Source organism: Eptesicus fuscus, chromosome 18 (assembly GCF_027574615.1).
Source record: "Eptesicus fuscus isolate TK198812 chromosome 18, DD_ASM_mEF_20220401, whole genome shotgun sequence".
Classification (NCBI taxonomy): Eukaryota; Metazoa; Chordata; class Mammalia; order Chiroptera; family Vespertilionidae; genus Eptesicus; species Eptesicus fuscus.
This window is the reverse complement of record NC_072490.1, coordinates 4,819,547-4,962,548: the sequence shown is the minus strand read 5'-3', so window position 1 is coordinate 4,962,548 and position 143,002 is coordinate 4,819,547. Positions and strand designations below refer to the sequence as shown.

Below are 143,002 nucleotides of genomic sequence, written 5' to 3'. Positions count from 1 at the left end.
AGAACAGGTCCTGCTGAGGGGCCCCTCTCTCCCGGGGACTTCTGCTGAGTATCAGAGCCCTGACACCCACGTGTGGGCCATGTCTCTGCTCCATGACCCTCTCCTTCCTGTTCTGCTCCATTATCTGGACTGGACCCCTGAGTCAGGCAGACAGTAAGATTTCCTTTACCTTAAACTTAAACTTAATCCAACTCAAAATGCTGAATGAGACCGAGATTAAAGGTCAGGGAAGCTTCCTCCCCTGATCACCAGGTTCTCAGGAGCCTGGACTCTCTGGGGGAGGGGAGGCAGGAGGGCACGCAGTTGACCTGTATTGTTTCATTGTTGTAAAAGGACGCCTTAGTAATGAAACAGTGTATCATTGACCATTAAAACAAGGACACAATGAAAAGGGTGTGGATCAATAAAACAATGGACGGTGAAGACCAGCCCGCCGCCCAGCCACACGTTCTCGTCAAGGCTCTGTCCACTGGATAGGCCCCAAATTCTCTCGAAAATTCAGTGTGTTTTTGTATCCATGTGAAAACCAGATAGTGTTTTCAGACAAAAGGCAGTAGAATATCTTTGAAATGCAAAGCAACATCACTGTGTGATGCTTACGGGATTTAGTCAAGGAGAAGGTTCGTGTAGCTCCGCTGGCCACTGAGAGGTCTTCGTTTTGTGGGTCTCAGTATGAGACTGACCCACATCATGGACCAGCACAGACATTGTCTCCCAGGCCTGTCCCTGTGTTTCTTTAGCGGGTTGAAAGGGGAACATTGGGGAAAGTGTCGAACCGTGGATGCGTGTCGGAACGAGATGATTGGATGTTTCTTCCACCCGAGACCCCCGATCCTGAGCCCGCTGCGCACTCAGCGAGGTTTATTATACAAACACCGGCGCCCTTAGCGGCAAGCTGGGAGCCCCAGGGCCTCCCTAACCAGATGTGATGGGAGTGATAGGACCCGAGCCAGGGAAAACGGGTCAGGGCTGTAACTAGAGCCAGCCCCACCCTCCGTTTTGTTGGGAAGTGTTTGTGAGATTGAGACTGATTCAGAAAACCGTGTTGGCCCTATGGGTGGGTCTCTGGACAAATACATGTCTTGCCTCATTTGTTGACTGTGAAGAGCGCCCACAGGTGGTGGAACCCGGTCTCCCGACGATGTGTCCTTCTGCCCGACCAGGAGTGGGGGTGGAATGCCAGAGCAGGTCTCCTGGCTGACGATGGTGAGGTGGGTGCCGGAGTGAGATAGGGTGTCATGCCTGGCCAGTTAGCTCAGTGGTTGAGCATCATCCTATGAACCAATAGGTCACTGGTTGGATTCCCAATCATGTTACATGCCCAGGTTGTGGGATCAATCCCCATTGAGGCGTGGGGGGGGGATGTGCAGCCCATTGATGTTCCTCTCTCATCCATGTTTCCCTCTCCCTTCCTCTCTCTAAAATCAATAAAAACATATTAAAAGACAGGGTGTCGTGGACACAAAATACTAGCAGCCTGGTGCACGAAATTCATGCACTTGGGGGAGGGTCCCTCAGCCCGGCCTGCACCCTCTCGCAGTCTGGGACCCCTCGGGGATGTCCGCCTGCTGACTTAGGCCCAATTGGCAGACATCCTTCTCGCAGTCTGGAACCCCTTGGGGATGTCCACCTGCTGACTTAGGCCCAATTGGCAGACATCCTTCTCGCAGTCTGGAACCCCTTGGTCCTTACTGCCCGCCTGCACCGGAGGTGGGAGAGCCTCCTGCTACTGCCGCTGCGCTCGCCAGCCGTGAACCCAGCTTCTGGCTGAGCGGTGCTCCCACTGTGGGAGCACATTGACCACCAGTGGGCAGCTCCGGTGTTGAGGGTCTTCCCCCTGGTGGTCAGTGCGCATCACAGTGACCAGTCATTCCGCCGGTCATTCTGCCAATTGGTCGATTTGCATATTAGGGTTTTATTATATAGGATGTGCCCTCTTGACTGCCCGCCCTAAGATGTGGAGAGAGTTTCAGCTGCCTTCGGAGCTCACAGCTTGCTGAAGCAGCCACATGGCTAATTAAATGCGCGTTTTTTAAATGAAGGAAACAAACAATGATGCAATCAGATAATCTATTTATCTTGGATTTTCTTACTCCCTTCCCCCCATCTCATGCCATCCTGCTGTACTTGAGGTGGCCTTGGACGCCAGCCAGAGTGCATGGGTACCCTTCTGTCAATTACAAACGTGCCAGACCCCGAAGACACTGGGGAGGGAGAGCGATTATTAGAAGAAACCCCAGAGAACACGCCCAGTGTCATCCCTGACTTGCCGGGCGACCTTTAGAAAATGAGATGCATAAACGAGGCGGTGGCTAGTTCTGTGGGTCATTCATGCAAATGAGCCGGAGCCCCGGAGATGGGAGGAATTAGGGCAAGGAGCGTTCCAGAGAAGCCAACGTTTGTTCACAAAAGAATTGTCTTCTCATACAAAGAGAACCGAATCCCAGTTGTGACTGAGGTCCTTCCCCAGATACTGATCATCATTTCTGACCTCTGTTCATCCCAAACGCCTCATTCCTGCCAGAAACCCATGTCTCTAACACCCATTCTTTCATTTTTTTTGGGAAAGCATTGGTGGTTTTATAGAATAAGTTCTGAAATCCCCAATCCCAATGACAAAAAATCATGCGTTTTCCCTCAGATATAGTTGCTGTGGGGATGACAGTGAGAACAGAAACGAGAATGCAAATGAGGCCTTTATACTGGTCCATGGTGGGGACCATTCTTCTGTTCTGATGGGGTCCTCCCCCCACCTCCAAGGGGATTGTCTTTTCTTTTTTATTTTTAAATATATTTTTATTGGTTTCAGTGAGGAAAGGAGAGGAAGAGAGAAACATCAGTGATGGGAGAGAATCATCGATCAGCTGCCTCCTGCACACCCCACACTGGGGATTGAGCCCGCAACCCAGGCATGTGCCCTGCCCTGACCGGGAATTGAACTGTGACCTCCTGGTTCATAGGTCAACGCTCAACCACTGAGCCACGCCGGCCGGGCATGGGAGGCCTGTTTTTTCTGAGCAGGTATTAAAAGGGGGAATTTTTCTTTGCCTCTGGTTTACCCTTCTCAGAGTCTGCGCTGGGAGGAGATACTTTGAGCTCTGGGAAGAGGTGGGTATGAAAAAAGCCAGCGTGGATGGAGCACTGCCTATGTGTTGACCGCTTTCTTTGGCACCTTATAAATAAATGTATCATGTAACGAGCAACAAAGTACCTAAATCCAAATAGGAAGTGAGCGGTCCTGGCTGTAGGTCTCTACCATGGACAGAGCCTGTCTGGGCCTCATTGTTCTCAAAGGGTCTTGGCAACTTTAAAATAAGTGATGTGAAACCCTGGGCGGTAGAGCAGGCAGTATCGTAGAATTCCAGGCGCCATTCGTGTCTCCAGCCTCGGTCCTTCATGTTTCACGGGAGCACGTTAACGCCCCCTGACGCCACACCCGAGGAGCACCGGACCCCACGGGTGGAAGGGCAGGGCCCCCGTGAGCCTGTCCTCTCTCCAGGTGCCAGCAGGGTTTGGGGGTCTCCAGGCCACCTCTGTTTCTGAACACCTGCCTATAAAACTAGGAAGTGCCCATGATCCCTGCTCATATGTCCCTCCCTCTTTCTGCCCTGCCCTGCGTGTATAGTTTGGAGGTAAAAGCACCCATAGGTGGGATCCTGGTGTGTCTGCTCCCTGTTCTCCGTGCCTGGGACTGTGCACAGAGCACAAGTGAAACCTGGCCGGTGTGGCTCAGTGGTTGAGCATCAGTCTATGAACCGGGAGGTCACCCTTTGATTCCAGGTCAGGGCACATGCCTGGGTTGTGGGCTCGATCCCCAGTAGGGGGCCTGCCGGAGGCCGCCGATCAATGATTCTCTCTCATCATTGATGTTTCTATCTTTCTCTCTCCCTCTCTGAAAGCAATAAAAATATGTATTTGTTAAAAAAACAAAACCACAAAACCATGAGTGAAGAAACCGCCAGCAGGAGGGCAGAAAGGGTTGAGCGGGCTTTGTTTAAATCTGCACAGCAGCCAGGTTCCCGGGACAGAGGCTCTGATGGGTGGCATTTGGAATCTCAGCTCCCTGGGGTTCCCGGAGCGGGGGAGGCAGCTGGTCTCCCCAGTCTGCAAGTTCAGCCGCACAGCCTACAGCACTGGAAGCCTTGGGTTGGCCATGCTTCCTCCCGACAATTCACAGGCTGCTCCAGCCCCGGAGCCTGAGATGATTGCAGACACAGAGAGGAGCTCCCAGCCCTCGCAGGAGGCGGCTCTGAGAAGGGACTTCACCCTGACGCAGGGCAGTGGCCGCGGCTGTGCCCTGACAGCAGGGGTTTGCCGGTCATGCCCATTGCCCTGTCTGGCATCAAGTACAATATAATGTCACTAATCCACATTGTCTGCCCTCATCCCGGCACTCACACTCCAGGCACTGCCCACCTGGGGGTACCCTGGAGCCCACACGCAAGGTCATCACCACAGAGAGGACTGTGGAGGGACAGGCCACACCACCTGGGCCACACTGGCCGGGAGGACGTCCCTGTTCCTCTCACACAGAGCATTTCAGTTCCTGGTTTCATCTTTTTTGTTTTGTTTTAAAGTGAAACCCAACATCCTCTTTTTGGATCTCCAAATTTCCAACGGCTTAAAAGACAGATTTCATCAAGCTAATTGGCATTTCTTTATGGCTAATTACTTAGGGGATTCATTTAACTTCCGGGGAATACGTTAACAGAATTTTAATTTTATCAGATTTCACTCTAAAACGGATTACACAGGCGCTTGAAACCAAGCACGAGGCTGGCGCCTGCTGTCGCGGGCCCGCGGTCCACGTGGTTTAACAATTGATTTTCCGTATTATCCTTGGGTCCCAGGGTGCTGTGTGTAAATACATCACGGCGAGATATCGAACCGGCTGGAAAAATAATTGAATTTTATAGAAATTCCCCAGGGAGGTCAACATCTATGACAGCCATTAAAATTCAGAGATTCCAAAGCAACCGGACTTATATTACAACTGTCCTTAAATTGAGAGAATAACATATCACCCTGTGGGAGACTCTGATACAAAGGATTTTATAATTAAAAAAAAATTATTGAAACAGCCACTAATCTACAGAAAGGTTTCGAGCATAGTAACCCAGACCTTGTTTTTCCTAAAGCCTTTGAGGGTATGGAACCATCCAGTATCCTGTGAACAAAGATGCCTGCGCCGCCCCCCCTCCCCCGCCACCACCACCATGCAGCCCTCAGGGCGGAAAATCAGAACTAATACATGACCTCCATCTAGTCCTCAGACCCCGTGGCATTTCACCAACTGTCCCGGTAAGGACCTTCATGGCAAAGGGGCCGCTCAGGATCACGGCCACGTCTGGTGTGACTGGGAGAGCCTCCAGTTTGGAGCAGTCCCTGATGTCCCCGAAACGCATGGCCCGGACCCTTTGGAAAGGCCAGGCCGGTTACTGTCCAGACCCGTCCCCGGCTTGAGTGTGTGCGGTGCTCCTCCGAGTCAGACTGGGCAGGGACGTCACAGCCGGACACTGTTCTCGCCCGTCCCTACCGAGCAAGCGATTCCTGTTTATGGCATTCTGTTCCCTCGTCTTGGCCACTTGATTAAGAAATTGGTCTGCCAGGTTTCCCCAACGTAAGGATCCTCTTTTTCTCCTTGTCATTAAATCATTATTTTATTGGGAGGTACTTAGAAAATATATCATAGTCTGTTTATCATTCAACTTTTAGTTCATTAACTATGTCTGTACTGGACTGCATGGATCCTTCTTTGTTCAAGGCCTCAGCCTTTGCTGTTGATTTATTTGAGGTTTGGGGCTCATTTCCCAGTGGGGTTTCTTTGAGCTGGCGCTGCCCCTCTGGCCCCGCCCCGCTGGCCCCGCCCCCGCTGGCCCTGCTCCAGCCATGGGTGAGAGCTCCCTGCTCTCTGACTTAGCCAGGTGGTCCAGCCTCAGGTGGTGCATTGTTCTTTTCCTCCTTCGGCCCTGGGACCAGCCCTTTCTCCAGAGAGAAAAGAGAGAAGAAGAATATACGTTCTTTCCGCCTAATGCGTCGTGTCATTTAGCCCACGCTTTTCGCTTTATTTTTTAAAGCAAAGATAAATCAAGTAAATGATTATCTTTTCAATATAAATGGCCACTGCAAGAAGAACAATATCAATGAGGAAAAATACAGGTGAATTCCATCACAATGCATAATATTTCCAGATTGGTTCTGAAAGGGTTAATAGCAAGTCCCTTTTCTACACGTGTTGTGCTCACAGGTGGTAAATGTGGCTCTAATCAGGAAGGACCCCATGCAAAGTGGGCCGGCTCCTCGCCAGAATGAGTCCTGTGGCCACAGTCAGGCCGGAGCACCAAGCGAAAGGAGTCAAACCCGAGGCCATGAGGCGGAAGCTGCTCTCGCCGTGGTGACCTATGTGAGCCATGCAAATCCAGAGCTGAGTCAGGACACTCAAAGCGCAGAAAAGGGTGCTTGAGAACAGCCAATCACAAACAGCCACCCGGCTCTCCCAAACAAGGCAGCTGCGGAAGCCACAGCCAATCAAATTCTCTGCTTTGCCTCAGCATCTTCTCTATAAACACCTTGACCGGCTTCCGGGTGGGGCACTCAGAACCACCTGTGGTTGGACATGGCCCCACTCCAGTCAATGCATCCTCAGACTCCTGGAAAAAAAAAAATTGTCTCGTGCCTCAGTTTACCTTTTAGCAGTTCTCACACCTTGTTTGAAAGCAGTGTTTATCACAAAGGATATTTCTGTTTCCTGGAGTTCCTGGAGGTAAGTTATGCCCCCCAAAATAGGAATTTTAGTGAAATATTTGTCATTGACATGAACTGAACATGCTGATTTTATTTGAGGAGTAGGATAGAGAAAGAAAGGCAGATGCTTGCCATTTTGAGGATTTTGCCCAGTGTTTCCATCTATCTTCTATATAATTTCTTGTTGGACTTGGAAAAAATAGAAGATAAACTCATATTGCTGTGGCTGTTACAATTACTCAGATTTCTTCTACTTAGTATTCATTAATTATATACAATGGATGAGATGCTGTTGGGCACTTTACTTGTCTTAACTCATTGAACTATCATAACAACCTTGTGATACAGAATCCATTATTATTCCCATTCTACAGATGAGAGAAACTGAGGAATCAGATTCAAAGCACTGAATGCCTTGCCCAAAGGCCGTGTGAAGCGAAATCAGACACTCTGAGTCCAGAGCATTCTTATACTCTATCACTTCTCTAGGTTAAAGTTGGCGCATTTTCAGAAAAGAAATGTTCTATTGTCCTTCCTATTTTTTCCTCTCATTTCTTCTCGCTGGCCCAACCCTCTCTACCTCCCAGGGTCATGGGCATGCGTGTAGATGTGGGTGAAATGTATAGCTTGAGTCATAACGCCGTCTATTTGCCGGTCAATGGAACGTGAAGTCAGCCGTTGTCTTGGTCTGGTGGCTGGGACACAGGTGCTCACGTTGCAGATAGAGCGGCACCGCGTTCATGGGCCCGTAACTGAGCAAGCACAGGGAAGAGGGCACGCTGTGAGCTGGGCCTTCAGCCTGGGCAGGGGCCTCTGCTGTGAGGAGTCAGGGTTAGTGGGAGCGGCTGCTCTGTGCTTTGTGAAGGATTGCCTCTGCATAGTTCTTTCATTTTGTATACGCATATTCACATAACCATGGACACAGACAATAGTGCGGTGAAGGCCTGGGGGGCGGTGTAGTGTTGGGGGTGTCAATGAGGGGAGGGGACATCTCATCTGTAATACTTTCAACAATAAAGATAAATTTATAAAAACAAAAACACATGAATTTTTAAAGGGAGTTTTATTGTTTAAAGCATGTTTAGGTTTCCATCAAAATTAAGATGAGAGTACAGAGATTTTTCCATGTAGCGCTCCCCCACACATATGTGTAATTTATTTGCTTTTACTATTTTATATTAATTGATTGTGGTGACATTGGTCAATATATAGGTTTCAGGTGTGGGTTTCTATATTATAAGAGGTACATCATTTATCGAGGAAGAACCTACAGTGATCCACTGTAATCCCTCCCGGTCCCTGGTTTACCTCAGGCTCACTCTTGATGTGTGTAGTCGAGGGGCTTGGACAGATTGGTAATAACACGTGCCCGTTATTATTGTGTCACACGGAGCATTTTCACGGCGCTCAGAACCTCTGCTCTCGGCCCATCCTCTCTCTGCTCTACACACATCGCAGCCACGGATCTTCCTGCTGTCTCCACAGTTTTGCCTTTTCCAGGAGTTGTAGTTACATCTGTGGCCTTTGAGATCAACTTCTGCATATGCATTTAGGTTTCCTCCCCGTCTGTTCAGGGCCTGAGAGCTCATTTCTTTTTAGTGCTGAATAGTATGGACCACAGTTGATTATCCAGGCACCTGGTGAAGGACACCCTGGTGGCCTCCATGTTTGGGTCATTGTGACTGTGCAGGCTTGTAGGTGGACAAGGGTTTCCATCTCCTTTGGGTAAATACCAAGGAGCATGATTGCTGAGTGTGGTTCCGAGTTATGTTTCTTTTCCTAAGAAACCTCCAAACTGCCTTCCCTATTGTGTCTTTGTAATGGGTGACTTTGTCATTATACAAATAGTGTCTCTCAAACAGGAGGAATGGCAAGGTAGGGATGGAGGACGGAATCCCGCCTCTTAGAAACTCCTGGTACCCGATTGGTCCTGAGCGGAAACATGGTGAAGTCCTTCCCCTTGTCGTCCGGTGTCTGTCGCCCTCATGGCCCTGGGTGTGACTTTTCAGTTAAAGGGAAAGCCTTCTGGTTGAGGAGGGCGTTCTGGCAGGCCGCACGTTTCAGCATCGGGCCAGTTCAGAAACAGCATCAGTGTAAGTTCTTCTTCTGTCAGTCCCCTCGGACAAAGAGAGGGAGGGAAGGAATCTGTTTTCTGCTCAGGAATTCGTAGCGTGCTCAGCCTGTGCGGGGATGTCAGCGAGGACTTTTGGGAGACGCCTTCTGATATGTTCGCATCAGCGCTGCCAAATCCTCCTGTTCTTCCGGAGCTGATTTCCTCGCACGGGCCCCTGGGAAGACCGGGGCGGGCTCCTGGGCCTCTTACAGCCAAGTGATTGCGGTTGGTGTGAAAAGCTGGACTGATATTGGCAGGCCGGGTATTTACCAAAAGCTGTTACTGCTTTTGGATCAAAACGGGGACAGTTTATTAATTCAGCTGGAAAGGGAAGGCTTCATTACCCTGCTGTTATGAAAATGAGCAAAACCACCTCTTTTCCTGCATTTCAGTCTCCTGGAGGTTTTCATTTAGGATAACAAAAGGCCCGGTTGGTCTGTCGGTGTGGCTCAGTGGCTGAGCATCCACCCATGAACCAAGAGGCAGCCTGTTCGATTCCCAGTCAGGGCACATGCCTGGGTGGTGGGCTTGAGCCCCAATAGGGGGCGTGCAGGAGGCAGCCGATCCATGATTCTCTCTCATCATTGATGTTTCTATCTCTCTCTCCTTCTGTCTTCCTCTCTCTCCAAATATCAATAAAAACATTTTTAATAAAAGAATAACAAGAGCTCTGTGGTGGGGCCGCAGCAAACAGGACCGGCTCCTGCCCGATGTGCCCCGTGACCTACCCACGGGCGGGTGTGGCGGAGTGTGAAGGCTGAGCTCAGGTGGCTGTTTACAGACTTACCAGCAAGAACCCGTTAGTTTAAAAAAACTCTTCCATCCTAACCAGCTTGGCTCAGTGGATAGAGCGTTGGCCTGTGGACTCAAGGGTCCCAGGTTCAATTCTGGTCAAGGGCATGTACCTTGGTTGCGGGCACATACTCTGTAGGGGGTGTGCAGGAGGCAGCTGATCAATGTTTCTAACTCTCTATTCCTCTCCCTTCCTCTCTGTAAAAAATCAAAATATATTTTTTAAAAAGACTTCCATTTCCAGAGCCTTCTTTCCCCTCCATCCTTCATCCATTTTGAGTCAATAGGATTATGAAAATAGCTAACAGGTTTTAAGCTCCGAGGACGTGCCTCGTCACAGACTGACAGGAGTAAATCCACTTAATCCTGAAACGGCTCTTGTTTGAGGAGCAGTGTTATCGCTCCCCTCCCTCCCCTCCCTCCCCTCCCTCCCCTCCCCTTCCCTCCCCTGCCCGATGCTGAAATGGAGGTACCTGGCAATCAGATCACATGCCCCGGGTCACACCAAGTAATTGTCGGGAAGGGGTAGAGCCCACCCCACTCTCGCTCTTGACTTCAAGCAACGTGCGTTATGCGTCAAACAAATATTTAATGAGCTCAGTTGCTGTTTTCTGCACAGGGGCTGGGGAGTACAGCTGTTAAACTTCTCTGTTCAGACCTCTCTGCCAGTAGAATCGCTGTCTTTCTTTGGACCATGTACCTGCGTCTCTGTGAGGTGAATCCCTGCCCTTCTCAACAACATGACAGGAAAAGGCGTGGGTCTTGGGAGAAGACGTTGCACAGGTGCTTGGGGACAGCGGAGGGTGGACTCGGTCCTGTTCCGCCTTCCTCCCTCTTCCTGCTGCTCCTGTCTTCGGAAGGTGTTGGTCTCCAAAGCAAACGACTGGGATGTGATTCAAGAAAAGTCGGGGTGCCGCTCTGGGGGCAGAGTTCTGGAGAAGCCACAGCGCGTGGGGAAGGTGGCCGGGCTGCCGGGAACGGCCCTCGGCCACATTGACCGTCTCCGATATCCCCACCACCCAGCTGGCCGGGCCGTTCCTCAGAGGGTAGCCCCTTCTTCCTGGAAGAGTTCTGCTGCTTTTAAAATGCCCCTTAAGTGAAGCCACGCACCCCCTCTCACTTCTGCCTGGGTGGAGAACCCCCAGCTGGTCCCCACGCTCCCTTCCTCCGGGGTCTGTGCCCTGTGTGACCGCCTTCCCTGTGGGTGGGACCTGTCACCTCCAGCCAAAAGCATCCAGCAGAGGAGATGGGTGTTTTCAAGATTTCCCTCTTTTCTATCCCATCTGCAATGTGGTATCCTAATGAACACATAAAGTTGAAATATTATCGGCAAATCTCATAGAAGTTAAAGACCCAATCGCAATGGAAGTCATTTCCCTTTTAACAATTGACCCATCAAGTTGACCATATAAATGAGTTGAGAAAGTGAATATGAATAATATAATTAATAAGCTTCATAGAATGAATAAGAATATCTCGATTTTTAAACTCTACAGAGACACATTTCTTTAAAATAAAGTCTATTAATTTAATTTAAAAAATATTTTTTATTGATTTCAGGGAGGAAGGGAGAGGGGGAGAGAGAGAGAGAGAGAGAAACTTCAATGATGAGAGAGAATCATTGATCGGCTACCGGCTGGGCCTTAAGAGACATATTTTTAAACACATGAACTATTAAAAAATTATGCTCTTGTAGTATTAGGTCAAAAAGGAAAATTTTATAGTCTCCAAGCAGAAATTATACAGCTTAAATAATTCAATCAAGAGGAAATAAAGTTAGACAATTGAGAATTAAATAATAGCCAAGCATTATGTGTTGAAAGATTATGATAAGCACACACTCCTTACTAAGTCTTAAAAGGAGAAAATTACATATATATATATATATATATATAAATCAAATGCGGGGGGTGCATTAATGAAGGGGCAGCATATTAATCACAATCTGAAACGGACACCCCCAGATCAAGGAGGCACCAGCTGCGCATCGACACGCCAGCGTGTTGCTGCTGCCACGTTTTTTGTGAGATTTCGGCATTTTGCTGTTCTGGTGTGTCTTGCGGCGACCCCTCAGCTGGGTGTATTTGTGTGTGTGTGTGACACTTTAACATCCAAGTGTGAGGAAAGCTAAGAAAGCAAGTGTCTGGAGTGTAAATGACCTCAAGCCCCCGGGATTTCGCTGTTAAAGACCTTCATTATCAGTCATGAAAATGAGCACGCAGAAGGAATTTTGAAAACCAATTATTCTTAACTTTGATAATTGTCAATTGGAAAATGAATTTTTAAAACTCATTGTTCCAAAGCCGTTCCCGCAGAGTGCGTGGTGCCGGGAGACCTTTCCTTTCCCCAAACGTCCTGCTTTGAGCCTCTTTTTCCCTCCTGGAGGAGACACGTTGCGTCTCCTGTAAAATATTTGCCCACGACGATCTCCATTTAGATGGTTCTCAGCATTGACGTTTCCCTGGAAGCCGCAGTGTTCATCACACCCGGTGAGGGTTATATTACCCTGTAGCAAAGCAATTTATCACAGTCCTACATCAGCAACTTCTTTGATTATTAAAATTCCCTGGCAGAGGTGTGTGTAGGAGCCACCGAGCTGCCGTATAATGAATTTTCTTTATTATCTGACCCGAGGTGCAGGGAAACTATATATTAAGGCGTGTGATTGAAAACAGTGAGAAGATGCAGGCCCCGATTAAGGCCGTCTCTGGGACTCGCTCGCCAGGTTGAACACACTGCCCGAGTCCTGCGGACAGCCCCCGGGAGGGAGGCAGGAGCTAATAAGCCACCTTTCCTCTCTAACAATGAGATTTCATTCCCCGATGTGGCGGCTCTCATGCACTGATCTTGTGACGCTCCACACCAGGGTTCGGTTTTGAATAGTAATTATTTACCTGGGAGGGGAAAGTGACCGAGTTGCTAATGACCCGCTCTTCCCATCCTTCAGCTGTGTCTGTGGAGTATTTATCCAGCGTCTGTCTGTCAGACGGGGAGCTGGTATCGAGCAAGTGGATGGGAAGCCCCCAACCACGCTCACATCTAGCCTGTACATGCCCTGTTCTTTTTGTTCTTTTTAAAAAAAAAAAAATATATATATATATATATATATTGATTTCAGAGGGAGAGAGAGATAAAAACATCAATGCTGACAATTATTGATCGGCTGCATCCTGCACACCCCACACTGGGGATCGAGCCCACAACCAGGCCATGTGCCCTGACCAGTAATCAAACCTTGACCTCCTGGTTCATAGATCAATGCTCAACCACTGAGCCATGCTGGCTGGGCAATGCCCTTTTCTTAAAGGTTTGCTTTCTCACAGGTAAAGTCAAGAGCAGGTGGCCTTACAGATCGCGGTGCCAGGAAGACAGGGTCAATCTCCAGGCCCTAAATCGTGGTGCACGGGAACTGGTCACCAGCACATACAACGAAAGCATAGCTGTGTGTGTGCATGTGTGTGCGTGTGCGTGTGTGGGTGCGTGCGCGTGTGTGCGTGTGTGCGTGCGTGTGTGCGTGCGTGTGTGCGCGCAAGTGTGTGCGTGAGGCCTGTGCACTGATGTTAAATAAATTCACATTGTTGTGTCTCCGATCTCTGGGAAGATATCATGTTATAAAACTGAAACTCTGTCCCCATTAAATATACCTTCCCATTTCTCCTTCTCCTCCAAGTGTTTTAAGCTCATGTAGGATGTCTTCTCTTTTTAAAATTCCTATTTTATGTTCTTCAATGTTTATCATGCCTTATAAATAACCCACCAGAATTTACGTGGATTTAAAATAAATATTTATCTCAACTAAGGAACTCCTATTTTACAAATATGTGTAAACTCGAGCTGTGCGCCAGGGTGTCTGCAGGGCGGAGTGAAGCGGATGCATCCCTCTCATAGCCACGGCGGGGCCAAGTCCATGACGCAGTGATGTTGAGAACTCCAGAAATGATGGTGATTGTGGTGCCTGACACGGCATTATAATAACAATGAGGAATCACAGGCAATAGTAGGCATCAGGGTTGTTTTTTCAAGGGGTGCTATGAAATTGCCTCTTAAATGCACCCCTGAAATTGATGATTGGATTTATCAGGGTCAGACTTAGTTCATGGATTTCATAGTATTTCCACCTCCTCTGGACCCGCCCAGCTACCTCCCTGATCTGCAGTCACAGCTGCCATTGGCATGTCCACTCTGCAAAGCCATAGAATTTACCATGTGTCGCGCCAGGAGGAGTCAAACTGCAGGTGGATGTCATCTCTGCACAGGTGTCTGATGGAGCCCAAGAATGTCAGCTCAACCCTGAAATGACCACCCCATTATACCAAAACCCTCCAGTGCGCACATATGACCTCCAGTGCTCTCCTATGACCTCCAGTGCTCTCCTATGACCTCCAGTGCTTGCATATGACCTCCAGTGTTCTCATATGACCTATGACTTTTAGTGCTTGCATATGACCTACAGTGCATGTGACCAGCTGTGAAGGTTCTGCAGATGAGGCCTTGGGATGATTCTGAAAGTTGAATTCACTTCCTGATGTGAGGTTATCTTACAACGTGGGTGAGAACAGCAAGCCCCCGCCCCCCAACTGCCACCTGCAAACATGCTACATCTGTGTGAGGTTCTCACCAGACTTCCAGAGAAATCTCACAAGACAAGTGAGCCCTGTGGACAAGGGGCTGTGTTAGCCACAGGTCCGGAAACCGCAACAGGTTACTGAGAAGGGTTTCAGGTACTTTTCTATCTTGACTTTTTCCTTGTTTCACAGAGGAGAATGCAGGACAACAGGCTGTTGTTGTTTTTTAAGCAACAAGGAGAAAACAAACCTGCCCCTTTCCTTCCATTATTCAGCGTGGGAGGAACTAGAGTGCAAGGACTCAGTGCTCACGGCAGAGCCGTGATGGGGTCCCCACCACACCAGCTTCTTCCTGCTGTGTTTGTGGTTCTGAAGCTGATGAGTCATGAGTCCAGAGTAAATAGTTTAGTTTTGTGAGGAAGTAGGTGTGTTCCGTGCGTCCTTTGTCCAGCCTTTGGATGACCTTGCAAAACAAACGGAAGTCACACGTGGGCAGTTGGAGGGGCCGTCTTGCTTGGTCTGCCCTGGGCAGCTTTAGTGCCCCTGGCAGAGAAGGAGCGGCCCTGGGGGCTCAGCTCTGCGTTGGTGGGAACCCATGGCACTGTGGCTGTCACAGCAAAGGCAGGTGAGGAGGAGGACGCTGGTTCAGAGCCATCACTCAACGTCATCTCTTCATTAGATTAAGAGAAATCCATGGCATGCTCCGTCTCATTTTCTCAGGAGGTCATGATCCAGGCTGCTAACCTCATCCACACACACAGCCCTAATCACTCTCCATCATCTTCCCCACAGTTCAAGCTGAAGTTCAGTCCCTTTGCCTCCACCAAACACACTAGGAGAGTTCCCTGGAAATGAAAGACCCCCTTCAGGATCCCCAAGATGAATGTCCCCTCTATGGCCTGCCCAGGGCACTCCGGGAGAGAAGGTCCATGAATGAGTCTTCACCTTTTGCTAGCTTTCTTTCTTTCTCTTTTAATATATTGATATTTATTCCAGAGAAGAAGGGAGAGGGAGAGAGAGATAGAAAGATCAATGATGAGAGAGAATCATTGATCGGCTTTCTCCTGCATGCCCCCCACTGGGGATCGAGCCTGCAACCTGGGCATGTGCCCTCACTGGGAATTGAACCATAACCTTCTGGTCCATAGGTCAAGGCTCAACCACTGAGCCACGCCAGCTGGGCTCCTCTTGCTAGCTTTGAGAACACCATGGAAAAAGTGAGAGTTAAACTGTTATTTTATACTGATACGGTTCCATTGTTTTGACTAAACCAATTTGAAAAACCGTTTTGAATTTTGATTGTTACTGTATTGATCGTAAAATTAGTCTTTGGACAGAGCCAACCCCTTATGGCCATAGCCTCCTGTGTAATTTCCTCTGAACTCAGAAAATAGACTGCTAATTAATGATCCAGACTTAATAGTGATATTGATTTGGAAATAATGCTGTTTCCACACAGTGCAGTGAAGTTCAGGGTAAAAACAATGAACAGGATGATTCAGAAGGAAAAATTGCTTCCATAGTTTGTCCTAAAATTATTTTGCTCAGGATTATTTTGATTACTACTTCAGTTACTCACTTTTCTTGGTGCAGATATGGTTGAAGTCATGGCATTAAAATGAATCGTCACGATTTTTAAATAATTCATTGGTTGTGTTTCAGTAACGGTAAAGTTCGAATTTGTTGATATAAATTATCAAGTAGACATGTTTGAGTTATATAATGTGTATAAATATATACATTATTATATACTGTAATGGTGGCTATAAGTACTGTATTTCATCTTTCCACTCTTAAAAAAAAACAAGACATTTTTTGAAAGCCATAAAGGTGTAACCTCTGAAATAAGAGGAGGAAAATGGTGAGGAGCACCCTGGCCATGCGGCTTCTCTTTGTGCCCACCTCCCTGGTATCTCCGTGTCCAAGTCTCCTCCTCCCCCGAGGACACCAGTCAGACTGGATGGGGCCCATGTCCACAGCCTCACTTAACCTACTGACTCCTTACTGATGTCCTATCTCCAAATGCAGTCACATTCCGAGGACTGGGGTTACGCCTTTAACATATGCTTCCAGAAGGGACACAACTCAGCCCATAAAGGCACCAAGAATCGCCCACTGTCAGTGCTCCAGGCCGGGTGTCTCCTCTCTGAGGGCTAATCCAGAGAGCGGACTCTTCCCTCTCAGAGCACTGCCCTCCACCCCTGGGCTCTGAGCCACAGGGACGAAGGGAGAGAACAGAATTGCTCTCCTTAGAAGGGGCAGGTGTTTCTTCTTCCAACCTTCCAATGGCTGGAATTCAGGCGCCCAATTCCACCCAGGTGCAAGGCATCCTGGGACATCTCACTCAGCGGTGTGCCTGGGAACCAAAGGAGAATGGACACTGGCCACCACTGCAGCCTCTGCCTCGTGATCCCGCAGACGTTTAGTTGGCAGAGTTACGTACAATGGAGAGGGAGACGAGTAGCTAAGTTGTTACGGGGACGGGGACATGTTTCTCTCAAGCATATTCAGAAGACCATCAGGATTTGGAGGATTTGCTCTTCACAGTGTAAATGTTTGCTGGCAATCCCAAAGGTCAAGCAAGACAGGGTTGAGAAACTTTTTCTGGAAAGGGCCAGGTAGTAAATAGTTTAGGCATTGGGGGTTCGGATGGTCTCTGTGGAAACTACTCAACTACGGAGTAGTCCGCAAAAGCATGCACAGGAAATATGTAAACAAGTGAGCATGACAACGTTCCAATAAATCTTTATTTACAAAACTGCTGGCAGGCCAGTCTCGGCCTACAGGCCCTGGTTTGGCAGCCCTTCTTCCGGCATATTAGGGAATTTGTCATTTTGCAAGAATTTCAGTCTTGTGGTTGAATAATCGTGCACGGGTGCTGAGCCTGCATGACCGCCAGGAGGGCCACCAAAGTATGGCAGTGCTGCCCTGCCAGTGTGGCCCAGTGGTTGAGTGTCAACCTATGAACCAGAAGGTCACAGTTCGATTCCCAGTCAGGGCACATGCCTGGATTGGGGGCTATATCCCCAGTAAGGGGCGTGCAAGAGGCAGATATTTAGTAATTCTCTCATCATTGATGTTTCTATCCCTCTCTCCCTCTTTGAAATCGATAAATATAATTAAATATGGCGGTGCTGTGCTCTGATTTACCTGGGTGGCCCCATGGACTATCCCCTGTCACTCAGTAAGAACAAAGTATTTTGGGAAAACTGGCCTTGGAACCACAGGTACCTGCTGGAGCTGGCAAAGGAGGTAAAGAGGAAGCAGGAAGCGAAGACAGTATGGGATACGGCCAGAGGATGCTATGGTTAGTCCCTCTGACCTTGATTTGCCTTCGAGGCAGGGTTGTTCCTTCTTGCCCATGAAAACAGAAGCACTGTTTCTTAAATCCCGAGGAGTCTTATATTCACCCTATTTCCAGCGATGGTCTCCTCGTGGTCCTTCCACACTCACCCGTCTCCTTTGTGTCAGCAGTGCCTTCTTGGGAATCTTCTGTCTTTTCTGTACATTTGCCAGATCTGCCAAATTGTGCAAAAAAAGCATGTGTGAGTCCGTCAGACCCCGCTGTGGCCCCTAGACCCTCAGTCGCTGCCTGGGACTCAGGCCCCCACTTTGCCTCCCCCAGGCCCAGTTCCTTCATCCTTTATGTGGATACAGCATGACAGCAGATGAGGGTGGTCTGCTTTGCGTGCACTTACTGAGTTCATCTAGATACAGATCAGTGCCTGGTACCTGGTAAGAGCTTGGTGATAGTTTATTAATATCTTAATAACCCCATCCTGAATGCAATACAATTTATACAAGCAGAATCCTACCAAAATATCACCAAAGTCAGCCATTTTTTAATCCAAAGCCTGTTATTTATATAATATTGCCAAGTTCCATTTCCTTGACATACTTTTCTGCTGTGTTCATGGAGTCGCACTTTCCTGTTTAATTCTTGCCTTTATGACATTTCCTTCTTCGTCAGAGAAGCTTGCTTGGCTCTGCTGTGGTGGCTCATTGTTTGATTATAAAAGCCAGAGGAGCTGCTGAAAATAGCTCACCTCTCAGCGTAACCTGGCGGATTCACCGAGGGCCTTAACCAGAGGCTGTTTGTAAGAAAGGGACCGTAATGGCTGGGAAGGCACGTGGGCCGCAGCAGGTGCGGTTTACCTGGCGGGGTGAACCTGCCACTGGGAAGCCCCTTGGTCTTTGGAGCCATGGCGTGGGCTGCGGAGAATGGGCATCCCACCAGGGTGGGGACCCTGCCCTGCTCTCCAGCTCACAGCAGGATGTTCATCCTCTTCATCCAGAGCGTCCTGCAGGTGAATCTGTTGTCAGAGCCTCACAGGGACGGACAGGCCCCGGATGCCATCCTGAGAATGTGCCAGGGCTCCCTGGGCAGGGCTCTGACTTAGGGAGGCCCTGGAGGGGTCTCTCCAAGGGGGTGTGGGAGGAGCCGGTGCTTCCTTACGTGTCCAGGATGGTCTTTGCTGCGTCCCCGGTGCTTTAACCACAGAGGAAACTGTAAAACAGACCCAAGTTCCATTTATTCCAAATGTGAGGAAGTGGGTTATTCTCGATCTATGAGACGCGCCTGTACAGTGTGTGTGTGTGTGTGTGTGTGTGTGTGTGTGTGTGTGTGTGTGTGTTAGATGGTGATCCGGGCGGCACCCCAGGCGACTCGGTATCCGAAACCAGTTCGCAGGGACAACGGTATCAATGCACTCCCTGAGCCCGGGCCTTCTCTCGCAGGGCCGAGAAATACGTGCAAAGTGTGAGGTCCACAAAATGCCTCCCGCCGTCAGCTGCGCACGGGGCATCTTTTCCTACTTCCCTTTTAAAGTCTTCACGATCTTAGTTTTAAGCCCATGTTACCGTGTTGCACCTCGCGTACCTCGTGTTTTACTGATAGGAATATTCATTTCTCAAGAAATGTGAAGTAAGGGTATAAATATCCGTTTTGTGGGTGAAGCATTTTTAGTTTGCATCGTGGAACTTGTGTCTTTTTTTCTTTTTCCCTCCCCATTACCTCTGTTTATTCAGGGAAGTGTTTGCTCAGGTTTTTGGCTTGTTACGTCTCTGACCTTACTGTGCACATTTCTTTTTTTAAATGATATACTGGTGACCTGGTGCACAGATTCGTGCACACTGTAAGGAAATTAATTAGAAGGTGGCTGGCGGGAGTGGGCACGAAGGGCAGGACACGCCCTGGAGCCAACCTCCCGCGGTCCCTCCCTGGCTGGCTGCACCTGGCGCGGGGGGGGGGGGGGCATGCTGTGTCTCCAAGGGTATCTGAGGAGTGGGGGCCCAGATTGCAAGAGGGCGATTCACTGCAGCTCGGCAGCTACCACGTTGAGTGTCTGCCCCCGGTGGTCAGTGCGTGTCATAGCTACCGGTCGGATGGTCACTTAGGCTTTTATATATATAGATTTTTGTTGCATTCAGAGAGGAAGGGAGAGGAAGAGAGAGAAAAAACATCAATGATGATAGGGAACCGTTGATCAACTGCCTCCTGCACACCTCACACTAGGGATTAAGCCCACAACCTGGGCATGTGCCCTGACTGGGAATCGAATCATGTTTTATAGGTCAACGCTCGACCACTGAGCCATGCTGGCCGGGCAACTGGGCACATTTCTGACTTGAATATGCCTGTCCCTGCCCCGTTTAACAACACTTTCTGTGTCCTTTTCCTGATGGGAAACCAGTCGCCTGTCTTCCTGAGACAGACAGCGTCAGACCTACTGCCCAGAGTGGACAGAACGGGGATGCTCCTGGTGAGAAGGCCCCAGGACTGGTTCCCGAGGAAACAGATTCGTTTGCCAAAGGATCGGAACAAAACCCCAGTCCCATCGGGGGCACATCCATTTCCCCTCTTGGAGACGATCCTGACAAGGGGCAGTTTCACCTGACATCTGAGGTCACGTGGTGGTGAGAAAACCCCATAACTTACGGGACAGGAGTTTATTACGGTAAGAGTATAAAACAGGACAAAAGCGTGGGGCCTGGACCCCGGTTTACAGGAAACGTCCTCTGACCCTTCGGTAAACAAGGCCTTTGGGAGAGTCCCCGTCGGTCGGCTGTGGTCTGCTCGGTCCTCGGAGTCGAGTTGTGGCCTGAGTGGATTCTTGGGGCGGGCGTGAAGGTTGGCATGGCAGTGCCTTTCTCTTGGCTCTGGGGATGGATGTGCGTGATTGTCAGTGTGAGCGTCTGCCTGGCTGTGCTCACCAACTTTCGGGGAAGTTCACTACCAGGGACACCTTCCAAGCCTGGCGCCAGCACTGAGAATTGAGGTCATTTCCGTGAGAATCAGTCAGTGAGGTTGGGTACTCCATCCCCGTAACTACAACTCACTATCCAAATGCACATTACTTCAGTCGCATTTCACATTCTCCAAAGGCATACCATGATGCTTCGTTCGATGTCTTGGTGAGCATTTTAGATGTGCGCTATAGCTGAATGTTTGTCATCGGTGGGCCAGTTAAAGACGTACGAGGCTGCCAGATAATACCAGTTTATACAAACTTCATTTGCATTTACTTGAGTAGCAATGACGGAAAATTGTATCTCCTGTATGTACATTATATTTGTGGTATTTTTATGAATGTTCAAAAGTACAGTGTCCTCGACTCCGTAAAAGGAGAGGGTTTAGGAATATAAAAGATCCTTATTTATCCCATCTTGTCCCCCCTTTCAACTGGATGGCTAGCACTTGTCAAGGTCTTGAGAACTCAGAGAAAGGCATTATGCGTTCACCATCTCTGGTTATTGGGATATTATGAAAAGTTAGAAATATCATCGTTCTGCCGCTCACGGTATCCAGCTGCTGCGTGAGAGGGTAGGTCTGACATGAGAGCAGATGAGATACCACAGAGAAACCTCCTCTTGGTTCATAGCCATTGCGTCTGGTCCTCAAGTAATCATCAGAATAAAAAATGAGCCTGTCTCCCCCCACCCAAAATCCATTCCTCATTGGGAATAAAGCAAAGAAAACATGTTTGGTGAACCAGAATGGTTGTTCATTGCCTTGTGTAGAAGATGCTGATCAATGAGTCCGCCCTCGCTGTTCCCACCACAGACCGTGTTCCTTGGGGCATACGTAGCGGAAAGGGCTCTTTCCACAGAAATCTGCTATATTCTTCCCCCTGAGCAAGTCAGTCAGGTTTAGGTGCATTTTAAGTCCTTTTGCTTTGTTTTTAAGTGGCTATCTTTATTCCACTTGGTTTTCCCATGCAAATAGTTAAGTGCTCTGCATTCTAATCTGGGAAGAGCCTGTGACTAAATCATAATTTAATGATCTCTTCCCGGGAGATAATGATGTCAGATTTGGATCTGGAAAGAGGATTCTCATGTTTATCTAATTGGGACCATCTTTCTGCAAAACCTCCGTGGGCTTCTGTAGTTGTGCTAATAATAAACACGCTGGGTGAAAGCAACATTATGAAAATGCTATCTTTTGGGTTCAGGAAATACAGAGTATTGAAACATATCTTCATATATAAAATATTTTTATGTACGTGTGATAATGTGCATTTTCTCTTGAGTTAGGGAACTTGTCAGTTTTATTGAAAGCAAGAGCTAGGCTCTTTTGTTTTTTTGGTTTGAACAGCTTTATATACTTTAAATAAATGGAAAGAAATACCATTTTTCTGAAAGAAGACAAATCCAGTGCAGTGCCAGTACCTGAGTCATGGGTGGTGTTAACACAATGTATCACATGCTAGCAATTTGTGATTTAAATGCTTGTCTGCTAATTAGTTTGTTTATTTGCTGGGGAAAAAAAAGTCAATTGAAAGCATGAATTATGGCCCCTAAATACTGCGTGGAGAGGATTAATTGGTCCATGGCTCTCTTTAAAACTGATAAAAATGTGCCCACAAAGAATTTACCAATATACCATAATTTTACAACACCCCCCCACCTGTCTAGATTTATGCCATCGTTAAACGAGGAATGTCTTAAAACAAGGGTGGTGAATATCTAGCACATGAGAGCCATTCCTTCTATAATATCAGTGACCAGCGTCATTAAAAGACCCCTTTGTCCCTTCTGCCGACTCACACACAGGGTTGGGATCCTCCGGACACAGTATCTCAGGGAGTCACTACCAATTAGATGGGTTATTTCATGAAAGGAAGACTTTTTGCCTCGCTCATCCCTTTACTAACCAACCTATCCTGAGAGAATAATCTTAACTTCGGAATCTGTAGTGAATAACAATGATTTTGATCACAAGAAACAGATGACCAATTCCAGCTGTTTCCGCTTACAACAATTTTTGCTCACCTCATCCAGGGTCAAGATGTATTCCAGTTTCAGCTTTTCATAAACAATAGATGCTCAGCTGATGAGAAATGGGAGTGTCAAGTGTCTGGCTCTCTCCTTTTCTTGTCCCTCATTTTCTTATTCTCAGGGATGCTCTTCCTAAGGGGTGTTGGACGCAGCCAGCTTCTCCTGCTTACATCACACCTGCTGTGTCCTCATTTTTTCCGATAGCTCGAGTGTAAGTCCAAAGCAGATCTCCCATTGGCTCCTTTTGAGACAGGAGTGTGAGCTGTTGGGTTCACTGTCTCCAGAAGGTGATGAATGAATTCAGGGGCAAGGGAGGTGTAAGCAAAGGGAAGCGAAGTTTATTATATTGAAAGTAACAAAGCTCTTTGCATGCGGGAGGGGTTCCAAAATGAGTAGCCGCAGAAGCTCACTGGTCTAGGGGTTTATATTTCCTCCTCTTGCCCTCTTTGGTCTCTTTCACACAAGCACCAGCCAATCTCCTTTTGCCCTCATCTCCCAGCTTTTAGTTCCTGCTCTTGGGTTCAGAGGGAAGGGCAACTCTAAGTTGACTGGTACATTTTGCCTGTCTTGCTCACATCCTGACCACCTGGCTCATTCCCTCCTTGGGTAGCATCTTCCCTCCCCAAGGCCCTTCCCCTTACCTGCCTGATCCCATCTCACTCCTCACTGTGAGTCTGATGCCTTTCATCACTCCATCACCCCAGACAGGGAGGGAAATGCTGGTTGTGCTTACCTGTGCCACACACCTGGACCAGAGGTTGATAGGGAGCATCGGGAAGTGCCTCTACTGGGCCACATGCCAGAGGTGCCATTCTCTAGGGCTGAGCTGCAGGAATGTAGATAAATGCTGGGCAAAGGAAAAGCCAACAGATACCCCTGTGGCCTCCATTTTATTTTATTTTCCTTGACTGTTCTAAGGTTGTCCTGATGACAGTGATTACAATGGCATTCATCAGGGGGGTGACGAAGCAGCTATAATGAATAGATTCCAGAGATATTCATGGTGATATGCGGGCTCTGGTGCAGTCACCTGGGTACTCAGACAAGTGGGGGGCCTTCTGCTCCCCTCAACATGAGGCTTTCTTCACTGTGGGGCTGCTAATCGGGAAAGAATCTACATTGCCTTTAAGGAGGTGACCTGGAAGTTGCCCACAGCAGTTCTCCTCATGTCCCTTTAGCCTTGGGGCCAGACCTGGTCACCAGGGAGTCTGGGGAGCATAGACTTGAGACAGGTGGGCATGTGCCTCAGAATGAAGCAACCAATGCTGAAAGCATGGGATCTGAGAACACAGCCCGACCTTAGCTCCGTAAGGGTAATGTTATCAGTGGCCCTTCTATTGTCTAGCTTCTTTAAAATCCAGCCAAGTTATCTGGGTCCATGGCCCCGAAGCTGGATCACACATATTAATGATCCATGGCACAAACGACAAGGTTTCCCTTTTGATTTGTTCCGGAGGCGTTGCCCTTTGATTGCAGAAGGCGTCTTCTGTTCTTGCGTTAAAGGACGAGTTCAAGGAGTATCTACGGTGAGTTCCTTTCTGCACTTAGCAGGTTCTGGTTTTGTTTTGTTGACACGGGAGCCGGAGGTGCGGCTTTGTACCTGGAGGCTGTGGGCAGGGTTCCCTGGACGGAGCAGCCTGCCCTCCTTCATGCAGCAGCCAGCTGGGCTGTGAGTGTCAGACCTGCCAGACAGGACTGGCATTTGCAAACTGCAGCTCTTCTGCTGAGCAGTTTTTCTAGGAAAGATGCCATATCACCAGCTCTGGGCTTTGCCAAAGGCCCCTCTCCTCCCTCGGCCTCGCTCTGGGAATGACACCAGGCCCGGTTCAGGCCAGCGTGGGCCGTAAATCAGCAGGAAGGGCTGAACACGCCCCAGCCCCCAATACCTTCTCTCTTTCCAGATGACCGGCCTATCTCTCTCACCTTCTGCTTCTGTTCCTGAACCAGCCCCCCTCGCCTCCTCATTTGTGGCTGGATAGTGTGGTTTTATTGCACGCAGCCGACCTCCGTTGGGAGAGATAAATCCACACCTCTCAAAGCGAATGCAGGGGCAGTTCCACGTGAGGCCTGAGAGCCCAGCCTCTCCCCAGCACCCACGTGCACGCGGTGCCTGGTAGATTAGAGTCCTCATAGAGAGCAGGTGGGTCTGAACAAAGTGTCAGGATGGGAGCCGGGGAGGAGTCCAGCTTAGCAGCCCAAGGCTCTGTGCACACACATCCCCTCTGGCTGATGGCTCTTGGTGATTGGAAAGTGGAACCTCTCCTTGGAGATAAAGCTAGGAGTGTTTCTTGGAGGTGGAAATGGACATCACCTGCCTCCATTCGGCATGCCTTTAAAGGAACATCCTTGCGTTGGCTAAAGTACTTTCCATCTCTCTCTCAAATACTGTTTTCCTTTCTTGGCTGGTGATTTGTCTCTCTCCCTTCCTCCCCCCCCTCCCTTCTTTTTTCCTCCCTTACCTCTCCCTCGCCCCCCGCCCCCCCCACCCCTGTTCCCTTCCTCCTGTGTTAAGGCCCCCAGCCTGGGGCAGAGAGCACTGTGCATATGCTGACCTCAGGACAGCCCCTGGGAAGCCCCAGGCTCACGGTGGGGCTCTTGGTTCCTCATTTATACGAAGTGTCAGGTGCTCGGACTTAGGTGTTCCGCTTCAAAGAAAACCCATATTTAAGAGCCGACCCTTCATCTTGCCGTGGGTATCATGCCTTGCTATTCTCTAATACATTTTGATATTTGATTTAAAGAAAAGCAGCTGGTCTTATCTATTGAATTTCCCACTGGACTAAGCACCTAGAACAATGACTGATAAGTAGTAGGTCCTCAATAAATACTTGTCTTTTATATTTATTTTTTTATAAATATATTTTTATTGATTTCAGAGAGGAAGGGAAAAGGAGAGAGAGAGAAAGAGAGAGAGAGAGAAGAGAGAGAGAGAGAGAGAAACATTAATGGTAAGAGAGAATCATTGACTGGCTGCCTCCTGCATGCCCCCCAATGGGGATTGAGCCTGCCACCCGGGCATGTGCCCTGACCAGGAATCCAACTGTGACTTCCTGATTCATAGGTCAGCGCTCAGCCCCTGAGCCACGCCGATTGGGCAAATGCTTGACTTTTAAATGATTCTAATGCGAAGCAAACAAATCGCAGAGGAAAGAAGAGCTGCCTGTTTGGGAGTGGCCTGTGGGCCCGGCCCGGGCGGGGCTCTGAGCCTTCTGCTGGGTGGACGCGCACCCAGAGGGTGGCCGGCTCCGGAAACCCAACTTGGCTTTGCGTCTCCTTGACCTTGGCCGTGTTTTCCTACAGGCACAGTATTTCCCTGTTGGAAATTGTAGTCGGTATTCTGTCTTTGTTTCTACTTCAGAAAACATGCCACTGGAATAACGATGCCTCCGGCGGAGAGATTCCTGTAGCAATTGAAACTCAGGGCCAGTCCTGCCCTCACTTGCATTGGCAGTGCCAAGGCAGGCAGTCAGCGGGCCCAGTGCCCACTCATGAACCGGCAGAAGCCGGATCCAGGGCCAGCAATTAGTAAGACTCACTCGTTTTCAAGTTCACTCATTTTCAAAATATCTTACGCAGAGGCTCCTGAAGGGGAGTCCTGAGTCCACCCTTGTGCCCCTCGGGACGGCGGCACCCACCCCGAGGGTGGCCCACAGCCCTGAATGTCCTTATTGTTTGATGCCGGTGAGAACAAGGCCAGACCGGAGCCCACCTCACTCCCCTGGCGGAGCGAAAATTAGATCAGTGATTCTCTTCTCATCAAAGGGGACTTCAATGCAACAGCATTTTTAAAAAAAGTGGTATTGTGTGAACAATCGGAAAATCTGATTCATGGTGAGAATAAAATGAAAGAAATATGCAAATCCCTTACTCTGCAAGACTGTCACTTTCCCCAAATCGTTTTTTGGGATCCGAAAATACAATTTACATTTTTTTGGTGGCCCTGGGGAGTCCTGGGAAATGGCCTTTGGCATTGGGCATGAGTGGAGGGGCTTTCTTCTACCCCATATGCCTGAATTAACGCAGAATAAATGAGAAAAACATTGGGGAGCACTATGGTGAAATCCCAGACCGGTAAGTATCAGGACACACATGTTTTAAAGTGGGAACAGGGGTAGGTGCCTTAATTTACAGGTTAAAATTAGGCAGCCTGTGGAGCGGGCCGGAGTGGGAGAGAGTCCCCCCTCCCGCCCCCCGCCTTGGTGAGAGGGGGGAGAGTGAGCTAAGCGCCTTTCCCGGGCGGCACCACGCCCTCCTCCCGAGGCGAAGGGAACCAGCCTGGACAGCGCCTCTGGCAGCGGAGCCCAGCCTCCCCGCAGCAGGAGGCCTTAGGCATCCTCCTGCGCCCGCAGCAGCGGCAGGGACCCCCACCTCCTCCGACCGCAGACGGGGGCTGGGAGGACCCAAGTTTGCGCTCCGGAGAGTCCCGAGCCGTGACCGCCCGTGTCCCACGGGAGGGAGCGGAGGGAGGCGGCGCAAACGCGGGCGGAGCGGAGGCGCGAGCGGCAGGCGCGGGAGGCGCGGAGCGAGGCAGCCCGAGCAGGTCCGGCGCCCGCGGCCACAGCAGCGCTGCCGGGACTCGGGGAAGGGAAAGCGCGCCGCCCGGACCGGGACCTGGGCGTCCTCTTCGCTCCCAGCTGGACCCAGGGTCGTGCTCAGCGGGCCGGGGACCGCCGGCGACGCAGGTGTGTCCGCGGTGGGAAGGGGGGCAGGTGCCTGGCTCGCCTGGGGGTCGCCCAGCTCGCCAAACCCCACTCAGGGGGCGGATGCGCGGAGGCTGGGGTGACTCCTGGGAGGGGGCATCCCGCCGTGGCCTCAGAGGGGCGAGACCAGGTTCCCTCCTGGCCCCGCAGCCCTTCCCCGGGGGGGACCCCCTTTCCCAGCCGAGCCCCTGGGGGTGGAGGCTGCCTTCAGACAGCGGGGTCCCCGGGGAGGGGGAGGCGGCGAGTCCCTGATCCCCAGGCGCCCACTTTCTCCGCGGGGCCACCGGGAGGACCTGCGGGCAGCCTCCCGCTTCCCCACCCCTCGCCCCCCTGCCCTCCGGGAGGATTCCGGACCCCCCAGGACAGGCCAGCCCTTTCGGGGGTGCGGGGAAGTGTGGGGGAGGGGCAGGTCCAGCTGGGTATGCAATCCCGGCCTCGCCTCCCCCCTCCAGACCCGACCCCTCTGGGGAAGCGGGGCGCAGTACCCCGCCGCCCTGTCTGCCCTCCACTCTCAGAACAGGATGCCAGGGCCCCGCGGGGTTCCGCAGGCCCTGCCAGCTTGAGGCGGGAGACCTGTGGGCAGCGGGGGGGGGGGGGGGGGGGGGGGGGGGTGGGGGGGGGGGGGGAAGAAACCGGGAGGTGGGGGGCTGGAGGTGCGGAGGGCAGGGCATGGTGGTTGCCATGGCTCCCGGGACCGACTTGGGGCGCTGGAGATGCGGGTCACGCCGCCCCTGCGCTGGGTGCCCCTCCCCCTGTCCTTTCTCTCCCGTTCTCCCTCTTTTCCATCCCCCCCCCCCACCTTTTTCCTGAGTGCGGGCAGCTGGGGCGGCGCGGGCGCAGTGATTGATTCGGAGAGCGGGGCTTGGAGCGGGAGGCCGGCTCGCCAGCCCGCAGCCCGCAGCCCGCAGCCCGCCCCGCCCCCCGCCCGCGCCCCCGCCCCCAGCCCCCCGCCCGCAGCCCCGCTCCCTGAGGCTGTGCAGCTCGGTCAGGGGCCGGGACCCCCGCGAACGCCGCAGAGAAGCCAGGCACGCGGTCCAGGTAGCGCGGGGGTCGTGCCGGAGGCGGGGAAGGCCGCGGCCCGGAGGGAGCAGGTGTGCAGCGGCACCTCAGGGCGGCGGGCGGGGACCAGGCCCGGCTCCGCGTTCTGCCGGGGGAGCCCGGGGGCAGGAGCGGCGCAGTCCCGAGCTCCAGGAGCGGGCGGGGGCCAGTGGTGCTGGCAGGCCATGCGCTTGGAGGTGGCACCGGGGAGCTCCCTGCGGGGGGGGGGGGAGCCTGGCAGAGTCCCTCCGAGCCCACGTGGTTCCACTTCCAGCGCCCCCACCTGGGAGGTGTGGTTTGGCAGCAGCGACTTCAGGACCCCGTGCCTCAGTTTCCTCTCTCCGGTCCTAGGGGTCATGTCCACACCTGCCTCCGGGCTGTTGCAGGGCTGGAATGAGAGCATCCAGGTAGACAGTGGAGCATAATAGACGCTCCAGAGTGAGGGTTGGTTGCGGAGGCGGGTCCTGTTCCTGTTCTTACTCGCTATTCCTCAGTGTCCTTCGCCCTGGTGCCTTCTCTTTTCCCCGCTCGCCTATCGATGCCAAAGGCCTCTGTTTTCCAGTCTCCTTGACTATCAGGGAGTATGACTATTGCCACGCGGCCAGCTCCCCAAAGCTCTGGATTGCCGCCGATGGGACGCTGACACCGACCACTGCTGGTCAGGTTGGCTTGTCCGTAATGGATGGAGAGAGACGCTCAGAGGGTGATTTGGGGAAACGTGCTGACAAGGAAACAATGTGTGTGAGACGGTGTTTCCTCTGGTGCCTGCAGAGGCTGCCGTGGGTGTGTCTGAATTCCCTTCTCTGAGATACCCCAGTCCCTCCCCCCCCCCGTGGCCTCCACCTGTGGCCTCCACCTGTGGCCTTCATGGCAGGTGGATCTGGGGTCTGGTGTGCGAGCCAGCTTTCCGTGTGACTGCCTTACATGCTGCGGTCATAGCAGAGCATGTGTGTGATCACGCCTCACAAGCTCCTGCATACAGTGACCGCGTGGACACCAGCAGCCATGTCTGGGCAGGTGTGAGGGCAATCCTTAGAAATCTCTTTCTCGCATGTCTGTGGCCCCTTCAGGGCCGAAGAGCCAGGCTATGGTGATGATTATGTTTTCTGGACTGTTCTCTGTTTCACCTGTATGGAGGGATTTTTTTCCTTTCAGAAAAAGGCAGACGCGGCAGTATGGCTCAGTGGTTGAGTGTGGACCTAGGAACCAGGAGGTCACAGTTCGATTCCCCATCAGGGCACATGCCCGGGTTGTGGGTTCGATCTCCAGGAGGGGGCATGCAGGAGGCAGCCAATCTATGATTCTCTTTCTTTCATCACTGATATTTCTCTCTCTCACTTCCTTAAAAAAAAAAAAAAAGAATGAAAGAAAGAAGAAAGAAAGAAAGAGGCTGTGGAGGTTGACTGCTCCCTCCTGGGTCCGTAGGTGCTCCATTACCTGGTAATGAGCAAATTATACACCAAGGACGGGATTGCCAGGCTGACAGGACTGACATGCAGCTGACATTCCCTTTACCTGTGTTCACACATTCGGTGACCTGGCTTTACCTCATTTCTTTTACAAACCGCTTGTGAAAAGGTAGGCCTGTCTCAGATCTGAAGCTAGTAGAAGCCCACAGATGTCCCCCTCACAGAGCTCCCAGGACTATAAAGCAGACCCCACCCAGGAAGGTGGGAGGCAGTTGGGCCCCAAATTGCTTTGTGGAAATAATGAGGCCCATTCATTTTGATGAAGAATTGAGTCAGAGGAATGATCAAGGCTGACTTGAGATCCTAACTAGTGTTTATCTCATGAAGGAAACGTAAGTCGTAGACGGGGGCTGATGGCTCGGGTTTGAGGGATTGAGGGATGGGTGCCAGGAGGCCCCAGGAGCATCAGCTAAGTGTGTAGAGTTTGCCTTCGAGGGTGACGGCCCGTGACAACACCCCTCCCTCCAGTGACTGTGTCATCGTTAAAGGTGCCTTGAGGAATTAGCGTGACAGCCGGCCTGACATTCACATGGTCATTTACATAGCGTTTCCCGGGAGCGTTGGCATTTGCTGTTTCACTTGTTGGAAATTATTTTGGCCTTTGATTTATGATGGCCACCGTGCCATGGAGCCTAATATATCTTAGAGACAAAAATTTAGCCTCACATTGCGTTGTGTTTTCCCTAAATATCGGAGCAGCCGTGCACATGGGAAGCTTGAGTCAGGCTACAGACAAAGGGGACAGGGAAAGCTGTGACAGTTCTGGAGGTGTCAGTTCTAAACGGGGGACTGATGGGCCTGCCAAGGTGTGCTCGGAGCCCTCCCTCCGTCTCTGCACTTGGGGGTGGGGTGGGGGTGGGGGCTGTCCTTAATGATGCCCTCTCTTGTCTGATGCCATCCATGTTCCCTGTGGTTTTTTCACACTCAGACCAAGAATACTGCCTTTTCAATTATGAACATTTAGATTACAGCTTCATCCTAACGAATTCAGCCCGAAGAGAATGCAATTGTTATGGTGATTTACATACAATATGCTAAGTTAACACAGCTAATGAGCGAAAGCCTGCTAGTCCTTCTATGCATTCCTAGAAAAACACTGTGCTAAGCATTCTTTCCAAGAAGAGATCCCATTATTCGCCAGCACTTTCTTCTACCTGCATGGAGAGCTGGCACGGAGCCATTTTCTCGGCTATTAAGGTGGAATCTCTCACGTTGGCCATCACATGCCTCTCACCGCTCTTTGGGGGTGGGTGGGGAGAAAGGAGGGAAGCAGGTCTCCATTTCCTCAGACATGGTGCTTGCTCCTTTCTCTACATCCTATTGGAGCGAAGAGTCTGTCTTTTCTAATTTTGGGGGCTGGTTAGCGCCTTAAACGTTACTAATTACTGCAGTTTATTTTTTGTGTGTCGCAGTAGAGTCGTTAGTTAATTATAGTCTTCTCATTAGCACCGTGTGGAGAATAATGAATTAACACATCCCTTGGATCAAAAAACATCTAAGTTTATCTTCTGAGAATAAAAGTGTTATTGTGTTACCGAAAGTCACTATAATTTTCCCAAGAAGCAAATTGGTTGGAATCCTCCAGCTCTGGGGTAGGAACCCTGATGAATGAGGTGGCTGAGCACAGACGGGGAGTCGGGCTGCGGTTGCTTGGCAACCTAGCATTATTCTGCAGTTTCTTCTGGGATATTTATCCAGTAAACTAGAAAATTCTGTTTTGTTAACGAATGTTTTTTAGTCAGTGCACAAATAGACCATCACTAATTGAGATTTTATGTGTTGTGGATAAAAAATGGCCCTGCTTACCTTCCCGTCGTGCTGAGATGACACAAATACAAAGCATATTCTGTTTTCAGTTTTTTAACATTTACTTTCTGTAAAAAAAAAAAAAAAAAAGGTTTACTTCATTTTCATATGAATTTGTCTCTACCAAGATATTACAACTTGTTTATCTCTTTGGAAGGTCAAATTATTAGGAGTGAGTGTGTGTGTGTGTGTGTGTGTATGTGTGTGTGTGTGTTTATTCACAGTTTTTCAGTAAGAGCCAGAAACAGAATTTTAACTGAGATGAAGTCTTCAGCAACCATGGTTTGCGGGTTGGACTGACCATTGGGTAAGAGTAGGGAGGCATGGGCATTCCGTCCGCAGGTCGCTGGAGGATGATGACAGGGATGCTAATGCACTGAGTTTGGCAGATGTAGGCATGCCCGCTGTTCTTGGGCCCGGGTTCCTCTCCGCTGGGTGTCAGGTGCCTCTCGCTGCCCCTGGAGGCTCCGGGCAGGAGCTCAGCAAAGCCCTTGGCTGCCTGTCTCCTCAGCCTCCCCTCCCGCCTCCAGGGACGGCGATCATCTACACTTTCCCGACTCAGCCTATGAATTTTAGTGCGCGTCGCAATTCCCTCCTCGGGTCGTAAAACCCTTCGGGCACATTTTATGCATCTCATAAACCCTGTGCTGTCTGGCACAGCGGGAGACACAGGTGTGCGGGGAGGTGCACTGGCTGCCCCATGGGGCCGTGGGGGCTGCATCCAAGTCCCCTAAATCCTATGTGGGTGGCCTTGGCTGGGTCAGGTGGCCTCTGAGACTGAGTTCTCCTAGGAAATGGATAATACTCAGACCCGGCACGTGGGCATTACTGTGAGTGTGAAGTGGGCCAGTCTACGTAGTCAGCTTAGTGAATGTACTAAGCACTCAGTTAATGCTGGCATTTATTGATATAATTGTTATCCTTCCATTCCATGCTGTGGAGGGAGGGAGGGGAGGGCACACCTGAGCCTGCTGGGGTCCTGGCGATTCCTGATGAAGGGCCCCCAGCACCTCGAACGCCTCAGGTCTGTGGACCGCAGTGACGGGGAGCATGAAGCATTCTGAGTGGAGGATCCTGATGTCTGCCTCCAGGGCCCTCTGCCCACTTCCCTTGGTCATTCCTTCCTGTCCTGAGGGGGGTCAGCTGCAGCCTCCAAACCAGAACACGCCTGTCCTATCCACGCTACCTCTGCTTTCCTTTTGGAGATACGGGGGTACAGCAGAGAGGACATGCAGAGGGCATGGTTCAGCTTCTATGGCAACGGGCTTGTATGTTTAAAACTGTTTTTATTGATTTCAGAGAGGAAGGGAGAGGAAGAGAGATAGAAATAGCAGTGATGAGATGGAGTCATTGATGGGCTGCCTCCTGCATGCCCCCCTACTGGGGATAGAGCCCATAACCTGGGCATGTGCCCAGACCAGGAATCAAACTGGGACCTCCTGGTTCATAGGTCAACGCTCAGCCACTGAGCCACGCCAGCCGGGCTAACAAGCTTGTAGTTTCAGCTGAGGCTCTTCCCTAACGGAGCCTGTGCTGAGATGGAGGCTCTGATGGAGGGAGGGCAGGCGTCCCGCTCTGGAAATGACACCTGACCTCTGAGGACAGGTCTTCATTATCAGCTGTCAATTCAGATGCGTTTTCAGAGGGAACAGCAATCCACCTGGGTTCTAGGCATGGCCAATATACTTGGGGTTTTAGAAAGGTGTTTGATTTTTTGGTTTGAGGTGATTAGAAGCCAATGTTGATGTTTTATGTGTGAAATAGAAATACCACTCTCAAGTCTCAGTGACGGCAGCGACGCTTGTGTGTAGAAGCGGGGGCAGTGAAACGCGCTTGCTCCCAGTCTGGCCAGGCCCGTTCTTGTTCCCTTGGACCCTGGGGGATCGGCGTGCTCTGAGCTTCTGTTTGAGCCCTGCCTGTTTCTCCAGAGCACGGTGCTCGGCCTCCCAATCAATACGTTTATTTTTCTGTTGTAAATTCAGAGACTTTCTGAACTTCAGTAAAAGGCACCTGGTGCACAATGAAGATTGATTCATACATTAAAATATATTTGTTTAATCCTCACCTGAGGATGCGTTTAGAGATAGGAAGAAGGGGGGGGCGGGGGGAGAAAAACATCAATTGGTGCCTCCCATACGAGCCCCGACTGGAATCAAACCCACAACCTCGGTATATGCACCGACTGGGAATTGAACCCATGACCTTTTGGTGCACAGGATGATGCTCAACCCACTGAGCCATCAGCTAGGGCTGGATTAAAATATTTAAGGAATTACATGCAATGGCAAGAAATAAAAAAAATGCCAACAATGGTGAGCATACAAAAATAACCGTGTTAACATCTATAGACTACATCAGAACAAATAATGGGCTGCTTGAGGCTGTTATTGCTCACCAATTGGAGACATACTCCATGTTCTGAGACAGCGATCTAAGCGAGTGGATGAAAACAAAGCGCAAAGAAAGAAAGGTGTTTATGCCTGACCTCGATCCCGCTCCGCTCCGTAACCTCCAGCCACTCTCGGCGGAGCTCGATTTCAAAGGTCTCACAGACCGCGTTGGCCAGGCACGCAAGCTTCCCCTTGTAATTGATTTGGGCTGAATAGGTTTTGAACACCATTGATGCACTCAGAATAAAGGACCAACAAAGAGCAATTCAGGTGCAACTCACGGGAGCTTCTGCTAGTCAAGTTCACATAAACTGGAGTTGACCTTAACCTCCATCCCCTCCGGAAGGGCCACGTCATCCCAGTGAATGCCGTCCGATTATTGGGCACTGACCTCCACGCACAGAGCCTCCCGTGGAGGACTGGTCACGGCCTCCTGTTGGCCTGTGTCCCCCTCCGGAAACTGGGGAAAGAAACGTGCACCGGGGCCTCCCAGTGGTCGTCGGAGGATTAATGAGCTAATAAGTGCTTTGAAGAGGAAAGTGCCAGCTATTATTATTACTAATAAAGCATTTTTCTCCTGTGTGATATTGGACAGCAGCCATTAAAAACCCATTATTGTACTTAGCAATGAAGCCGTCTGGTTCGGCCCAGCATTCAGGCCTCATCCCTTCCACTCCCTGTGCCCTGCAGCCTCAGAGCTGATGGCAGGGGCTGCGGGGTGTGTCCTCGCGTCCCAGGCTGGTGCTGCGAGGTCCGGTGATCGCCTCTAGGGAGGCCCATGGGGCTGCACTTCGGTTCTGTGACCTGGAAGAGGAGGCAGTGCCCAGTCTAGTTTTTTATTTATTTTTATTTATTTATTTTTATTGATATCAGAGAGGAAGGGAGAGGGAGAGAGATAGAAACATCAATGATGCGAGAGGATCATTGATCAGCTGCCTCCTCCACGCCCCACAACCCTGGCATGTGCCCTGACCAGGAATTGAACCATGACCTCCTGGTCACTAAGCCATGCCGGCCGGGCCAGATAGGTTTGGTTTCACTGGATTTACTCCGCATTTCCTGCCCTTGAAGGTGCACCCTGGGATCCTTTTGGTTATTTAGTTCCATGAAGGCAGCGAGCTTCCTCAGGTGGCTGTGTGTGTGCCCGGGTCTCTCCACTGGTCCGTGGACCTCTTACAGGAGGTCTCAGGGCCCCGGGAGCCCCAGGAAGACTGCGGGGGCCTGAGGCGCCCTGACCGCGCCCTGTAATCCATCGCCCAGTGGTCAGAGACCGGCCGGGCGCTGTCATCCAACCCCGATGGCGGGCTCTAGTGGACAGGGAAGGGGGCATCCAGGAAAGACCTGCCAGTGCACGGAGGTATTAAACCCACTGCCACACCACATTCCCCACGTCACTGACCACACCGTGGGAACGGAGAAGGGGTGGGCAGGACAGCTGCTGCCCATGGGACACTCCCGTCTCCCCCAAGTGGCAGGGAGTGGACATCAGTGAGGAGGGTTCGATTGCGAACAAGGACACTAACCTGGGTTGCAGGCCCTGGTCGGGGTGCGTGCGGGAGGCGACCAAATGATGTGTCTCTCTCACATTGATGTTTCTCTCTCTGTCTCTCCCCCTCCTTCCACTCTCTCTGAAAATCAATGGAACAGTGTCCTCAGGTGAGGATCAACAAAAAGCCACAAGTGTTTGTGGGTGCAGATGCCCTGAGTCAGCTGTGGCTCCTGCGGAGGATGGGGGTTCATTAGCTCTGAGCACTCCTCCCCTGGTGTTGGCCATGCATTTAGGAGGTGTGCTGCCTCCGTCCTCCCAAGAGCCCATCGGCCCCCAAGGATGGCTGCTGGAGGTTCCTCAGACAACACAAAGGGACCATGCCTCTGGGCAAGGGCTACTGACCAGGCCATTCTTACCCAGAACACAGCATTCTCCACTTTCTCCCTCCCCCCTCACCCCCCCGCCTGGCACTTGGTCCCAGAAGCCACGCCCAGCGTGCTTTCTTCAGCAGTGTTGGTTTACAGAAGTGCCTTGATAGAGGCACGGAAGCTCACACCAGCGCTGCGGTGCAGAGAAACTGCAAGTCATCATCTTCTTTGTCAGTGCTTCCAGGAGCCAGGTGAGCTGCTGGCCCGCCTGCAGCTGGCCGGTGCCAGCTCAGCACCTCTGTGCCGGCTGCTGTGCCCATCAGCAGCATCAGCAGCTGGAAGCCGCAGAGGGAGGGCTTTTTAGAAGCTTCACTTTTCTCCCCTTCAGTCCTATGTGCATCGGGGAGGCAGCTGCCTTCTGTGCACCTGCTGAGCAATTTGGTTCCACCGGATTCCTGCTGGAGAAGAGCAGTATCAGGAAACTAAACCTTTTGGGGGGGTCCCTGTGCCCAGAAACAAGACAGAAGAAGAGCCCGTGCCTCCCAGTGAAGTGTGTGTACACATGTGTATGTTTGTGTGTGTGTATGTATGTGTGATGCATCTGTGTGCATGTATGTGCACACACATGTGTGAACATGACACCTCTGTGCATGTGTGTGTATGATGCACATGTGTGCATGTGCATTGTGTGTACATGTGCATTGTGTGTGTGTGTGGTTCTGAGTCCAAGGAGTCATTCATTCACTCACCCAATATTTATTGAGCTGCTCATAAATCCCAGGGCTGTGCTAAGCTTTAGGGTGGAGACAAGCTCCCGCCCTCCCCAAGTGCACCCCGACTGAATGCCAGCCAGTAAATAAGCAAACAAATCATCACAGAAAGAAACAGAGGTCTGTGGGACAGGAACCTGAGAGTGGGAAGTGGCTTTTGGAAGGTTCTCGGAGAAGGTGACTCTGAGGAGCTGAGCCCGAGGGGGAAGAAGGCAGGAGGGGTCCGGCCAGAGGAACAGGTCTGGGCAGCGGGAGGAGGGCGGCTGGGCTGCGGGGGAAGAGGTTTGGTGTCTCTGGGACCCACAGAAGGCCTGACCTCCACAGTCTTCATGGGTGAGTCCTACAGGGGATGTTGGGGCAGATTCTGCAGGGCCTCCTGGTGCTGGGTGGGAACGCGGATTCTGATTTATAAAAACGCCCCTTTCCCATTGGGAGAGGGGCGGGTGTGGTGAGCCAGGTCCAGGCTTCCCCGTGGGAGGTGGGAACAGCCGGGCCTGAACTGGGCCGGGAGAGGGGCTTTTGTAAGGGAGGCAGTGTATTCTTCTAGTCGGCTGATGCAGGGGTTTGGGTGTAAGACGTCACAGGAAGGCTCTGTAAGGAGGGTGTTCCCGCAGCAGGGCAGAGGGACCTGGGGCCAGCAGGCCAGAGGGAGGGGGACCAGTGGGGCTGGGTGGTGGGGACCCAGGACGGGCCTGCAGAGAGGACGCAGTGCAGCGGGCTGCCTGGGAGAGCTGCTTGCTGGGCCCCCAGCAGCTGGCAGGTGGACGTTCCAGGTGAATAGCAGGCCTGTTGTGATGGGCGTGGCGCAGGGTATCAGACTGCCCTTCATTTGTCCCTTAGAGTCAAACCAGGTGTAGCATCTCTGAAGTCTGAAGAGGAATACAGTAGAGAACCATCCAGAAAGGTGCAGCCACAATGAATTCTTAGCATTACTTTTTTTTTTCCTTATAAGGACAGGTCATAAAGCAAACATGGCCCTAGCCGGTTTGGCTCAGTGGATAGAGCTGGTTTGGCTCAAAGGGTCCCAGATTCGATTTCGGTCAAGGGCACGTGCCTTGGTTGCAGGCTCCTCCCCAGCCTGGGCCCTGGTCGGGGTGCATGCAGGAGGCAACCAATCGATGTGTTTCTCTCACATTGATGTTTCTCTCTGTCTTTCCCTCTCCCTTCCACTCCTCCTAAAAACCAATGGAAAAATATCCTTAGGTGAGGATTAAAAATGTAAAATAAAAAAAAAAACACGTGAAAGCCGGTTCAGACACTAACACGTTTTCTTATGCCCAGGCACACACATGAGTGGTCACACACTTGTACACACACACACACACACACACACACACACAACAGCATTGTGTAGGAGCTAAACGATTGTGCTTCCCGACCTGAAATTCAGGGAGGAATAGCTGGAATAGTACCGAGGGGGGCGATTCCCCACCCCGTCTGCCTTCTTTAAAGCGGAACCATCTCTATGACTTCTTAGGGAACATCGTTTACCCTGTGGTGCGTGTGTTTTTATCTTCCCCCTCATTTTCCAAATGCTTCCTCCTCGCCCCAGTGCCTCGGAGACTCTTCAGTCGGGAGAGAGGCCTTCTGAGTCGCCGTCACGTGGGGGAGTTTTGCAAACATAACAAGCAGGGCGTGTTCGTTCCTGTCAAAATATTTTCCTGTTTAAACCGGGAAATTTGGGGCAGAAGCTGAGATGCACGTCAGGTTAATTCATGCCTGTTATTTCAGGTGAATGATTTCACCAGGAGTCCGCGTCGGTACATTCTTGTTTCCGTCGTACACGGAGGGACAGGAAGAGAAGAGGCCAGGGCTGCAGAGGGGCGTGAACGTCCCGCACGGGCACCCGGCGCGCCCGGCTCCCCTTCATGACCACCCCCAGGTGCGCCTCTGTCACTGCTAAGCGGGGAGTCGTCCTGGAAACCAGTTTCCATATTTTTCTGCTGAATGGCTCTCATAGAAAAGCTATCTGAGTCCGGCCGGTGTGGCTCAGTGGTTGAGCATCGACCTATGAACCAGGAGGTCATGGTTGATTCCCGGTCAGGGCACATGCCCGGGTTATGGGCTGGATCCCCAGTGTGGGACGTGCAGGAGGCAGCCGATCCATGATTCTCTCATCATTGATGTTTCTCTGTCTGTCTGTCTGTCTGTCTCTCTCTCTCTCTCACTTCCTCTCTGAAGTCAGTAAAAACACATTTTTAAAAAAGCAATCTGAGAAGAAGCAGGGCGACAGGAAGGCTGTGTTACCCAGAAGGTAGACGGGAGGCGGGTTGCGAACAGCACCTGTGTGGGCAGCGTTCAGGCACACTCCAGGATGTCTGCTGGGTCCTGGGGCTGATGGGGCTGATTGCGGGGGCGGGGGGGGGGTGTTCCTGAGCTGAAGGGGAGCAAACACAAAGGAAACCCTGTCCCTTCTCTGACACATTCAATCGCTGTTCCGTGAAAATAAGGACGAAAGGGTGGGCACACATCGCTTTGGACGGCAGTCGGTGATGTGTGTGGAGCCAGGACAGGAGAGGCACCTGGGAGAGGTCGCAGGTGATGCGCGGCAGTCCTCGCTCGGCAGGAGGATTCTGTGTGGCTTGTGCAGGTTTCGTCCTAAGGGCCACAGACCTGCCGGCTGCCTCGCTGCCAGGCCTCCCAGCCTTCCCGGCTCCCTGTCCTTAGGGCCTGGGCATGCTCTCCTGAGTTTTCCTCTTTTCCTCTGTCCCCACGTTGCCCCATTTCCTACCTGGAGATTTGTCACTTTGGCTTCGCAGGAGTGACTCTCAGTATTCCCAAAGGGCAGGAGCTGGTCCGTGCTTGTCAGGGGGTGGTGAGTGTAGGCGGATCCCCTGTGCGCACCCGCCTTCCTCACCTGCTGCCCCCCATCGGTCCACACCGCCCGGGCAGATGAGTGACAGCACATCTCTCCCGCGCTCATTGCAGCTAATAGCTGATGTCCGTCAGCCCGTGGATGGAGCGCCGGATCGATCCACCCGCCTGTGTTTCCTTGGCACGCGGCTCTGCAGTGGAGGCCCACAGCGCCTGAGTGGATTTGATCTGCAGCAAGGTTGTTGTTGGGATTAAAGAATCCGGACTCAGGAGGAGTTGAGACCCAATTTAATGATGTTATGGGAATGCGTGGTTTTAACAACAAGGTGTTTGCTTCTTTGTGGGGATTTCAGTTCAAGTCTGTGTGTGGCGAGGGCACAGGGCCGCGTGGGGAGACCCTCCACCTCCACCCAGGCGGCCGGCCTGTGACGGGAGGCCATTCGACCTAAGAGAAAGGCTTCCATCCAGGAAAACACGGGCTGTTTTTCCCCTTGACGGTGCCCAATTGTCTGCTTAGAGGTTAATATTCGGCCAGACCCACACGTGTGACTATTGACGGTTTCCACAAACTCGGTTGTGCAAATGTATGCGCGTGTCTAACGGGCAATATTTTACAATGATTATACCTAAGTGGATTATGCCTAAGTGGATACTTTATTTCTATTGATTATAATTTGCATAAATCGAGTGCACAGGGGACGGCGCGTCTGCTGGCGTGTAGGGTGGTGATAGGATTGTGAATGGCTCATTAGCCCAGGAGAGCCGGTGACCGAGGGTGGAGAGGGATTGCTATCCATCCGAGATCAAGTGGCATCTTTCCCACGTGGATTTCTAAATCCCCTATTACGTTGCAATCAGCTCCATGGCATATTTTAGACGAGAGGTAGGCTGCCTCCCGTTCCTGATGGGAGATGTAATAGCGGATCTGACAGCGTGTGTACCAGATATGGGAGGTAATGTCCATTAAGTGGGCGAAAAATGCTCTTTTACGGAGAAAAAGTGACTTAAACCTCTGCGTCTCATGGGACCTCATTAGAGTCCTCCTCCAGGACTCTGTGCAGCTGATATTACCCGGAGTCCCGCCGCTCACACGCTGAAGGCCGGTGAGTGGACGTGGGATGAATGGTGCGGTTCTGCGGCCATGCGGTGAGCATCGATTCCCGCATCAGCCTCGCGTGCGTTTCCTAAGGAGACGCTGCTTTGTGTTTTCAGGTGATGATACGTTTCACTTTTTATTATCATTTCTGCCCACATGGTTTACGCCTGATTCCATTCATTAAAACGCTTTCCTAATCTTTTTCCCCCCTAATTGCTATGTCCTTCGGAAACTTCATTAATTCTGAGCACTGATGTGTGAACAGTGGCAGGAGAGAACACCACTCCCAGAGCTGTCTGACCAGCCGTCCTCCCTGCGTCCATTGTCAGGTGCCGCTCACCTCTCCCCAGGACCCAGAGACATGAAGGGCCCTCCCTCCAGGTGCATCCTGAGCAGGTGATGCAGGAATAACAGAGGGGTCTGCCTTCCTCAAGGCAGGAGGATGTGCGTGTCCAGAGAGAGTGGGCCATTCAGAGCTCAGCCCTTTTCCCAGACTAGATAGAGCCTCGTGTTCCTGAAATAGTTGTGGACGTGGGCAGGTGAGAGGAGAGGATTTTTTGCTTGAAATTTTCAGATAATTAGTTCAGCTCTAAGGTATAGTTTATCCACTTCTTGTGGGATTATAAAACACCTATTGAGATTTCAGGGGGCTCCTTATAGCTGAGTTCAGACTATACTCTGTAACCTTGAAAGAAGTTTCCAGAAAACAGGAGATAATGTTGATTGGTCTGGCTGGCGTGGCTCAGTGGTTGAGTGTTGACCTATGAACCAGGAGGTCACTGTTTGATACCCAGTCAGGACACATGCCTGGGTTGTGGGCTCACTCCCCAGTGTGGGGCGTGCAGGAGGCAGCCGATTAATGATTGTCTCTCATCATTGATGTTTCTATCCCACTCTCTCTTCCTCTCTCTGAAATCAATAAAAATAAATATATTAAAAAAACAAAAAAAAATAATGTTGGCTGCATGCAATTTAGACCTTAATCTTTAAGCTTTCGTCTTGAGCCTGCAAATCCATGACCCGCCTGTACCGCTCTCGCATCCAGACGTGATGGGGTAGAATTTTCCCCCTCTCCATTGCTCTGTGGTCTGTCCAGGGCGGGACCTGGGCCCGGCGCCGGTTTCGCTACTGTGGTTCAGTTCTGCTGTGCGTGGGTCTCTGTGTCTGCCCTGCACCCTGGGTGTCAGCAGTGTGAGGAGGCTCGGTGAGGAGCTGCAGGAAGTCAGGACAGACCTACAGAGTGAGCCCGGTGACTGGTGACCGGCTGGCCCCTGTGGGAAAACCCTCCTCAGCACTTTGTTCCCCGAGCTTCAAAGAGGCCTTGTTTGTGGAGGATCAAAGGGTCTCTTGCAGCATCAATTCAGAGCATTCAGCGCACACTGAGGGAGGAGAGCCTGGCTGTGCTCCGGGTGAGCGGACCCCGTGGAGAGACAAGGAGGGTGCTTCTCTCCGGCTGTGCCCCACATTCCACAGAGGAGCCCAGAGCCGAGGCTTCACATGGACACGTCCCCGGACAGCTGTGTGCAGCCTCCCCGGGCCCTGGGAAGCCACCTGCCCCGGGAGAAACGGTTTCGCTTTCCCAGGGAAGGGCTGAGTTCATTTTGGGTCATTTTATTTTTTAAATATATTTTTATTGATTTCAGAGAGGAAGGGAGAGGGAGAGAGAGATAGAAGTATCAATGATGAGAGAGAATCATGGATCGGCTGCCTCCTGCACGCCCCCTGACTGGGGATCGAGCCCGTAACCCGGGCATGTGCCCTGACCGGAAATCGAACCGTGACCTCCTGGTTCACGGGTTGATGCTGAACCACTGAGCCACGCTGGCCAGGCTGGGAGTGTATCTGTAGACTGTTTCCTATTCTCTATCACCCTAAATATGTGGGTGTGATCCTCAGCTATACTTTCCGCTTACTCATTTAGCCTAATACAAATTTCGTTTTGATGAATATTTTTCAAAGCATTTTTTACTCTCTTCACGTCAGAAATCTCTGGACTTTCTTATATTTCTGATAGATTAGCTGACCCATTTTTGGCAGCGGGGGCGGTCAGGACACCCACTGCTGGTCGACCAGAAGGCTGTGCGCTGAGTCCCTGTGTTCTCTCTCTCCCTGTGAGCGGCTGGGCACTGCCCTGTGCTGAGCTCAGGGGGAGGCCCGCTGAGTCATGGTTCCGGTCTGCACATTGGAGGCTGTTACAAAGTACCAACCTGGTCTCTGGGGGGCACCATTATGTTTCTGTGTCATTCCAGTTCCTGGAGCGCTTCACACAGTTACTTACTGGGTCCCTGTTACAGCGAGGTGAGAGTTGTCATTGCATTGGCGTATTCTGGTGTACATTGTCACCTATAAGCAGCAGCATTTCATTAAGTTGGAGTCAGAGTTAAGCAGTGAACATTTAGAGTGCCAGGAACCGTGGCCTACCTGGGTCTCTGCACATCTCATGACGTCTCTTTAGCAGTTTGAGGTTTTCTCCAGTGATTAGAGTAACGCATGCTCTTCCGATGAGCTATTTGTTTTCACAGTTTTATAAGTGAGGTGTTTGCACTTAGAACTTTTTTACAGAACAGAGTTTCCATTTGCTAGTGAGCACTTACAGAATAACAATTATTTTAGACATTATCTCTGATTTTTAAAACCAAAACATTGTTTTCTTTTTTCCAGTTATTTTTTTAATCCTCCCCCAAGGATGTTTTTTATTATTTATTTTATTTTAGAGAGAGAGAGAGAGAAACATTGATATGAGAGAGGAGCAGAGCGCTGATTGGTTGCCTCCCGTTAGTATGCATCCTAACTGGGGATCCAACCTGCAACCTGTTGGTGTACAGGAGGCTGCTCCAGCCAGCTGAGCCACCGGCCACGGCACACCTCCCCTGTCACACTCCGCAGGGACAACGGGAATCTCTGCTCCGGAGGCAGCCGGTGGCTTCTGGGAGGTGAGGCTGTAAGTGGTGTAATTTGGAAGAGCGCCAGCCCCCCCTCGGGTGTCACAGGGGCTGGGGGCCAAGCTGTGAGTTTGGCTACTATTGTGGCTAAAGCTTAGCTTCCAGGGTTGTCCTGATTCTGTAGCCCCCGGGCCCTCCTTCCCCTGAGGACTCTGCTCCCACCAGCCCCCTTACACTCCTGGGTCCAGGTACCTGGTTGCCCAGGACACTGGCCAGCAAACCTCTGAGACCCTGTCCTGCAGGAGATGAGTCCTGTTGGCTCCGACTTCAGAGATGATCAGCAGGATGCACTGGATCCTCACTGGATGGCAGAGAAAGTAGAAATTAGGTCATTTTTCCCAAGGTAAACTCTTGGTGGATGCCCATTCATTCAGTCAGGTGTGTATTGATTACCTGCTGTGGCACTGGGAGAGCTCAAAGCCCAGAACCTGGGGACCTGAGGGGCCCGGCTGTGGTTGGTCAGTCCAGGTCCTCCCAGGCCGCCATCTGTAGACAAGGGAGGGGCTCCTGCGGGGCTGTGTTCTTTCCCCTTGATGTTCTCAGGTAGTGAACTCTGGACCCTCCTCCCTGTTCTGACCTCTGAGCGCACTCCCCAAAACTGTCTCAACCTTCTTGAAGTTACTTACTTCTGTAACATACAGGACTTATCTTAGCAATAGAATTCTGTCGTGTGTGATTTGCCTCCGTTTATTTCTGAGGGTTCTCCCCCCTCCCAACCACAGCCTAAGATTGTAGAAAATACAGTTATGTCACCTGGCATGTAGCCTTCAAGGTTTTCTCGGTTTTGATCTGTTCTTTGTATTCATCTTCCACATTAAAGATTCTAGTCTTCTCAGTCTTCCCTGCGTGAGTCTGGTGACCCAGCGTCTTGGATGTTTTAATTGCCTTCTCTGTTCGTCCTTCACAGCCATTATCAGAGACATTTTTCTTGTAATCTTAGGCGTTTGAGGCAAAAGGAAACTCTAAAGCGTGTTGTTGTCCCTGGGGGTTAGAAAGGCCGTCCCCTCTCACATCATCTCACTTGAGCCCCAGGAACTGGGGCTGCAGCATCGGCCAGTCTCATTGGCAGCCAACACGTGCACACATCCCATGTTGTCCGTTCCTGCTGAGTGACAGCTGTCCCACGTGGAGGATGCTGGACACCACGGACACTGCCGCCTCTGGGGTCCTCTGCTCAAGAGAACAGCACAACCGCTCTGTTAGCCGGGGAGCTCAGGAAACAGTCGGACCCACGCACCGCCACCAAGGAGGGCCAGGAGCCAGGTTAACTGCTGCTTGGGCATTGCCAGTCACCTCTAAACAATTCTGTTTGTATTAATAATGCACATAATACCCGGGTCAGGGCAGTTGAAATGGGACTGGAATGCGGTCGCTAAGCAAAGGGGACAGGCACAGTGTGTGGAGTGTCACTCGGTCAGTTGGACAGCAGTGGGGACCGTTCTGAGACTCACGGTGGGGATGGGGGTGGGGGCAGGGGGTTTTGTGTTTCGGTGAATTGGTGTGAGGCTCTCTCCAGAGGCCTCCCAATCTGTCTGCAACTTTTTGGCAGGAGCTTTTGGAATGAGGCCAAAGGGATTGTCCAACTGCACGGAAAGGAAGTGAGCCGCTCGATGCGTTAGCCGTTCTTCTTTTTTGGGGGCCGAAGATATTGTAGCTTTATATATCCTTTTCCATCATCATTTCTGCCGGGATGAGTTAGAATGACTGGGTGGGATTGTGTGGTTTGGATGAGACTCATCACATTAGGAGAACTGGCACACGGAAAGTCTTTGCTTTATTCCTACCGTCCGCATCTCAATAGGAAAATCTTAGGTGGACAGAAATGCATTCCTGGGGTGGCCTCTGGAACAAGCGTTGGAGAGGAGAGCCAGTCCTCAAATCGCCTGCGATTGGCAGTTAAAGGAGCGTGTGTGTGCGTGTGTGCGTGTGTGTGCGCGTGTGTGTGTGCGTGAGCGTGTGTGTGTGTGTGTGTGTGTGTGTGTGTGTGTGTTGGTGGAAACACTTCCTGCATTTCACACGTTGCTTTTGAAAAGATGGGCGGTTGGTGGGAAGACACCTGGGTGGGGGGTGGCTGCTGGAGCTGAAAGCCCGGTACCCTTTCTTTCTCTTGGCCGTTGCACAAATACATCAGGCTAGCTCTATCCCCTTGTCCCAGCATTAATCATGCCTGTCCATTTTTGGTGTTTACACCTTTAAATATTTATGAGCTGCTGGGTCCTTTATTGTTGTTTACCCGCTCCGGGCACTGGAACGCCTTGCCCTCCTTCCGTAGCCAGCTCTCCCTTCCCTTCCTCATTCTCCTGCCCGGTCTTTGGATGGCCTCCAGTTTGCATACATAATTTGGGTATTGAGGTGCCAAAAATATAGTCATTTCAACTGGAGTCTTATTGAAGTCGCTTTCACTCAAATCTCATACCCAAATAACTTCCATTTCTAAGGCCTGGAAACTCAGTGAGGCCCCTCAGGGAAGCTGAGGTACACAGATAGGATGTCAAAAAGCTCCCGTGGGTCGCAGGTCCCCAGGGAAGTGGCACCTGGAATGTAGAGATCTCAGAAGGAGCGCGATTTGGGGAGTTCTGATTTAAGCCTCGGTCTGGGATCACTGTGAAGATCTCCGTGGTCGCAAGCAGCCTCCTGGTTTTTAAGACTTGGATAGGATTGGGTTCAGTCCTCATAGCCATTCTCTAAAATTTTATGCCCTTTTTCTTCCTTCGCAATTTCAGAAGGTAGAGTCCTTTATCAGTAGGAAAACAGTTGCCATCCCGTTCCAGAGAAGAGTCAGAAGTTTCATTGTTGGTGGTGGGAGTGGGTTCATATCAAAGGAGTGCATTCTGGGACCCATGCACAGGAGGGCATGGGAAGATTATTTGTGACATCAGATGCAAAATGAAAGGAGTGCCCTGGGTACCCAACATCTCATCTCCATCTGTCCCGCCATGGACAAAGTCCAATCTTGCCTTCATCGGGCCCGGAAGTAGGGCCAAGGTCCAGAGACCCTGTGCCCTGCCAAGGCCAGGCCAGTCCAGCCTTTCTCCCACCCGGACAGCTTAGCCTGTGTTCCCGGCTGTGCTTGGGCTGGCTCTGTGTCCAGGACCACACTCAGAGCCCACCCGTCTACCATGGGCCCAGGTGACTGCTACTAGTAGGTCCACATGGCTGCTACAGAGAGAACAGGCGAGCAGAAGGGGTGAGTGTGTGATACCCAGAGAGAGAGACAGAGACAGAGACACGGAGACATAGAGAGAGAGTTCTTTGTTAGCTGGGATCAGATCATCTCGGGTTTGGGAAAGACCAGGCGCCTTGTCAAAGTAACCAATGAATTTCCCAAGCTTTCCCAGGCTTCTGGTGGGTCCACCTCCTAAACCAGTGGTCGGCAAACTCATTAGTCAACAGAGCCAAATATCAACAGTACAACAACTGAAATTTCTTTTGAGAGCCAAATTTTTTAAACTTAAACTTCTTCTAATGCCACTTCTTCAAAATAGACTCGCCCAGGCCGTGGTATTTTGTGGAAGAGCTACACTCAAGGGACCAAAGAGCCGCATGTGGCTCGAGAGCCGCAGTTTGCCGACCACTGTCCTAAACCATTCTATGTCCTAGGTCTTCCAGGTTGTGTCTCTTGTCCAATCCGATCTTTTCCCAGGCGAGGCTGACAGCCTCTGGGGTGCCATCTTGGCTGCTACTGAGCAGGTGCTCACCTCCCCTTTCTGGTTCCATCCCTTCCCTGTGATCTGTGGGGAGAGACCCGTGGTTCCCTGGGGAGTGTGTGAACCTGTGCCTTCCTGGTGAAGCAGGCTTATGCTCCCTGGTTGATTATGATTAGTAATATCTGATTCCCTTGGCTCCCTTCCTTTATTAATATCGAGCTAGCTACGCTAACAAAATGACCATTAAAATATTACAGACACTGAAACCCAGCAAAACTTGGGTGGTCTTTTTAATAAACTCACCCTTTGGATCTTACATTTAAAAGGACTTTTCAAGTAACAACATGACAGATGGCAAAAATAAAGTGCCCATAAAATTATGTAACACGACCAAAGAAATGACTCAGAGTCAAGTCCAGTGAAGGGAGAAGATTTTGTTTCCTCAACCAAGTGCCGTTTTTTCCCTAAGACATCCATGTTGGAAAAATACCACGTGTGACACGAACACAAATCATAGGCAGCTCCCCCAACAGCAGAACTGATTGAGGCCTTGGAGAGGAAGTAAAACATGAAATACATCACTGCGCTCACCGGCCCGACCGGGGAGGGAAGGGCAGACGCCTCTCAGAGCCAGCGATGAGATGAGCGGGGAATTAAGAAGTAAATCAAAGGCTCCCATCAAAGGGGCTCCCGTCCTCTGTCATAAACACTCCCGCCATGGAAGGAGGCCCTGTGCTCAGAGATCAAAGATGAGTGCCTCGCCACGCACCCCAAATTCTCTGCTCGGAAAACCCAGAGCAGGGAGCACGCAGAGGGAACACATCACAGCTACTCATCGCCATCACCTTGGGGTCCAGCACTGATTTTAGGCTTATCATTTCATTACTCTGAGTTTCCACTTTATACTTTTATCAAATAGAGGTGTTGGATTAAGTGATTTCAAGATTCCTTTCTGCTGTAACGTTCCATAGTTTCCACACAAATCTACACCTGGACATGTTAGTTCAGGCGGGAAGCCTGGCTGATGCAGTTAGGGGGAGTGTTGCTTTTGGGGAAACGCTTTGGAAACAAGCAAAGTTCCGCCTTTTAGCAGCTTTCCTTATATTTTTAAAATTACACTTTAGAAGTTTCTGTTATCATAGATTACAGTTTATAGCTCATATTTCTTCTGCTAAGAAGCCCTTAAAGTGCTGCCGTGGGACGTTTAATTTCCCATTATGGTTAGTTTCTCAAATTCCTCCCTTTGTAATTGTCACATTTTTACAGTCCTGTTTAAAATGAATTTATTTTTCCAACGGAAGATATCAAGCTGAGTTGAAAATTGAAATCCAAGGACTGTAAAATCCAATGATAAGAATGTGGCTTCGGGCTGAAGCGTTCAACCACCACACCCTCTAGAAAGATCACGACAACAATGTTTCCTCTTTTTTCTTATAAAACCCATAAGAACACCTCTGAGATCCTTTCGGTCAAAATAAAATTGCGTAACATTTCTAAACCTAGTAAAGGGAAATGACCCACACCTTGTGACTCGTTTAAATAGTTCCATATTTTGTTCGATTGCCTCATCTTTACTCTGTTTATACTTCACTGAAATGACTATTGTTTCGGCTTTACAAAGTCTACTTTTGACTAGAGTGTGTTACACAACTTAATCTCTTTTTAGTGCCACAGACAGGAGAAAGAATACGTATGTTTTATGTACAGGATGTCCCAAAGAAATGTACATCTGCTCCGATAGCCGATAGCTCGGTTTTGAAAAGGAAACGTGGTTTAATGAACACGTGGGTCTTTGAGCCCTGGCCGCCTCCTCAGTAAGGAGGAGGGCATGGTGCAGAGTTTATTTTAACGGGTACAATGACACCCTGCGTTACCTTCAATACGTGGTGGAAGCTCAGTCACTGTGGCCAGCAAGCGAGCCAGACGGGACCGGGACGGCCTGCCGATGTTTGGGTGCCAGCTTTGTTTGTGGGCCAGTGAGGTCCCCTCGATGGTGTCAGATTTACGTGGGTTCCTGAGCCCAGTGAACCGAGTCCAGTGGCGCACCGCCTTAAGCCGCACTGATTCCTCCGTCCCGACGGGTTACTTACAGACACGGCTGTTTGCCCTCCTGGTCCTGAAACGTACGCTCCATGGGGACGAGGACTGGCAATGCTCCTTCCTCAGCTGCTGGAACATCCCACCTCCCACGGGGAACCCGGTGGCTGCGGGGTGAGTGAGGGCCCGGGAAGTGGCACTTGAGTTTCGTTCCTTCCCGATGCTGTCCACAGGCCCTCTCGCTCCTAACCTCTCGCTGGCTTCCTGCGGGGACGGAGCCTCAGAAAGCCTTGTTTTCGGGAGAAGGATGTTCTCGGCTGTGAGTTGTGACTTGGTCGATTGTGTGAGTCAAACAATCTCTCTGTCAGAGGCCAGCGTTCCAGTGGCTGTGACTCAGAGGCACGGGAGATTCCTAGAATGTCCTGTCATCGCGGGGCCTTTTCAGACATTGAAGTGACCATTGTACCACAGGGACTCACAATCGGGGTCATCCGGTGACCCTTAGCGGTCAGGGACTTCTGGTCACTGAGACGCAGCTGGGAGCTGTGCCATCCTGTGTGTGTGTGTGTGTGTGTGTGTGATAACGTGTGTGTGTGTAATAACTAATGTGTGTGTAATAACTGTGGGTGTGGTAACTGGGGTGTGTGTGGTAACTGGTGTGTGTATCTAACTGGTGTATGTGTGTGTGATAACTGGTGTATGTATAGTGTATGATAACTGGTGTATGTGTGTGTGTGTGTGTTACTGGTGTGTGTGGGGTAACTACTATGTGTGCATGTGTGTGTGATAATTGTTGTGTGTGTGTGTGTGTAACTGGTACATGTATGTGTGTGTGTGATAACTGGTGTGTGTGTAACTGGTTTATGTATGTGTGTGTGTGATAATTGGTGTGTGTGTGTAACTGATATATGTATGTGTGTGTATGATAACTGGTATGTGTATGTGTAACTGGTGTATGTATGTGTGTGTGTGATAATTGGTGTGTGTGTATGTGTAACTGGTATATGTATGTGTGTGTGTGATAACTGGTGTGTGAGGTAACTGCTATGTGTGCATGTGTGTGTGACTGGGTGTGGGGGTAACTGGAGTCTGAGGGTGTGTGTGCCTCCTCAGCAAGGTGTGTGCTCAGGTACCGAGAAGCCAGGCGCTCCGAGGGCTGTGACATCAGTGTCAGCCTGGACGGCGTCGTTGTCCTTGGCAGGGTTGGGCAAGTCATGTTTTGGGTCTGGGAAACCCCGCACTTTTCCATCTAAATTAACGGTGACTGCTTCTCCGACGCCTCCATCTCGGCTCACAAAGGGTTCCCAGGAACCTCTGCCTCAGACAGCGGGCCTGGCCACCCTCATTGCTAATAAAACGGGCCAGAGCAGCGGGAGACAAACAGGATTAGGAAAGCTAATGGTTTCTAAATGAAATCATCTTCCTCAGACTTCCCCTCGTGGCGCCGCGGCTGAGACCAGCAGCCCTCGGAGTCAGCCCGCCCCTGGCGGGTCCAGAGGCTTCTGTCTGCCCTTTGCCACTGGCCACTCGCCACATGACGGGATCCAATTGTTGTTCAGGAGTCAGGGGCAGTCATGAGAGGGTGAGGTGAGCTGTCGCACCTGCTCTGGGTAGCGGGCGGGCCCGGCCCACACTCCACCTCTGCTCATTGCACTAACGCAGTGGTCGGCAAACTCATTAGTCCACAGAGCCAAATATCAACAGTACGACGATTGAAATTTCTTTTGAGAGCCAAATTTTTTAAACTTAAACTTCTTCTAACACCACTTCTTCAAAATAGACTCGCGCAGGCCGTGGTATTTTGTGGAAGAGCCAACACTCAAGGGGCCAAAGAGCCGCATGTGGCTCACGAGCCGCAGTTTGCCGACCACGGCACTAACGCAAGGCCTGGAGTCGCTACCACGGACATGGGGACTCGGAGCTGGAGTGGCATCTGTCTAACTTGGCATTTCGCTTATTTTTACGTCCAAGTAAATGATTGGGCCTTAAGAAAGGGAAGAAAGGAAGAAGAGGGAGAGGGGCGGAGGGAGGCGGAGAGAGATGAGAGAATAAGGAGCTGTCATATTCAGAAAATGGTACTATTTCCCCTCCTGAACCTTCCCGGCACAGCTAAGGCTATCTGCTCCCAACATTAAGCAGGAACTGAGGTCGAGAAGTCATATTCCATCCTGGAATCTCACAGTGACTCCCTGTGGGCCCTCGAAGGTCACTCGTGTATTAAGATTTCTTGTAAAGCTGCGTGGATTGGAGGTCAGTGACGCTGGAACCATCCCAGCGTCAGCACCTGGGCCCCTTTGTGGCTCAGACTCTGTCTGTCGATCAGAAACCCAACAAAAATAAATATATTTTTTATTGATTTCAGAGTGGAATGGAGAGGGAGAGAGAGAAGCATCAATGATAAGAGAATCATTGATCAGCTGCCTCCTGCACACCCCACACTGGGGATCAAACCTGACCAGGAATCAAACTGTGACCTCCTGGTTCCTAGGTCGGTCAACGCTCAACCACTGAGCCACGCCAGCCGGGCCAGAATAACTATTTAAATGTGTGAGCCCCAGAGTTGAGGTTCAGGTCTGAGAGAGGCAGCTCGGTATTACGAGGGGAGATAAATTTTGATTAATTGACAATAATCTTGGAGTACAATGATCATTGAGCTATACTTCAGTTTTTCATATTTTAATGGAAAGAAATTGCACAATATATATTCTCAATAACTTCTCCAGGTCAGTTGTTTAGTTGGAGGGTTTTAATAGGTGAGTCTGTTCACAGCCAAGTTCAACAGCAGTTACAGGGCAGGGGTCACACATTCAGGTGCTCAGGCTGATGCCCTAGAGCAGGACAGCAGGGAGTAGGGGGCTGGAGTGCACTGGGGACCACGGCCTCCTCTAAACCGGGAGGCTCTGCTCAGCTCAGGAAGGTCCTGCCTCGGCACGTTTTGTTTTGTTGGTTCTCACCCTAAGATATTTTTCCCATTGATTTTTAGAGAGAGTAGAAGGGAGGAGGGAGAGAGGGGGAAGGAGAGAGAAGAAGAAACATCAACATTGAGAGAGATATACCGATTGGTTGCCTCCTAAACGCACCCTGGACCGGGGCAAGGGATCGAACCTGCAACCCAGGTACTTGCTCTTGACTGGGAATTGAACCCTGAACCTGCAACCCTTAGGTGCATGGGCCAAATGTGATAACCACTGAGCAACCCGCCAGGGCAGAAAGGACAGAAATCAGAAATTTAATGTTAAAACTCCTGGTGTCTAAGAAATGGATGCTAATGCAGGAGTTCAAATAAGTCACGGCACAAGCGAAACAGAACATACCCTTGAGTGGTCTGTCCCTCGGATCCTGGGGTTTCTGGAGTCCCCTTCCGCCCAGCGGGCTCCCGGTGAGCCACTGCCCCCAGCAGTCCTGAGTGACAGCTTCCCCAGGAGCGTCCTTCCCGCAGACTTCAGAATGGCCTGAAACGTGAGCCCAGACGCTGTGCCAAGTGGCAGAATCCGGGCCACAGGTGTGGGTGCAGGTGCCGCCGGCGCCCTCGGGAGCTGGAGGGGCCGCTGCATTGCCCGCCTCTGTCCACCCAGCGCCCGGGCCCCCGGTGATTTGCCAGACGGACCCCCCGCCTCTGAAGGGGCTAACTCAGGCTCCTCCCCGGGGTGGTATTGATGTGAAGATGGTACGGCTCTCGGAGGAGCTAATGAAATAAAGTGGACTGGGCTCACTGAGAATTCTCAGTCACTCACAGCACAGAAGCAAGTATCTCGCTTGCTTTCCAGGTACCTGTGGGTGCTTTTAACGTCCGTGGTTTCATTTCGTTATTGCTGTCCGTGGGTATTGGTGGCCATTTTGCCTCGTCTTTGTAGAAGAAAACACCTACCCTAGGAATTGGTTTAGTCGCCCTGTGGAATGACAGTTTTGTCAGCTGCGGTGACATGTTTGGGTGGAGAGAGGGAGCAGATGGTTTACACGGTGTCATGGGCAGGGGACATGGAGGGAGCAGGTGTTCTGCCGTGTCCCAGCCGTCTGATTCGTTTATGCATTCCTAAGAACGTTGAACGGGGAGTCAATAAACTTGCTATTGTTCTGTAACGAGAAGTATTTTGTGGCTGCAATGAGACTGGCACTATTGCTATTCAAAAGGAAGGCTCGTCTGAAAAAGACGCTTGTGAGAAGATGACTTATGTCAAAGGAAACTTGTGTGCAACTCAGCGTTCTAGCCCTAAGATGAAGTTACCGTTAATTCAGTATACTCCCTCTGCCAAGCAACTTTCTAAAGTTTTTACATTTTATCTCATTTATGAAAAACTTGGGAATTGGAAAGCCTAAGGAAGTAGTTTATGTTCCAAAAACCAGTAATCAGAGTCTTTGGGGTTGAGGACCTGCTGACCTCCAAAGTCTAAATCACCTATTTATACCATCCTTTTAAAACATATTTTAAAATAAATTATTATAAATTCATTGCCAAGGTTACTTTTGTATTTTCCCCATCAGTCACCAATGTTGTGAAGACTAGGTCTGTTTCACTAACCACTCTATTTAACGTACATTAGCTGCAGGAGGCATGTCCATCGTAGAGGCTCAGTAATACTCACTGAATGAATCCCCTGGGTTCTAAAGGCCGGCCTATTGACAAATTAAGGTTGTGCCCTGGCCAGTGATCTCAGTGGTTAGAGCATTGGCTGGGCACTGAAGGGTCTTGGGTTTGATTCCTATTTCAGCCTGATGGAGGCAACCCACCTCTCTCTCCTCTCTCCTCTCTCTCTCTCTCTCTCTCTCTCTCTCTCTCTCTCTCTTCCCCCACTACCTCTTTCCCTCTCCCTCTCTCTCCCCCTCTCCCTACACCCCTCTCTCCATTCCTTCCACTCCCTAAAAAAAAAAAAAAAAAAAATCAATGGAAAAAATAGCCTCAGGGGAGGATTATCAAAAACAATTAAAGTTGTTATCATCTTCCTTCAGACACGTTTTTGGGGGGTTGGAGGAAGAGCAATGCTTAGCCTGTTGGTGTGGACAACAGCTGGTGTTTTATGAAGCTGGAGATATAGTTATAACTAATGAAATCATGGCCTCCACTCTCCTTGTCCATGAGGTTTAAATAAGTCCCAGAAAAACCTCATGACCAGAAGGGTTGGGTACCCTGACCTGGGTGGACTTCCCTGCATCACAGCGTGGAGGTTAAGAGTGTGGGCGCTGGTTCAGTTCCAGAATGTTCCACGGATTAGCCGTAGACTTGCTAAAGGACTTCTCTCTGCACCTGGGTTATCTTACCGGAAAGTCAGAGATAGCAGTAGTACCCACCTCATAGGAGTGTTATGATGGAGATGAAATGAATTACTTGTAAAGTTCTTAGCTCAGGGCCTAGCACATAGTATTGCTATGTAATGTGTGTTCCAAAATCATTCGAATATATGCCCAGTGCTCACTGATCTTAAAAAATGTATTGAACACAATAAAGATCTCTATAATAATAAAAGTGTAATTGCTAATTAGACCAGACATCCTTCCGGACGTCCTTCCAGACAACCTTCCAGACGAAGCTGGGGTTGTAAGGGAAGCCTGGGTCCCAGGTGCCAGAGGGAAGCAGGTGCCGGCGGCCGGGGGAAGGAAGGCCTACTCTTGCACGAATTTTGTGCATCAGGCCTCTAGTAGTAAAAATAAATAAGTAAATGTATTGAACATCTGCATGGAAATTAAGGATGTTATTTAATAATTAATGTACTCCCAGTCCTAGAATTAAATTATAATGTTCACAGCTAGGATCATAAATGAATTCTGGAGAAAAATTATATTTATAAAAGCAAAATACAGAACCAGGAGTTAATATCTAGTGTCCAGACTATGAAACGGGAATTGAATGGTCTATATCTACACACACACATGACATATTGCACCCAGTTTGCCTGTTGGCAGGAGAATATAGCACTGAATTTCATGTAATTTCCTCTTTCTCTACCACATTCATATCCACATGTTACATTGATCTTTTTTAGGGCTAAAAATTGCTTATGTTTTAAACCATAATCACTGTATTTTTAATTTATTTCTCTTATCTTTGTGAAAATTGTGCAAAAAAAAAAGCAGCATTCAAAACTTGCATGATTTTGTGTTAGGAATTCAAAGAAAACAAATACCTTCTGTGACTTTATTTCTGAGTGCTAAATTAGCTTGTTCTTCTTTTTCCTGTTTGCCGGTTTCTGCGTGCTATCTTTGACATGACATTTGGACTTGATGTAGGAAAGAGAATTAACTCAGAGGTCGGTGGAGTAAGCCTAGGACACGTTTTTTATTATGTGATGCAAATGTTTGGCTTCGCTCTTTTTTTTTTTTTTGAAAGGAAGGCTTCTGGAGAGAAGCAGCGAGAAAAGAAGCAGAGGATTTCTCGTGCTGCTGGGGCAGCTGCCGTCTCTGTGTACAAGGCTTTGTCACCTGCAAAATTAATTTGGCAAAGATGGCTCCTCCTTTGCCTCGGTCTCCCCCAGGCCACACAGAATAGTACGTTTCCCTGCGGCTCTGTGCATTAAGGGGGAGGTTTCTAAAACCTGCAGCTCTCAACCGAGGGGACGGGGTGGGGGTGAGGCAGCTGTGTGTGTGTGTGTGTGTGTGTGTGTGTTCACATGAGTGTGTGTGACAAATCTTAGGGGCTGAGCAGAAGGACTGATGGGCTTGTATATTTTGAGAAAGGTTCCTTGGTACTTCTACTTTATTTACCTTCGGATGGCTCTGCTCTTTTAACATCTTTCTTTCCTCTAATGGGCAGTTTTACAGTTGTGGTTACAGATTGCACACTTGGCTTGTAGGAGGGTTATAAAGTGCAGTGACAGCGTAGGCATTTGTGTTTGATCCGGGGGACAGAGATGTGGTCTGTGCACGTGTGCCTGTGTGTGTATGTGTGAGTGCTTGGGTGTGCATGTGTGCACATGTGTGGGGGCATGTGAGTGCTTATACATGTGTGTGTGCATGTGTGTACAGATATGTGTGAGTGTATATGCATGTGACTACTTGTGCATGTATGTGTGCACATGTGAGTGCATATGCATTCGAGGGTGTGTGCATGTGAGTGCTTGTGTGTGCATGTGAGTTCTAGTGTGTGTGTGCATGTGTGTACATACTTATGCATGTGAGTGCTTATGATGTATGTGTATGTGAGTGTGAGCGTATGCATGCATGTGTGTGTGCATGTATCTAGGGAGGAGGCATAGTTGCTGCAGAGCTTCCACAGCTCATGACTGAAACTCTGTTCTAATTCAAGGAAGAGATACACAGTCTTCAGAACTATAGGACTAAACTTCACTCATCTTCTCCGTGGAGATAGTCCAGGAGGCACATCAGAATCACAAGACTCTCTGAACAGATGGCTTTGCTTACCTTTTGTATTTGACCTCTGCCTTCCATATGGTAACCTTTCTAGCCCTCCTCTCGGGCTTGGTTCTCCCGACGGCCCTGAGGATGTCCTGCGGGTCACTTACTAGATGGACATCCCACGGGGTCACTTATGAGATGTCGCCGCTCCCCCCACAGTCCCCACTGTGCTCAGTGGCAGCATATCTGGGCGCTGTCACGTTGGGAAAACACAGCGATGCCAGGACGAAATTCCGTCCCGTCATTCGATCTTTGCAGGGATCTCAGGGGGCTCTCGGTGTCACATCGCAGCTCGCCACGCACGAGTTCCTCTCAGAGCAGTGACCCTCGGCCAGGAGACCTTGTCGCAACATATGGCACCTGTCACAGGGTTCGTGATGGGCACACAGCTAACCTGTTTTCCTCTTGGATTGGCTGCTTTTCTGTCTAACCGCCACAGGAAGGAGAAGGCGTTGTATTTGGAAGCACAGTGTGTGTAGGGAGGGGTGCAATGGCATCTCGCGGACAGACCACGCCTTGCAGACACACAGCCACTCTGCAAAAGGGGTCATTTTGTCAAGTTCCAAGTGGCCGTCTGCCAAGCTCAGCCAGGAGTAAGGCCGGCGTGTCAGAGCTCCATCAAGAACAGAAAGGAGGCGAGAGATGGCGTCATTGCAAGTGTCATCGTGGGAGAAAAATCCAGGGGGCCTTCCAGCCACCTCCAGCGTCCCCCTCCATCTCTCTCCCTTCTCCTGCCCAGACCTTCCCGTTCTCACGGGGACACGTACAGAACGGACGAGTGAACAGCACTCAGAACGATGAGGGCTGTCTGAGGAAAGTCCATCAGTGATGGTCAGCCTCCGTGTCCTGGGCAGCTTATCAGTTCCTTTAAGGATGAGGACACGGACATGAACAGCACGTGTCACTGTCCGCTGAAGTGATATCGTGAAACTTTGGCTCAAACGATTTCTCAGCAAAGGAGGTGTATGGATTTTCATACCCACGTGAGTGACGGCCCCACTTACCCTGTTACACCTTTAGATTCTGAAATGCTCATTTTATTTATTTATTTTTATTTAAAAAATATATACTTTTATTGATTTCAGAGAGGAAGAGAGAGGGAGGGAGAGATAGGAACATCAGTGATGAGAATCATTGATCGGCTGCCTCCTGCACGCCCCACACTGGGGATCGAGCCTGCAACTTGGGCATGTGCCCTGACCGGGAATCGAACTGTGACCTCCTGGTTCATATGTCGACACAACCACCGAGCCCCACTGGCTGGGCTGAAATGCTCATTTTAATTCACAGGAAGCTGTCTTCTCCAGGGGCTCCTTCCCCTGGCGATCAGTTGAGCGTCTCTCACATTCTGACGGGTTTTCATAGTCAAGGACCACGAAGGACAGCGATGTGGTTCTCTCTCCCTTTTCTCTCTGTGCGGATTCTGGGAGCCCGGCGCTGCTGCTCCCGGCTGGGACCGGGGGCTGTGAATTCCGGAGTCCTCCGTTTCTCCCGGCGTTTCATAAATGGTCCTTATCGTTCCGCGGGTTCCCTCGGAAAGTGTAAACATCCGTCCTGTTGTCTGGTCCGGGAAATTGATGGCGCGGCTCTCCGAGGAGGGAGGCGCGGGGATGAGGGAGGGAGAGGGGCGAAGCTCTGCGTCCAGACCAGGGGGGACACAGCAGGATGACACCCAGACAAAGGCGGGAGGCGGGAGGCGGCGGCGAGAACGCACCTGGACCGGGATTCCCAGGCTGCCGAGACGCGATTCATCGACGCTGTAAAAATGAAATGCTGGGCCCGGGGAGGAGGTGGCGCTCCATCAGGCCCTTGGAAATGTGTGAGAGCCTCCGCTCGGCAAGCATTTGCCTTTTCCTCACAGAGCATAAACCTTCACGCGGAAGATAGATCTTCACCCATGTTGTCCAGCCTGATTTTAATCCTCGCCCGAGGATATGTTTATTCATTTTAGAGAGAGGACGTGGGGGAGGGAGAGGGAGATACAGACGTGAGAAACATGGACTGGGGATCGAACCCACAGCCTAGGAGTGTGCCCTGACCAGGAATCAAACCCGCCCCCTTTTGGTGCACAGGAGGATGCTCAACCGACAGAGCCGCCACTCTTCTCACTCACTGGTCCACGCACTCAGTGTCACCCAACAGCCACCTGCTGTGTGCGGTTACGTGCGTGTCCTGTGCTAGGTCTTGGGACTCGTTAGTGGAGTGTCAGTCCCCTCCCTTGTGGGCTCACCCCTGTGGTTAGAAGCTGAATACAAGGGAAAGAAATAACTCAGCAAGACAAGTGCTGTGTTGCCAATGAAGCTCGGCGTTGTGAGGGAGGTCACAGTTCAGTTCCCGGTCAGGGCGCATGCCCGGGTTGTGGGCTCGATCCCCAGTGTGGAGTGTGCCGGAGGCAGCCGATGCATGATTCTCTCTCATCACTGATGTTTCTATCTCCCTCTCCCTTCCTCTCTGAAATAATATATATGAAAGTAATATATATAATAAATAAAAGCAGGTGTGTGTGCTGCAAGGGAGAGGCTGGTTGCAAGGGTGACAGAAATAGTAATCAGGGTCCCGGCTTCTGAGCACATCATCAGCTTATGCCAGATGTGGATCCGCTCACAGTCGGTCCAGCGTCTTGATGGGAAGCAGAATCCTACAAAGAGAAGAAATGAACGTGACACTTCTCACTGGAAGATGTTGCAGCTGGAGACGCGGGCATTTTAGTGAAAGCTGATGAAGTCCCTCCCACCATTTTCTCTACAAAAATCATGGGCTTTGAGTGCCACTCGAGAAGCCAAAGTATATTTTTATGCTGCAATTAAGTGATTGAGGACAAAATGCAGAGTCGGTGGGAACGTGATCAGACGGATAAAGGAGCCGGAAAAGCTAACCGTCTCAGTTCTCCCCTTAAATTCCCTTTCCAGCAGGGGGGTTAGACGTGAAGCGGCCGGGCCCAGCTGGGCCTGGAGCACCAGCCTGGCTCCTCCCAGCGCGGCTCTCAGGTTATTCAGACTCTGACTCAGTTCACCCAGCTGTAGAATGGGGATATTGACGATTCCTGTCTTCTGGGAGTAACATGCATCCTCCATAGCCCGAGCCTGACAAGGGTCAGCTCTGTCATCAGCAGCGTTATTCCTCCAGAAATGATATAACCGGGGCCGCAGCCAGGGTTCCCTTGCTCCAGGGTCACTGCTGAAGGGGACCCGCCTGGTGCGCAGTGGGAAAGGCCAGGGCTGCCGGGAGGGGCCAGTGTGCCTGTCTCCTGATGACTGTTCAGATTCCCCCGTTCCATGTCCCCCGGCAGCGTTATCTCCTCCCACTTTTATAATGGATCAAGATTACAATGATGAACAATAAATGAACAAATTCATAATGGACCTAATTCATGAAGTCCATTACCCCCATTTCACAACCCTGGTTCACAGGATCTCACAGCTGGGCCCTTGCGCTCACAGCTGGGCCCTTGCGCTCACAGCTGGGCCCTTGAGCCCACAGCTGGGCCCTTGCGCTCACAGCTGGGCCCTTGCGCTCACAGCTGGGCCCTTGAGCCCACAGCTGGGCCCTTGCGCTCACAGCTGTGCTGGGCCCTTGAGCTCACAGCTGGGCCCTTGAGCCCACAGCTGGGCCCTTGCGCTCACAGCTGTGCTGGGCCCTTGAGCTCACAGCTGGGCCCTTGAGCCCACAGCTGGGCCCTTGAGCCCACAGCTGGGCCCTTAGAGCTCACAGCTGGGCCCTTGAGCTCACAGCTGGGCCCTTGAGCCCACAGCTGTGCTGGGCCCTTGAGCTCACAGCTGGGCCCTTGAGCCCACAGCTGGGCCCTTAGAGCTCACAGCTGGGCCCTTGAGCTCACAGCTGGGCCCTTGCGCTCACAGCTGGGCCCTTGCACTCACAACAGGAAAACTGGCTCCCACAGCTCACCATTTGAATGTCATCTTTGCATATTGCAAATACTCCTTCCGCGGCAGGACTTTTACTCCGGGAGTTCAAGTGCTTGCTTTATATCAGTGTGAGACAAAAGAAAGAAAAGCTGACGGGATTCATCCTGCACTTGTCATAATATTAAAACTCTGTTACTTCTTATCTCACTCCTTACTGCATTTTCTGCTCCCAACAAGCTTTTGGGATGATAAAGCTGTTTCTAGCAATTTCTCTCTCCAGAAACGCTGACTCGGGTTTAAATCCTGGGAGCATCTGAGTGGCAGACTCAGCACTCTCCTTCAAGATGCTCAGGTCGGGACCCTGCAGGGCACCTTGGGCTGCAGGCAGGGCCGCCACCGCTGCCCGGATGGGGCCAGTTGTTCAGGCCCGGAGCGGTGACACCGTTATATTGGACCCCACGGTTATATTGGACCCCACGGTTATATTGGACCCCATGGTTATATTGGACCCCACGGTTATATTGGACCCCATGGTTATATTGGACCCCACGGTTATATTGGACCCCACGGTTATATCGGACCCCACGGTTATATCGGACCCCACGGTTATATCGGACCCCACGGTTATATCGGACCCCACGGTTATATTGGACCCCACGGTTATATTGGACCCCACGGTTATATTGGACCCCACGGTTATATTGCACCCCACGGTTTTGTTCCCTCTAACGTTTACTTATTATTGCCAGTTTACTTATGGGAATCAAGGGTCAGCTTTTATACTTAGTCAGTAAATCCTTTAAAAAATTATCTTTATTGTTGAAAGTATTACATATGTCCCCCTTTTCCCCCCATTGACCCCTTCCTCTCCACTCCTCCCCCCCTTACCTCCCCTCCGTCCTTCACCACACTGTTGTCTGTGCCCATGGGTTATACATATATGAATACAAGGTCTTTGGTTAATCTCTTCCCACCCTCCCCTGCCTTCTCTCTGAGATTCATCCGTCTGTTCCATGCTTCTATGTCTCTGGATCTATTTTGTTTCTCAGTTTGTTTTGTTCATTAGGTTCCACATATGAGTGAGATCATGCGATACCTGTCTTTCTCTGACTGGCTCATTTCACTTAGCATAAAGGTATTTCTTTTCTGCATAAATTATTATATTAGAAACGCTGTCCATAGCTCCACAGTGCAAATTAACAGCCAGTGTAATGGCTCAGTGTGAGTTGCCACGCCCAGGAGATAAATCTTGTTGGGGGGGAGGGGAATTGATATTCTTACCTAAATAAAGTGCGGATGCTTTTTATCAACCTGACTTACGGGCTTATCATAGACCCAGTAAATGTTTATTGATTAGTTGTGGATCTAAATACATAGACACAGCACAGTGCTTTAGGCGAATTTACTAAGTAAACATTGTCCTGCTTTCCAGTAGTAGAGTCTCGGGACCTTGGCGAAGGCTTAGAGATGCTGAGGTGGAAACTATTCCAGAAATCTTTCTCAGCTGGAAGAGAAATGCTGAATTCTGCGCCAGCAGGATCGTTCCCCGTCTTCCTGAAAATAGGATCAAATGTGAAACAAAGACAACGCTATGGACAACGCAGGCAGAAATTCCAGCCAGGCAGGCAGGGCGCGCCCAGGTGTTTGGTGAGACACCGGCTAATCCCTGTGTCCCCTCTGTGCTCCCCTCAAAGATTCCGTGAGGGTCCGAGACACGGTGACGCGCAGACAGTACCTGAATATACCGTGTGTGTGCTGTGTGCTTCCTGCTGGCGGGCTGGGGAGGCCACGGAAGATTCTAGAATGACAGCTAGAATCCAGGCAATTGTCAGTCTTCTGACTTAACTGGAAAAAGAAATGAATCAGAACCCATGTTACCATGTGGTATCACTTATCTGGTGTGCTTGGAAAGGCACACACGCCGGGATTACATGTTGCCTGATGGTCTATAAACAGTGGCCGCCTCGAACGGTACTGAGGTCCCGCCGAGTGTATTTGGTACCAAGAGAACCCTTTCCACACTGTTTTCCAGGTTTGCTTTTGTTCCTGGGTTTTGAAAGGTTAGTCCTTCTGAAATAATTCTTGCTTTCCTGGATATTACTTTATTACATAAAATACTACATCACAAACAACACACCGCTGTGGAAGCTGGCATAATCAACGTGATTAATGTGGGTGACTCCCCCCATCCAGATGCAACACCTTCAGAGCTTAGCTCTGATCTGCCCAGCGTGAGATGCATCCTGGTCTATGCCTGACCCTCCCAGTCACTGTCCGTAGTTTTTCCTCCTTACTGACCCAGTGAACATGTATGCAGTGCCTGCTGCGTGCAGGCACCGTAATGCCATCCTGAGATACTTTAGGGCACTTACTATGTAACTGCACATGTTAAAGCGGTGACTTACAGATAGATGGAACTGGCTTTTCTTTCTTCCTTTCTCCCTCCTTTTCTTTCTTTCTTGGGTGTTTTAGCCGTAAGTCAATCTCCACGTGTCATTCTGTGTGTAAGGCACACTCTGCCCCCCGATCCCCTCGCTCATCTAACTCGTTTAGAGAAAGGGCTGGGCTTTGCGTTTGTGGGGAGGCCTGAGGAGGAGCTGGGGGTCCACACCCCCCTTACAGGACCGGCCGCCACACCGAAGCACCGGGGCAGACGCTGAAGAGCACATGGTGTTTAACTGGGAGGGTTTCTGACGCCCCAGAGCTGCAGAGGAGCAGCTGCTTAAACACGCCTGCCCTTTGACTGACGGGGGAGAGAAAGGGATTTATGTGCAAGACTTAAACAAGAGTAATCCCACAGGTAGGGCGAAGTCACGAGAAAGGGGTCCCGGACTAGGAATTATCCAACATCGTGGGCTTTGAAAGTGTGGGGGAGGGAAATTTTATTTCAATCCTTTTTGGTTTTCTGCTGAGGCCCCTATAATAAAGACAGGTTGATGGGAGAAAAACCAAATACTTTTAATAACATGGGAGATGCCCGGGGAAACTGAGTAACTTTCAAAGATGGCCCAACCCGTCTCCTTAGACACCGCCTTCAGCTAAAGACAGAGCGTTGGGAGGGGAGAGGAAGGCGGCTGTGGGCGGCCAGGAAGTCACAGTAGCAGCGGACGGCTGTTGCCCTCCGCCAGGTGAGGTGAGAGTTTGCTGCGATTTCAGCTCCTCCTCCTCCTCCTCTTCCTCCTCCTCTTCTTCCTCCTTCTTCCTCCTTCTCCTCCTCCTCCTCCTTGCCCAGTGAGCGAGACCCCTTTCCAATGAGATAATGTCTTCCACAGAAGGGCACCTTATCCATTTTTAAAATTGATTTCAGAGAGGAAGGGAAAGGGAGAAAGATAGAAACATCAATGATGAGAGAGAATCATTGATCAGCTGCCTCCTGCACGCCTCCCATTGGGGATCGAGGCCACAACCCGGGCCTGTGCCCTGAACAGGAATCGAACCAGTGACCTCCTGGTTCATAGGTTGATCGATGCTCAACCACTGAGCCACGCCGGCTGGGCAGTTCTCTGCTTTTAGAGCTTGGCCTGTGCCTGCTGTTTCCTGAAAATGACCTGACTAAGGTAACCCTTATGCCAAACGCTTCTCCCCTTCAGAAGCCGTTGCTGGGCTCCGAACCATCCACCCCACCAGGGCCTGTAGGGCGGAACAGTTTCCCTTCTTGTTTCTAGCGTCTTTGGCCGCTCTAATAATTACATTGACGTGAGGCAGATGAACAGGAGAAAAGCAAATCTAACTTCCTATGTGCGGAACCGCGTGACATGAGACTGGGGGCGAGCGGGGCAGTGGAGGCTGAGGGGTGTCCTGAGCCAAGGACCGGAGGACCTCCCGGGGGAGGAGGCCACTCCCAGGACAGAGGAAGAGCAGTTGCTTGGTAACCGGAGGGCGCTGGGTCGTGCCTCGTACTTGTTTATCTCAGCCAACAAACAAGCCACAGGGACGAAGTGTGGGAGACCCATCCCGTCCCCTGAGCGCGGCAGCACGCAAGGCGGTGGTTTCCAGCTGCTCTGAGGAGCTCGCTTTTGGAAGCACGTTGCTTATTGCTGAGGCTCGGCATTGCCTAGTGGACGTGGAAGGAGAAAATTGTGGAGTTCTTGCTGCGAAACCACGACTCCCAAAGACGTGCCTCGTTGCCCTAAGGTAGTTAGCGTTGTCGTGCAGTAACTATGGAAACTGCTCCCTGTCTGGGGCCCCTCTTCCTAAAAGAAAGCTTTTATTTATCCATTACTCTCCAATAAATTAGTGTGAGGTCTCATTCAAGGGATGGATCCCCTACAAGGAAGACATTAACATGGCTCACAGTTCACCTCAAGTTTCATCAAAATATTTACATAACGCCTTCTTTGTCACGGTCGCTTGCTAGCAACTCGGGTTATTTTCACAAATAGTCACAGAATATAATGTAAAAGAAAACGGTCACGGCGTAGGTGAGTGTCCTTTGGACTGAGAACTATCCAATGGATGGATTCATGTTGGGGAAGTCGACAAACGCAAGAACATTCAGAATGTTGGCAGTGACCTCTGTTGCCAAGATAAATTTATGGCCGGAGAAGTCGGAGATTGTTCCGTCGCTCCTAAATTGAAGTCAGAATATCCAGTAAGGTATGGCTGTCCCAGGAAGAGCCTGACCATCCTTACCTGAGTTCTGTGCAGATCACTCAGTAACTCGCCATTTTCACGTAACTGAATATCATCGATATATGATGGCATGGATGTAACAGTGGACAAATCAGGTACTGTATTAGAGGGTACATATATTTCTCTAGAAAACTGTCTGGAAGTGTTCACACCTTGTTGACTAGAGAGGAAGAGGGAAGATATGTGGTCTTTAATGCTCATTCTTGATCTAATTTTTAAAAATCTATATTAATATATTTAATATTTTCTTTTGGGATTTTACAGGGATACACTTGCTTATTTTTTAAAAAAATATTTTACTGATTTTTTACAGAGAGGAAGGGAGAGGGATAGAGAGTGAGAAACATCGATCAGCTGCCTCCTGCACACCTCCCTACTGGGGATGTGCCTGCAACCAAGGTACATGCTCTTGACCGGAATCAAACCCGGGACCTTTCAGTCCACAGGCCGACGCTCTATCCATGAGCCAAACCTGTTAGGGCTATAGGGATACACTTTTATTGTAAAATACATAAAAGCTCATTTAAAATGTTATGTGATAATGAAAACAGAATATAACACTTTTTAAAAATTTAGTATTGGAAGCAAAAGGCATGAGATTAATTTCTCTTGCTGGCATACATCTTGGTACATCTTGGAGTGAGCCGTGTAGCTCCGGCCCAGAACATCGTGTCTGACTGTCCTCAGTTCAGAAGGACACATGGGCTGATCCTGCCTTTGGGTCCCTATTTCTTATTCATGGGAAGTGACTACAGGATGTGAAGGGTCCACAGACCTAGGTCAGCAGCCCAGGAATCTGCACGAATTCTCACCAAGTGCAGAGGTCACAGGTCGGCTCTGTCGGCGCTAAATCCGTCGCCGTAGTGACCACGAGCCAAAGGGAACTGTAAGCTGTTTATAAATTTCTCTTTAAGTACCAAGAAATCGAACTTGGTATTTCATGACTTGAGTAGAACAAGATTGCCTTTTAGGATCCATAGAGCGATAAGCTTAATGTTTCTAACACACCTAGGCGTTCATGCATCTATTAGACTATTTGCCACAAAATACCTATACATCGGTTTGGGATTTAAATCAAGAAGTACCGCTTGGACAACCTCTGGCCTGGGGTTATGCACAAGTAGATCTCCTTCCTATGCCCGACCTCCGCGCTCACTGTTGGTTTGCTTCATCGTGTTCCTCCTGAAAGTTTTGTCTTCACAAGAGGTATGTTTGTAGGAATTACAAACTTGAAGAGCAAATAAGTCTTAACGTTTTAGTATCACTGTCCAGCCTTCACCATTTGTAAACAATAAATTGCCCTGGATGCCTCTGCCTGGGAATGAACAAAGAAATGTGGGCAGGAAACAAAAGAGATGAAAAAATAGCAGAGGGCTGTGAAATGGTGTGACAGAAATCAGAGTGGGCCCTCCCCCCCGCCCCGCACTGTGGGTCCCCCTTCCTCACACGGCCTTGTCCCCGGAAGGTTATCAGCGTCCTGGTCACTGGCTTAATGTGCATGCAGTTGATAATGAGGATGACCTGCTGGTCGCTGTCAGAGCCTAAAGTGCCTTTTGACGATCAAGTGCCTGTCATTGCTGTTCATTCCGTGAAGCGCTCGCCCGGCCTCGGGTTAAGGTTAATGGTGTGTCTTCAGATTTATACGCGCATCTAATTTGATAAAACCTCCACCCGGAACGTTTACGGCATGTAATAATTCCTGACGTTAGCAGCCCGACTCAGTCCGCTCTGTTCATTTTTGAATCTTTGGGCTCTGTTTGTAGATACTGGTAGTTTCCAAGGCGTAGAGGAAGATGAGGTGTATTGTCCTTGTCACTCGTAACCCGTGGAGCAGGTGCTACGTGACAGTGTTTGGCTGAGGTTTTCCAGGTGAACAAATACTCATCAGCCATCAGCTGGACTCACCTGCTCGCTCACGTCTGCTCACATGCATGCGCACACTCCACACGCGTGTGGTTATGCCCCCACCCCACCCCACTGTCAGCTCCAGCTCGGCGAAGTCCCAGCTGGTAACCTTTGAGGCATTGCTTTTTTTTTTTTTTTTGGTTTGTTTAATTTTAAAATTAAAAAAATTTTAATTACAGTTGACATTCAATATTGTATTAGTTTCAGGTGTACAGCATAGTGTTTAGACGTTTATATAGCTTACTGTGTGATCCCTCTCCTAAGTCTAGTCCCCCCCTCCAGCACCATGCATAGCTATTACAATATTACTGACTGTATTCCCTGTGCTGTACTTTACGTCCTGTGACTGTTCTGGAACCACCTTCACCTCGTTTCCCCAGCTCCCCCATCCCGCGCCCCTCTGGCAGCCACTGGCATGTTTGTTCTGGGTGTCTGTGAATCCTTTGGGTTTGTTTGGGGCATTGCTGATAGAACTCAGCAAGGAAGCTGCCCCAGGGCAGATGCTGTGAGGTTCTGGCCACAGGATTGGGCTCCCCAACCAGAGTTCACGCCCCGGTCACCCAATGTCTGGTGTCGGACAGACATTTCTAGCGAACCCGCCTGTAACTTGAACCCCCCCCATGTTTTATGATGGGACATTCTCCTAACATCTAGTATGTGGATTAATAGGCCTTCTGATATTTAAAAAGAATAAAGATAGCTGTAGTAGCCAGTTTTGCTACATTTGACTAGACATGTAGAAGAGTTTTTATGAAAACCTTTCAAATGTTACCTAACTACAGCAAGGGATAGATTAAAATTCAGTCACGTCCACAGAACCCTCACACAGTCTACGTTGAAGAAATCTAAAGTGAATCTGAGACAGCGTCACACGTTGCTGCTTGTCACTTGTCAGGGCCACTCGGAGCCGTGAATATAGTTGGCTTCAAGCAGGCACTGATAAAGTTAATGAGATTCATTGAAAGTTCTATTTCTGTTAGCCTGTGTTATTGCAACACACCTAGCAAGGTTTAGATCCATGTTTTACCTATCAAACCCATATTTACTTTAGTAAGTAATTCAGAAAATTAATTTCTCCGTTGTCTTTCGATGAATGAGAAAGAAGGATATCTGGAATTTCACTGACCTTTTACGTTTACACCAAGTGTATTTTTGTAGACGTGTGGATGAATTTCACGCGCTCATTCACTCACTCAGATTCACCGATTGTCTCCTGCACTGTGGGCGGGCACAGGGAGGGCGAACAGACCTGGCACCGGCCTCAGGAAGCTACAGTCTCTTACAGACGTGGGCGAGGCAGGTGCGTGACAACTTGTGAGCCCTGTTTTCATTTCATAAGTCACAGTCCTCATTCAAAACATTTGATTCGTACAGGAAAGCAGGAAGCAGATGAAAAGTACCCAAACCTTAGGCATATTTTAAAATCAGTTCTTTATTAATAAAAACATAATTAATAGCTATAATAAAATACTTTCCATGTAATTTGTTATTTCTTTAAAAACGATTCCAAATCCCATGCTTCTGATTGTTTTTTATCAAAGACTAGAGGCCTGGTGCATGAATTCGTGCATGGGTGGGGTCTGGCTGGCCTGTGCCAATTGGGCCAGGACAGCCGGGCGGAGGGGACATGGGAGGTTGGCTGGCCAGCCCCACCCCTGATTGGGGTGGGGGGACCTATCAGGGGTGAGGCCAGCCCGGGGGAGGGTCCCCGGCAGTTGGCAGGCCGGCCCCACCCCCTGGTCGAACTCCGGTCGAACTCCTGGTCGAAGGGACAATTTGCATATTACCCTTTTATTATATAGGATTGCCAGACTCAGTGGGCACTATTTGCACCTATGCTTTATGTCATTGGTCTATTGTTGGGGGTTCAGATAGCTTCCCAGCTGGAAGTACTTCCACCTGAAAGCACCCCATTTCTTTTTTTTGGACATTTTTTCTTGGTGTCGAAAGAAGTTGAAATACATAAGGAATAAATGAAGAGAGAATGAATGGAGGGAAGGTATTTAAAGACCTGGGAAAAGTGGGAAGGGGAAAGTCAGTTCTGAGAACTGGGGTTTGATCTAATGCCAGCTGCCCATCAATAGCGTGGTTGGTGGGCGCTGCTGGGACCTCTGGTTTGGGGCTTTGTGAAGTGAGGGCGGGTGGAGAGAAATGACAGCAGTTATGAGGGGCTTTTTTTAATGCAACAACTTGCTTCCCGAAGTTGACATTTGGTTATAGTCGTCAGAGCTCACTTAGGGTTTCTCTCTTCCATATTTTATAGTTTTCAAATTTTAGAAAATGTATCATTTATTTCAGATGAGAATATAATCCACAAAAGTTTTGACTCCAATTAGAAGAGATGGAAAACTAATTGGTTGAGATTTTGAAAGGTAGGATGTCAAGTTTTAGACTCTGTACTTACAGATATATTTTTTTCCTTTGGAGAAAATATTCTTACTGTATTTTAGCCAAACTTTTTAAGGAGATGGTAGTCAATAACTGATGGAATTAATCAGTAGGAAATTTTTTATAATTGTTCCATATGTTTCTTACTTAATTTGATAGGCTTTATTCTAGTATTATTGTAACTTATGGTAAATAAATATCTTTAAATTTGAAGATTATTATATCCAAATGGTTGTATGTATAATAGTTGAACACCATTGTGCTAGAAAGAGACTCTGTTTTTGATCCCAGGGTGGCGCACAGTGGGGCTGGGGTGGGGGTGCAGGCGTGCCAGGAGGGGCAGCTCTTCCCTGGGCGGGACTTTGCTGAGCTCTGCAGGCCAGTCAGGGTCCATGGTTCCTGCCCACGAAAGCCAGTAACACTCCCCAGTCATGGCGACCACCCACCTGTCCCCACCTAACCCACACACCACGCGGGGGAGATGCCACATGGCTGGATCCAGTAGTCAGAGGCGTACAAACAGATCTCTCTCAGGACCTGGAAATCTGCTGGGAATGAAGGCAGTGGACTGCTCCTGGGACGAGAACCTGTAAAAAGGTGGAGAAGTGGTTACACGAATTTAAACTTACATAAAAACTCACTGAGCTGTACACCTGAGTCTTGTATATTTTAGTGCATCTGTAACTGAACAGTCAATGGGTGTACACTGCCTGTCACTACTTGAGCCAATTCAGCAGAGACAGGGTTGAATCATATGAGCGTTTATTCCAATCCTGCCAGCAGCATGGGAGAGCAGCAGGTCACCCACAAAATCTGCTCTGCCTCTCCCCATAAGCCACTGCTGATATTGGGTAGAAGGACAGAGGTTACATGGGAAGTAGGCAAACGGGGTCTTCAAAGGGCTGGCGATGTGCAAAGGGTTGGCAGCTCTGGTTTCTGCAACAGGGTTGTTAGTCTTTCCATGGTATCAGGCAGCTCCCTGATGGGGAGGGTGGGCTGCATTTCCAGGTGAGCTCCCAGGTCCCACCTGCAACCCCCAGCCAGGCTAGAATGTGCCTTCTTTAATCAGAAAAAAACCATGGTTAACAGAGCAGGATTAATATTTCTTACAATTATAGCTGGACCCCAATATTCTATTTCTGCCCCTATCACACCTGTGTTCCTCCTCAATTAACAAAAAAATTCCCCACTGAGCAGGACGGTGTGCAGGCACCAGAAATCATCCTGCGCCAGGATGGAAGACCGGGTCTCCTTTTCCGCAGCTCGTGGTCTGGATTTGGGGTGGTTTCCTTTCTTTCCCTCCATTAGGAAGGAATCTGCGTTAACTGTCAGCACAGCATCTCCTTAGTCAGAATTTGGGAGTATGAGTAAATAGCAGGGGAAACCAAAAGTATCGGTCACGTATGTGCAATTCTGTTCCTGCTGGAGCTCAGCCGCCGTCTCTTGCCATTTAATTAAATCAATGGTGTTATTAATGATATTGGTCCATCCAACATAATTATCAGAGAAAGCTGACATTTTCCCAATGCGATCAGGTTGCTTAGAGAAAAGTCTGCATTTCTTTGCTCTTCTGCGGAGGATGGATTATCGCTGGGAGCCACTCCTTTGTCACGTCGGTGACATGAAACAGCGTGAATGGATATGGCCAGATGTACAATATTCCCTTTGTTTTCGGAGCAGAAAGCCATTAACAGTTATCTCAGCATTCCTGTGTTCATGACACTTGTAAATTGATGTATGGTCTTCCCGAAGCAGGAGGCGGAACAAAAGCCTCTTAATTTTCTTTATGTTTATCCTTGCCCAGTTTCACGGTGTTGGGTGAAGTGTGGGCTCCCTCCCTGGCAGCCCTGACTGCGGAACTGGGGAGTCGTTTCCCCGGCCTGACAGTCATCAAGAGGCGTTTCATGAGGGGACAGGCCCGCGGCAGTGAGGATGATGCCCGCCCCATCTCGAGCAGGCCCGGTGCCTACATCATCGCTCACTTCTGCAGCGCAGTGATCGATTGCTGAGCCCCGTGTGCGGAAAGAAAATGAAATGTAAACCATTCCACTAGTGAGTGAGAGCGCTGTTCCTGACGGTTGCATAAACCCACTCCGTCATTCTTAAATCTTCGCTTCGGACGCCATGGTCATAACGCATCCCTTCCTGCGACTGTAATAAAAGCTGCTGATCTGTTTCAAGCTTCCCGAGTAGGAAAGTCTTGTTTAAAATTGAGATGCTCCGAGTTCATTCCAACATTAGGATTCAGTGTGGCCAGAACAGCGCTTGTTTCTCCGGGAGGAGGGGTCAGGGTAGCCCCTTCCGCTCTGCGCCCAGAGCCTCCTTTAGAGATGGCTGGTGGAGGGATGAAGCAAAAAAAAAAACCCCAAACCTCATAGACACAGACAGCAGTGTGGTGATTCTCAGAGGGAGGCGGGTGGGGGAGGTGGGAGAGAGTAGAGGGGGGATCAATGGTGACGGAAGGAGACTTGACGTGGGTGGTGAACACACAGTACAACACACGGTTGACGTTAGTGTGCAGCATGCATTCCATCGGTTATTGTGTCTGACAAGCATGTGTGACCTCACTTGACCTCACCCTATGCTACGGGCAGTGATGCTTCTGTCCTGTGTGCAGATGAGCCAGAAAGGTGGGCGCCCCCGGGCCACAAGGAAGGCTGTGGATGTCACCTGCTGACTCAGGGCCGTGTTCTTACACACGTCACGCTCCTGTCCGCTGGTCAGCAGGCAGAGTGCCTTTGCGTGTAGAGGGAGGCCCGGCGAATGGACAGAGGCCGAGCCTGCCCCCACATCCACTTCTCAGAGCAGCAGAGGAATGTGAGTGAAGTGGTTCTGTTCGAGGAACATCTGGGCAATCTGAGGCCACTGTCACGTGAAGGGTGCACGTGTGTTAGGGGCTGTTCTGGAGAAACGACCGTGTTTCCGTGTCGTCATGTTGGGGCACTCCTGTGCAGTATGCATGTCGGCTCGTGTTTCCGTTCTCCTGGAAACAAGCGTGTTCCCCATCCCGGTCACACCAATCGCTCCACGGCACCAGAGTCCGGCGAGAAGGGTCCCTTTGGCCACACTAAGACATCTGTGTCCTCGAGTTCCATGTCAGGATGATCTCGTCCTCCCCAGGATGAGTGGGGTGAGGAGGGAGATGTAAACCACCCTGTCCAATTCATGGAAGCTCATTGGTTCTTTTTCTTGACCAGAGGTGATGTCGTTGGACCTGACTAATCAGACATCAGCTTGAGGTCACTGGCTCTCCAACATTTTTAGTGTATTTCCTTGCCTTAGTTCCAACTCCATCCTGAGATTCCATAAATGCTTTCATCGGGTGTGCGGCCTCAGACTCAGATTCTTGGATGGAAGATGGATGGGAATATAATTGTGTAGCTATCTGTCTGTTTCAAAATGCACTTACTGCCCCGCTGGTGTGGCTCAGTGGTTGAGCGTTGACCTATGAACCAGGAGGTCATGGTTCGATTCCCAGTTTGGGCACATGCCTGGGTTGCTGGATCATTCCCCAGTAGGGGCCGTGCAGGAGGCAGGTGATCAACGATTCTCTCTCATCATTGATGTGTAGTAACTATGTGTGTGTGTGTGTATATATATATATATATATATATATATATATATATTATTGATTTCAGAGAGGAAGGGAGAGGGAGAGCGAGAAACATTAATAGTGAGATAGAATCACTGATCGGCTGCCTCCTGCACACGCCACACTGGGGATGGAGCCCACAACCTGGGCATGTGCCCTGACTGGGAATCGAACCATGACCTCCTGTTTTATAGGTCGATGTTCAACCACTGAGCCATGCCAGCTGGGTCCTTACAGTCTCATTTTAAGCCAGTGGCTCAATGTTCCTTCCTTTTTGTGGGAGAGACTTTCTTGGATCAAGACCATGTAGTTACAAAAGTCCGATCATTGCTATTGAGCAATTAGCACCCAAAGCTACTTTACCGTGGCTGTTGGAGGCATCGGGAGAGTAATTGAAACTGAGCCTGTCCTCCCTGCGAGGCCCTCCGGTTGTTGTTTGCTCCGTTTCAGGGTAGGATGAGGTATTCATCTGGAAATGTGGTTTCCTAATAGCATCATGGTTTTGGAAACCTTTCCCTTCACACATAGGACAGCTCATTAAACAAACACATGCAATGGCCTTCAAGAAATAGGCATTGAATATTAATGGCAGAGAGTATTAAATAATAGATTGCAGGTGACAAGTGATACATAACTATAAACAGTGAACTCGGATTGCTGTTCTCGGTGTGTTTCGAAGAGAGAAGGACCAGGCAAGTTGGAAGGACAAGGCATTACCGTGTTCCCCTCATACTTTCTCCCTTAGAAACAGCTACGCGGTTGAGTGTCCCGAACCTTTCCCCAGTGGGTAGAACTAGTGTTTGCAGTTTGGCAATGCTCAGCTTTTCATAATGGAAGCAGTTGTTTTTAACACATTTTGTTTTGTGGATCGGAATAATTCTTTACAGAAAGACACATTTGAAAATATGTTTTATTACTAATGTAAGCCCTGTCCAGGCCACCAATAGATGTGTCTCTCTCACATCGATGTTTCTCTCTCTCTGTCTCCACCCCTCCCTTCCATTCTCTCTAAAAAAAATCAATGGAAAAATATCCTCAGGTGAGGATTAACAACAACAAAAAAATAAAAATATATTTAATTTCCGTGGTGTTGACATGTTAGGGTATATGAGCTTCCAGTCTGTGTTATTCTGTATTTTTTTCTGCATTTCCAGGTCGACCCCATCCCCCTCCGTTTTCACCTGAAGGGCAGAGGGGACAGAGTCCCACCCTCTGCGCATCCTCCTCCCGGAAGAGCAATGGAGAGGCCGCCCGGCGCCAGCGGAGCCGTCTTCTCTCTCCTGTCCCTCCTCTTGCATTTTGCCAGCGCCTCTGACATCCCGCTTTCAGGTACGGTGACAGTGATGGCAGCAGTGCCGGCTCTCTGGGGTCTCGTGTGCATTTTGGTTTCAAGTAGGACACGTCTAGATCAAGGAGGCGTTTTTGACTGTATTTCCCAGCATCCTGTCAGAATCTGCCCGTGTATTCCTCAGTGTTGGTATGGCTTGCACTGCGCTGCCTGACGCCATTCCTTCCAGCCCAGGCTTTTTGCCTCCCTGCAGACTTGGCCTGTGGCAGTGGTCGGCAAACTCACTAGTCAACAGAGCCCAATATCAACAGTACAACGATTGAAATTTCTTTTGAGAGTCAAATTTTTTAAACTTAAACTTCTTCTAATGCCACTTCTTCAAAATAGACTCGCCCAGGCCGTGGTATTTTGTGCAAGAGCCACACTCAAGGGGCCAAAGAGCCGCATGTGGCTTGCGAGCCGCAGTTTGCCGACCACGGGCCTATGAGAACATAAGCTAGAGATTAGGAGGTATTTTGCCTTATAAGATGGTCTCAAATACGACCAACAGCTGTTCCTTTTATATACTCAGGTTAGTTTATTTTAGGGACAAGTATGATTTAGAAATTACTGGTACCCAACCAATCATAACAAAAAAAAGGAAATGAATACACTTTGTATTCTTTTTAAAAAATGATTATATATTTAGGAATGAAAAATGAGATAGGGAAGTATTAAGCAGCCGTTTTTATAGTGCGCAAATATACACATCCGACGGCGCCCATTGCAGATGTAGGTACCTGTCCTGTGAATTTACAGCAAGAGCTTAGTCCGTGGTTTTATGGAAGTTTACATCTTAGCATATGCTGGTAGAATGAATGCAGATCTAAAAAATCATAAATCTGTTAATTAAGTTAGAGTAATTAAAAACTCAAAAAACCACGTGTCTGTATAACCAGACAATCAGTGGGTCCGGACTGCCTGTCAGTACTTGAGCCAATTCAGCAGAGACAGGGTTGAATCCTATATGAGTGTTTATTCCAGTCCTGCCGGCAGCATGGGAGAGCAGGTCATCCACAAAAATCTGCTCTGCCCCCCACCTCACTATAAGCCAGGTGTTAATATTGGGTAGAAGGACAAAGATTACATGGGAAGTAGGCAAAAGGTATGCCAAATGGGCAGTTAACAGGTAATGGGGACTGGAGATTTGCAAAGACCTAGAGGTATGCAAAGGCTGGGGGTCTTCAAAGGGCTAGTGATGTGCAAAGGGCTGGGGGCCTCCAAAAGGCTGGTGGCTCTGGTTTCTGCAACAAGGTTGTTAATCTTTCCATGATAACAGGCAGCTCCCTGATGGGGAGGGTGGGCTGCATGTCCAGGTGAGCTCCCAGTCCCACGTGCAGCTGCCAGCCAGGTGAGAATGTGGCTTCTTTAATCAGAACAAACGAATCACGGTTAACAGAGCAGGATTAATATTGCCTACAATTCTAGCTGGTCCCCAACATTCTATTTCTGCCCCTATCATCTGCAAATGCAATGTATGTAATAGTATGTTAACTACAGTGTAGAGATTTGGGGACATCCTCTTGTGAGATAAGCGGATGGGACGTAAAGAGACCCTTGAGAAGTTACTTAGATATTTTGTCCATAAAGTTCAAGGCTTATCCGCCCTGGGTTTCCGCCTGTAACTCTGAGAGTGATAAACAGTGTGTGCTGGGGCTCCTTAGACGCTCCGCGTTGGGAAGGGCCTCCAGGCCGTCCGAGTTCTGGGGGATTGGTCTGGGCCTCAGGAAGTCCAATACGCAGGTGCTAGCCCTTCGAAAAACCAGACAGTCCCACTGTGACCAGAAGAGGCCGTCATGCCGACTGCGTTAGCTAATGTGCTGGGAGCCACTTTCTGAGGCTTCCTTAAGTTATCGGACATCACATGCTGGGGGCAGCCTGTACCGGAGCCCCTCCTCCCCCATGAGAGTCCCTTCCCCACTCTGCCGGACAGGTTTCCGTGGCCCCCTGCTTAAGGAACCCCACTGACCCACTCCGCAGACGTGCAGATTCGAGGTTCTCTGAGTCGAGGTGGAATCTGCCGGCTCGCACACACTGGACGCCAGCCTCGCTGTAGAAACGCTGGGAAGGGCCTGAAGTAATTCATCCTCAGTAGGTTCTTCGGCTTTGAGTCGCAATGCCTAACTCGGAGCGAGGTTCTCCGTGATCCTCGAGGGAAAGGAGCTAACCTCACACTTGCCCCAGGGCCGTTCCTGACTCACAACCCCCCTCCTCTCTGAGAACATCCGCTTCCTCTCCATCTTTCCTCCTCGGGTCCATTGGTGGTGAAGGGAGTGAGATTTTGTCTCCATCCCCAATGCTCATTTTCATTCTGGTCGTCTCAGCTACTTATGAGTTTTCGTGCCGCACGGTCCTTCGACAACAATTGTTATAAAATATTAATGACTTGTTTTCAGAGCAAGTGAATATTACCCATTTATTTCCGGACTCTGGAGCAAATGAAACGGAGGCAGGTATTCAAATGGAATGTCAGCGCGTCTGGTGTCTGTGTAATTGGCCTAATTATGGAGAAAGGATTTATAATGTAGAATATCTATTCTTATAAACACCCAAAGGTGGTGAGCTCCACTCCCTGAATAATTAGTTATGCTGAGACTTTACAACCTTAGCAAATTTAGGACAGAATAATGCTCTAACAAACAAGTTGTTCACAAGCCATTAGCTGATATCTCAGGGACTGTGGCTATGGTGCACCATCCCTCACCATTTATAACTGTAGTAAAATTTGAGTAACACGAATATGCATTCAGCTCAAGACCTGCATGACGTAGACATAGCATTAACCAGAAACAAGGTAAATGTCCGTGCAGCTATGGACGTTATTGAAGTATTTATCAGTACCCAGTGGAGAAAGCCTGAACCTGGGCTAATGCCCCTAAGTTAGTAAAACACGATTATCAGATTCATTAGGCACAGATAAAGAAAACAGAATTTTAAAATTGGAAGTGGCATGGAGTTATTGTTGCAGGCCAGTGGTCGGCAAACTCATTAGTCAACAGAGCCAAATATCAACAGTACGACGATTGAAGTTTCTTTTGAGAGCCACATTTTTTAAACTTAAACTTCTTCTAACGCCACTTCTTCAAAATAGACTCGCCCAGGCCGTGGTATTTTGTGGAAGAGCCACCCTCAAGGGGCCAAAGAGCCACATGTGGCTCGCGAGCCGCAGTTTGCCGACCACGGTTCTAGGCTGAGCATCCGTCTTAGATGACCCTAGTACCTCTCCGGTCCCAGAGGCACATCCGGGCAGTCTGTGATCAGACCTTTCACAGTAACACCGCCTGGCATTGTTGCTTTTTGCTGCACAAACAGGTGCATTATGTCACAAAAGCAACGGGGGTAGATGGTGTCGCCCTGACCGAGATCGAGGTGTTGGCAGCCAGCTGGACCAGCAGGCAGGGTGTTCTGCACAACCATCTACTCTCAGTAAAACCAAACCAAACCAGAGTTTTGCTTAAGATTGTCCTGTGCAGCCCGGCCGGCGTGGCTCAGTGGCTGAGCATTGACCTATGAACCAGGAGGTCACGGTTCAATTCCTGGTCAGGGCACATGCCTGGGTTGTGGGCTGGATCTCCCAGTAGGGGATACACAGGAGGCAGCCGTCAATGATTCTCTCTCATCATTGATGTTTCTATCTCTCCTCTCTCTCCCTTCCTCTTTGAAATCAATAAAAAATCATTTTTAAAAAAGATTGTCCTTGTTGAAGCAATTAAACATTGTTGCTCTTATTAAATGTCATCCTTGAGCACATTCTTCATCATCTGTGGCTGAGCGAGGACGTCCACATAAAGGGGTTCCGCCTCTGACCAGCGCCCAGGTGGCCCCGCTCCTTCACCGAGTGGTGGTGTGAGCACCGTTTTTACTCCAAAGACCACGACAGACCGAGTGACGCAAACGGATACAGGGCAGATGTTGCTCCCTGTGGATCCGTGGACCCTGTCACATCAAGCTGGACAGCTGACAATATGTGTTGCCATTGATAAAACCAGCAAATCAATGGTCTCCACTCGGAGCCTGACAGCTTCCCGACAGGGACGGCGCTTCAGGTCAGATCAGGGAGGATATTGACAAAAGTGAATTTCAAATACCGTGTAATGAAATGTATCAGGATCGGCAGATGGTTGTCACTCAGGGAACCAATACTTTTTCCGAACGGTTATTTTGTGATGTACAAGATCATGCATGATTAAAAAGAATCTGCGGGTCAGACATTTTACTACAACAGAGCATGAACAGTTGATGGCCATGGTTTCAGACTCCACATTGCAATGAAGAAACTGCCACTCCCCGAGCCGATGTGGCTCTGTGGATAGAGTGTCAGCCCACGGACTGAAGGGTCCAGGTTCGACCCCGGTCAAGGGGGCGTTACCTCGCTCAGTTGTAGGCTCAATCCCGGCCCTGGTGAAGGTGTGTGCAGGAGGCAACCCATCGATGTGTCTCTCCCACATAGATGCTTCTCTCTCTGCCTCTCCCCCTCCCTTCCACTTTCTCTAAAAATCTTTGGAAAAATATCCTCGGATGAGGATTAACAAAAACATTTGTATCAAATGTTGAAAGAAAGAAAGAGAGAGAAGAGAGAGAGGGAGGGAGAGGAAGGGAAGGAGGGAGGGAGGGAGGGAGGGAGGGAGGGAGGGAGGAAGGAAGGAAGGAAGGAAGGAAGGAAGGAAGGAAGGAAGGAAGGAAGGAAGGAACTACCACTTGTTGAGTTTTGGTGAACTCTCTAGGGGACTATTCATAGTCACCAGATGGGACTGGAAAATGTCTTACCCCCTCAAGGACAGACCTGTGTGAGGCTGGGTTTTCTTCTTATCTTTATTGTTTTCTTCTTTTTTTAAAAAAATATATTTTTACTGATTTCAGAGAGGAAGGGAGAGGGAGAGAGAGACAGAAACATCAATGATGACAAAGAATCATCGATCGGCTGCCTCCTGCACACTCCACACTGGGGATCGAACCCACAACCTGGGCATGTGCCCTATCCAGGAATCAAACCAAGACCTCCTGGTTCATAGGTCGACACTCAACCACTGAGCCATACCTGCTCGGCTATTTTCTTCTTTTTCTTGAGATCTTGAAGTAAAACAGTTTCAGCAACAGATTTGCTGCAGACGTATATGAGAACCCACGTCTCTCAGGATATAAAGAGGTTTGCAGCAAAATGAAGCAATGCCAGGTCTCTTATTCTATTCTGTGTGTTTGTTTGTTTTTTTATAAAACATGTTATTTATTTCAACCTGTGATGGGATTATTTTTAATGGACTAATCATACTTTAAGGATTTTTAGTTCTAATTTCTAATAAAATGGAATATACGACAGCATGAAGCAATGAAACCAGGGCACACAGAGGAAGCCAGGCTCATCCTGTCGTTTCCACTTGTTCAGACCTTTCTCTCGTCAACACAGACAGCAGGTGACAGCGTCTCTGTGGCAACTAGTTCACCTCATCCGTGTTTTTGCCATTTAGTTCAACAGGTTCCAACCATCACAAAACAGTCAAAGGAGCAAGTCGCCTTTCCCTTTGATGAGTATTTCCAAATCGAATGCGAAGCCAAAGGCAATCCGGAGCCAAGGTGAGTAGCCTCCCACCTGAGGCTGTTAGGTATGAAACCCCCTTTCCTTCCGCTTCCTGGTTCAAGGCAGCCGCCCCCTCTCTGTAACCTCACATGGGGGGGGGGGGGGGTAAGAATGCTCTCTTTCCTCGGGACACTAACCCAGTTCTTGAGAGCCCCACCCTCGTGACCGCATCCTCTCCCACAGCCCAGCCTCTGACCCCGTCACACTGGGGACTGAGCTTCAGTACAGGGATTTGGGATCAGTCCACAGCAGCTTGTCAGATGTCTTCTATGATGGTCCATTCAACATGTTTTTTACCAGAAATTAAACATCCTGGTTTTGTCGTTTCTGTGCATTGGTGTATCAATACCTTTGGACACGGTATCATTTTTCCAGGTCATTAAGCTGAGTTTTCGTTACAGATTTACGTGGACGAAAGATGGCAAGCCCTTTGACTTCTCCGACCCTCGGATCATTGTCTCCAACAACTCAGGGACCTTCCGGATCCCAAATGAGGGGCAGATAGCTCACTTCCAAGGGAAATACCGCTGCTTCGCTTCGAACAAGCTGGGAGTGGCTATGTCAGAAGAAATAGAGTTTATAGTTCCCAGTGAGTATTACAGTGGGGATTTATAGATGTTTTTTATCACGTGTGAGGTAGGCGGTGTTCTGGGCTCTAATGAAACAACACATCATTCATCCAATCAGCGCATGTGTACCTGATACCTTTTTTCTAAGGCGAATTCTCTTCCAGGTCTTGACACGTAGAAGTGGATGACCTTGAAAGCTATGGGAGGTTGCTGCACTCCATCCAGTAACCTTGTGTCTAATTTGGGGAAACATAGTATCTATTGCCTTGTGATGAGAACTAAGTTGCACATGGTATTAGTTAGGGTCAGCGAGTTATGCTGCAGTAACAAGTCATCCCCAAGCAGGGTTCACACAGGTCATTCCTAAATCACGCAGTTCGCTATGGGTCTGGCAGCTGTCAGTCGGAGCAGCTGTTCTGTTCCCCACACAGCCTCCTGGGCGACTCACCCTCATGCTGTGGCTGTAGCATGTGACCCTGGGCACCAGGTTAGGGTCTGGGGCAGAGAGCATGAAAATTTGCTTCCAATGAGAAGTCACACAGGTAACTTCTAGTGGTGAGGTGGCTCAGAGAAAATCCTAAAGCCCACCTAACTTCACCATGGGAGTCCCTCAGAAGGATGCTTATCAGTCATGCCTGCCATAAACAGTAGTCATGGAAACTGCAAGCTGCTTACTATGGAGGGGGTCATTGGTCAATAATTATCACCAAAACTCAGACTTCATCACTGCCATGCTCATGAGACCTCTGCTGACCAACCATCACAATTGGCTATCCTCCCTGATCTTAAAGGAGGCAAGGTCATGTGATTCTAACCAAAGGCTCACAGAATCCATTCTTATGTAGAACACTGTCATCAGCTGCTATGTGGCAGTTTCTCCTGACGGAGCTCTACGCTTTGACGAACTCAAAGAACAGCGAAGAGCTCGCAGAAGACGGCGGAAGAACAGGCCCACGCTTCTAAAACACACATCATGGACAGCACGTGGGCCTTACCCCAAAAGCCAGGGTGGCGACCAGGTTGAAATGATTGCGGAGGGAAGAACAGCTAAATCACTGTAGACTCTGCACGTTATATGTGCATTTTAATATTTATAGAGTAATTACTCTAAAAGTATAGAAAAAATGAATGATTATCAAACCATGTGGTGTGAGGAGGAGGAAGAAAAGGAAAGGAGAGAAAACACAAAGTGAAATGAGCAGGCATTTTAAAAACTAGAAATAAATTCAGGTATATATCACTGATTAACGATAAAAGCAAACTGACTAAACGCTCCAGTTAATAAAAAGCCATAAGCCATTTACAACATAGCACACCTAAAGCATAAGGATGCAGAATCATTAAACCGCAAGGCGGAAATGATATCCCAGCTAAATGCTATGCTAACGAAAGCAGGTGTGGCTAAATTAATGCCAGGCACCACCGACCTTTCTTTAAAAAGGCTTCCTGAGGTTAGTTCACTAGAGGTACATGATAATAAACTATGCAAAGAAAACAATAGAACTACATGGAGAAATAGACAACTCTGTCATAATGATGAAAAACATTTCGCCTTATCTTTTCCTTATTTGGGAACTCAAGCAGAAAAATCATCGATGCCAGGCACATAGAAGGTTTAACAAGCCAGCCAATGACCACGCGGTCGCTAGCTAGAATAGCACACTTTCTCGATATTTGGTGATTTCCTAGCTAGGAAGAAAAGATGACCTTATGCAATTAAGTTAGAAATCAATAATGAAAAGAAAACTAGAAAAGCCTTACATCTTTGCAAATGAATAACTGTATTTCTAAGGACTTTCTGAGTCAGAGGAGTGATGGCAAAGGCCCTGGAATGCGTTCTGAAGTGACAGTGGTGGAGATTCTGCCCCGGACACTTGCCGGGCGCAGCTAGAGCACTGTGTCCGCGGACAGATACTTCTCACCCTAACTGCTCTCAGAAAAGAAGAGAGAGGGGGCAGTTGGTGATGTCAGCTTCTCAGGGGTCATCATGTTGAGATGAAAATGAACACGCAAGCTCGAGGTAACAGCAAAGTCACGGGAAGGAGAGTGAAGGGGGGAATAACATAGTCGCCGAAAGTCAGTCCAACAGAGAGGCGTGAGAACTTTATAGCGGAAAGGTGTACATGTGTATGAAAACCATTGTCAAAGATTTACACAAACGGGGAAAATAGCAGTTTTATGGATCGAAAGACTAGGAAAGCCGAACTGTCGATTCTCCATGAGTTGATCTACAGGACAACGGAACCAACGTCTCTGTTGGTTGCTTTGGTTTGTCTGTCTGTGGAGTGTGACCTATTGACTGAAGGATAGGAGGGGCAGAGGGGCCATGGGTGGAGTCTCTTGACTAAGGACAAGTCGGAGTGCATGGCCCCATGAAAAGATTGTGTCACTCGGCCGCATGGCGGAGTGCAGGCCGTGGAACTGCACAGAGAACCGGGAAACAAACCCACGCAGCGCTGACAAAGGTACGGAAGAGCCAGCCCGATTCTCTTCCATTCTGGTTTTGGGATGGAACAGTGTGAAACGCTGACTATCCACGCAGACAACCTGTCTCTGGAGCCCTCTCTCACCTCACGGAGCAGCTTCCTTCCCGGGGGATTAAAGACTGCACCGTGTGGTGGAAGAATATTTTGAATAATATTCCTGACATCAGGGTCGGGAGGCTTTCTTCAACAAGACATGTTAAAGCTTCACACACTGGGAAACCCAGGAGTCCCGTCACAGCCAGACGAATAAATACATCTTACCTGATAATAGACAAACATGTAAATTGACCGTACCTCCGCTATGCCCACAGCCAATCAGAGTGAGTATGCAAATTAACCCAACAACGATGGCGGGTTAATTTGCATATGCAGGTGCGGAGCGGCTGGGAGCGGGACGCCTGCTATGAGCGAGGAGGAGGGGGCGGCGGCGGAGGGAGCTACAGGAGCAGTGCTCCAGACAGAAGCGAGGACTTGCTGGCTCCTGGGCGACTGGGAGTGAAGCCAGGGGAAGGAAGGCCTTATTCTTGCACGAATATCGTGCAACCGGCCTCTAGTTGTAGTATAATCAGACAAAAATACAGCCCAACAGTGAAGACTGAGGAGCCTTGGGAATATGTTGAACACACATAGACTGTGATCTCATCTATGGGAGTTCAAACATATATCAAAATGAAATATTGTTTGGGGGTATCATTTTGTGTGAAACTTGTAGTGCAAACATGTAGTGAAAAACAAGCGATTGATAAAAATAAAATGCAGGGGAGTAATGATCTCTCCTGGAATGAGGGGGGACAGCAGAGAGGTCGTGGCAAGATTATGGTTTTTGTGTAAGGCGTGGTGGCAAAAAGAGTGTTCGTGGTATCTCTTTACTTCTCATCACTTACATTTGCTTTACAAAGGGTCCTTTCGTGTACGTGAAGTGAATAAGCATGCAGGATGCCGATTTGTCGGGATTAGCCTTACTGAGCTGGCAGGCGAAACTTTGTAGCATAGTCATGGGCAGAGCAGTGACACATAAACTTGGAAATGACCTTAGGAGTTTGGGTTTGAAGTGATATTCAGTCGCAGGTGTTAATGAATTCTGGATCAGAAATTATCGCCATGAAAATTGTGGTTGAGGATGATAAAACTAGATCGATCCATCCATCATCTATCTATCTATCTATCTATCTATCTATCTATCTGTCTGTCTGTCTGTCTGTCTGTCTATCTATCTATCTATCTATCTTCTATCTGTCTACCCACCTATCTATCATCCATCTGAAATCAGCTGAAATAAGAGAGAAAGAGAGAGGCAGAGAGAGGTTATTAAAAATCCCTGTAGAAGACATGGCATTGCCTGGTTTCTACCCTGAATTCTGATGGTTGCTATGGAAACACAAAGGCAAAAGCAGCAGCTAGACCTGGTGCAGAGAGGGAAACGGCACATTCTCGCCTACGATTCTCCATGAAAGGGTTTTACAAACATGTTCTCTGGCTCTCGAAGCCGACGGAGCCAAGACCTGAACAATGTGAGGAGATTCTGGCCAGAACCCGCTGGCATGGTTGTTAAGAGCTGCGCTCAGAGTTGAGCTGAGCGGTGGGTAATTGCTTCGTGTTTCTGCTGCTCAGAAGAGAGAAAAATAAATTAGTTTCTGACGCATCGTGTTCCGTCTCTTCTGAAATGACTTCATCACCTGGCCGTGTTCTGTGATCATTTGTATTTTGAAGAGGACCCCAAGCCCGGCTCCCAGGGAGTTCACACATCAGAGACCGGGCGGGGTTTTCCACACCTTCATCACTCGAGTCTTTTCTAAAGCAGCAGAGATTGGATTCCTTTGATATTAATAGGGTCTTTGTGATTCGAGCTTTATCGTGTATCTCTCTCGTGTTTTAAAGTTTTCATCCGTCACCTCGAAGGCTTTAGCCACCTGAGTTCCAACGTGAGCACATTAGCTGGAAATCCCATTGTTGTCCCTACAAACAAACCTTTCTACACAATGATTCTGGCCCCTTCCCGCCTCCTCTGAAGAAGTTAATCCCAAATATTCACAGACATCACAGAAGCTCACGCAGGAGAAGAGAGCCCCTGCCCCGTGGCCTGTGTGTCTGCCCTCATGATGGGGTGAACATCGCGGGGAGGCGGGGGGAGCACCCCTGAGCAAGACCCACCACATGTCTAGTGATTTTTGTTATTGTTAATCCTCACCCAAGGATATTTCCATTGAAAAAATTTTAGAGAGAGTGGAAGGGAGAGGGAAAGACAGAGAGAAACATCGATGTGAGAGAAACACATTGATTAGTTGCCTCCTGCACGTGCCCCGACCAGGGCCCAGGCCGGGGAGGAGCCTGCAACTAAGGTACATGCCCTTGACTGGAATCCTTGACTGGAATCGAACCTGGGATCCTTTGGATCCTCAGGCTGACGCTCTATCTGCTGAGCCAAACCTTTAAGTGCCAACACTGTTTTAATTCATGTGGAGTGGTTTCTTTAAACTCTGACCCACACCAATGGATGAGGGGTCAGTGAGGTGCCACTTTATGAATGAGACACAGGAGCACATTAAGGAGCAGGTTCTGGTCACGTGGCGCTTGGGGAAGTCAGAGCATGGCCCTGGCAGCGGCTCCAGGGTGTGTGCGCACAGTCCTGTGCTACCAGGGCCGCCTGTGCCCCCTCATGTGGGCAGCATCCTCTCCATGAGCTGAAGGCGCCGACCGCCTTGTCGAAGGCACCTGACCGTCGGGTATCAGACTCAGGGCCTGACTTGATCCTCGAGTCCCAGGAAGGACGCTCTGCAGAGTCCGTGCCTGGGGGCTAAGTCCCCAGGACATGTCGTTGGACTGGTTACTTAGCGTGACTAGTGGTGTTAACTCTCCCTGACAACTCCTTTTTTTTTTTTTTTCTAATGCTTTTTTCACCGATTTTTAACGAGAAAAGCGGAAGGGAGAGGGAGGGAGAGAAAGAGAGAGAAACATTGATGTGAGAGCAGAACACTGATCAGCGGCCTCCTGCATGATCCCCACCAAGGATCGAGCCCACGACCCAGGCACCTGCCCCAACAAGAAATCAGGACATGCCCAACCAACAGCCGTACCGGCCAGGGCCTGGCGACTCTACGGTGAGGCAAATGGGCAGGGGGGACTATGCAGCTTAGGTCTCATAGTCTCTTTCCCAAGAAACTCCTAGTCCCCCTTCCGAGGATCCCATAGCGATGACCCGTAGGACGCTAGGGTGCCGGAGAAAAGGAGAAAGGGCCGAAGCCCCGTTGCCAAGGAGTGTTAGTATGAGGGCTCGGTTCATCCTACAGGGCAGCCTACAGATGAGTGTTTCTCAGGCGTCTCCGGCGTTTCAGGTGCAAAGCTGTAGCTTTCACTGGGTGAGGTGCCCAGAGTGGATGGTGGGTTTCAGAGCCCTCCCGCACCTCGAGAGCCGGGAAGGTTTGCTTTTGCAGGTTTGCTGCGTTGGTCACTCTGATAAGAAGACTGGGGTGCTGTAGGGAGCGGTTATAAGGTTAAGCCTCGGACTGACCTGCTGGCAAAGCCGCAAACAAGTCCCAGCGTGGAGGGCACAGTCCTCTAAGCATAATTAAGCGTGATCTTGTGTGACCGCTCCCTAGATCTTTCCTGGTAGCTAATGGGCTGTGGGAGGGGCAGCAAGTGCTGCCAAAACACGTGAAACTCACAAGAACATTGTAACTATGGTGACCACTACCTTGCTTACCTCTGGCTATAAAATAAAGGCTCAGCTTGCAGTCTGGATCTGTTCTGTGGCCTCAGCCAGGCACAGAAGATCCACCCAGACCCAGCTTATTCTCTTTGTCTGTCTTTTCTTCATCCTTCGCCGCCCTCCCTCAGGCTCGCCGAACCCTTGGCTGTGCTGACGTGGCACAGGGTAACAGCTCACTGGTCTCTGTGAAAGTGTCCCACGCCGATTCTGGCTGGGATTTCAGGACCCTCTACCCTCGGAGCTGTTACCCGAAGTGCATCCTTCTGCTGAAGAATAAATGTGGGAGCCACTTGGAGAGGAGGAGCGAGCAGGTGCGGGAAGGGCTGGGTGTCCTGCAGCTCTCTGCTCTGCGGGTGGGGGTTCCAAGCCTCTCCCAGGGAGCATCCCCGGTCAGGGCCCGGCTCTCCGAGGCTGCAGGAAGGAGGCTGTTCTGCGCGATGATGGACTGTTCCTCTGAAATGAGTCGGCAAGCTGGAGCCCAGAAGAAAAATGAGTGTTTATAAATTCGCTTCAGACAGTGTTGCATGTGTCCAAACTCGGCCTTGCTAATGTTTGTCACCAGAGAAACACAATTAGCCAAAGTCACCGGTGAGGATTCCTTTTAAACAGGAGCCACGCCTCCGTCGGAATAAAGCCGACGTTCTGCCTGCTGGTGAGTTCTGGTAATTAAGTTCCTCTGCCCAAGTGGCAGCGCTTGCTTCGAAGTCGGCATCACGCTCGCGAAATGGCTTCAAAGTTGAACAGTATGACCTAAAAAATAATCCCAAACAACCAACAAATGAATGTCCTTCGTAATACCGATTCTCAGATCTTAAATTATTCCACATGTAAATATTCCCCCCTCCCTCCTGATATCAATTTCATCTTTGGCCAAAAGCTGTTCCGGAGACTTCTGCCCCGGAATAAAAGGTTTGGCGGACTTACACTTTTCACTTTACTTTGTGTTTTATTATTGGTGCCTTGGCAGCCAGTTGAATTACACTATTGACATCTCCAGAGTTGGAGCTTTATAACCGAGGTTTGATTAATGCAGGCTCCCTGGCTGTGTGCTCTGTGGGGATCGTTAGGTTTCTGAGTGCTCGGAGGGGCGATTCTTTAATTAGGGCTTTCTGCGTCTTATTAGTCCTGCTTTGCAGTGGGTGTCCCCTGGGAAGTGCGCATTCCGGTTGGGCCTGTGGCGTCTGCTTGTTACAGTCAGAACTGCTTGCTCCTTGCATTTCTGGACCTGGATTTCCCTCCCTCGGCCGCCCCTCGTGTCTGAGGATCAGCAGATCCCATAGCTCCCCGGCGGCCCTGCGACCTTCAGCACCACGAACGCTGGGCGTCAGCACAGAACGAGGGGAGGGGTGGGGATTTGGAGCTCAGGGAGGGGCAGTCTGGAAGTCACTACGCTGGGCTCAGAGAGCTGGACTTCCTGCCCTGGGACCCGCGGGCTCCTGCTCAGTCAGAGCTGCCGCCCACAGGTAGGTGGCGCTGTTACTCCAGCGCCTGAGCCTGAGCGGGCTCCTGCCTTTGACCTTGATGGGGATGGAAAGCTACCTGGAGCAGAAGCAGGATCCCCGGTGGCTGCCATTCCAGGTGCCTGCCCAGACCTGCAGGGGGACATGTGCTGGAAGGAAGAACCCGCCTTCCCACGTGGCCAAGGCTGTGGAGTAAGACCCTGCCCCCTGAAGGCTGCGCTGGGAAAGGTCCTGGCTGTGAGACAAGCAGTTCCTGCAGCTGGTGCGGCATCAGAGAAATGTCCGCACACTCCCCAGCCAGAGGGGGGCGCCGGGGAAATGCACGGAGCTCCTCCAGCGGGAAAGACTTCAGTGAGCGAGCTTGTCTCCGGCTTCAGAGAGTGCCCGCCACCTCCGTGACCCGCCCTGAGGAAGGGAGGGCAGGGCAGGGGAACCCTAGCCCATCCCACTCCTCCAGGGTGAGGAATCCTTCCCGAGGCCCTTCCGCCCCGTGAGAGCTGGGTGAGTCCCCAACGCAGGTCCCCCCACAGGTTCAAAGGCGCCAACACAAGGTCCAGCCGAACGCGTGCTGAGTGTTCTTAGGGCTGTTTTGTAAAGACCTTCACAGAGATTCCGGTGTTGGCGTTGGCGTTGGCCTTGGCCTTGGCCTTGGCATGGGCGTTGGCGTGGAGTCTGGCAGGGCTGTGACTGCGCGTCCGCATAACTGCCTCGCTCTCAGGGAGCGTCCCCCCAGGAGGAAGCACAAGCTGGACTCTCACAGGGGCCCCTTCTCTACGCCGTGCCCCTCATTCGAAGTCCCTTTTACTCGGAGCGGCTCCCACGGGCAGGCTCTCTGCCCAGTGCCGTGGTCACGTTCCGCCTCACAGGCAGGTGTGCCATTCCCCCCACCCCCGTGGGCTTGGGACCCCTTTTTCCGCGTGGTCACGCTCTGATCGGAGCACGCGCCAGCCACATGCACAGGCATCACCATAGAGCTAGGGAGCGTGTGTCTGCGGGAGAGAAGTCGCGGTGTTTGCAGAAGGGCCACATCTCTCGGCTCTTCACATGCACAGAGCCCCAGGCTGGGCGCTCCCACTCGGTGCAGACGCACGCAGGGGCATGCTGTGGCCGGATCCACGTCCCCACGAAAGTGTCTGGTGGGCAGTCCCCACATGAACAGGTAGTTGGAAACGTGTGTAAGGACGCAGCCAGGTTCCCACCAGCATCCCTCTCTGCAGGGGAGATCGGAGAGCCAAGATGGGGGTGCTGAACTTACTTAGAATGCTCTAATTTTGTGAAAGAAGAATGCATCAAAGTATTACTTGTGCCGCTGAAAGTTAACTTTAACAATGTCTTGAAATGACTTTTTTATACCAGATGTTCCAAAATTCCCCAAAGAAAAGATCGAGCCCCTTGAAGTGGAGGAGGGAGACCCCCTGGTCCTGCCCTGCAACCCGCCCACGGGGCTGCCCCCGCTGCACATCTACTGGATGAACATCGGTGAGTGAGGTCTGTCCAGCCCCATGCATGTGAGGTGACACACTGGAGCCAAAAAAAAAAAACAACAAAAAACGAATAGGTTATCACTGTGGAGTCCAACACAGAAACTATCGCCTAGAGTTTGCTCCAAGTTTTAAATACACACTTCAGGGTGTCCATGAAAACACTAGAAAACCACCAAACAGATCCCTTAATCTTGTCACATCTGAAGAGCGTGTAGGCCAGTGATAGGACGAGGTGCGTCTGTGAGGAAGGTCCTCCCTGTGCCCACAACCTGCCTACCTTTGACAGCACCCAGCCACTCACCTGACAGCACCCACCCACTCACCTTTGACAGCACCCACCCACTCACCTGACAGCACCCACTCACTCACCTTTGACAGCACCCACCCACTCACCTTTGACAGCACCCACCCACTCACCTTTGACAGCTCCCACTCACTCACCTTTGACAGCTCCCACCCACTCACCTTTGACAGCTCCACCCACTCACCTTTGACAGCTCCACCCACTCACCTTTGACAGCTCCCACTCACTCACCTTTGACAGCTCCACTCACTCACCTTTGACAGCACCCACCCACTCACCTTTGACAGCTCCACCCACTCACCTTTGACAGCTCCACCCACTCACCTTTGACAGCTCCCACTCACTCACCTTTGACAGCTCCCACTCACTCACCTTTGACAGCTCCACTCACTCACCTTTGACAGCTGCCACCCACTCACCTTTGACAGCTCCACCCACTCACCTTTGACAGCTCCACCCACTCACCTTTGACAGCTCCCACTCACTCACCTTTGACAGCTCCACTCACTCACCTTTGACAGCACCCACCCACTCACCTTTGACAGCTCCACCCACTCACCTTTGACAGCTCCACCCACTCACCTTTGACAGCTCCCACTCACTCACCTTTGACAGCTCCCACTCACTCACCTTTGACAGCTCCACCCACTCACCTTTGATAGCACCCACCCATTCACCTTTGACAGCTCCACTCACTCACCTTTGACAGCACCCACTCACTCACCTTTGACAGCACCCACTTACCTTTGACAGCACCCACTCCCTCACCTTTGACAGCACCCACTCACTCACCTTTGACAGCTCTACTCACTCTCCTTTGACAGCTCCACTCACTCACCTTTGACAGCACCCACCCACTAACCTTTGACAGCACCCACTCACTCACCTTAGACAGCACCCACTCACTCACCTTTGACAGCACCCACCCACTCACCTTTGACAGCACCCACTCACTCACCTTTGACAGCTCCACTCACTCACCTTTGACAGCACCCACCCACTCACCTTCGACAGCTCCACTCACTCACCTTTGACAGCACCCACCCACTAACCTTTGACAGCACCCACTCACTCACCTTAGACAGCACCCACTCACTCACCTTTGACAGCTCCACCCACTCACCTTTGACAGCTCCCACTCACTCACCTTTGATAGCACCCACCCATTCACCTTTGACAGCTCCACTCACTCACCTTTGACAGCACCCACCCACTCACCTTCGACAGCACCCACTCACTCACCTTTGACAGCTCCACCCACTCACCTTTGACAGCTCCACCCACTCACCTTTGACAGCTCCCACTCACTCACCTTTGACAGCACCCACTCACTCACCTTTGACAGCTCCACCCACTCACCTTTGACAGCTCCACTCACTCACCTTTGACAGCACCCACTCACTCACCTTTGACAGCACCCACCCACTAACCTTTGACAGCTCCACCCACTCACCTTTGACAGCTCCACCCACTCACCTTTGACAGCTCCCACTCACTCACCTTTGACAGCTCCCACTCACTCACCTTTGACAGCTCCACTCACTCACCTTTGACAGCTCCCACCCACTCACCTTTGACAGCTCCACCCACTCACCTTTGACAGCTCCACCCACTCACCTTTGACAGCTCCCACTCACTCACCTTTGACAGCTCCCACTCACTCACCTTTGACAGCTCCACCCACTCACCTTTGATAGCACCCACCCATTCACCTTTGACAGCTCCACTCACTCACCTTTGACAGCACCCACTCACTCACCTTTGACAGCACCCACTTACCTTTGACAGCACCCACTCCCTCACCTTTGACAGCACCCACTCACTCACCTTTGACAGCTCTACTCACTCTCCTTTGACAGCTCCACTCACTCACCTTTGACAGCACCCACCCACTCACCTTTGACAGCTCCACTCACTCACCTTTGACAGCACCCACCCACTAACCTTTGACAGCACCCACTCACTCACCTTAGACAGCACCCACTCACTCACCTTTGACAGCACCCACCCACTCACCTTTGACAGCACCCACTCACTCACCTTTGACAGCTCCACTCACTCACCTTTGACAGCACCCACCCACTCACCTTCGACAGCTCCACTCACTCACCTTTGACAGCACCCACTCACTCACCTTTGACAGCTCCACCCACTCACCTTTGACAGCTCCCACTCACTCACCTTTGATAGCACCCACTCACTCACCTTTGACAGCACCCACTCACTCACCTTTGACAGCACCCACCCACTCACCTTCGACAGCACCCACTCACTCACCTTTGACAGCTCCACCCACTCACCTTTGACAGCTCCACCCACTCACCTTTGACAGCTCCACCCACTCACCTTTGACAGCTCCCACTCACTCACCTTTGACAGCACCCACTCACTCACCTTTGACAGCTCCACCCACTCACCTTTGACAGCTCCACCCATTCACCTTTGACAGCTCCACCCACTCACCTTTGACAGCTCCCACTCACTCACCTTTGACAGCACCCACTCACTCACCTTTGACAGCACCCACCCACTAACCTTTGACAGCACCCACTCACTCACCTTTGACAGCTCCACCCACTCACCTGACAGCACCCACTCACTCACCTTTGACAGCACCCACCCACTCACCTTAGACAGCACCCACCCACTCACCTTTGACAGCTCCCACTCACTCACCTTTGACAGCACCCACCCACTCACCTTTGACAGCACCCACCCACTCACCTGACAGCACCCACCCACTCACCTTTGACAGCACCCACCCACTCACCTTTGACAGCACCCACCCACTCACCTTTGACAGCACCCACCCACTCACCTGACAGCACCCACTCACTCACCTTTGACAGCACCCACCCACTCACCTTTGACAGCACCCACTCACTCACCTTTGACAGCACCCACTCACTCACCTTTGACAGCACCCACCCACTCACCTTTGACAGCACCCACTCACTCACCTTTGACAGCTCCACCCACTCACCTTTGACAGCTCCACTCACTCTCCTTTGACAGCTCCACTCACTCTCCTTTGACAGCTCCACTCACTCACCTTTGACAGCACCCACTCACTCACCTTTGACAGCACCCACCCACTCACCTTTGACAGCACCCACTCACTCACCTTTGACAGCTCCACCCACTCACCTTTGACAGCTCCACCCACTCACCTTTGACAGCTCCACCCACTCACCTTTGACAGCTCCACCCACTCACCATTGACAGCACCCACCCACTCACCTTTGACAGCACCCACTCACTCACCTTTGACAGCTCCCACTCACTCACCTGACAGCACCCACTCACTCACCTTTGACAGCACCCACTCACTCACCTTTGACAGCACCCACCCACTCACCTTTGACAGCACCCATGTCAGGGCCCAGCACAACCGGTGTCTGCTGGGAGCATTATATTTCTTTTGTTAAAAACATATTTTTATTAATTTCAGAGAAGAAGGGAGAGAGAGAGAAAAAAAAACACACAACAAAAACAATGATGAGAGAGAATCATTGGATCAGCTGCCTCCTGCATGTTCCCTTCTGGGAATCAACCCACAACCTGGGCATGTGCCCTGACGGGGAATTGAAATGTGACCTCCTGGTTCCTAGGTCACTGCTCAACTACTGAGCCTCACCGGACAGTGTTATATTTCTGTTTTAGTAATGTTTCACCTGCCACATGCAGTGAAATAATGGAAAAGCAAGAAGCTGAGAAAGGAGAAGAGAGATGAGATTATTTATTTATAATCCTCACCTGAGGCAGGATTTTATTGATTTTAGAGAGAGAGAGGAAAGGAGAGGGAGAAGGAGAGAGAAAGAAAGAGAGAGAGAGAGATCCATGTGAGAGTGAAATATCAATTGGTTGCCTCCCACATGTGCCCTGATCAGGGATCAAACTTGCCACCTGGGCATATGTCCTGACCTGCAGTCGAACCTGCAACCTCTCAGTGCACGGGATGACGCTCCAACCCCCTGAGCCACACCGGCCGGGGCAGGACCGTTGCCCCTTTAACGACATATTCCTTTCCAGAACTGGAGCACATCCAGCAGGACGAGAGAGTGTACATGAGCCAGGAGGGGGACCTGTACTTTGCGAACGTGGAGGAACACGACAGCCGAAACGACTACTGCTGCTTCGCCGCCTTCCCCAGGCTGAGGACCATCGTGCAGAAAATGCCGATGAAGCTGACCGTCAACAGTTGTAAGTCCAGATAATGTACCCTCCGTCGCGGACGCTGAACGCAGACGTGTCTGTAATCTCATTCCAGCCGATGCCAGCGAGAGCCGGGTTGTTTAGTTTGACCCCAGGGAGGTCCCCGGACAGGAGACAGCTGCCCGGCTCTGTCTCTGAGCACCACGCCAGTGGGCCAGCATACAGGCCATTCCAGGGTCTCCCAAGCACGCGTCGGGCTTTGATTCCCAGGATAAACCAGCGGGCTGGAAAGACGGGAGAGCCCAACAGTCAAAAATAAAAGAGGAGCAATATTACACATTTCTAAAAAAAATTTGGTTTTTATTTTTTATTGATTTCAGAGAGGAAGGGAGAGAGAGATAGAAACATCAATGGTGGGAGAGAATCATTCGTTGCCTGCCTCCTATTGGGGATCGAGCCCGCAACCCAGGGAGGTGCCCTGACTGGGAATCGAACCTGCAACCTCCTGGTTCAAGAGTTTGAAGCTCAACCACTGAGCCCCATCGGCCAGGCACCATTACCATGCTTATCACATAATTTTTTCTGTCTTTCCGAAATTGTCAAGGTTCTTTGAATTGCTTCTCTCCCCCACTCGAGTCCGGGTGCCAAATGGGAAAGCATCGTTAGGGAAGAAAGACCCGTAGGTTCCCAGGGAGGACCATCGGCTCTGCTGGCGTCGGGTGGGCATGGCCGTCCCATTGTCTAATGTGGTTGGTGACTTGCTTCATCGTTACGTGTGGCGCATGATGCCAGGGCTCCGCTACAGCGTCCTTGGCAGCCTCCGCGCTCCTCCCTGGAGCTGCCATTTGTGTCCGCCCACCTGGATCCGCCTGTGATAGTTCAAGGTTAAGCTCCGTACGAATGTTCCTCCCACTCTTTCCCTAAAGACGGTGCTCTGGTGAAGCATGCCATGCCTCACGCTGTGATTTTTCTCAGGAAGAAATGTGACTCTTCATTCTCTATTGGCATCCACACCCACCACTGTGTTTGTGAGTTGTTTCTTCCATTTTTTCATTTCAGTAAAGCATGCTAATGACTCGGGTTCATCCACAGAAACCGGCTCCGAGGGTAAGTCGGTCATGCGTAGCGTGTTGGCAGTTATTCTCAGCGTCGTAGCTCATTGCCGTCTCACAATTTGAATTTGTCCTTTGATACCTTTGTGAGTTTATTAGAACACTAATATTCACGGTAAGGAAGATCCCTTAACATAGAGGTGTCTATTACCCCCTTAAATATATCAGGGGTGAGTGAATTAGATGTTAGACCAAATACAGCAGGCGAGTTTTTAAGTCGGTAGTTTTGTGTGGCCCGCTAATGAGGTTATAAACATCCAAAGGCCCTTGGCTCCTCGCCCTGGTTTACATGTTTACATGAAAAACACAGAGACACACAGAGTTACCGAATGGGGCCAGGCACGACTCACGTGTAGACCATAGAATCACACGTCAGGGAACTGAAGGGCTTCCGTCAAGAAATGAGCTCTCCGCCTGTTTGAATCCTGGACCCGAGGCGTGGCCAGGACAGGTTCCTCCGCCGCCTCACTCACCTTGCTCCCCGGGGTGGGGGTGGGGTGCCCGGCCGCGTGCAGGAGGGCGTCTCAGTGGAGACACACCAGATGCGGGAGGAGTGTCTGTGTCTGCCCACACGCTCGCACCCACAGAGGCTTCGGGTTAAGTCTGTCCTGAGGACGGTTAGAGCCACAGGGCGGTCACTCTCGGAGCCCGCAAAAAACAGGAGACTTCTTCTCCCTCCAGCAAATTCCATCAAGCAGAGGAAGCCCAGCCTGCTGCTGCCTCCGGCTGCGAGGGGCCCCGAGTCCGCGGTCACCGTCCTCCGGGGGGACACCCTGGTGCTGGAGTGCTTCGCCGAAGGCCTGTGAGTACCTGCCCCGTCCGACCGGCCGTCCGCTGTGTCAGGAAGGCGATGCCCATTGAGGCGCGCCTGCACACCCATTCTCAAGCATTGCCTTTTTAAAGAGCATGAGTGCGTACCTGTCTGGAGGGAGTAATTGTCACTCCACCATCCAGACTTCGGGCTGGCCCTGGGATTGACCTATAAGCCGCTCCCTCTGTCAGTGTGGGAGTGAGGACGGGGTGATGGTGACCGAAGGCCCCTTTGCTCAGTCAGCGGGTGCCACCCCGAGGGCCCAGGCTGGAGCCGGCAGCGGCGGAGGCGGCGACAGGTCCTGGTCCCAGGCTGGCCTGTCCCTCCAGCTCCTCATCAGGCTCCCCGTCAGGTTCCCAGGACCCCATCTGCCTCTCCTGTCCCCCGTTTCCCGTGGCACGAGGGGGGCCTGTCCACATAAGACAGCTTCACGTGAGCCTAGAATTCCCTGGACTTTATCTGAGAAAAACACACCAAAAACACACGTTACCAAACCCCCAGGAAAGCACGCAGTCCTTCACCTGTCACATCTTCTGTTTAATTCACTCTGGGGCGCCATCTTGGTTAATTGGATCATACAGGTTTCCAGTGTGTGTTTCCATGATACGTGATCTGTATGCCCAAAGGCAAATCAGGTTCCACCGTCACCACATTTTGGAATGTTTGCGTTTATCGAGTAACCTTCATGCGTCCTTGTGAACAAGGCCCCTCTTCTCTAACACGTGGGCAGGCAGGTGGCCTTTCTCCGGCCTCCGCCTGTCTGTGCTGCCCACCTCTGCCAGCCTCCAAGAGAAGCAACCCGAGTTCCTTCCTCATCTGCGAGCTGAGCACCCCCCCCACCCCCCGTTGCTGGGCGGTGGTCAGTGGGGCATGATGTGGAGTTTGGAAGTCGTGGTCACCCATAGCTCAGTGTACATTCCCAGTGAGTGGTTTTACATCAGACTTCAGGGGCACGTTTCCATGGAGTGACACCCCTATGCTTTGTAAATGTCACTTTCCTTCGGGCCAACACCGCCAGGTCACTTGTCTGTCCTAAACCGCCCAAGGGTGTTGAAGCACGTGACTCACAGGTGCCCTGGCCTGGCCTGTTCCGGAAGCTGGTCTCTGTTGTGTGAGGCTGCTGGGAACCCTGTGGGAGCCACCGCCCTGTGGTTTGATCGCAGGAGCTGGTCGTGGGAGAAGTCACCGTGCCCGTTGGCCCTCTGGGCCCGGCGACATTTCAGCAGCCCTTCCTCCCTATTTCCCACAAGGCCATGGTCTTCCTCCTGGGGGGCTGGTGGTGCGTGGCTGCTTTCAGAATCACGGGAACGCTGCGCCGTGCTGTGGAGAACATGCAGCCCCGGGAGGAATCGGCAGGAAGGACAGAAACGTGTCGTCCCGGGACCCGGGGCCTTGGTGCCTCGACTTCCCTGACACGGCCCTGCCTCCTGGTGCTGGGGTGTGCCCGGAGCCCGTCGGGTTGTTTCAGATGCAGGGGGCACGCTGCGGGGATTGTAGAGAGCTGCCGTTCACCTTCCTCAGGAGCTTTAAGCCACGCCCTCTGCAGTCACCAGTCATCTCTGGACACCCACCTGGTCTCCTGTGTCAGGCATGGCGTCTCGCACACCACGTGTCGGCTGGATTTCTCCATGTCCCCGGGGCAGGGAAGGGGAGGGGAGCCCCGAGACCTGGAGTCCCCTCTCCTCTCTGTCTCCAGAATCAGAGCCACCTCGATGTTTAACTTGTTTCTGCACTTTTCAACCCAAGGAGCTGCTCCGCGCAGTCAAGGGTCGGGTTGTCTCTGAATCGGAGGATATGTAGGAGAAGTTTCCACGTGTGGGTAGTAATCATGAACAGGAAATTGGGCAGGGACGCTGGTGCCCAACCTGACCTTTCACCTTCTCACAGAATAAGGAGGTTAAACAATGTCCCCTAAAGAGTATACACTCTTGGGAGAGTTACATCCCCAATGGGTTAAATCAGCGGTTGAGCTATCAGCTGTTACGTGTGTATACATTTTGGGGGGCACACCCTGTATTTTCCTTCAACTCTTCCTTGCTCCAACGCTGTCAGTACATCTTCCTTCAATTAAATAGAAAAGAGCAAGAAAACAATTTGGCGAGAATATAGCTGCCGAGCTGCGGAGGTGTGGCTGCACCCCTGAGGAAGGATGCTTCCCCGTCAGGGCCTGACACTCCCACGCCTTCCCCTCTGTCTTCCAGGATGGGGTTTAGAGGATTAGACTAATTTCGAGGACGGGCAGAAAGGGAGGGCTGGCACTGCCAAAGCCTGGGCTTGTGAGGGCTCCGGGCTGGGGGCACCGCGGTCCAAGCAGGCTGTGACTTGGCCCATCTCCACGTTGACAGATGGGGTGGGAAACAGCCATTCGGAGACTCGGGCGAAGCACCTGTTAGGCCGTGAGCTCCAAGGCCCGCGGCGAATGCACTCGTGCGGCCCCTGTGGGCTGTGTGCTCTCAGCCTGGCCCGTGTTGGTGGGGGCGGGGGAGGGAGGGGGCTCAGGTCTGCAGCCAGCCCCTCGGCTGAATCACCTGGGACATTGTCTGCAGTATCTCGGGGCTCCCCTCGGCCGGCTGCTGGGTCCTCCTTTATCTCGTGTTCAAACTCATACAGGGAAGGGACTGTTATTTCTGGCCACTTCCATTCGCTCACAGGGAGATCTCACACCTGACACATCTCTTGCCCTACGTCTAGGCGTCCATCCTTCACCTGCCACACCCACAGTCCAGCCCTTCCCTGCAGCGAGCCCCTTTCCCAGGAGGAAGGGTCTGAGGAGGAGACTGTTGGAGGAGGTGCTGAGGGCGGAGGCCTGAGCCAGCCCCCACGTTCACCCTGGTGGTGGTGTGGGCGGGTCTGGGCCCCGGCAATGCGAACGGGCGTCCCTCGGTGGGACTCTGAGGGCACGCAGGAAAGCCACGCGATGAGGGTGTGTCCCGTGGGGTTCTTTACGTTTCCTTTGCCCATTTAAAGCCACGTATCACTTCCTGATTGTTTTTCAGGCCAACACCCCAGGTCGACTGGGAGAAAGTGGGTGGTGATTTACCAAAAGGAAGAGAAACGAAAGAAAATTACGGCAAGATGTTGAAGATAGAGAACGTCTCCTACCAGGACAAAGGGAATTACCGCTGCACGGCCAGCAACTCCCTGGGCGTGGCCACGCACGATTTCCACGTCACCGTAGAAGGTACGTGGGCCACCCACGCGATTCACTTTTCTTCTCTTTAGCGGGGATGTGGCGCACCTTCCCCGGCACAGCAGGTGTGTTACGGCGGTAACTGACCCACAGGGACTGCGGAGCGGGCTCTGAGTATCACGTCACCCCCTGGTCTGTCACTCACCACCAACCACAGGGAGGGGACAGTGACGAAGGATGTCCCAGCAGGGATTCAGTCAGAGGCCTCCGGGACTCGCTCACAGAGTCCTTCCATCTGGCCTCCTGGCCTCGAACTGAGAGAAAAAACGTTTATGTGAATCTGCCTGTGACACTGCCCCAGGTCGGCTCTCAGAGCAGTGAGCTGTGATGGAAGAAGGGTCAGGATGAATCCAGGCGAGCGCGGCCGTGTTTCCCGCCCCATCATTAGCTCGCCGTGTCCGCCACGCGTCCCCTCCACTTTCTGAACCTGCTTTTCCCCCTTGAGATGAGCGAGGCAGACACGCTGTTGTCCCAGCCCTTTCCCGGCATGTTTTTTCCGTCCGCATCCAGAGGACATTCTCTAGGTTAGTCATGGGGAACGAGTACCAGGCTGTGGCAGAAAGACGAACTCTCTACCCAGAGGTGCACACACGCCTGTTATAGTGAGGTTCTCTCTCTGTGAACCCAAGCCTTTTGGTCAGCCGCAGGGGGGCCGTTGTGTGTGGTGGGATAGAAGTAATGGGGCAACGAAGCCATCGTTTAAAAAGGGCGCCCCAAATGTAGACTCCGGGGCCGTGCCTGCTGGGGGGAGGGGAGGCTCCCTCATCACCTGGGAATCTGATTGACGCAGGCTTCCTCCCTGGGCGGGACCACACCGAGGTCCCCTGTACGTGGGCGGTGGACTGCTGGCCGAGCCCATGGGATGATCACCGGCTTTCACCGTGTCGCACTGCGTGGGCCTCGTGATGAGGGGACCTGTCCCCTTCGGGGCTCCATTCAGGGCTCCCATTTGTATTCCAATAGAGTTTACCTTTCAAGCTTCAGTTTGCGCAAGGAACCCCTAGGTCCAGGCCCTCCCCGCAACCCCCATTCCAGTTACTGGGGAAAAGGAAGATGGAGACACACGTTCCCCCCTCCCCACCACACACACAGAGGGTATCACCACGGCTTAGCCAGGCTGCTGTCTGCGGGGAACCCGTGTTCCCCAGGCCTCTCCCACTGGGTGACTCGCTGGGTGAGGAGGACCCGGACCCACGGCTGGGAACATAACCTTCTTGTCCAACAGCCGCCAAACCAGACGGGAGAAGCCATTGCTGTGCACACACGAGAACACAGGCTGCAACCGGGGACTTGGATCGTTCGGAGAGGAGGCGTTTGAGAGGTGTCTGTTACCTGTGGTGGTAGTCCTCCTGGGCGTTTCTGGATGGCTTGGCTGTGCCGGGCAGCAGGGCTGTTTTCCGGGACCCCGCCTCGGCCCCAGCACCAGCACCAGCACCAGCACCGGGGCCCAGGCCGGCCCATAGCTGCCGCTGGCCCGGAGCTGCTGACTCCTGCAAACCCCTCCAGATGGCGGGCTTGGCTGCGGGAGCTGCACACTTTAGCAATCTGGCTGCGGTTTCCCGGCTGGAAGGCAAGCTTTCAAAAGAATTGCAAGGGTTGCAAAAAAAAAAAAAAGAAAGAAAGAAAAAAGAAAGGGAAGTCAAGGGTGTAGAATAAATTATCCCCTTTGCCCTGTGGCCTGGAGGACTGCAAAGGAATACAGGTTTTCTGCACAGACTGTCCGCCATTCACAAACCAGCCAGGAGCTCTATTGAGATGCAAATCATGTTTTTATTGGGGACACTTAATCCTTTCCCCTTAATGAGGCACCACCAACTGCCTTGTTGTGTTTTGGGGGTTGCCCTTCACAAATTCACGGACCAGGGCGAAGGCAGGGACCTCCAGGAGCCCTTCCCGTGTTTAAGTGTGGAAGCCGCATAAATGCAGCCCTCATTGGGCACAGGGGCGGGCCAGCGCGCTTTGCTTTCACTCAGCTTTCCTCTGCCTTGGCCTGCCTCCTGCTCTCCCTCCCTTTGTCTTTGGCTTAGAAACTCAAATTAAAGGGCCACACGGGCCACATGGGGAGGGGAGGGCGGCCGTGAACTTTGAAGTTCGAGTCCATCTGAAAGCCCCCTCTGCCTCAGTGAAAGCAGGCCTTGTGTTGGGCTCCCCCCCCCCTCCCCCACCGCCGGCCCCCATGTGAGATTCCTTCTTTACTCCCGGACACAAGGACACAATCACACCGTGACTGAACCACAACAGTCTGAAGATGGGGGCAAGCTGCATGTTCACGTCCTGTGATCAGAAGCGAAAGCAGCCGGGAAGCTGACTCGGCAAAACGGTTCCTTCCAGATTCCACCGTGTAAACACTGCACATGTAGTAAAGGAGATGTATCACGTATGTAAGGGAACACGTGCTAGGCATATTAAGATATACACACATAGTATTATGTTCTCTATTATACATATCCTGTTTATTATGTCAACATAAGAAGAGTTCAAACCTGTAGAGAACTTTTATGAGTTTGTCTGAGCCAAACAGATGAGTGGCCGGGAAGGGAAATCTCGGCGGGGGGCGCCAGAGCTCCCGAGAAGGGCGTTTTGCAGCTTATTCTACCCACGACAGTCGTTATATTCCGTCATTAGATCCTCAATGCCCAGCATCTGCATCGCAGTCTCCAGCAGCATCGGGTACATGTGTCGTCGTATTTTTAAATTACGATTACGACCACATGGGTACCGTTTCGACATGGGTCCTGTGCATCAGTTACCATATTATATCTTAGGATAAGAGAATGGGACTCAGTGATGGATTTCTCTCAGAATTTCCCATTTTAACCATAGGTTTCTCTCGCTTGAGCCTCTTTAAAAAATCTTTTCCGCCAGATCTTGCCTTTCAAGAACAGAGTTGCAGGGTCTGATTTTGGAAAACATCCCTGCAGGGCCCCAGCCTCACCTCACCTGCCCTGTCGCCGACGCCCTCAGACTCAGCGTAGGTCCTTAGCGAACCACACGTGAAAGGGAGATCATGGACAACGGGAACTAGTGACCCCCCCTAGGACTGCCCCCCATATTATGCCTTTTTCACGGGAATCTTTGGGGTCCATTTCAGTTCAACTCAAAATTGCTCGCCCTGTGTTTTTTCTCACTGTGCCCAGCCAGGGAGACACAGGAAGAGTTGCCTGGGCCGTTAGGGTCACGAGTCTCAGGGCTCCTCCAGGACCCCAGTGGGCGGGTCTCGGTCTGGGCTGCGGGCAGGACAGTGTGGCCCGAGAGGATTCTGAGCAGGACCGACTAGGTCTCTCTCACGGCACGGCCAGGCCGGCCTGCCTCAAGCCCAGCTCACTTCTCCAGGAGAGACGCTCATTCCAGGGATGAGAAGCTAAAAAGAAGGTCCAAGCAGTTTCCTACAGAGAGCTGCGAGGAAAGGTTAGGGGCAGGTTTTGCCATGATTCCCAGTGAGTACGCAGAACCCCGAGTCAGCTGACAGACAAGACCTGGGTTTGGAAGAGGACGGGAACGTGGGTAGATTAAAGGGCTCGGCTCCTCTCTGCGGTCCAAAGGATAGAGTCAGAGTGAATTAGAACCCACAGCGTTGGCTTTGGCCTCTCGATGCTGCTCACACTGTGGGTGGGTTCGCAGGTCCCAGGACAGGCAGGGACAGGAAGTGGGGCTTGTTTCCTGGGGACACGCTCAGTGGGGGACTTCTCAAAGCTCAGCCTCCATCCGCAGGTGAGAGGGTTGGACACGGTGCCGCCTCAGCCCCTTCAGCTCCGACAGGGACAGATACTCAGGCAGACACCACAAAATCAACGACAAGAGAAATAGAATCCTGATTTTATTACGTGTGAAGATGGAGGGAAAAGTCATCATGACCAAATCTCCTTTATGTTACTATTTTTATTGAGATATGATTGACACGTTTTGAGATATGATTGACATGTTTTGAGATATGATTGACATGAAGTCACTGCAAGTGTACAACGTCATGACTAATATTTGTGTACATTGTGCTCGGATCACCCGGTGACCCCATTGACTTCCAAATCCATCCACAGTTGCAGGGTCTTTCTTGTGATGAGAACCTTCGAGATCTTCTCTCTCAGCAGCTTGCAAACACACCGCACCGTGTTCATAATCATGGTCACCATGCTGTACATTACAGCCCGAGTCTCCTTCGCTGTGGCGTGCTCTGAGGGCTTTCTGTGGAAGATGAGATAATTCTCACGTTCACGGAGCTTTAACTCAAGTAGTTCATTCTAATGTACTTTATGAGAAGACAAAAAAATTAAAATACCATAAAACGTGCGCGCGCACATACACACACAAAAGAACAAACCCCTGCTCCTTAGTGAGTGAGGTGCAGTGTATAATGTGACGATTGCATTTTAAACTCAATATTTACAGGTTGTAGATCATGAACACGGATGTTTAACTTGGGGGGTAAGAGTTACATCCACCCCCGCCCCGTCCCGGTGGGACAGACACCGAAGCCCTTCTCTTGCTTGAACTTGAACTTGCCAGGGTTACTTGTATGTTTTTGGTTTTCCTCGTAAATCTATAGGCGTTTTCTTTCCACCTAATCACCTTTTCCCTCCTTCGCTTTAGAAGGATGGGTACATGACGTTTTTCATTTTACATAGCCATGTGCTTTGAAGACTTCCCCTTTTTGACAAAAATGGAAATTCGGTCGTCTGGAGGAAATACGCAGCGACACTCTAAGGCAGTGGTTGGCAAACTCATTAGTCAACAGAGCCAAATATCAACAGTACAACGATTGAAATTTCTTTTGAGAGCCAAATTTTTTAAACTTAAACTTCTTCTAACGCCACTTCTTCAAAATAGACTCGCCCAGGCCGTGGTATTTTGCGGAAGAGCCACACTCAAGGGGCCAAAGAGCTGCATGTGGCTCGCGAGCCGCAGTTTGCCGACCACGGCTCTAAGGGCATGGCTGCCTGCAGGAATGGTGCGGTTTTCTCTGAAACCAGATTACCCAAACCATCACACTTCCATCGAAATCTGTGACTTGCTCCTGACACAGTGACGCGCTTAAGGTGAAAAGCACCACAGTCATGTTTGCACCAAAGAAACACGCCTCCTTCCGCCCTGAGCCTCCACTTGGAATTGTAATCCGGAGCCTTCGGCACAGAGAGGTGCAAATAATTGAAGTGTGTCTTTTCCTCATCGTTTCAAGGGCAGAAGCTAAACGCCGCTGTCAGGCTTCCCTCCCTCGTACAAAAGACTCTCTGGGAATGAATGCTGCCCACGTGCTTTCCTAGATAGACGGGTGGGGGTAGGTACGGATGTGAAATGCTGCAGAGCCATTCATTCAGAGATACTTACACCAAGTGCGGGACATTTTCTTAATATCGGGCACGTTCAATTCCCTGCCGCTATTGAAAATGAGCTGCAGCCAGCACCCCATAAGCGCCGTCGGCCTCGTCCCCCGTGCTCTGCTGTTGGGATGGATGCCGTGCAGCAAAATATCGAAATAGCGAGTATAGATAACTGTTTTCAGTATGTTCAATTTCTTATCAGTGCTGACAGCCCAAATGAGAACACACACATGCACACCCATGCATGCATGCACACAAGCGCGCACACACCCGAACACAAGCACATGTGCAGACATGCATGCACGCATGCAGGCACGTGAATACACAAGCACATGTGCACTGCACGCGCGCGCACAAGCACGCGCACACACGCACCCTGACCTTACAGAACACTCAGCAAACATCCCTGAACCCTGCTGTGCCTGCCACCTGCTGGTGTGTCACGGAAGTGCGGGCCTTGGTGTTGGTGGACCCTCTGATGTGGATAAATCTCTGAGGCACCTGTGACTTTGTTCCCAGAGCCCCCTCACTGGACGAAGAAACCCCAGAGTGGCGTGTACAGCACGGGGGCCAGCGGCATCCTGCTGTGCGAGGCGGAGGGCGAGCCCGAGCCCGTCATCCGGTGGCGAGTCAACGGCGTCCCCATAGAGGGTAAGTGCCAACCAGCGGTGACGGGGGCGGAAGGCCACGGAAAGCCATGGAAGGCCACACACGGAGGGCCACGCCCACCAGCGTGGTGGTTGAGCATTGACCTATGAACCAGGAGGTTGCTTTTTGATTCCCAGTCAGGGCACATGCCTGGGTGTGGGCTCCATCCCCAGGAGGGGGCCTGCAGGAGGCAGCCCATCCGTGATTCTCTCTCACCATTGATGTTTCTGTCTGTCTCTCCCTCTCCCTTCCTCTCTGGAATCAATAAAAATCTTATATTTAAAAAAAGCAAAGAGGGCAGGAGGGGAGACAGAGGGAAGGTGTGGGGACAGGGCCAGTGTTGGAGGGTTGGCACCAGGTGGCTGAATGTGGGCATTACGCTGGGCAGGATCAGAACCTGAATTTATAAGAGAAGTGACGTCCAGGCCATACCGGATGGGCCTGCTAAAGGGAAACTGGGCATGTCACCCTCCGGTGTGGCTGTGGAGAGGCGAGGAGCCTGAGGCAGTCGCCATTTTGGCAAATACCAAATTGCGGAGGGTTCTGGGAATGAAACTCACGGCTGAAGTTGGGAAAGTCTAAAGAATTAGATGCAGTGGACAATCACTCACCCTCAACGGCTCTTAAAATATACATGCTGTGTGACACGCGTGATAGACGGTGCATGAATATTTTAGGTCCCATGTTTCTCACACGGACTCTCTAATCTCCTGCAGAAAATCCATTTGCCGGTGATGTTGTCTCCCCCGGGGAGGTCAGCTTCACGGACCTGCAGCCCAACCACACGGCCGTGTACCAGTGCGAGGCCTCCAACGCGCACGGCACCATCCTGGCCAACGCCAACGTCGACGTGGTCGGTGAGCGCCCCCCGCCCACGAGAAGGCCCTTCCTCGGCCGTGGTCCAGGGCGCAGCGGTCAAGGCCATGCACACCAGCACGTTGAATCCTTCACGCATAAAACATGGACAGGAAGAGCCCTTATGTCTGACATGTGGGTGTCAGACCTTCTACTAAGATTATACTCGCACACGTGTGTGCATTTTGGATAGTCTCCTGACTCAAGAACAGGGGCAAATATTCTGCTCTGTTCCATCTCATAACATTCCCATGGCTGTATAAAGAGCATTTAGTTTGCACGTTATTTCTTTATTTTTAAAATTTATCATGGTTGAGAGTATTACAGGTGTCTCCCATGTCCCCCCAAATTTGAATGACAATGAGGTACCCCCTCACACCTTCCAGAGTGGCTACCATCAATAAATCAACAAACAAGTGCTGGCGAGGATGTGGAGAAAAGGGAGCCCTCGTGCGCAGCTGGTGGGAATGCAGGCTGGTGCAGCCTCTGTGGGAAACAGTGCGGAGTTTCCTCCAAAAATTAAAAACCAACTGCCATCGGCCCCAGCAATCCCACTTTTGAAAATATATCCTAAGAAACCTGAAACAATGATTCAAAAGAATGTGTGCACCCCTACGTTCATAGCAGCACAATTTACAGTAGCCAGGTCTGCGCGTGTCGTTTCTTAGATGCACGTTAAAACTGTTCACGTGATTTTCGAATAGATGTCCGTCCACTGATAGAAACTGAGGACGAGGAGAGCTACGCCGCCGTGACGGGGTCCAGCGCCTTCCTGCGCTGCGAGTTCTTCGCCTCGCCCCCGGCCATTGTGTCCTGGTAGGTACCGCGTCCCCGAGAGAAGGTCGGCCGTGGGTCGGTCTTCGTTTCCTCCTCTGTCACGTGACAGGTACCCTGTTTCTGCATTGCCACCTGTACCCAGACCCAGGGGAGACGGGGAAGCACCCTAATATCCACCCTCCCCGGGAGCCCGGACCAGCCCCGTGGGTTTGCTCATTCGGGGAGATGGGGGGAAAGGAAAGAACCGGGGTGATTATGAGAATGCACTTAGGGTGTGTCCCACACCGGGTGCCTCTGAGGGCCTGTGTCCTGAATGACTGCTGTTTGGGGTCATGTCTGGATAATGACCGAGCCTGCATTCGTTCTAACCTGCTGACAACTTCTCCAACGTGGGTTCGCATCTAAGGTCACTCTGTTGCTGGTGTCATGAGTCCAGCCATGTTGTTACATGGACCGACATGCGTGTTGCCTCACTGGCCACACGCGGTGTCTCAGGGGTTCCCACATCACTCCCGACGTGCTGGGGGCTGAGACTAGAGCAGGTGGAGCAGGGCCAGCCCAGTGTGGATCCGAGCTTGTCTTTACCTAAAATTCGGGGATGTTGTTCATTGCGGATTTTTAGTGTGTTGTTTTTGATCTTTAAAAATACTCCATTGACGTGTTACTGATCTTGAACACTGAGATTTGGGGCACCGCTTCCATTTTGCCTGGGAGGCCCTGCTTCCCTGGCCTGACCCAGGCCCTGGCCCTTGCAATCCGGTGGAGACAGCGGTGTGTCCTGGGAAATTTCAGCCCACAGCCTGCTGCTGGGAAGTGTGCAGGCTGGGGCATCACGTGCATGGATGATGGTGATGTAGGGAAATGACTCGGGTTTGCAGGGTAGACAGAACCCAGGCCCACAGGACAGGAAGGACCCCCGGGCCTGTGACGTCTCCCCTGACCAGTGTCCCCCAGCACAGCAGGGGTTGTGGAGGGTCATGGTCCCTTGATTCCCAGGCTCCCATCCAGGGCCCTGCAGCAATGGTTCACTAAGGGGTTCACCATCTAGAAGCCAGAGAACATTTATTCAGCACCAAGGACAGCTACAGGGCGGTCTGACCAGTGGAGAAATCCAGGGCCCCTGCAGGTGTGTTTCAGTGGTTGAGCATTGACCTATGAACCGCGACATCTCAGTTTGATTGCTGGTCAGGGCACATGCCTAGGTTACGGGCTGGATCCTCAGTGTGGGGTGTGCAGGAGGCAGCTGATCAATGATTCTCTCTCATCATTGATGTTGGTCTCTCTCTCTCCCTCTCTCTCACTCTCTTTCTAAAAATCAATAAAAACATATTTAAACAAATACAGCGGAAGTGTGGGGCCCGGACCCGAGCTCCCCTGGGCACCGTCGATGGGGCAGATACGACAGTCAGTTACCCGTGGGGGGGATGTGAGCCCCAGGGAACACTGCGTGAGGCCAGCGAGGCTCCCGCGGAAGGGAAAGCTCGCACAACCTCTGCTAGTGCCCGGTTCACACAGCCCACGCTGACCCCTGCCTTCTGTCCACAGGCAGAAGGCAGACGCAGCCAGGCCTCTGGAAGGCCCACGGTACCATGTCCACGCCAACGGGACCCTGCAGGTCCGCGAGGCCACGGCGGAGGACGCGGGCGCCTACTCCTGCTGGGTGGAGAACGCGCAGGGGAAAACCGCAGTCACGGCCAGTCTGGACATCCGCAGTGAGTCTGCTCTGTTTCCGCTTGCCGTGAATTCTTATGCGGGTCCCGTAGGTCTCCATTTTCCCGCATGAAATGGGATTTAAGCAACACCGCAGGGCAAGAAATTGAGTTTTCTTAAATTGAATTTTTAAAAAACCAACAAGAACATCGAGGCCTTTGTTTGCTCACACTCCTTGCTCGCTGAGCCCAGGACGCAGGGAAATCGCTAAGCTATTGATCACCCTCCCACGTGAACCGCGCCAGTTGCCCAGGCCCGGATGGCAGGAATCGGCACTGCGCGGTGCTGCTGGGATATCGGCGACAGGCTCTGCCGGAGGACCCACCATCCCGCCCACGCTGTGGCTGATGGAGTTGCAGGCCCGGGGAACGGGTGTGTCCTGCAGTCCTAACCTCTGTGCTCCTTCCTTCGGTGCCACAGATGCCACGAAGCTCCAGGTCTCTCCCAGGGACCCCCGCGTCCCCCGATCGCACACACTGGAGCTGCACTGCGAGAGCGAGTGTGACCCGCAGCTGAAGCCGAGTCTGAGGTTGACCTGGAGCAAAGGGGGTGCCGCCTTCGAGACCAACGGCACCGAGGACGGCAGGTGGGCGAGGGGGGCGGCCGGCGCAGGGGTGAAAGGTCAACACTGGATCTGTAACCGCACAACCAGTGGGTCCAGGCTACCTGTCACTGCTTGAGCCAGTTCAGCAGAGACAGGGTTGAACCATTTTTGAGCGTTTATTCCAATCCTGCCGGAGAGGCTTGGGAAGTACACGTGTGTGCCTCCGTCCTGTGTACAGAGGGACAGAAAAAATGCAGACGAGTCCATCTGGCGTGGCGCAGTGGTTGAGTGTCGACCTGTGAACCAGGAGTTCACTGTTCGATTCCTGGTCAGGACACATGCCCAGGGTTGTGGGCTTGATCCCCAGTAGGGGGCGTGTAGGAGGCAGTTGATGGATGTTTCTCTCATCATTGTTTCTCTCTCATTGATGTTTCTCTCTCCATCTCCCTTCCTCTGACTCTCTAAAAAAATCAGTAAGAAAAACATATTAAAGAAAAACAAAGGACATAAAAACCCCTCAATTATAGCAGTTTCTCTCCCCACATTTATATCAACTAAAGAGCAAACTGCTGAGAACATATTTCAGATGTAATGAAACTTTATTTTTTAAGAAAACACTTGAATACTTATGTTAACAGTACATAGATATGGTAAAAGTTGTAATTCATCTTAACAATTTTCTGTATAGTGATCTGATTACAAAGTTGCCCAAGTGGAAGGAATGATAGAAGCTATGGGCAGAGGATGTAGGAAAAGAAGGGCTGGTCTGCCCCCTGCTGGTCGGATGAATCCCACAGTTTAGCTGCTGTCAGACTCCAGGTGGCAGCCTGCTCAGGGGTGGAGGGCGGGCAAAAGGAAATGAAAGGTCCACACGGAGCCGTCCTGCGCGTGGCTGGGCTTGGTCACTAAACACAAAACATAATACAGTAAAACTGCTCCCTTTGTGCTGGGTGGATCTGAGCGTGATTGAGCGATGCTTTTCACATCCGGTTCCCAACCACATTTGCATTGCGTGATGTTTTGGTTTTCTTTACTCTTCCACGAATGGTGTTCAGTGGGGAATACATGTTTTTTTTTAGATACGTTTTTATTGATTTTAGAGAGAAAGGAAGGGAGAGGGACAGAGAGTTAGAAACATCAATGCTGAGAGAGACTCATTGATCAGCTGCCTCCTGCACGCCTCCTACTGGGGATCGAGCCCGAAACCCGGGCATGTGCCCTGACAGGGACTCAAACCGTGAGCTCCTGGTTCATGGGTCGACGCTCAACCACTGAGCCACGCCGGCCGGGCAGGAATACGTATTTTTGAAAGGATTGTGATTGTCATTCCTGGTCTTTTCTTCCTCATCCTGTGCTCGCTGTTCCCGGCAGGATACTGATTGACGGAGCCCACCTGACCATCTCCAACCTCACCCTGGAGGACCAAGGCGTCTACACCTGCTCAGCTCACACAGCTCTCGACAGCGCTGCCGACGGGACTCGCGTGACCGTGCTCGGTGAGCGGCTCGCTATGGGGCCTCCTCCGTTACGATGACATGCAGCCAGTGATTGCTTGGGCCCCTGCACTTAGGTTGTTAGTTTGGATATTTTCAGTTAAGTAGTAGCCCAGTTTCAAATACTTTCTCCTCATCTTCCCTTAAAGACGTTCATTGGTGCTTCATTCCTTCTCCTCCACGCGTACCCTTGCCAGGCGCAGTGGGGGGCAGGTGATGCTGTTGGGGATGCTGGGGGGTCAGCACAGATCTCAGCCTGTGACAGGGACCCGGAGGGGACGCGGCCCAGCGAGAAGGGAGGCTGGCCAGGTGCCTGGTGAGGGGTCGGCAAGCCAGGCCACCTGCTCTCTCCTCACCTTTACCTTTTGTTTCCATCCAGATGTTCCGGATCCCCCCGAAAACCTCCACTTGTCGGAACGACAGAACAGGAGTGTGCGGCTGACGTGGGCCGCCGGGGACAACCACAACAGCAACATCAGCGGTAGGGACGGCCTGGGACCCCCGCTCCTTCCCCTCCCGACAAAACGCATCTCAAAGCCACGTCTGACCACGGCGGGCGGATTCTCCTTTGAAACCCTCGCTGCTCTGGCCGCTGTGTGTGAGTGTCCCTCTAACTCACACACGCTCCTTTGCCGTTTCCCCAGAGTATGTCGTGGAGTTTGAGGGCAGCAGGGAGGAGCCGGGCCGGTGGGAGGCGCTGGCGGCCGTCCCCGGGGAGGAGACCACGGTGCTGCTGCCTCTGGCGCCCTACGTGAGATACCGGTTCAGGGTCATCGCCGCCAACGAGGTGGGCAGGAGCCGCCCCAGCAGGCCGAGCGAGCACCACGAAACGCCTCCCGCAGGTGGGTCTGCGCGTGGGCTTCCATCCAGCACTTCAGTCTGGCCCATGTGGCTGCCTCGACCAAGAGTTGCTAGAGTGGTCTAGGCTTTTAGACTTTAGATTTTCCCCAAGACAGAGCTCGAAAAGTTCTGTAAACTAACAGCACACCAGCTACTCAGATCACACTGTCTCCTTCGGAAGGATGTAAATGTTGGCCACAGAGCAGAAACCGGCGGGGAGGGATGTGAGCGAGCATTCCTCTGAGTGACTTCTGATAGCGGAATATCATGGTAAAATCACGTGCCGAGTAAGTTCAAGCTGAATCTCAATGTATAGAGAGAAAGTCAGGGACTCCACTTTCTTGTTTGTTTGTTTGTTTTTTGTTAATCCTCACCCAAGGATATTTTTCCATTGATTTTTAGAGAGAGTGGAAGGGAAGGAGGGGGAGAGACAGAGAGAGAAACATTGATGAGAGAGACACATCCATTGATTGCCTCCCGCATGTGCCCCAACCAGGGCTAAGAATCGGGCCTGCAGCCGAGGTATGTGCCCTTCACCAGAATCGAACCTGGGGCCCTTCCATCTGCAGGCTGGTGCTCTATCCACTAAGCCAAGTTTGAAGAGCAGTTTTAAAATTAAGATACATGGAAGTAAACCATCTGCTGCTCTCCGTGGAGTAATTATGACTCCAGGAACAGGACTGCACTCCTTTAAATAAAACATATGTTTTAAAGCCACCTCATGGGAGGTAATGGATGAGTTAACTAAAATTATTGTGGTAATCATCTTGCAATATATACATACTAGAGGCCTGGTGCACGAATTTGCACACTGGTGGGGTCCCTCGGCCTGGCCTGTGCCCTCTTGCAATCCAGGACCCCTTGGGGGATGTCAGAGAGCTGGTTTCGGCCCTATCCCTGCAGGCCTGATCCAGACAGGAGGGAGTCCAGTTCTATGCGTTGAGCGTCTGTCCCCTGGTGGTCAGTGTGTGTCATAGTGACTGGTTGTTCGGTTGTTTGGTCGCTTACGCTTTTATATATATAGATAAGCATAAAGTGTGTGTCCATATTTGAATATAGACTTGTATCATCAAATCATTATATTGCCCACCTTAAACTTACACAATGTTATATGTCAATTATATCTCAATAATGCTATCTTAAATCTTTTTAGAGACTGAACTTGATAGGAATCAATAGATATATCAAGGTTATTTAATATATTTATTTACAGGGGGGACAATATGATGATTTGTCTATGGGCCATACAATGGGAAAAATAATTTTAATGCTTGTCATTTTTCAGCTCCAGACAAGAATCCACAAAACATAAGGGTTCAAGCCTCTCAGCCCAAGGAAATGGTTATCAAGTGGGAGGTGTGTATTCTTTAACGTGTTTCTCCGTGTTCTTTTTCTCTCTCTTAGCTCTGTTTGCCAAGTACAAGGGTAGGTCAGTATTTTCTAAGAAAAGGAAGATAAGATATTTAGATTATATTATCATATTTTACGAATATATTTTATTTGTATGTGTTAAAGAACATTGGGATTTCAATGCTGTGAAAAAGAGTTTTATGGCAGTAAATAATTTAAAGAAGGATATTCAGGCTAGACCAAGACTCAAAACTGGGTGGAATTTCTTTACATATATATATATTTTTTTATTGATTTTTCAGGGAAGAAGAGAGAATGAGAAATAGAAACATTGATGAGAGAATCATTGATTGGCTGCCTCCTACATGCCCCCTACTGGAGATCGAGCCAGAAACCTGGGCATGTGCCCTGACCTGGAATGGGACCATGACCTCCTGGTTCATAGGTCGATGCACTGAGCCACATTGGTGGGCTGGGTAGAATTTCTTAGTTGATTCTTTCTTGTGAAAAGTTAGACTTAACCCCAAGGATAGAATCCAAGCATCTGAACTGTGGGACTCTTAAGATGAGAGGAGGTGAGGGACTGACTTGCATACTTCTCTGAGTGACAGCAGTGCTATCTGAAGAGGGGGTGAGCTCTCCCCGGAGGTGACCTGGCTGTCCAGCCTTCCTCACACCACACACACTGTCACCATCCTGACTGTGTGTCCGTGTCACTGACGTGTCCTGCCTCTGCTTTAGCCTCTGAAGTCCATGGAGCAGAACGGGCCGGGGCTGGAGTACAGAGTGGCCTGGAAGCCCCTGGGGGCCCCGGGGGAGTGGGAAGAGGAGACGGTCCGGGAGCACAGCCTGCGGGTGATGACGCCGGCCGTCTACGCCCCCTACGAGGTCCAGGTCCAAGCCCTCAACCACCTGGGCGCCGGCCCCCAGCCCCAGTCCGTGGTGCTCTACTCCGGGGAAGACTGTGAGTGACTCCTCACACGCGGCCCCTTTCTCTCAAGGAGGCTGCGTCACTGTCCAGGACGTTCCAGTGGCCTCTGCCTGCGGGGAGGGTTCTGGCTGCGGGAGGGGCTCGGGAACTGGACTGTGGTTCCTTCCTTAGGGTGGAGGGCGGGACACGCGATTGATGGGTATAGAGTGGGAGGATGTGTGAGGAAGGTTTTCATTCTCTTTAATCCCCAAGAAAGCTATTTCTTTTTCCTTTTTTTTTTTAATATATTTTTTATTGATTTTTTACAGAGAGGAAGGGAGAGGGATAGAGAGCATGGTTCGCATCGATGAGAGAGAAACATCGACCAGCTGCCTCCTGCACACCCCCTACTGGGGATGTGCCCGCAACCAATGTACATGCCCTTGATCGGAATCGAACCTGGGACCTTTCAGTCCGCAGGCCGATGCTCTATCCACTGAGCCAAACTGGTTTCGGCCCCAAGAAAGCTATTTCTATATTGAAAAGCAAAGACCTGCCATCATCCCCGCAGTGGGTTACACAGCAGAACTGTCCTTGGTTTCCAGTTGCCTTTGCCCTCACACCTCAGAGACCTTGTGCCCCACCCCTGCCCCGTGCCCCGCCTCCTGCCCCTCCCCCTGCCTCCTGCCCCGCCCCCTGTCCTGCCTCCTGTTCCATGCCCCGCCCCCTGTCCTGCCTCCTGTTCCATGTCCCTGGGAACCGGCTCCACAGCAGAGCTTTTGTGAGGTTACACCCTGTGAAAAATCAGCTTTTTAAAAAATACATTTTTATTGATTTCAGAGAGGAAGGGAGAGGGGGAGAGAGAGAGAGAGAGAAAGATAGAAACATCAGTGATGAGAGAGAACCATTGATCAGCCACCTTCTGCACGTCCCCTACTGGGGATCAAGCCCGCAACCCAGGCATGTGCCCTTACTTGGCATTGAACCATGACCTCCTGGTTCATAGATCGACGCTCAGCCTCTGAGCCACACTGTCCGGGTGAAAATCCAGCTTTGAATGTGTCCCAGTAGCCACGTTCAGGGCTATCAAGACCTGACCTCCCTCTCGTGCCCGCAGACCCCGACGCGGCCCCGGTGATCCACGGCGTGGACGTGGTGAACAGCACGCTGGCGAAGGTGACCTGGTCCTCGGTGCCGAAGGACAGAGTGCACGGGCGTCTGAAGGGATACCAGGTTCCTACCCGCTTCCTTCTCGTGCTGATGACCACAGCTGCTTCCGGAGGGAGCCCCAGAGCCCGCGGCCCGCAGGCAGGGTGATGGGCTCCCATTTCCATTGCAGATAAACTGGTGGAAGACCAAAAGCCTGGCGGACGGGAGAGCACTCCCCAAGGAGGTGAGCGTCCTGCGGTTCCCGGGCCAGAGGAGCTCCGGCATGCTGCCCGCGCTGGACGCCTTCAGCGAGTTCCACCTGACCGTCCTGGCCTTCAACGCCAAGGGCGCTGGTCCCGAGAGCGAGCCCTACGTCTTCCAGACACCGGAAGGAGGTGAGGGAGCGGCCGTGGGGAGTTTGCCCGCGCGGGGTGGTCCAGCGGCTGAACTGATGGCAGCGAATCTGTGACCCACGAGTTCGCTTCCTGATTTCATTGAAAAATGACAACGCCTGGGGCTCCGGGTGGTCGTTCTTAACTTTCCAAGGATCCGTTCTTGTTTTCAGTGCCCGAACAGCCAGCCTTCCTCAAGGTCATCAAAGTGGACAAGGACACGGCCACGTTGGCCTGGGGGCCGCCCGGGAAGCTGAACGGACACCTCACCGGCTACCTGCTGCAGTACCAGATCAGTAGGTGGAAAGTTGAGTTGGATTCACCCACCAGTCGACGTCTCCATGTTGTGTGGAGCCTTTGGCCCGTCTGCGGGGGCCTCGTGACCGCCCCGCAGGCAGCGAGCCTCGTGCTGGTGCGGGGCCTGTGGGACTGGCTCAGAGGCACAGCCTGCCCACCGCCGGGTTTTAGAAAGGAAACCTTATTGGGACACAGCCACGTGCGTTCGTTCGTATTTGTCCAAAGCGGTTTCTCCTGGCAGTGTCCACATTAAGAGAGAGTTTGTGGGGATCCCGAGGGCTAGCATATTTCCAGTCTGGTCCTTTGCCAGAAGGTTTGCCAAACCCCGGGTTAGGAAAACAGCATGCCTCAGGGTGGCAGGGAACATGTGTATGATGTTTATGTATAAGATACTTCGAGCCAACGGCTAGCTCTCCACCCAGCAGGACCTCGGTTCGCCCTTGCTCAGCCTCGGAGAATGCAGTGAGGGGTAGCTCTGAACAGTCAGTGCGGGGCGGACCCCAGGCACACAGAGAAGCAGTACTAAGGGCGGCGGCACTTTTATTATTACAACTGCCACGTGAGGCATGGTTCTTTTAAAAAAAAAATTAATTTCAGAGAGGAAAGGAGGAGAGAGAGAGAGATAGAAACATCAATGATGAGAGAGAATCATTGATCGGCTGCCTCCTGCATGCCCCACGCTGGGGATTTTTGTTAATCCTCACCCAAGGACATTTTTCCATTGATTTTTAGAGAGAGTGGAAGGGAAGGAGGGGGAGAGACAGAGAGAGAAACATTGATGTGAGAGAGACACATCCATTGGTTGCCTCCCACATGTGCCCCAACCAGGGCTAAGAATCAATGCAACCCGGACATGTGCCCTGACCAGAAATCGAACCGTGACCTCCTGGTTCATAGGTGGACGCTCAGCCACGGAGCCACGCCGGCCGGGCTCAGGCATGGTTCTTTGTCTCCTAGTAAACGACACCGAGGAGATCGGAGAGCTAAACGACGTCCACATCACCGCCCCGGCCAAGCCCAGCTGGCGTCTGTCGAACCTCAACGCCACCACCAAGTACAAATTCTACGTGCGGGCTTGCACGTCCCGGGGCTGCGGGAAACCCGTCACGGAGGAAACGGCCACCTTGGGAGAGGGCAGTAAGTACAGGAGCTGAGAGGACACATCTGCATCCGTGATATTTAACTACGCCCAGGAAGGAGTGCCGTGCTAGTCTGCTGGTCGTGCAAATTAGGGATCCTGTGACCTCGGACGGTCGCCCTCCTGTTCTCCACCCACGTAGACCCAGAATGTATTTCTCTAGTTCGTCAAGTTCACGTTGGTTCAGTGTATGGGTTTCTGCATGACAGTCATCCAGGGGCAGCTCCGTGTGTATAAGGTCAGGGGCTGCTGTTTGACTTAATGAAAATGGGGGACGCGAGGACATAGAGTCATTCATCAGGTTAGTGGGAGGATAGTTTCCTTGTGGAAATGTTTCCGGACGATGTGCAACACCGATCTAACACGTTTCACTTCCCTGTCGGACCCCTACATGCTGACTCGTGCACCGATTTTATGTTTCTGTCCAGTGGCTGGTGCTGCATGTCTGACCTGGAAATGGCCAGTCGATCTGGTTTCATTCGCACAATTTGTCTAATTTAATTGCACTTTTCGTTTTCCAACTCAGAACCATTTCTCTCCCCAAATTATTTCTCCAACCATGACGTGAGCCGTGTTCTTGCTAAGCTCACCCTGCCACCAGCAGGGCCTCAGGAGAGAGATGAGAAAGCGGAGTGAGAACGGAAGGCCTGTGTGAGGTCCACGCGATCGGACCTGGAGGGATATTTGGGGACGGGAAGCAGGAAAGGGAGATGGCCGGGAACCCCTCCCGCTGGATTTCAGCACGATCCTTGGGAAAACACACACACACACACACACACACACACACACACACACACACACATTTCCACTGAGGAGCTAGATCTTGACATCACAAAACCCTCCCAAAATGATGCCTTTTGTCAAATTGGGGTGTATTTCTGCGTGTCTTTCTTCTCGCTCTGCCTCAGCAGCACACGCATTCAGAGGACGGGTCAGCCTTTTTCCTGGTTATTGTCTGGTTGTCACGCCGATGTCCACGGTCCATAGTCTCAGAGGGAGAAGACGGGGTTCGTCAGAAATGGGCTTCTGTGTGCCTTTAATGGTCTGCACAAAACACTTGCTTCTCTGTTTTTCAAAAGCTCATGCTACTTAATGGTCTATTAATACTTCTGTTCCTCAAAGTCAGAACTAACTGCCTTCTGTTTCGATGGTGCTCAGGCTTACCTCTCTGCTCCGCCAATGTCACCGCCCCCCTCCTGCCCAGGTGCTGTGGGTAGCGAGCGAGCGAGGCCCTTTCCTCAGAAACTCTGCTCCCTCCTCATTGGGAACCTTATCACTAAAGCTCACCATGTCACAGCGTATCCCATTGCAAACAGAGTTTCACGACCCGTCACCATAGGGAATATATCTTACTTCCGAATACGTTAACATTTTCCGGTTCCCATTTAGTCTGTTGAGTCGATTCTTAGCAGAAATAGGTACTTTGGATATTTTGTTGCAAGACCAGAAATTAGGTGTGCCTTTTAATCACACTTGACTCATATGTTTCTCTGCAGCGATGAGTGTTTACAATGACTATGTTGGCACACTCATGTTTTTCTTTGAAAAGTGTCCGTTTCTCAGAGCACGTCCAGGTCTCAGTGCATTTTGGTTAAGTGTACCTGGAAACCTGCACTTTATGTTGCTTACGTCCCTACAAATTTCCCGCACTTACTGTGCGGCCGTATCCGGATGCTGCTCCATCGATCTCTATGGAGATGAGCAAGGCAAAAAGCAGCAGCTTAGCGTGAAGGTGGCCTGTGCTTCCAGGGACAAGCCCCCGTGGCCACATTCCGTCGCCTGCTAGGCGCGTAACAGTTCACATTCCGAAAAACGACAACGTGCAATTTTTTTTGAGGTCCATGTTTGGTTTTGAACCATTCGCCTGACCGGGTAGACTTACTAGTATGTACAGCATTTACTTGTCAGCTTGTACATCATCCCAATAGGCCATGCATCCAGCTCAAGGCATTTACCGAATTCTAGGATACTAAAAAAGAAAACGGGGCATGTTTATTGTATTGATCCTCCTGGTAATTCAAGAACTATCTCAGGGGAAGCGATGCTACCTGCGGCTCTCTTGTTCGTCTCGAATAACCATCTCTCCGTTTCCCACCTTTCCGCCCGCTTCGCAATGCTCCCGGTTCCTGTGCTCTCCCCGTGTGCGTTCCTCAGGCAGAGGTCTCGGGAAGCTCTCGGAAGGAGTGAATGCCACTGAAAAGGTTCAGCCCCCCGAGGCGCCCGAGCCCGGAGCCGAACACGCAGTCCGCCTCCTGCCCAAGAACTGGGCTGGGAACAATAGCATTTTTGAAGATGTGATTGAGGCGAGAGGGAGAGGTGAGGATCGGGATTGCCCTTGGGCAGTACCTCTGCGTCCTGTAGATTGCTAATTGCCCCCCCCCTCCGTGCATTAAAGGTAAAAGCGTGCAGTGTGCTGGCTATCAGGAAGCAGTTTCTATTTGTTTTGCATAGCGGCTTATTTATTTATTTATTTATTTAGGTATTTTTAAATCCTCACCCAAGGATAGTTTTTCATTGATTTTTAGAGAGAGAGGAAGAGAGGGAAAGACCGAGAGAAACATCAATGTGAGAGAAACACATCGATTGGTTGCCTCCTGCACGCACCCTGACGAGGTCCCGGGCTGGGGAGGAGCCTGCAACCGAGGTACATGCCCTTGACTGGAATCAAACTGGGGACCCTTCAGTCCACAGGCTGACGCTCTATCAACCGAGCCAACCGGCCAGGGCGTCAGCATAGCATTAAAAACCATCCAGATGAAAAGCTTTCCACGGAGCCCTCGCCCTGACTGCTCTTTCTGGAATAGTTGCCTAAACTAGCTCCTGCTTATTAACACACGTGAATAACAAAAACTAAAAAGAAACTCGGACCCCAGAATCACCATGGCAACCTGCAGTGACCGAGGTGGCTTCTGCTTGCGCTCCCGCTGCTGCGTGCCCGCCTCGACTGCCTGCCTGTCCCCTGCCTTCTGTCCTCACTCACCCGGCCAGCGGGGCCGTGCCCAGTCCAGAGTGCGCCCTGGTCCGCGTTCTCCCCAGGAAGTGTCCTCCAGGTCCCCTCCCCTCCCGGGTCCCCAGAGGGAGACACAGAACGGATGCTGTGTTGTGTGTTTATCAATGAGGTGTCACTCCCCCCAGAGGGGCCCGGTGCTGCTGGCTCTCCGGCCCTCAGTGTGTGACTTCCGTGTGCAGAGTACGCTGGCTTGTATGACGACATCGCCACGCAGGGCTGGTTCATCGGGCTGATGGGCGCCATCGCCGTCCTCACACTCGTGCTGCTGACCGTCTGCTTCGTGAAGAGGAACCGAGGTGGCAAGTACTCAGGTAGAGGGTTCCTCTTTCTTTTATGTTTATTGGGGCAGCAATGCACTCCCAGAAACAGCCTGAGCATCCTTTGAGGGATGAGTGGCTGGCGTAGACGTGGTACCTATACACAGTGGAATACTACACAGCCGTGAAAAAGACAGGATGCTGCCATTTGTGGCAACATGGGTGAGTCTTGGGGGTGTCATGCCAAGCAGATAGGTCAGACGGAAAAGGACAAGAACCATGCGATTTCACTCCTGTGAAATAAAATTAAAAAGCAACCAATGAACAGATAAGTTTGTTTTTAATAGACCTTCCAATTGATTAAATATTATTCTCAAGGGGGCACTCTTCGAGATGTCTGTTATCTTCTAATTACACACATAGGTTAAATTTACGTGAGCACATTAGAGATACCGTGTACTGTGAGGAGAAACCATTCCTGTATGAACTGACCAAAGTGGGCGGGGGACGTTGTCTCCAGGGGGTTACACACTTTCCAGTTTCTAGTACTTAACGTGGGCCCTGAGGAGACTTACAATACTTCCCAGTTTCTCTCTTTAAAAAAAAAAATTTTTTTTTTTATTGATTTCAGGGAGGAAGGGAGAGGGAGAGATAGAAACATCAATGATGAGAGAGAATCATTGACCGGCTGCCTCCTGCACGCCCCCTACTGGGGATTGAGCCCACAACTTGGGCATGTGCTCTGACCATGAATCAAACCATGACCTCCTGGTTCATAGCTTGATGCTCAACCTATGAAGCTTCTCGTTTTTATTTGTAAGATATCAAAGATGGTGAGAAGACATTCCTGAGTCACACACAGACCCATGTTTTAATATATCAGGAAGGAAGGCTCCCTCTGGTCACATCTGAGACCCAGGGGTTTCTCTGCACTAATGCAGTGGTCGGCAAACTACATCCACGGTTTGCCACTCTGTTGACTAATGAGTTTGCCGACCAATGCACTAATGCATTCTAATAGCACTGGCCCCACTAGTCAACTAAGCAGAGTCAGCCGTTGCTGGGGATGCACTTCTTACCACTCTGACCGATGTCAGCTACGCTGCCCCTGCATCAGGGGCACATAAAATGTCAATAAAACCATCTATATAATAAAAGTCTAAACGACCATTATGGTGGAACGACCAAAACGACCAGTCACTATGATGCGCACTGACCACCAGGGGGCAGATGCTCAATGCAGGAGCTGCCCACTGGTGGTCAGTGCACTCCCATAAGGGCAGCACCGCTCAGCCAGAAGCCAAGCTCACGGCTGCTGAGCACAGCGGTGGGGGCAGGAGCCTGTCCCACCTCCACAGCAGTGCTAAGGAGCAGCGAGCAGGCGGACATCCCCCGAGAACTCCCGGACTGCGAGACGGCTCAGGCTGGGCTGAGGGACACCGCCCCCCTCCAGTGCATGAATTTCATGCACCGGGCCTCTAGTCTTAATATAATGGTTGTTTTTGCATTGATTTCATTCAATTTCCAAATTTATATTATCGTACTCAGATGTGCGCAGTGTGTTTTGTTCCTGTATCCACGATGCCTTTATGTAGGAAGGGGTTACACCCAAGGCTGTTAGTTTGATGATGTTCACATTAGGCACAGTTCATTGGCGTGTGATTCGTCCAGCACATGCTTATTGGGGACCCTTATATTGAACAAACAAATGAACATAACGTCTAAGTTTCTGTAACGTTTATGCAGTTATACATCTCGTTTTCTGTCTGTGAAGAGGGATTGCCGTGAATTAGATTTTCAGGACTGATGACCGTCCTGGGTAACTCACCGGCAGCTTTATAGAGACCCTGCGTTCTGTGATGCCACGTGCTGCGGTCCCAGGAACCTCAGGATCCGAAGGAATCACTGGGGGAACTGGCTGAGAAAGACGTGGGTTTATTGGGACTTAGGTGCACACAGTGGGGCTGACTAGGGGCCTTTACCGCCAAACCTGCTGCCACCAGTGAAGTTGTCCCACTAAGTCCCATCCGGCCTGCGACAGGCCCACACCAGGTGCTACGATCTCACCACCACCCAGACTTTCCCAGCACAGTTTTACAGAGGACAGGAAGCAGAGAAACACAGGGCATGCGGGGTTGGGGGCGGGCCCATGTGCAAGCTGTGTGAGATCAAAACATGAGCTGACCTGGCTGGTGTGGCTCATTAGTGGAGCATCAACCTATGAACCAGGAAGGTCACGGTTCAATTCCCGGTCAGGGCCCATACCCGGGTTACGGCTCCATCCCCAGTGGGGGGCGTGCAGGAGGCAGCTGATCCATGATTCTCATCATTGACGTTTCTATCTCTCTCCCCCTCTCCCTTCCTCTCTGAAGTCAATAAAATATATATTTAAAAAACAACAATAGCAAAACACCAGCTGTTACGATCCAGCCTCACGTTAGGGGCTGTTTCTCTTTGGCGGGTCGGGGACCGAGTTGCTGGCCAGGCTCCCACGGTCTCAAGGTCCACTCGCAGGCGGCCTTCACTGCCTGTCCACGGTGGGAGGGGTGCTGGAGCTTGGGGAGGGCCCAGGTTCCCACTTGCCGTTCGCACTCGCTTTCTGTATTGCTCACGAATAGTCATCACAAAGTGGGGCCCCTCCAGATTCTAACAGGGCTTCGTCAGAGGATGCTCCTCAGAGAAAGGAGTCAGTGCTTCATCCCGTGGGCAGCAGGGAGGCGCAGGGTCGCTGACGTGGGGGCGGTGCCGCAAGGAAGGCGCTCTCCTAGCGTTTCCCTAGTGAGTGAGGCAAGACCCTCCAGGGCCTATGTCCCACGTTCCATGTCTCATGTCCCACTGCTCAGAACACACCTCCTGTGAGACGTCATACGGACCCGAATATTCTGACGGTTCTAGTGAGAGAGCAAGGCAACTAACTGACTTTTTAAAAAAATACATATTTTTATTGATTTCAGAGAGGAAGGGAGAGGGAGAGAGAAGGAGAAACATCATTGATGAGAGAGAACCATGGATCAGCTGCCTCCTGCAAGCCCCACACTGGGATGGAGCCCTCAACCCGGGCATGTGCCCCGACCAAGAATCGAACCGTGACCTCCCGGTTCATAGGTTCATAGGTGACGCTCAACCCCTGAGCCACGCACCCAGGTCAATAATTGACTTCCGCACTCTTCAACTTAATGACAGGGGTCTGAGGTGAGCCTGTGGCATCTTCCAGAAGGTTCGGAGAGCACCAGGTGGGCGTGGTCACTGGGTCCTCAGCGGCCACGGCCGAGCTTCGGAGCCACAGAATGCAGAGTGAATATCTGGGAACCGGCGAGGTGCCGGGACTCGATCACATAGAGGGAGGACCCAGAAAACCTCCTTTTCCTTCACGAGGGAACGGGCGGTGCGAGAGTCCACCACAGACACCCCTGACCCAGGCTCACCGGAGGTGTGAGCTCCGCGGAGGTTAGGGATCGCTGCCCCGCCTCGCGGCTGACGTGCCTTTAAACACATGCACACTGTTCGCTTCTCTCTCTCCAGTGAAGGACAAGGAGGACTTGCACCCGGACCCGGACGTCCAGTCGGGGAAAGATGAGACCTTTGGTGACTACAGGTGAGCATGGCGTCCGCCCTGGGTTCCTCGGGCCGCAGGTGCAGGCCCAGTGGTCACCCGCACACCTCACTGCGCGTTCTCATCCCTCCCCCGAACCACGTGCTCCTCGGGAGACCCCCTGTCCCCACCTTCTCCAGGAGATGGTGTCCCGGGCGTGGATGCCTGGCCACGCACCTGTGCGCTTGGAGCAGAGCAGGTGCCGCCCTGAGGGTTTCTGTCATCGTAACTGCAGAACCCCAGCCCCAAGCCAGTGGCCGGATCCGTCAGGGCAGCCGACGGTGCTTCCGCCGAGTTGTGTGTCCAGCTCTCACTGCTCTGGGGTGGGGGTGACGGAGGTGCCTGGCTGGGGGTGGGTGGGCAGGCCCTGAGGCCCCCATAGACCAGGAGCCAAGCCTGGGCCCTGAGCGCTGGCACATCACTCCTGCTTCCTCGGCGACAATGCGTCCCATGAGGTGGGGAAGGGCAGTGCCCCGGCCCGGCCGCCAGTGTGAGGGCAGGACCCCTGGCCCGTAGCCCCGTGGCCACGTGTTCCCAAGTGCTCCCACGTTCTACCTACATTTCTCAACCTTCCTTTTCCAAGTCCACAAAGCTGTTCAGGTTGGCAGACTACCTTCTACAGTGTGATCTTGTTAGTGCTTAAGTAAATCCTGATCAGGGATTCAGACGACTGTATTGTGTTACAGACATTTCACTAACTCAGAGCTGCTCTTAAAAATGTTTTTATTAGTATTACTATCTTTTAATCCTTCTCCAAGGACATTCTTAGAGAGAGGGAGAGAGAGAAGGAGAGAGAGAGAGGGAGAAAGAAAAAGAGAGAGAGAGAGAGAAACATTGGTTGGCTTCCTTCCACCCTGACCAGGGATGGAACCCACAACCCAGGCGTGTGTCCTGACCAGGAATTGAACTGGCCGTTTTTTGGTGCACGGGATGATGCTCAACCAAGGCCAGGGCCACAGTTGCTTTTTTTTTTTAAGAATAAAACCCAAACCATAAGTATAGGATGCTAATGTTCTAAAAATGCCAGGCATTTAAAAAAAAATTAACAAGCCTGAGTTTATACACTATTAAATTAACTTCTTTAGTTACACGAAACAGGAGTTCACTGAGTAACCTAAACAAAAGAGTGATTTTTGGGAGGATTTGGGGGAACATATCAGATCAAAGGTCAGACAGAAGGTGAGGACTTGGGGATCCCGAGTTCCAAAGTTCGAACAGCCAAGGAGGCAGCCGCTGTCCTATGTCAGCAGGAGGCACCAGGCCTCCCAGGAAGCTCCCCGCTGTAAGGGGAGCAGAGCTGCTGTGAAAAATGGAAAATAGGCCCGGCCGGCGTGGCTCAGTGGCTGAGCGTCGACCTATGAACCAGGAGGACACGGTTCGATTCCCGGTCAGACAGGGCACATGCCCGGGGTGTGGGCTTGATCCCCAGTGTGGGGCGTGCAGGAGGCAGCCGATCAATGATGCTCTCTCATCACTGATGTTTCTCTCTCTCCCTCTCGCTTCCTCTCTGAAATCAATAAAAAAGAATACTTTTTTAAAAAGGAAAATAGTTTCTCAGTTGCTCAGAATGGCACAGAGGGGTTGTGACTTTTGAAACGTGTGTCTGTGAAAGTGTATCCGTCTCCCCTGGTGACGATACCCTGAGCACGGACTTCTGCTCCCCTCTCGCTCCGCGGGGGCAGCTCCGGTGCGAGGCTGCTGACCTGCTCTCTCTCCTCCCCCAGCGACAGCGACGAGAAGCCTCTGAAGGGAAGCCTCCGGTCCCTCACGCGGGACCTGCCGGCCACGGAGAGCGCCGACAGCCTGGTCCCCTACGGGGACGGTGACCACGGCCTGTTCAGTGAAGACGGGTCCTTCATCGGTGCCTACGCGGGCTCCAAGGAGAAGGGCTCGGTGGAGAGTAACGGCAGCTCCACGGCCACCTTCCCTCTGCGCGCGTGAGTGCCACGCGTGGGCACCACACGTGGGAGCCACGTTTCACCTGTGAGCATGACCACTGCCTGTGGGAGCCACGTTTCCCCTGTGAGCATGACCACTGCCTGTGGGAGCCATGTTCCCCTTGCCCATGTGGCCACCACGTGTGGAAACCACAGTCCCCCTGCAAGCGTGACTGCCACGTGTAGGAGGCACATGTGGGAGCCACGTTCCCCCTGCCCACGTCACCTCCAAGTATGGGGGCCATGATCCCCCTGCAAGCGTGGCTGCCTCGTGTGGGCGTCCGTGGTTCCCACCGACCTCCTGTCTGTTGGCTCGCGGGCCCAGAGCGTGCACCCGGGACCCAGCACTGCCAGAGGCTCCAGCCAGACCCCCACGCCCTGCGCCCACGCGGAGCAGACAGCACTGCCGTGAACAGTCACAATGCGCCGCGCGCCGCGGGCCTCTTGCCGTTTGTTCGTGTTCTTTCCAGGTGCTGAACGTGCAGAACACGGAGCAGCCGTGTGCAGGTCCACCTCCAGGAATCCAAAGTGTCCGTCAGCGTGTTCCGTCCCCACCGGCCGCGTTTGCACAGACGTGGCGGCCCCGCGGGGTCTGTTTGCACGAGGGTGCTCCTCGCTGGGGAGTCTGGGTGACTGCTCCCCTGCAGGTTAGGAGGTAGACGGGGGAGCACACCGTTATTTAAGCGTAAAGAGGAAAATGAATGTCTTACTAAAGCCGTTGGTTGTCTGTGTGCAGACAGAGTTTATTATTTAAGTTTAGAAGAAGTCTTAGGTGCCCGGCCCGCGAGTGCGCACTGAGCGCTCTTTGCCCGGAGGCAGCCTGTTCAAACAGCAGCCGGACTTGCTCAGCGCAGCGGGAATGGTTCTTTCCTGTCGGCTGTGACCCCGGCACACGTCCCGGGGGTGTTTTTTCTTGGACTGAATTCAGCTGCAGGAGAGGCCGCGTCCCAGGCCGCTTAGGAAAGATGGTGATTGCTCGCACTGCCCAGGGTGGTCGCCGTGGCTCCGTGACACCCCCGCTCCCACCGTGACTGCCCCACCTCCTGCCGTTCCCCTAACTGTACGCGTATCCACGCTGATGTTCACACCGGAGGAGGTGGGGCTGGAGGGGCGAGGGAGGACCAGAGCGCCGTGTGCGCGGAGAGGACATGGAAGACGCCGTCCCCACCATCCCGGGGCCACGCCCAGGCCGGGCGGCTCCCACACCGGCTCTGCACACAGCGCCTGGACTCTCTCTCCATGGCCTCCGCCAAGGGTCTCACAGTAAAATGTCCCGTAGACATGGAGGGAACGTCTTCATATTTTTTCAACCTAAATTTTGTTGGGGGGGCGTGTGCCCCGACCCCAGCCCCGAGGAGGAGCCGTTCACACGTCCCTCCAGCACGGGCTGGCCGTGTTTGGGGGCGTGTTCCGTGTTCCCCTGGCGATGTCAGTGCCAAGGGAGGGGATTTGTTTCCTGGCACGTGGGCTGCCCTTCTGTCTAAAATTGTCCACGAAAACGTGTAGAAAGAGATGAAGGCGCGTGCATGCGCGTCAGCAACCTGCAGCGCTCAGCTCGCAATGTGTGGAAATAGCGCTCAGCCTCGCCACAGAACCCGTAATTGTGTTTGCCCCAAGCTGGTTCCCAGGTTCCGCCTTCCTTTTGGAGCTGTGGCTGTGGGCGTCCCTGCTAGTTAAACCCTTGACTTCGGTATTTGTTGCATCTATCTATATCTAGCTGTCGTTTTAAACCTCGTGTGTCGTCCAAAATGCATGGGCAGGAAAGAATGTCTGAGTTAAAACAGTGACTTACGGGTCAGGATCGGAGTGTCCTCCCCACCCCAAGCACGTGTTTCCAGCGGGGAGCCTTGGTCCTCGCCCTGTGTGGGGGTGGGGACCCGCACACCTGTGGGTGCACCCCGAACTCTGTCCGCATCTGGTTTCTAAGGATCCGCTTTTCTGGAGGCGGGATCCTCACGTGCTGACTGCTCCGAGGGGAAGTCTGGTCCCCGGCTCCTGACGAGGCCATGGTCGTGACTCGGGAGTTGCATTCTTCTGCGACTTTAGCTCCTGTTCTTTGTCATCAGGTCTTAAGAGAATCATATAAATAGGAAGCAACCTCCAAAAAGCATCGGGAGCTCGTCTATGATGAATTTAATAACCTCCAGTTAGAAGTCAACACTGGCCAGATGTTTCCTTGTCCGAAATCTTAGCGCTCCCTTAGCTGGGGGACAAGGAGGTCCCTTCCAAGTGGCCCAAACCGAGGGACGTGGAACATACGACTGCCTTCGACGGCCTTTCTCGATCTCCCGTGACCGCTTCTCCGTGCATTTGGCCTCTTCTCCCGGGAACCTCCGCACAGAAGGACTAGATCCGAGACTGACTTTCTCGCTCCCACTGTCAGTGCTTCTCTGATGTAACAGGTTGTGTATTCTCGCGAGGACTCTTGGTGGAATGACCCAGGCTTGGGGAGACCCCAGTTCCCTCCCGGTCCCAGCACCGACTTTGTCCAGAAACCCCGACATAGGCACGTTGCTGGACCCCTTTGCTTCAAATGGTCTCAACTCTCAAGTGCTAACAATGATCTCAGTTACCTTCTCTTCGTCACAGGGTGTTCTTCTTTATGGAGAAAAATTTGAAAATAATAATAGCTAAGATGCCTTTGAACTTGATAAGCAAACCCATACTCCGATGATGTATCGAAAAGTCACCCCACGCACACCCACGCGACGCTTTCCTGTGAGCACATAAATATATTTTTATAGGAAAACAAACCTACAGGAAACAAAGTAGATCCGCTGTTCCGCGAGCAGCGTGATGCGCACACGCCATCAAAAATGACGAGTCAGACGCGAATGAAGCAGGGTCTTTGCTACGCAGAAGTGACTTCATGAGCTTTGCACGTATGTTCATGAGCCAGTGTGAATTCGGCGGGTTTGTTCTATTTGTGTAAAGGCGTCTGCTATTTTGGATGTCCCCATGTTTGTAAGAAATGTAAAAGCACAATGGAATTGTGCGGGAAGCCTCAAATAATATTTTTTTCCTATTTTATACTCATGGAGGAGATGAGCTAAAGAGAGAGACCGATCATGAGAAATGTTGTTTGGCTTTTCTAAGCATTGAAAACACGGCTGCCCATCGAAACCCTAGCTCTGTTTACATGCCACGAAGATAGGGTTCCTGGCACAAGGTGGGTGGGTCCTAAGGGGCTGGTGTGCACGCTGTGGTAGCCTGGACACCGAGGCTCCCGCGGGGCAGCGGGCACACAGAGGCGAAGCTGACCTCGCTGTGTCTCACACTATGTGATCATGTCATCAGTAGAGATGAAAGGTATGTGCAACTGGCTTACCGGACTGCTTTTTTTTTTTTTTTTTACTTAGATTGATATTCATAGCAGAACTTTATTGAAATGTGTTTGTGTTGTAGGTGGTGTTTGTACTATGCCTGTGAATACGTACGGTTTAAAACTATTTTCATTATACACGAGACTCAACTTTCCAAATAAAAGTTTGACTTCATGAACTCTACACACATTTGTATTCTTTTCTGTCCGGACGAGAATCAGAATTTACATATCAGCCTTACCTTCAGTGGCCTCTGATCCCGGACCATTATACACGAACTATATATTTGTAAAGTATAAACGAGGTATAAATGCAGTGTAAAGACAGTATTTTTATTTGAATGCCTGTATTTACAATAGACCATTTACAATCAACATCTCCAACATATCCTCTGCCGGTAAGTTCTATACTGAAGGTTAATGTAAAACCGAGGCGAATGCACACTCATATCTGGTTGTTTGTAAGACAACACAGAAATGTCACTTTTCAAGAAAATGGCCGATCGCTGTCCTTTCCAATAAGGCTGCTGGGTAACTGGGACTCCCAGTGGGGCTCAGCGGACCATCTCTTGGAAACTGTGAATTTTGAAAGGGCTGTATGTGTACTAAGCACGTTACATACGTTAGCGGCTGACGTCCGGAACAACCTTCTCTCTGTGGAATGGAGGCACGGGACGCTCCCTGGTGAGTGTGGCCAGTGGTTGGAGACAGAATCGGGCAGAGCTGTCGACTCCCGAACCCGGGTTTGAGCCACGCTGGTACATTTTCTCCCCACCCCCTCACATTCTCTCAGAAATGCTGAAGGATGGTGAGCTTGGGGTCAAGGCTGACTGATTGATCATGTTTAGAAGAACTTGGCTTTTACATACATGGTCAAAACATACATTTCTATATATATAAAAGCCTAACATGCAAAGTGTGCCCTCGGGAGTTCAACAAAGCGGGAGTTCGATCACTTGCTATGATGTGCACTGACCCCCGGGGGGCAGTGTGGAATGAAGGAAGGCCCTGGCTGGCAGCTGCAGCCGCTAGGGACCCTACCCGTTCACAAATTTTGGGCACTGGGCCTCTAGTGTTGTATACGCATATCCGCCGTGGACTGGTATGGCCTAAAAAGCAATCATTGAAATAAACTGGTAAATGTACCGCATGGCAGTTCTCCCGGACGGACACAGTAGCCAGTCTTACTGAGCCTGCAGCGCCTTGCAGACTCGGTCTAAGTCTTGTAACCGCCTGTCTCCCTCACTGTCTCACCCATCCAAGGCCTGATTGTCACTCGCACACAGGGAGTCTCGAGAGATTTGAGCCCTGGATCCCTCTGTGATCTGAGGCTTGTATGCTTGACTTCCTACACGCCTCTCTTCTCTGTCGCAAAGTGCACGTTTCGGGAGCGGAAGCGTAATTCCGGGGGAGACACGTTTACATTATAACACGTTAAGTTCCCGTGTCGAGAGTAAGAACTGACTGTGTGTGAAATGGATTAAAAAACACCCAAAACAAGCCTCTTTGTTGAAGTTAAACCTTGGAGGCATCTCATAGTTGTACCGTTTTTCATAAAAGGTGTAATGAAAAGGCTCATCCACTAGGTGGCAGTGTTTCCAAGAAAGAGTCCCCAGGCCCAGGGCCTTTCCGCTCCCTAGGGGCAGTTGTCAAGACTGAAGCAGGCATCCTGCGTATGTTAGTTATTTTACACAAATGCCGCTTCTTGGTTGTGGCCTCATTATCGTCCTTACTGACCTTCACTCACTCAAGTTTGTGAATCATACAGGCCTTTTCTAAAAGTGAAGGGAGCAGCAGTTTCCGAACGCTGACAGTGCGATAAAATGATCAGTTATGATACTTGGGGCATGAGAAGAATCGGTGTCTTCGTTGAACCATTCTCTTCTGGTAGAAACACATCTCAGACCCGAGTCCGTGGCTGTCGAAACCCTGACCCCTGTGCCAGGCTGGGACCAGTGCCAGAACCGACCCCTCTCCCAGGTCCGAATCCCAGGGGCCAGGAGGTCAGGGGTGAACAGGTGTCCACTGCCGTGAGAACCCAGATGGCATCGGAGGGTCTGTGTGGAACGTTCTCTCCGAGACTCACAGGAAGCCGGAGAGTAAGGGGCCGTGCTTGGCAGGCGATGGCCATGGTGTGGGTGGGCGATTCCAGGCACACAAGCCACGCAGTCAACCTTGTAAGGATGACTCATGCCACACGGGGGCATCCCTGACTCCGGTGGTGAGCAGGCAGGCGATGCCTCAGGAACAGACGGGGATGCTTGTCCGAGTCCCCGGCAGCTCAGCCTCCAGCCCGGAACCACCAAGAACTCGGATGCTGCTACAAGACTCATCCCCCAGCCCCACCCTGGTCGCCATCAGCATCACCGGGTGCTGGTCCCCATGGCTGACTCCCCGGACCTGCCTCCCTCAGTTCCCACACACGGCATCTTTCCTGGAACTTCTGCTGAAAAGCTGGCGGCCGCACACTGTCTGACCCGTGAGGGCCGCTCTCCCCGGGAAGCAGAGGTCCGTGGGAGACCCCCCACGGGGAGGGCAGGACACGTGGGCTGTGCCCTCACCCTGCCGCTGGGCCGGTCACCCCGCCTTCACGGGCGCTGTGTGGTCACAGGTACCGTGGTGGTGAGCGTGGTGACCACACGTGCTCTGTGGGGTCACCTGGGCTGTTCTGTCCCGTGTGGAAGCGGTGGCAGCGAGGGGTGACAAGGAAGGGATAGGCCCCACGTAGATGGTGGTCACCAGGCTGCTCTCGGGTTTTGGGGATTCCACTATATTCCCAGCGTGCACTGCAGCATAACATCCTAGTTACAACATGCAATGCTGGCCTGGCCGGCGTGGCTCAGCAGTTGAGCATTTGTGAATTTCCGTTCAGGGCACATGCCCAGGCTGTGGGCTGCATGCCCAGCAGGGGGTGTGCAGGAGGCAGCCAATCCATGATTCTCTCTCATCATTGATGTTTCTATCTCTCCTTTTCCCTTCCTCTCTTGAATCAATAAAAATAACGTTAAAAAAAACAACCATGCAATTCTGAATGTCTCCATCTTTCCCATCAGCTGTGAACAAGAAGGCAAATGAATAACAATTTAAAATTACAACAAGATAGGCGCACATCATCGGTCACGTGTCCATGGCACGGGCTACGTAGGTTCCTGGCGCAGTGCACACCCCATAAAGGCTTCCTTCCAGTCACTGTGTGTCCCCGTCACTTACGACTGTCCGTTCCATCGGGGACAAGTGATTTTGAGGTTCTGCTGCTGCCAGAGAATCAACTAGCTTTGTGGGTAGAATTCCTTTCCTGCACCGAACGGTTCTAGACCCTCAATGTAGCCGGGGTCACGTGACCATCCATTCGCGTGAATATTCTACCCACGCGCATGGAGCAGCAGCTGTTCTGGACTGGGCTCTAGCCTGACGACAGGACTTCCGGCGGGAGACGAGGGCAGTGGCAAAGAGAAGCATTTGGCTTCTGTAAATGGACACCAAGGCAGAGAGGGACCCAGGAGTCTGGCCCAGAGCGGCCCCGTCGTGCATGGCCCCGATGGGCTCCCTGGGATGGCCGAGCGCGGAGCCCGCAGCTGCCGAGCCCCGACTCCGGCCGCCACGCCAGCTGGTAGAGAGAGGCCTGGGCAGGCCCTGCAGCCGGATGGCTGGCCCGGCTGCCTGCACTCTGCCCCGCTTTCTGGGCCGAGTGCTACTGTTCCCAGGGGTGACCGGGGGCTGTCAGTGTGGAGGCTGGTGGGTGAGTCCCGGGAAGTGCGGAGGAGATAGACGGATCTGGAGAAACGGGCTCCAGGCCCAGGCCCAGCGCCAGGTGCTTTGGGAAACCATCTCCTTGGTCCTGGCCCCACCGTCTGGGGTTGGACGTGGGACCCTGTCTGTTTCACAGCTGACCAAGCCGAGGTCCGGGGCACCCAGCGACGCCTTGGGAAGGCAGGGGTTGAAGGCTTTAAAGGGACCGAAGGTAACAGTGTGACTGTTAATGAAACACAATCCAAAGGGTGGCTTTTCTGTCTTCTTAGACGTCAGTTGGCAAAAAGAGAACATCTTAGAAACCCAAGGTGACATCCGTGGGGACCGCAATAGTCACTCGGCGGTAAACATGACCTTTAACCTGTGGGTTGAGCTAGAGGAACACAGACAAACGTCTTCATGTAACACGTGAGTGTTTTTATTCTTCCACCGTGGGGTGCAAAGTGAAGGCTTCTCGTTCGTGGAGCACAGGCCACAGACAGACACCCCCAGCCCTTTTGGCCATGAACACAGCCCTCCCGTCACCGCCTCAGGCCTCCGCTGCGACTTCCTCACACGGTGAGGTCGGCTCTGTGTCTACGATGTCCCTCCCCCCCCCACCCCGCCCCTTAATTGAAACGATACCTAATTCCGTGGCCGGCAAACTGCGGCTCTTTGGCCCCTCGAGTGTGGCTCTTCCACAAATACCATGGCCTGGGCCAATCTATTTCGAAGAAGTGGCGTTAGAAGAAGTTTAAGTTTAAAAAATGTGGCTCTCAAAAGAAATTTCAGTCGTTGTACTGTTGATATTTGGCTCTGTTGACTAATGAGTTTGCCGACCACTGACCTAATTCTACAATAATTTTTGGGCGAGATGCCCTTTCTGACTTATTTCACAGAACAGGTATATTACTTTAGTTTCTAAATATTTAAGTAAGCCAGGCTAGTGTGGCTCTGTGCCGACCTATGAACCAGGAGGTCAGGGTTTGATTCCTGGTCAGGGCACATGCCCGGGTTGAGGGCTTGATCCCCAGTAGGGGGCGTGCAGGAGGCAACCAATCCATGATTCTCTCTCATCCTTGATGTTTCTATCTCTATCTCCCTCTCCCTTCCTCTCTGAAATCAATAAAAATATATTTTAAAATATTTAAATAAAACTTAAAGTTGAACTGGAATCGATGTTTTGGGGGAATACATGGCCAAGGCTTCGTCAGCACAAGGCTGGCTGGGGACACCAGACAGGTGCACTGGGGGGCATTAGGGGGGCACAGACGGCCGGCCTGGGACCCTTTGGGGGACAGAGGAGGTCCCCCAGACAGCACCCACCTGGCTGCGTGTGGCTCACCTTCCAGATGCCACGGCTTTGTGTTGACATCGGTCCCCTGTTGTGGTTCTTCCTTCATCTGCATGTTTCCAGTGTGTCCCTTTGCGGACGACTCCCACGTGCCACTGGGTCAAGGCTGTGGGTGCAGCCACTTCTGTGATTGGGAACGAAACACCAAACAGCCCTGGCCGGCGTGGCATCGTGGTTAGCACATCAGCCTGAACACCAGAGGGTCTCGGGCTCAATTCCCAGTCAAGGGCACATACCTGGGTTGCAGGCTTGATCCCAGGCCCTGGTCAGAGTGTGTGCAGAAGGCAACCAGCCAATATGACTCTCTCCCATTGATGTTTCTCTCTCTCCTCTCCCTTCCTACCCTCCCTCCCTCCCTCCCTCCCTCCCTCCCTCCAACTCCCTCTGAAAATTGATGGAAAAAAATATCCTCGGGTTGGAATTAATTAAAAAAAAAAAAAAAAAAGAAAGGTGGGAAGAATTTGATTTGGAGGAAATCAGCAAAATTGAGTCACACAAGGCAGGGACCATTCGAGGGACACGAGGAAGGCTCATGTGAAGGGTGGAGGTGATTTGGGACGAGCAGAGTCGTGTGCAGGCGACGCCGGAGGTTACCTTTTCATGTGTCTGCTCTGGCACGATCATCAAGTCTAACACTTTCCCGTCTTCGACAAAAACCATGGGAAGAATCGAGTTTCCTTCCCGACATGCTTTGTATTAACCTTTCCCCCATTAAAATGTGAACTCCTGTTTTATTCACGAGACACTTAAAACGTTATTGCTGCAGCGAACACTGCAAACCCTCTTTAATACTCCGCAGTTAACATCCGTCCTCAACAATATTTTCACGGGAAGGGCCGGGAGGCCACGAAACGCGCTCCAAGCGGAGATGTTGGGCAGTTCGGGCTGTTGGCCAGGTGAGGACGGGTGGGGAGCGTTGGGGTGGATGCGCATTCTGACTTAACCGGTAGCCGCTCGGTTTTCGTAAAATGACAGAAACGTGTCATTCCTGTTAGGAAGCTGTTTGAAAGGGGAAAGATAACATCCGCCCCCTCAGAGCGGGCGATGCACCAATGTCCCTCTACAGCCCCTTTTAGGAAGTTTTCGTGGACAGACGGCATTTTGCCTAAAACCAGTCGAAAACTCAGAGGCTCTGGGCGTGGAATCCTGGTCCGTCCGACGCGGAACAGAACCCTGATGTTGGCCGTGGACCGGCGGGAGTAGCTTGCATTTATTTCTAACCCAATCTGCTGAAAGGGGGGACTGGGCCGCCACAGGACCCCTCTCTGGACCGGACTAGAATAAAAGGCCGTTAAGCTCTCCAGCCTCTCGGTGAACATGACCGGCTCCAGACCCTGCACGTCCTCTCACAGCAGAGCTTCGCTTCGCCAGGGGTGTGACATCCGCTGAGAAACAGAGGGCAGGAGAGCGCTCCCAGGCCCTGGAGGAGTTGGCCTCCGCGGGGCCACCCTGCGCGGCCCAGGGTTGGCATGACTCACAAGGTCATTATCAGCTCCCGGCCCTGCCAGCCGCTTCGCCCGCCCAGAAACAGTGCAGCCCGACCGGGAAGGGGTAACTGGCTCCTGTGTGTCCCTGCGTCCCCGCCGGGCCCCTTTCACCTGCTCAGCGGAGGCGCCACCAGCCACGCGGCTTTATTCCTTTACAGATGCGGAGCCTGGCAGCGAAGTCTGAGACCCCAGAGGCGGGGAGAGTCCAGGCTTCCATCCTGGGCCTGGCAGCCCTCCCCGAGCGGCTGCCACGTGCCAGCCTGGCACCGAGGCCCCTGTGAGGGGGCGGCCGTGCGCCTGCTCCTTTAAGACAGGCTGCCCACCGCCCGGAGCCTCTGCCTTCAGCCCCTGCGTCTCCCACACGAGGAAACCCCACCTTCTCCGGTGGGTCTGCTTCGTGGTTCCTTTCTTATTTTTTTTTAAATATTTTTTTATGGATTTCAGAGAGGAAGGCAGAGGGAGAGAGAGACAGAAACATCAATGATGAGAGAGAACCATGGGTCGGCTGCCTCCTGCACGCCCCACACTGGGGACCGAGTCAGCAACCCAGGCATGTGCCCTTGACCAGAACTGAACCCGGGACCAGTCAGCCTGCAGGCCGGGGCTCTGTCCACTGAGCCACACTGGCCAGGGCTCCCCTTCCTTGTTCTAATGGCAGCAGCTGGGACAGGACTGTGTTAGCATCCAGGCTCTGAGGACGGGCCTGGTGAAGCTCACTCTGCTGTGAGAGGCTCTGCACACCGTCCACGCCACCCCGGCCCTTGCCACGCGTCTCCCGCGGGAAGCCTGCGGCTCTCAGAGCCTCGTGTGAACAATCCGCTCAGCGCCGCTGCCTCCCGAGCCCGGAGCTTCGGGAGAAACGTTTAGCCCGGCTGGTGCGGCTCAGTGGTTGAGTGTCGACCCATGAACCTGGAGGTCCAGGTTCAGTTTCACATCCGGGCACACTTTATTTAAAAGGAAAGCAAGCCCTGACCGGTTTGGCTCAGTGGATAGAGTGTCGGCCTGCGGACTCAAGGGTCCCAGGTTCGATTCCGGTCAAGGGCATGTACCTTGGTTGCGGGCACATCCCCAGTACGGGGTGTGCAGGAGGCAGCTGATCGATGTTTCTCTCTCATCGATGTTTCTGACTTTCTATCCCTCTCCCTTCCTCTCTGTAAAAAATCAGTAAAATATATTTAAAAAATAAAATAAATAAAAGGAAAGAAAGAAATGTTAATAGGATCCTTCCAGCAACCCCGATCTCTGCGTGACATGGGCCCTGCCTCTCGGACGTCCCAAGCGCCCCGAAATGAGAACTGCGATCGCAAGGAAGGGACCCCTCCCCGGGGAAGCATCTCTATGCCTCGCCCTCTGCCCTGGCCTTGACCACAGTGGAGATCCAGGGGAGGGCCTGCCCGGCACACCTGGCACACACGCAGCCAGAGAGGGACCCACCCAGCTCTCCCCGGGCACGCTCACCCTCCGGGGTCCCGTCTCGAGTACAGAGACAGAGGGAGCGATTGCAGGCCACGCCCCGCAATGCCCACTGTAACAGCCACGGCCTCATCCGCTGTCCTTCCTCCCTCTCCACTCAGAGCGCGTGGCTTCTGCGTCGGTGGCCACAGCGGGCCAGTCCCTCCTCCTGCAGAAAACCCGCGAACAGCCTCACGCTGCTGGGCCAGTCCTCCCGTGCTCACGGCGTTCCTTAAAAATGCCTGATACGCCCGGCCGCCGGGCTCCGTGGCCGAGCATCGACCTAGGAACCAGGAGGTCATGGTTTGATTCCCGGTCAGGGCACATGTCCAGGTTCTGGGCTGATCCCCAGTAGAGGGTGTGCAGGAGGCAGCTGATCCATGATTCTCTCTCATCATTGATGTTTCTCTCTCTCCCTCTCCCTTCCTCTCTGAAAGCAATAAAAATATACATTTTTAAAAAGCCAAATGATAAATGAGAGCATGATTTTGGTCTTCCATTCCCATTTTCCCCCCAAATAGGAGACTCGTGGTTGCTGGTGCCGACAGATTCATTGCAAGGAGACTCTGTGTTCCTCTGAGAATGCCGTCCCCTCCTATGCTGAGTCTCGGCGTGTGTAGAATGTGGATACGGGGACCTTTAATGAAGACCATTCATTCTGCGGTAAGCCGTGTGAATCCATTCCTTCCTATTCATTTCCGTAGAGCAGGTCCAGTAATTATATACCTGGAGAGAAATTGCCTGCACTTGCTTATGGGAAACGTATTACAGTTATTCCACTACAGGGAAGGAGCTCCAGTCTCTGACTCATGTATGTGGCTCCGCATGTTCTCCACATGTTCTATCATCCATCTCTCTACCTGCCCACCCGTCTATAGCTCTCCCTTCTGCGATGCTACCAGCTGAGCCGCTCAGGGCCTTCTGTGGAGCATTCTCAGTCCGCCTGGGCTGCTGTTCACCCCAAATCACCCCAGACTCCGTGGCGCGTACACAACAGACACCTCTCTCCCGGCCCTAGAGCCTGGAAGTCTGGGACGAGGGTGCCGGCAGGGGGCTTTAGGGAGGACCCCAGGCCGAGTTGCAGACAGCATCTTTTTGCTGAGTCATCTCCCGGCAGCAGGAGAGCCGGCCGCCTCCCCGGCCCCTTCCTAAGAGGGCACTCATCCAATTCGCCAGGGCCCCACCCCATGACCTGGTTACCTCCCAACAGCCTCACCTGCAGGCGCCTGCGCATCCGGATGAGGCCTCCACAGGCGTATTAGGGAGCGGGATGCTCACGCACATGCAGCTCATGACGCACCCCCTCGGGGCCTGGTGATTTCCATGACGCGCAGGTCAGGAGAATGTTGGCTCTCAGTTCTCCTGTAACCAGCCTGTCATCCTACTGCGCTCAGGCAGGGGTTGTGGGGGCAGGGAACTGCAGCTGTGGGGTGTGGACTCTGTCCCAGCCTGAGGGTGAGGGCCCTGTCCCAGCCTGTGGGCGTGGCCCTGTCCACACACCGGCTCCAGTGACTCTTGCTGTCACCGAATCATCCAGATGCAATCGTTGTCATTTTACCGACAAGAACTCAGCGTAAAACTAAGGGTGCACATCACGTAAATGAGGTGGGCCGGATTCGAGGTTAGAGACGCCTCCTTCTTAAAGCCCGGCATCCCCAAGGTTGGCATCCCCGGGTGCCCGCCGGGGCGGGGGCCACGGGAGCCCTCCCGTCTCTGTGCTTCTCAGGAAGACGCCTCCTCCCGGCACAACCTCGTGGACACAGGTCTTGGCAAAAGAGCGACACGTTTGTGTGAGTTTGAGCAGCAGCCGCTCTGGCAGGTCACAGGGCTTGGAGGACAGGCAGGTCAGAGCCTCGTTTTGCCTCCTCCCGTCCGTAGGGCACGGGACCCCGTGTGGGCACGATCCGCACAACTGGACGTGACAGTCCCCGCGGCCACCTCCGCCCACACAGCTTCTGTCTAGGGTGTCGCCTGTTCAGAGTCCAGCACTAAGAACCACACCGCGTTCCGTCTGCACATGTCTGCTCTTCTCCTCATTGAGACGTGGGAGCGTGGAGCCGAGTGCGGAACCTCAGAGGGAAGGGGGGGGGGCGGGGAGGGTGGGTGAGGCGTAAGAGGTCACCCAAAGAACGTGTGTGCATAGATGCATAACCCGGGGACACAGACCATGGGTGGGGAAGGCCGGGGGTGGGGGGCGGGGCAGCTAGAGAGGTCAACAGTGGCCAAGGGGGCCTATATAATACTTTCAACAATAAAGATTTTAAAAATTAAAAATAAATAGTGGATAAGTGGTCTCTTGCTGCAGAAAACATTATCCCAAAACGTAGCAGCCTAAAATAAGGCGCACCTGCTCTCCCACACAGACGCTGAGGGTCAGGATGGGGCAGCTCAGCGGGGGTCCTGGGTTAGCGATGCCCACGAGGGGGATCAGCTGTCGTGGGCGAGTCATTGGAAGTTTTATCCGGGCTGGCGGGGGCGGACGCTCAGCCCACTCACAGGCTGGTCAGGGTTCAGGCTCTGGCTGAGGGCTCTCAGTTAGGGTTAGGGTTAGAGTAGGGGTTAAGGGATTCAGGGTTAGGGTTGGGGTAGTGTTAGGGCTAGAGTTCAGGTTCAGGTTAGGGTTACAGTTAGTATTAGGGTTAGGGGATTTAGGTTTAGTGTTGGGGTAGTGTTAAGGCTAGGGTTAGGGTTCAGGTTTGGGTTAGGTTAGAGTTAGGGTTAGGGTTGGGGTAGGGTTAGGGTCAGTGTCAGGGTCAGGGTTAGTGTTAGGGTGAGACTTAGGGGAATGTTAGGGTTAAGAGGTTTAAGGTTAGGTTTAGGGTTAGTGTTAGGGGATTTATGGTTAGGTTTAGGCTTAGTATTTGCATTTGGGTTAGGATTAGGCTTAGGGTCAGGGTTAGGGTGAGGGGCTGGGGTTATCGTTAGATTTAGTGTTAGGCTAGCGCAGTGGTCGGCAAACGGCAGCTCACGAGCCACATGCGGCTCTTTGGCCCCTTGAGTGTGGCTCTTCCACAAAATACCACGTGTGGGCGCGCACGTACAGTGCGATTGAAACTTCGTGGCCCATGCGCAGAAGTCTGTTTTCGGCTCTCAAAAGAAATTTCAATCGATGTACTGTTGATCTTTGGCTCCGTTGGCTAATGAGTTTGCCGACCTCTGGGCTAGGGGCCTTTACTGTTCGGTTAGGGTTCGGGTTATTTTTTGGGTGAGTGACTAAGGAGAAGAAAGAGAGGGGCCCCCCTGGAACCTCAGAAATAACGTAATTCCTTTCCTTGTGCCGGGGCCTCTTTGTTGGTCACACAGAGCAACCTGCCACCAAGCGAGGTCATGGTCACCCTGGCGGGGAACTGAGCTGCAGGGGAGACGGGGCGGGGTCACCGGTGCCCGCCATCGATGCCGAGGGAAGGCTGCTCCTCCGTCCGCAGCTGCCCGTGCCGACGGCATTTAGTTTGAACAAATGGATGCTTGCTCTAATTTCTCTCGGCGTGTGCCCAACCGGCTGTTGAATAGTCTGAACATCGTTCTTGGAAGCGGCTACTATTATTATCCTATTTCACAGACGTCGCCTGGGAAGCTGCTCGGCCTCATTTTCTTCAGCCAATACGTGCCTTATCTGGGCTCAGGACCCAAAGCCCTCCCACTACCATACTGTAGCCTCCTCTATTCCACTCGATTTTAGCTTCGATGCATCACTTCTGAAGGGAGCTGGCGCCACACCAACGTCAGACAACGTTCCACGTGGGAACACTCAATAGAAAAGGCTCTGCTGGGCCACAGTGGCTCCGGGGCTGAGCATCGACCTATGAACCGGGAGGTCACAGTTCCATTCCTGGTCAAGGGCACATGCCAGGGTTGCAGGCTTGGTGCCCAGAGTGGGGGTGCAAGAGGCAGCCCATCGATGATTCTCTCTCATCATGGATGTTTCTCTCTCCCTTTCTCCCTTCCTCTCTGACATGAATAAAAATCTATTTAAGTTATATATTGAAGAACGGTTCTCTTATGCTTAACCTGGTGCTGCAAATCCAAGGCAGGAAGGGCGTTGGTCCGAAGCCAGGTCAGAGGCTGGGGTCAGCCCTGCGCTCAGCCCCTGGTTCCCACACGGAGCTGGTCTCTCTCCGAAGGGGCTTGTTAACCAGCTGTTTCCTTCCTGACTTACCAACCCCCGGGGTTAGGTGATGGGGGGGCGGCCTTCTCCCCAGGGGCACGTGGAGGGGGATGGGAGTCTCCCTATAATTTGAAGCCCCTCCCTACAACAAAAAGAAGCTCCATTGTAGTTATTGACATGGTTAGTTAACACCAGTTAACAGGAAAAAGGCATGGCCACCTCGAGGACCCTTCCTGATTTCAAACAGGGGCCGCCGTGTCCATTGGCTCTGCCTGAAGGCGGTCCCGGCTCCTGCAGCAGCCAATCGCGCGGCCAATGCTCCGTGGGAGAGCGTAGCCGTGGGTGCGAGCCCTCTGCGTTCACAACGTGAGTTTATGAACAGAAGAGTGTGTGCGACTTACTCCCAGCAGCCGTGTCTCCCTCCCTGAGTCAGGCAACGTTTCTGCAGGCGAGTGCCCGTAGGAGTTAGTTACCTGGCCCTTACCTGATTCAAGGTCAGACAAACCCCGTGCTTGGCAGCGGCTGTTAGGGCTGCTGTACACCCCCCTACCCACCTCCCCCCCCCCCCCCCCCGCACCCCCCGTGTGCTGGGCCCTTTGGCTCCGGGGTAGCGTAAACGAAGACAAAACCTGCTTGTTGTGCACAGGCTTCGGCGATTTCATTAGCCATGTGACCCCCCCCCCCCCAAGTGGTGGAAATTAAACTCCGTGCAAGGCCAGGTCTGACTAAGAAAAATAGGCTCTCACGCGATTTTAATAAGCGCACATATTTTAATATCCCCTCAGATCCGCGCTCAGGTTTCCCATTTCCTGCCTAATCACCGTCCCCACGCTGTAGGCAGCAGGCGGAGGGCCAGGACTCTCCTTTTATTGAGAGAGAGAAGTCTCATCTTACTACCTGAGGCCGAAGTGACCCCGCAGCCGGGCCACGCCTCAAAGGGCCTAACCAGGCCCTGAACCCGTGGCTCCGAGAACAGGAGTGCCCGGATGAGTGCCCCTGGCTGCCTCTCAGGCCCGGTGACCTCTGTGGCTTTGAAGGAACTCGTCTCTCTTCTAAGGCACATAAGTTGCCTCCCCCCTGCCTGCCCCCCCCCCCCACTTCCGTTGCTTGTAGCAACTGTCAAAACACAGAGTTCGACCCAGTCAGTGTGAGGATCTCATTGGCTTCCGATTCCTCACTGGGCAGCGCCCCAACCTGCAGAACGGGGGCTCCCTCGGGCTGTGCAAAATGGGAGGTTTCACAGGAAGAAGCGTGGGCCAGGGGGCCCTGAGGGGAAGAAGAGAAGGCAATTTGGGGGCCAGGGCACCCTGCCTGGGGGGGAGGGAAGAGCATGGAGGGCTTCCATCGTGTGGACGGCCTCCTCTTTCTATGGGGGCGGACAGAGCCCCGACAGGGGCCCCCCGGGTGCTCGGCCAGGGTCCCCGGGTCGGTAAAGGCGGTGTTTCTGGGGGGCTGAAGGTGTCGTTAGGTCAGCTGTGGGATGAGGTGCGATGCCAAGGGCCTCCCCCGAGCAGCGCCATTGGTGGCCTGTGGTTTTCTCTTTGGTGCCGCCCACGGTGGGTGCTGTGATGAGGATCCTGAGGCCGTCTGCAGGGCCTGGAATGATGACCATGACCATGAAGAACGGACACGGTCTGCCGTTCTGCCGTGAGCCGGGGCGGGGGGTGGGGGGGGTGGGGGGGAGGGGGAGGTCGGGGGCGGTCAGGGAGCAGGTCCCTGCACGCTGCTTTGCTTCCTGGTGGATGTGACGTTCAGGAGCGTCTCCCCTGGGGGGCGGCCCCCACTTAAGGAGTGAAAGCTCTCAGGCCTGGGGTCCGGAGGTGCAGACTTTCCACAAGTGACCCAGGCGATTCTCACGAGGAGCCACATGGGGGGGGGGGGGGCGGGTCAGGATTAGAGGACCAGATGGACATCAGACATAGCCTGCTGTTCAGAGGGCCTAGGTCAGAGGTGAGGGATGGTGACGAGGGTGTGGGTGTCCCTGCTGGACAGCAGGAAGGGCGGAACCCAAAGCTTCAAGCTCCTGTTTGTCATTAGAGGCGCAGGGTCACCGGCCTTGGGGGTCTTTGTGCACGGGGTTTCTGTTATTCTGAAGACACGTTCAGGGGGAATAAAGGAGAGATAAAGACGGTCCGGGAAAACCAGACTGCTTCAGACTGGGATCTCCGTGAGGTCACGGGTCCCTCCCATTTCTCTCTCACGTGGAACGGTTCCCCTGCCTCCCATACGGGGAAGTGGAGAACTGAGGCAAGTATTTTGAAATCCATTGAATTACCTGGTAATTGTTTCACGCTTCCACTCCAACCAGCCCTAGTTCGCTCCCTGGCTGAGTGAGCCTGGCAGGGCCGGCCCTGCTCTCTCTCCATTGGATTTTAT

The 143,002-nt window shown here is 51.7% G+C and overlaps 1 protein-coding gene across 1 annotated transcript; it reads left to right on the top strand.

Annotated features, from left to right (window-relative positions):
* The first annotated feature begins 27,081 nt into the window (after window positions 1-27,081).
* CHL1 (cell adhesion molecule L1 like) lies at window positions 27,082-128,683 on the top strand. Its single transcript, XM_054729483.1, has 27 exons — window positions 27,082-27,173; window positions 73,939-74,113; window positions 79,577-79,682; window positions 80,088-80,275; window positions 89,264-89,386; window positions 93,728-93,898; window positions 94,910-94,957; window positions 95,644-95,764; window positions 98,770-98,954; window positions 104,798-104,929; window positions 105,643-105,783; window positions 106,486-106,597; window positions 108,104-108,270; window positions 108,689-108,854; window positions 110,184-110,308; window positions 110,685-110,786; window positions 110,950-111,147; window positions 112,431-112,501; window positions 113,237-113,459; window positions 114,523-114,638; window positions 114,745-114,949; window positions 115,120-115,242; window positions 116,201-116,380; window positions 118,536-118,697; window positions 119,571-119,702; window positions 123,171-123,243; window positions 124,965-128,683. Exons 2-27 carry the CDS (start codon window positions 74,023-74,025, stop codon window positions 125,179-125,181), a joined length of 3,678 nt encoding a protein of 1,225 aa, XP_054585458.1. The 5' UTR covers window positions 27,082-27,173; window positions 73,939-74,022; the 3' UTR covers window positions 125,182-128,683.
* Window positions 128,684-143,002: the final 14,319 nt, after the last annotated feature.

Excerpts from the sequence above, each read along its gene's own strand:
- CHL1 (XM_054729483.1), top strand. The coding sequence starts at position 74,023 with ATGGAGAGGCCGCCCGGCGCCAGCGGAGCCGTCTTCTCTCTCCTGTCC. Across the intron at positions 110,787-110,949 it reads CCACAACAGCAACATCAGCG|AGTATGTCGTGGAGTTTGAG; the intron begins GTAGGGACGGCC and ends CCGTTTCCCCAG. Across the intron at positions 114,639-114,744 it reads GGCGTCTGAAGGGATACCAG|ATAAACTGGTGGAAGACCAA; the intron begins GTTCCTACCCGC and ends TTTCCATTGCAG.